This window comes from Rhinolophus sinicus, chromosome X (genome assembly GCF_036562045.2).
Source record: "Rhinolophus sinicus isolate RSC01 chromosome X, ASM3656204v1, whole genome shotgun sequence".
NCBI classification, from domain to species: Eukaryota; Metazoa; Chordata; class Mammalia; order Chiroptera; family Rhinolophidae; genus Rhinolophus; species Rhinolophus sinicus.
In genome coordinates this window covers 13,975,719-14,111,873 of record NC_133768.1, presented here as the reverse complement: position 1 = coordinate 14,111,873, position 136,155 = coordinate 13,975,719, and the positions used below count along the sequence as shown (strand labels likewise).

The 136,155-nt window shown below is 39.3% G+C and overlaps 1 protein-coding gene across 2 annotated transcripts; it reads left to right on the top strand.

The window, feature by feature from the left end:
- Window positions 1-59,171: 59,171 nt before the first annotated feature.
- On the top strand, window positions 59,172-130,721 carry SCML2 (Scm polycomb group protein like 2). Of its 2 annotated transcripts, XM_074323703.1 has the most exons (16): window positions 59,185-59,275; window positions 60,326-60,381; window positions 73,890-73,935; window positions 76,215-76,283; window positions 81,133-81,203; window positions 82,179-82,413; window positions 84,776-84,864; window positions 88,414-88,657; window positions 113,199-113,578; window positions 116,099-116,216; window positions 118,203-118,406; window positions 119,297-119,479; window positions 124,018-124,125; window positions 124,803-125,018; window positions 127,726-127,862; window positions 129,028-130,721. In XM_074323703.1, the coding sequence occupies exons 2-16, from the start codon at window positions 60,355-60,357 to the stop codon at window positions 129,154-129,156; spliced, it is 2,256 nt and encodes a 751-aa protein (XP_074179804.1). In that variant the 5' UTR covers window positions 59,185-59,275; window positions 60,326-60,354; the 3' UTR covers window positions 129,157-130,721. The 2 variants fall into 2 exon arrangements, with proteins under 2 accessions (XP_019610941.1, XP_074179804.1); XM_019755382.2 differs by lacking the exon at window positions 60,326-60,381 and having other exon boundaries at window positions 59,172-59,275.
- The last annotated feature ends 5,434 nt before the right edge of the window (window positions 130,722-136,155 follow it).

Below are 136,155 nucleotides of genomic sequence, written 5' to 3'. Positions count from 1 at the left end.
GGCGGCTGAGGGGATGGGGGGCCGTGGAGGCCCGGGAATCCGCCTGTCACTGCGGAAAAGAGGGGAAATCCTGCCTGCTGCGCAGATATCCTGGCCTCCCTCCGGAGGGACACGTGCGGGGGTGGGGGTGGGGGTCCGGGAAGAGCACATTTGGAGAGGGAACCAAGGCACTGCTTGGAAATAAAGGATGAAAAAAGGTTTATCCCTGTCGGTAAAAATTATATTGAAGTCCATTGCTGCTGCTGTCCAACTGTTGTAGCTACGTGTGCACACACACACGCACATATACACACATATACATACATTCACACGGACACTCATCCATCAGCCTCCGATCCCTTGTGTGAATTAGGCGCAAAGAACGAGAAGTCTGAAGATTCTTGACACAGCAGAAGGATGCATGCAAACGGCTGTTGCAGTAGCGGCAGCAGCAGCAACCCATAGCTCCGCTTCGGTGCAACGCTCTGCCACACAAGATTCCCCAGCTGGCATGAAAGCAATGAAGTCATCGCCCAACCAGTAGAAATGTAAAGATCTTAATACCCACCATGGATCAGGTTTCCAATGAGGATAAAGAGGTGATGAAATGGAAGGAGATACATTTCCAATGCCACTTTTTGAAAATTACGAATAATAATTTTTTAAACGACATTGTGGACAAATCTATGTAAAGCTGCATAATAATTTCTACTTAAAGAATAGGAAAAATAGTTTTTTTCCCTGGTTTTTCAGAAAAGCACGGGGTGGGGGGCGGTGTGTGGAAGCACAGAAAATAAGCAGTGTATGAGGTCATAGCAACCACCAAATTAGAAATATGCAGTACTGTACTGCAATGGGAAATAGATATCTTGGATAAAATTAACTTAATCTATTCCTGTTGTGAATCTGGTAACAATATGTAACGATATGCTGGGTTTGGCCACTCTAAGCCAAGCCAATGGGGTTTTCTTTTTCATAACATGGTGAATATTTGATGAGGAAATGAAGGTGCCTGCTTTCTCTTCAGCGTTTCAGGAAGCATATTAGAAATATTTACAGGTAAGAACAGTGAATTAGCAGTTAGAGAAAATGGAGTCAGAGGCAACAGCAGAGCTTTGCAAAGTCTCCTGCCTCCTCCAGATGCAAAGTAACTGCTGTGGCCTCAAGCTTCACCCACGTGGGGCCAGAATTCCTGGGGGAATCACTCCATTTTCATCCCTGTATGTTAAATGAAGAATGGTTTATCAGTATAGAATCAGAACAAGATAAGGAAAATCCAATAACCGAATAACGGTTGATATAGGTCCAATTTAGTTTTAAGTGGTAATATTGGATGCTTTATAATATGCCATCCCAGATACACCAATATGACCTTCCACTTAGGGACATTTGCTTTGATTTGGTTTTGAGTACTGGTAAAAGTTTTCTTGGAGCCACATCCAGGTCAGTTGATTGCAATTTTGATCAGAAGTATATCTTTCCTAGATGGTTAGTAAGAGTTAAGAAGTACCATGCTACCATTTAACTGAGCTCGTTTCTTATGTAGAAGAAACACTAATACTTAACACTGAATGAATGAATGAATGAATGCTTCTTATGTGCCAAGAACATTACATACATTTAGAGCTACCAGATAAAATACAGGAGGCCCATTAAATTTGAAATTCAGATAAACAACGAATCATTTTTTTAGTACAAGTTTGTATTTTTATCCTGGATACATGTAGGAGGAGGGTAGAAGACTAAATAAGCTTTCTAATTATTGTCAAAAAAAAAAAAAATTCCAAAATGCCCCTCTGTGTCCAGACCTCATAATGCAATCAGGATCCTGGAGAAAAGCTTAAGAACCAAATCAATGTGTAAATTTCCAGTGTTTGTAGAAAGAGGTGGAAAGAGGTGCACATACTTATACTAAAAAATTATTCGCTGTTTATCTGAAAATCAGATTTCACTGGGCGTCCTCTTTTTTTATATGCTCAATCTGGCAATCCTACCTACATTATCACTGAGCCTCAGGGTTTTCTGCAAGATTCTCTGTTAGGTCACCATTTTCCAGATGAAGAAACAGCTTCAGATCCTCCCCAGCATGTATTTGCTCCTTCCTCCTTCTAATAGAATCCTAACTGTGTTTAGCTATCCATACTTCTAGCGTGGTGGGTGCTGATTAGTCTTACTTAATCAATATGTGGTCCAATTAGACTAAAGGAAAGGACTTAACATCTGATGGTTTGAGGGAGACGTTTTCCCTGTCTGTCCTGTTAGATGAACAAGGAAGCAAGTACCCCAGTTGCCACTGGCAGCCATTTTGTGACTAGGAGGAAAACCAGCCTTATGTCAAAGCCTATACAATAAGTAAGGCAGAGTTGAAAAATAGAAAGAAAAAAAACAACGTGGGTTCTTGATGGCACCACTGAGTTGTTTAAACAAATTCTGACCTTTCCTTGCATTTAAAACAGTTTGCGTCAGTTTCTATTAGATGCCTCAGAAACCCGTTACAGATGTCAGAGCCCATGTCTGCTACTCATTATAGTCTCAATAATAAATAAACAAGTGGTCATCAAGAGGTAAGATATTTTTATCCTGGATATATGTGGGACAAGTCTAGAGGACTAAATAAGCCTTTTAATCATTGTCAAAAAGCATTTGTGAAATGCCCATCTGGGCCTAGACCTCAAAATGCAATCAAGATCTAGGAGAAAAGCTTAAGAGGCAAATTGTTGTGTAAATCTGTAGGGTTTGTAGGAAGAGGTGAACCTTAGTTATTCCTTGGCTCTGCTCAGAGCTTAAATCAGACTGTCAGATCTTACATGTTTTCATTTAAAGTTCACATCATTTGGGAAAATGTCATTTGAGAAATGTGAGTCCAGTACCTCATTTTATACTATTAAAACCTCTATCCCTATCCTCCAGGCACTAAGTTTAACCACAAACCATGTAGAACGAACAGAAATGTCAGCCTCAAAAGATCCAAAAGGGAAAAACACACCAGAATAGAATGCCATATGAAAGTGGCTGGCTGGCAAGGCATTATAGCTTAGTGGCTAAAACCATAAGCTTAGGAGCTAGGTCACCTGCATGCAAATGCCAGCTCTAGTTATGTCCTTGGGGAAATTGCTCAACTTCCCCTCTATAAAAATGGGGATGATGATGATAACCACGCTCACCTCATAGGTCTAGACAACTATTTGTGAAACGCTTAGCAGAGTACCTGGCCCATGGTGAGGACTTTACAAGGGTTGGCTGTGATTGAGCAGACTCAATTCCGTAGGCTATAAACTTGAAGCAGTTTATTTTTCTTCAATCACTACTTTGAACCATGAATTTGTCTTTCATGTCCCTTCACATCTTGGACAGTTTTAGGTCTTTTTCAACTATTAAAAATCCATTTAGTTTAAAACTCGAATGTTGTGTTTGATTTAAATCCTGTTCCCTCCCACCACCACCCTTCCCACCATCATCACCTGCCAAGCTTGTGACTCAAGGTACCTGAAGTGACCAAGGAGTGTGTCTGGCCCTTTCATTTCCACTTCAGTTCCTCGGAGGGAGTGGTCAGTTGCCCCACCAAACCTAATTCCCCTTGCCACAGGGTTTCATGGGAGGTAGAGAAGGAACAACCAGCTCTTCTCTTAACAACGCATGAACCTTGTCCCCCAACTCCCACCCACTTCTCCTTACCCCTCTCGCTGGCTGTAGTTGACTTCTGTGTAGAGGGCATGAGAATGACAGTTCCCTTCCCCAGAGTCACCAGCCACAGCCTCCAGCTGCTGGTGTCACTTCCCTGACAGAAGCCTTCTTAGGTGGGAGTGACAGGAAAAATCTCCCCCCAAATACCCATGTTACAACACACAGAAAACAAGCCAGAATCTCCCAAGATCGACTCAATTAAGTTAGAGCTTCAGGAACTCAAAGAACCACTCCAGCACCCTAAAAGAATGTTGCTATGTTTACACAAGTGGAGCAACAACAATATGTCCCCCAGCTAAGAATATTATTATGCCTATTTTACAGAATTCTAGCCATCTTAGGAAATGTTCTCCAACCACAGGCTGGCAGTAAAAATAGCAGAGAATAATATGGACTCCACATGTGAAGAGAAATTTAAATCTTGGAGGAAGAAGTCTGAAATTTGACTATTTTGAGGATCCTCTGTGATAACAGTTACATCTAGTAGCTTCCCCCAAACCTCACTTCCCTGCCCCATTTTCAATACACTAGGGTGGCTATAGACTCCCTGGTCTACCTTAGTCTAGTATGGTCAGATCATTTGAGATCGGCGGTATCCAGGCCGCCGGAGTGTGGCAATGTAACAGCTAATAGACGCTGTTACTGATATAGAAGGGCTTTATATTTCAAGAGAAGTATCTAATAATATAATGGAGATGTGCTGTCTTTGGCTTTGTAAGAAGTGAGCCAGCTAATTTTATAGATAACAGCAGGAAAATAACAGTAAGAATTGGGGCACACAATAGAGAGTGATTCTAGCATCTTTCCATCTGGCCTAAATAATTTAATAGTTCTATACACCCTTGACCTGATGATTTTAGGTATAACAGCAGTCCCCAACATCCAGTTCTCCTTCCTCCCCAACACCCTGCACAATAAATTATGGAAGAGACTTAAAGCCAGAGAGTGTGTCAGAAATACTTGTTGCTTCAGATATTTGTTTCTACCATTCATAATTCTACATAATTTTAAAATACCAATAAATTAATTTTTCATGTGTTAATTCTTAATCCAGAAGAAACCAGATTTCCCTAGGTAAATAGAAGTCTATTGATCTTTCTTTAGAAATAATATCAATCAACATTTATTGAGTGCTACTGTGCGCCAGGCATTGAGCCGAACATTTTACATGGATTATCTCATTTAATCCTCACAATATCCCTATGAAGTCATGTAGTGGTTTTAAGATATCCCCACAAATTTTTCCCCTCCTCCTCCTTTCAAAAGGTAGAGCTAAGTCCCCCTCCCCTTGATTGTGGGCTACACTTAGTAACTCACTTCTAACAAAAGAAATATGGCAGAAAGGATGGTCATAGGTGGTCATGGCCTGAGATTAGGTCATAAAAAGTATTGTAGCTTTCTCCTTGCTCTCTCAAATCATGGACAATGGGGAAAGCCAGCTACATGTTGTGAGGACACTCTCAAGACTCTTTGCGGAGAGACCAGGGGGTGAGGAACTCAAGCATCCTGACAACAGCAAGGAACTGCCCACAGCCGTGTGAGTGCGCCATCTTGGAAGCAGATTCTCTAGCCCCAGTCAAGCCTTCAGTTGACTGCAGCCTTGACTGACATCCTGACTGCAACCCCATGAGAGATTCTGAGCCAGAACCACCCAGCTAAGCCACTCCTGAATTCCTGACCCACAGAAACTATGAGATTACAAAAGTTGATTGTTTTGCTCCACTAAGTTTTGCTGTAATTTGTTATACAGCAATGGATATTTAATGCAAGTGGATCCTATCTCCATTTTACAGACAAGGTTGCAGTTACTTCCCCAAGCTTACCCAGGCAGTAGGCGATGGAAGCAGAATGCAGACCCAGGCAACTGACTCCAGAAGGCTAATCCTGAACCACTAAGCTATACTCTCTCAGCAGCAAAAACCGTTTATGTAATGGTGTGTTTTGCCAGGGACTTTCCTTACACTATCTCATTTACTCCCACAACAGCTCTGCAAGGAAGACTTTTTCCTGCTTTTCAAAGCTGTCAAAGTAAAGTTACTATCTTCTTATGGTAATCGATGCTAATGATGTGTATTAAGGTAAAGGAGTGAAGCAGCACTGTTGTCCATTTCATTTTCATCCTTTGCTTACTTGCTTAGCTCAAGTGTGAGGCAACTTGATGAGCACTTCACTAATATCCTTCCCTCAAAGCGTTCTGACTTTTAAATGACCCCAAATGATGTCCTTCCCTTGAATATATGCAGATAGACTGATATGTAATATATACTACATATTATCTTATCTCAAGATTTGAATTAGAAACAGAAAACTTAAAAACACACACAGCATTTAATTTGTAAAGGAAATAAAAGAGTTCATAGAGTCTAAGTACTAAAAAGTAATAAAATGGCTGTGCCTTTCATTTTCTAGGTTAATATTAGATGTGATTCAATACAATTCTACAGACTATTTATAAGGCACCTTGGAATTCTGGGTTAGTTATATAAAAACACACATAGTGGAAAACATATTGATCTTGCTTCTTCTCAAATCCATGAAACAATTATTTCCTGGGTATCTACCCAAAAAATCTGAGAACATTTATCCATAAAGACACGTGTGCTCCAATGTTCATTGCAGCTTTGTTTACGGTGGCCAAGACATGGAAACAACCAAAATGTCCTTCGATAGATGAATGGATGAAGAAGTTGTGGTATATATACACAATGGAATACTATTCGGCGGTAAGAAAAGATGATATAGGAACATTTGTCACAACATGGATGGATCTTGAGAGGGTAATGCTGAGCGAAATAAGTCAGACAGAAAAAGCAGAGAACCATGTGATTTCACTGATATGTGGTATATAAACCAAAAGCAACAAAAGAACAAGACAAAACAAATGAGAAACAGAAACTCATAGACACAGACAATGGTTTGGTGGTTGCCAGAGGGTAAGGGGGGTGGGGGGTGGGGGGTGGGAGATGAGGGTAAGGGGGATCAAATATATGGTGATGGAATGAGAACTGACTCTGGGTGGTGAACACACAATGGGATTTATAGATGATGTAATACAGAATTGTACACCTGAAATCTATGTAATTTTACTAACAATTGTCACCTCAATAAATGTAATTTAAAAAAAAGAAAAAAAAAGAAAAGATGAAATAGGACTATTTGTGACAACATGGATGGATCTTGAGAGTATGATGCTAAGTGAAATAAGTCAGACAGAAAAAGCAGAGAACCATATGATTTCACTGATATGTAGTATATAAATCAAAAACAACAAAAGAACAAGAAAACAAATAAGAAAAAAAACTCATAGACACAGAATATAGTTTAGTGGTTATCAGAGGGTAAGGGGGGAGTGGGGAGGTAGATGAGGGTAAAGGGGATCAAATATATGGTGATGGAAGGAGAACTGACTCTGGGTGGTGAACACACAATAGGATTTATAGATGATGTAATACAGAATTGTACACCTGAAATCTATGTAACTTGACCAACAATTGTCACCCCAATAAATTTTAATTAAAAAAACCCCACAATTCTTGCTGTTTTGAAATGTTCTAATATACAATTAATCATTAGCATAACATTGTTCTTCCGTGTACACTGGTATTTGGTGTGTACATAACATAAAACAAAGCAGAGATTGGGTAAAGAGCAATAGTTACTATCATTGGAAAAGTGGGAAAATCTAAGAGGCCTCAATTATCCAGTTTTGTCATCTATATTTCTCAATGTACCATATTAATCACTTTGCATTGAAAATAAAGATTATGTCCTATTCATTTTTGTTTTCCCAATGCCTAGCACAGGACCTGACACCTAATAAGCATTTGCTGAAAGAATGAATGAATCAATGAACTGATCAGTGAGTCCCTATATTATTTTGTGCTGTGTTGATATACAATAGAGGAAAATTAAGGATTCAAACAATTACCTGAAGAATACACATTTAAAAAGAAAGAGGAACACAAAGTGGCTAGGTAAATCGAGGCTATACCATTAGGAGGAAGTGGGTAGGAATAAAAAGATATGAAAGCTGTGGAGAGAACCTGCTCTACCTGTACAATTGCCTTGAGGCTTGATTTCATTCTCTAAAAGAAATTCTTGATTAGCTTTTCAGATAAAAATCCAGTATGGCTTCCAACGTGCTTAAGCAAATGAAAAGGTACAATACTTATTTTAGCCATTAGTCAGCCTTTTTACTATCAGGGACACAACTATTCGGTTCAAAATGTATGAGTTTTTATTACCTTCTCAAGTGAGGACAAAGATATGGATCTGAAGCACATTAAATAATATGCATCACAGAGCACAATCCCTACAGTCTGTTTCTCCAGCAACTTCTCCGCTAAATTCTCATAGATTTCATTTTTAATATAATGACAAAAGATCAAGTCCACCTGATTTCCTATATTTGTCAAATATAATATTTATAAGACAGATTGAAATAAGAAGAAAAGTGTCCACATTTCTAAACAGTACTCGAAATATGCTACTTTGTGTACTGATTACTGCAAATTAGTTTGAATGCATAAAAAAAAACACAAGACAGATTGATGGATGAATAGAGGGGTGGATGAATGGATAGATATGTGATAAAGAAAATAGAGTAAAATGTTAATTGTAGAATCTGGGTGGCAGGTGTGTATAGATGTTTACTGTGCAATTCTTTTTTTTCTGTTTCTTTTTTTATTAGTTTCAGGTGTACAAAACAGCATGGTGATTAGACATTTATATACCTCATAAAGTGATAACCCCAATAAGTCTCTTATCCATCTGACACTGTACATAGTTATTAGAATATTATTGACTATATTCCCTATGCTGTACTTTACATCTCCGTGACTATTTTTAAAAATTATAGTTGACATTCAATATTATTTTATATTAGTTACTGTGCAATGTTTTAAACTTTTAGTATTTTGAAAAATTTGATTAAAATGTCATGGAAAATGCTACTTGATGGAAATATATATATATTGCTTTATAGCTTCAAATTCAAATTCAGGATTTCACACAGTCATGACCAAATCACTGCTAGCCAGCCTCAGTATTCCAACTTAAGTAGGACCAAGTACACACACACACACACACACACACACACACACACACACGTCATTAACTTACTTTGCTATTGTAATCCCAAAATAGAGACCACTTATTATTCTGTACATGTCTGTAAGATTTTCCGCTGAATCTACCCATCACCTGTACCATAGAACCTTCTAAAAATTGACTTAAAGGTAGGTGCTCCAGGCCATTTTTTTTCTCACTTGATTTATTTCTTATATTTAGGGCTATGCCTACTTGTGTGTTATTCCCTTCTCCAAATCAGACAGAGGTAAGAATTATATAGAAGAATAAATGTAGCTGGACACACACCTATCTTAGATCCTCAGTGGATACCTTCAGTGTACTAGAAGGACAATCCTCCACACACAAATTATTTTGAAGAATGTTAGCTTCTTAGACACAACAGCTACCAATTTTAGAAGGGACAGTTGGAAAAAAATGATCATAAAGATAATTTTAAAAAATCTTTATACTTGGGAAATTGGGGGTGTGAAAAAGGATCATATTTTCCAAAGATGGCCACTACAATACCTCGCATCCCACATGTCCTTCTTATAATGTGACGTTGATACTCCTCCCATCCAGAGGGGTGTGTGTGGGGGGGTAATCTGTTCCCTCTCCTTGAATCTGGGCTGGGTTGTGACTATAATGAAAGTCACATTGTGTGATTTTCAAAGCTAGGTTGTAAAAAGGCAATATAGCTTCTTCTTGGTTCTTTTGGGGTGCTCATTGTTCTTACCCAGTTACTCTGTTGTAAGGAAGCCCAATCTATCCTATAGAGATGTCATGATGGAGAGGAACCGAGAGCCATGTATGTGAGTGCGTCACTTTGGGAAATGTATCCTACAGCCCTAAAAGAGCCACCCCTGCTGATGACTCCTGGAATAAAGACAACCAGTTCACACCAAGCCCTGCCCAAATTGAGATTCCTGATCAAAGTAAGTAATTGGAAGCCACTGCATTTGGGGGCAGTTTATTACGCAGCCATAGACAACTGATACAGTGCTTAAGACAAAAACTATGTGAATCTATACACACTGTCTTCCAAAATCAAGAGAACAACTGTCTTACTATACTAGTAGCAGACAGAGATTTTGCAACCAGTTGACATCAGTCAATAATCCAACCATTTCTCTTAAACCAATTTTCTTAGTCTCTCAAATACGAAAACTTTTTTTCATGAGAATTGCTAGCAAATGGCCAGGTTGGCTTGAGTTCATCCATCCAACAAAGATTAATGAGAGCCTACAATATAGAAAACACTGTACTTACTATCACAGTGGGGATACACAAGTGGAGCCGCCATTCACCGTAAGCTGTATTTTCCTTATTATTTCTTCTCCAAACTGCTAATAAACATGGATATAATCAAAGCATAATCATGAAAAAAGGAGGAAGGAAGAGGCTGTTACTTTACTGATTCAAAAATAAGACTAACCAAATAAAAACAAAAGCTAAGTTTGTTTTCTCACTAATCACCTTCACTGGTATAAAAGGTGATTCGTGGACAGGAGAGTTCAAACGTGTCTTGTCTATTCACCAGCTTCCAAGCAGAAGACTTTCTAACTAAACATACCAATTAAATAGTTGCAATATCTCAGTCTCCAAGGCATAGTGCTTGTTTAGGGGCCCCAGCCTTCCTTTCTGCCCCATTTCCCAGCCTCCACAGCATTCCAGATTTGGTACCCCCAGGGCTCTCCTACCCTTTCCCTTTCAAAAGTAGCTCTGAGAAAAACACCTGATAAATTCATTGAAACCAGCCTATAAGTGGCTGTTAATGTGTTATGTGTAATCTTTCCTGGCAGTTTGCATTTTAACCGTGAAGTAACCAAGCAATCAGTAACACAGAAGCAAAACCTCTCACTATAAAATTCTAAAATTCAGTGAGACTACCAGCATTGCTCACAATAGTCAAAAAGTAGAAACAATCTAAATGTCCATCAGCTGATGAACGTATAAACAAAATGCAGTATATCCATGGAATGGAATGTCATTTGTCAATAAAAAGGAATGAAGCACTGACCATACTACAACATGGATGAAACTTGAAGATGTGATGCCAAGTGAAAGAAGTCAGACACAAAAGGTGACATGTTGTGTGATTCCATTTATATGAAATGTCCAAAATAGGCAAATCCATAGAGACAGAAAGTAAACTGATGCTTGCCTAGGGCGGAGGTGAGGGCTGAGGAACTGGAGGAAAAAGAGGAGTGACTGCTAATGGGTATGGAATTTCTTTTGGAGGTGATGAAAATGGTTAAAAATTGATTGTGGTTATATTTGCACAACTCTGTCAATATACTAAAAATGATTGAATTATACACTTTAAATGGGTGAATTTTGTGGGTTGTGAATTATAGCTCAATAAATTTGTTATTTTAAAAATGGATCCACGAATATATGGTGATGGAAGGAGAACTGACTCTGGGTGATGAACACACAATGGGATTTATAGATGATGTAATACAGAATTGTACACCTGAAATCTATGTAATTTTACTAACAATTGTCACCCCAATAAATTTAATAAAATAAAATTTTTAAAAAAAATGGATCCAGAAGAATACACAGCAGGTTACACTATAAAAGTCCCCTGCCCAGGAATATTTGCTGCTCTTGTCGATCCCCTCCCTACTCAAATGTGGTCCTCGGAGCAGCATTGCTGGAATGTTGTGAGAGCTTGTTAGAAATGCAGAATCTCAGACCCAGATGCCCTGAGCCAGAATCCAATCCTTGGGCAATGTCTTCTTAGCTGACCTAAAGCATTTGAAAGTCTTCAGTTATCTTACAAAGCAAAGCAAGGAAACAATCATTGTTTCCTTCAAGAAAAGGAATTGCTGTGACAAAATGCATGGCAAAGAAATTTATTGGTGCCTGCTGCTTTCAAAAAGCAGATGGCATTATGGGGAAGGACAGTAGAGTGTGACTACTGATGAGTATGTTGTTTCTGTTGGGGGAGGTGAAAATGTTCTGGAATTAGACAGTGGTGATCAATGCACCACTTTGGGAATATACTAAAAACCACTGAATTGTGTGGTATAAAAGGGTGAATGTTATGGTATATGAATTACTATATATTTCAATAAAGCTAGTTTTAAAAGTCAGTGAGACAAACAAGAGAGGCATTTTGTTGAGCTGGTAACAGTACTTTGCAGTGCCTAGAAATTCCACTTAATTCATTTATACCAGGGGTTCTCAACCTCAGCACTATTGATGTTTTGGGCTGAATCATTCTTTGTTGTGAGCACAATCCTGTGCAAGGTAGGATGTTTAGCAGCATCCCTGGGCTCTACCCACTGGATGCCATCAGCACCCTCCCCTAGTTGTGACAACCCAAAATGTCTCCAGACAGGGCAGCCATTACCATTGTTCTCTGGGGCACAAAATAGTTCCTGCGTGAGTTCGACAGACTAGGACATTGTCTCTCTGCCCCTTTTTATAATAAGGAAGCTTTTCTTTAAAAAGAGTCTAATTCCCTGGCCTTGAGAAAATGTCCTCTGGTTCTTTTCTCAGTAGAGACAACAAATAAATGGTCAAATTCTTAGAATAACATCTCAGATGCCTAAATCCTTTATTTACTGATGACCTTCAGCCTTTTGCCTGCTCTCTTTTGCAACTTTTCCTTATCTGCCCTATTTTTCAAGTCTTGAATTCTTTTTACAACTGTCCGTTTGACCTTTATCTATACCTTAGAGTTGCTTTTAAAATGAGAAGCCAAAAATGAAACTCAATGTTTGTCTCCATCAGGTTCACATCCACGCAGGAAAACAGAACCCACTCTAGATATACCAAGCAGAAAGAGCTCACTGGATAGAACTGCTTACAAAAGAGCTGGAAGGGCTGAAGAAGTGAAAGGGGGAAGATGAGGTTATCCAGAGATTCAGGAAGCCTTACCACTCCTCGGGCTGGAAAGCAAAAAGGCAAATGATTGCCCTGTGGGTTCCCCTGAACCCACAAGGGCTGTGCTGCTGGGTTGCTGGAGTTCTAAAGGCTGTGCTCCTTGTGAGAGGCAAAACACCTGTATCAGTATCAGTATTCCCACTGATGCTGCAGGAACCCCACAGTGACCCCAACAAAGGGGTTTTTTTATGACATGGAGAAACTGTGGTATGATGTTCAGTGAAAAAAAGCAAAACTTATGTGATGATAGTAACCGCCATTTTTTTGAGTTATTACTACGTGCAGGCATTTTACATACGTTATCTCTTTTAACGAGAGAATTTTCATGGAAACCCTAAGGGGTAGGTATCATTATCTCCACTTTACAGGTGGAGACTTTAAGAAAGGTTAAGTTTCCATTATCATATGAGTTCATGAAGGAAAGGCTTTATGTCTCTTTTTCACCTTCACATTCCCAGTGCTACATAAGTTATTTTTTTGAATGAATGAATGAATCGAATGAATGAAAGTTTCACCACAAATAAGTGGCAGAGACAGAACTCAAACCAGGTTTTTCTGCCTTCAGAGTTCATGTTCTTAATCACAATACACTTCTGCCTCCCATAAGTATCAGGGGGAAACATATATCAAAGAAGATTAGGAAAAATATGCAAAAATGTTAACAATGATTCTCTGATTACTTCTAGTGCATGGGCTTATCGTGATTTTTATCCCTGCTCTTATACCTTTATTGTACTATGCATATTTTTTTCACAGTAAAAATAATTTGCTTTTATAATCAGGGTCAATAAATAATTTAATTCATCTTTTATCTTAAAAATAAGTATTGAAGAGAAGCAGGCTTTTCTTTTTCCTGATTGCCATGACACGTCTGTAGGAGGTTGCCATGGTAGAAAATGAAAGGTCTTGGTCTCAGCCCAGCATCTCTGCTCAGCCACAGGTGTGTGAACCTGCTGGCACATGAATTGCAGTCTGTTGCTCCACCTGCTGAATGAATCGGTGCAAATGGAAACAATTTGCAATTTCAGCAGGTGTGCTTTTTGCTTTTATACTATAAATTCCTAGTTATCATCCATTTCTATTTAGAGTATTGCAATAGACATCTTGGTGCACCACCCAGGTCCCTTCAGTGAAGGACTTGTAGCCCCAGCAGCTGGGAATGCTGTCGGTAGGCAGCCTCGAGCCATCAGCCACTAAGGAGGTACCTCAGCTGCAGAGAGCCACCTGGCCCAGGTGGCCTACATCCAATGACTGATGGATGGATGCAAGGTTATGAAGGCCTGATCGCCTTGGACCAACCCAGAACAAAACTCCAGAATGTCCCTGAGGCTGAGCTTAGGCTAATATGACAGATGGACTTTTTCCTCTGCCCAGTCCTGCTTCCCACCCCTCCCTTCCACAGGGGTTGACCCCAACCAAGGGCACTTCCTAATAAACATCCTATGTCCATCTGAGAGTCTGCTTCCTGAGGAACCCAACCTGTGACAAGTCTCAGTTCTTACATTTTCACGAAAAATTTATCTCATATTCAGTAGAGAAATTGGAACATTATAGGAGAAAATGAGGAATGCAAGGACATTTTATAATTTAGCAAGCTATCAGTACAGATAGCTAGCTTTTCCATTAACCTAAAAAGCTCCATTATCATTAGGCAGCTCTGGCAAAGATAATGTCTAAAGTATCATGACTCTCAGAGCAATCCGCAAATGGAAAAGACTTTCTAACCTGCACCTTCCCTAGAAAAGGTAATCTAGTGAGGATATTTTGGGGCTAGTGGCCCTTCTATGCCACTCAAATCTTTTTCCTCATGGGGACATGTACTGGTCACAGTGATGTCCCCGTTTCTCAACCGTTTGCCTACCCAGTGGTCCCAGGCTTTATCCAACTTGTCACCAGCAGGAATCCTTATAGCTCTTAAGATAACATGCAAGGACAGCCAAAGCCTGACCGTTCTTCTAAAGCAGACTAAATTTCTACAACAGGAAGTGCCTGCTTCAGGCACAGGAATATAACAAAGAAACATGGAGGCCATGTGCTTTCCCAGAATGGACCAGGGAAGAAAGAAACTTATTGGAAGCATGGGTTGGTATTAGTAGGAAGGAAAGCAGGTGGCCATCGCTGGGCCTAGCTAAAGAAACAAGGGGTTGGTGACGCATCCCAGGCCTCACAAAAGTACCTTGTCACAACTCCCCACTGTACCCCAGGGGCCCAGGCCTGCTCCCAGCCCCATCTATCAGCCCATCTCTGACCACTTACCATATTGCCTGCCTGGGCACAGAAGCTTCTATTTGCACCTGGTGTTAGGGAAGTGACCTGCAGGTGGGGAGGGGAGAAGAGGGAAGTCCATAGGGAGATACATCCCTGGCATTTTAAGTCAGAATTTTCAACACATTTTCCACAGAAATGCTCTGTCATAAAATGGCGTTCAGGCTCTATAATACTATGCTTTTGGGACTTTGGTTAAATGTGCTTTTGCAGCCTGACCTGGGCCCTTAATCAATCTCTATAACACGGTTTCTGAGAGAAAATGCCATCAATTTAAAAATAAACTTTTGGAGCAAAATTTCTTTATGATAAAGCCTCTCAACTCCCCTTCTCCCTCCTCTCCTTTTCCCTCTCTTCCTACACACACACACACACACACACACACACACACACATCAAGCGTTAATCAAAAGTGACAATTTTCTAAATATATGAGTGTCATGCAGGGTGTCATGCAAGGTCTCTGGTCTTGCTCCCCACATAAGAACGCAGGACATGGTGAGGCAAAAAAGGAACACCCATGGAGCCACAGATAGGGGAGTCATGCCACTATATTCTCACTGGCGGCTGGGTTGGAGACACAGGAAGCAGGAGCCACACGATCCGCAACCTGCCGTCCACTTCTCTCTGCCAACCAACCAACCTTTCTTGCTAGCTGCAATCCACTGTGCCAACTGTAATCCACGCTTGCTAGTTCAGCCACCATCTCCTTGCTAGCACCCATTTGCTGCTAGTGTAGCCACGGCAGTTATATTAGTGGCCATTGGCTCACTGGTTAGAGCTGACGGCCAAGTAGCCACAGCTGATGGCCATCCAATCACAGCTGATGGTCATTTACTACCTGAGCCGGCACCTTTCCATGTGAGGCCGAGAGCCTGGAACCTGCACTCCTGGCTCTGTCCCCACAATGAGTTTCAGATAATATGCATTAAGTTCTTTCATTCATGAAGTGGCGGCAAATTTCTATAGACAGAGAGAACGTATAAGGAAGGAAATGAGGATGCAGGCCCAGCCCTTCAGTATCGTACTCCATTGCGCACGCATCCCCTCAGCTTGCTGTGAGCTTTGCTGCTCACAGGCAGGGTGAGCCTGGACAAGCAACTTCCCCTCATTAAATCTTGGTTTCCTCATAATTGTACCTTCCTTAGGTTAGTTAGAGCTCAAAAAGCATCAGGTTTTATTACCATTATGTGATTCCAACTGAAATGACTGCAGCCAGGTCTATATTTACTCAGCAACCCAAAGGTTTCTTTGCCTCGATTTCAGACTTAAAACGGTTCCAAAAGGTTTCTTTCAAAATGTCAAATTAGGGAAAAGACTTAGTCATAGTTAAACAATTTGAGGGAGCAATGGTGCCAAATTGACACCATCTGGGAAATCCTCTGTCTATATTTAATGTTTCATCTACTCATTTTTTTTTTTCGCTTTGCATTTTGTCCTGTTTCAAGCATCCACTGATAGTGGTGTCTATTACTCAGGTACCTGAGTCAAAAATTTGCAAATTACAGCCAAAACCCTGATCACACCCTATTTCCTGATTTGTGCACTTGGCTTCTTTTGTAACCCACATAAAAGTCAGCACCCCACATAATCCAGTCTACATACTGATTGACATTCAAAGCAGCACAGCACAGCCTCCACAAGTAACGGAACTTCACTGGGGTCCCTGACAGAGTGCCAAGGCAGGCCCAATTGACAACTCCCGCAATACTTATAACCCAGTTTTCCCCTTCCTCTCAGTTGCAATAGCTCTCCCATTATGTAAGGGCCATGAATTTTTCAATCCCTCATTCTCCACTTACAATTTTTCAAAAATCTCTCTACCACAGCTGACTCACATGATGTCTCCCTTTTTGACTGGTCCCCCTAATTCAATCTCTTCTTCCCCCTGCTAGCAGCTCTTGCTCTCCTTTCCAAAGTAATATTAAACCAGTCATGTGCCCTGCAATCCTCTAGCTCTTTCTCTTCATTACAAAGACAACCTTAGAGTGTTTCACAGAACGGGTATCATGGAAGGAATTGCATTACCCCAAAATTCATATGTTGGAGCCCTGATCCTTCCATATAACTGTATTTGCAGATAGGGTGTTTAGAGAGGTATTTCAGGTTTTGTGAGGCCCTTAGGGTAGGTTCTATTCTGATGACTTGATAATAGGAAGAGGCACCAGGGAAGTTTACACCCAGAGGAAAGCCATGTGAGGACACAGGGAGAAGGAGAAGAAGGAGACTGTCTGCAAGTCAAGGCGAAAGACCTCCGGAGGTCTGAGACCTTGCTGACACCTTGATCTTGGAGTTTCCAGAACTATGAGAAAACAACTTTAAAAAAAAAAAATTATTGGGGAATATTGGGGAACAGTGTGTTTCTCCAGGGCCCATCAGCTCCAAGTCATTGTCCTTCAATCTAGTTGTGGAGGGCGCAGCTCAGCTCCAAGTCCAGTCGCCGTTTTCAATCTTAGTTGCAGGGGGCGCAGCCCACCATTCCATGCGGGAATTGAACTGGCAGCCTTGTTGTTGAGAGCTCGTGCTCTAATCAACTGAGACATCCAGCCGTGGCAGCTCGTTGTGTTCAATCTAGTTGTGGAGGGCTCATCTCACCGGCCCATGTGGGAATCGAACCAGCAACCTTGTTGTTCCGAGCTCGCACTCTAAGCAACTGAGCCATGCGGCAGCCCGTATACTTCAGTTTTTAAGAAATTAAGTTTAAATTAAAATATATATGTATATAAACCAGACCTTTCCACTTACATGTTTAAAACCCATCAATGACCCCCTATCATTAAAAAAAAAATTTTTTTTTTCCAGAGCAGAAATTTTTACCCTGAGATCCATGGATTATTTCTTGGTGGGGTGGGAGGAGTCTATGGCTCCCCCAAATTACATACAAAATGTGGATTGGTGTGTGTACCCCTATGCCTTTCTTGGGAGATGGTCCATATTTTTCATCAGATTTTCGAAGTGGTCAGGCTTCCCAAGAGTTATAACCTGTTTGGGAGACTAAAAGCCTCGTGTCCAGCAGAGCCAACCACGCAGCAACCACCAGCTCCTTCTCGCACCCAAGCAGCTTGCCCTGGGCTGAGTCCTCCCCAGATCACCTGTAAATTTTCTTGGGAATGGGATTCTCCTGTTTGGCTTTTTCTGCTGGTCATCACCACTTCTGCTTTCACCCCTGACTTGACTTTACTCAGCCAGTCCCACCCCCCACCCTCCTTCCTGAGGCGATTCTGTGGTGCCTGATGAGCCCCCACTTCTTTATGGCCCTATTCCCCTGCATTATAAACCTAATTATTTGCTCTCTCCCTACCTTCCTCTCCCAGCCTCAGCTGAAAACTATGTTTGCCTGATACCAAGTTCCTAGATCTCCAAATCTTCCCTTTATTAGACCTGTGGGAGGGTCATGGTGGGACAAAGATCTGATCCCTGAGCGGCTATGCACTTGGGCACCCCCGTTGGGAGGTTAGCTGGATTGAGGTGGACAGTAAAGGGTGAAGCCTTAGGAGGCGGGGCTAAAAGGAGAGCAAGCAGATTTCGAAACTGGGACCTGCCCCAGGTCCCTGTTTGGAACATGTGGGTTATGAAGAGCCAGAGGGAAAAATCTAGTCAGTCACCGGAATAGAATGTTTCTATTCCAAGGAAATACAAAAATAATAATTTAATGAAAGAAAGGCAAACTCCTTCCCTGGGTGCTCATGATTTAAATCCTTCCCATTCTCTTCCCAGTTATCAGCCCTCTAAGATTCCTTCCTTTTGCAGCTCTCAAATCTACATCAGTTCTTTCTTCCTTCCTTCAATGACACACAGGTCTTCCTAATCCTGGAAAAGCCTTTCACTGCCTCTGCTAGTTACCATCTCGTTTCTCACTGTTCTTTACTGCTCTACGTCTTGAATACGTGGTCAATATTCCCTGTTTTTCTGCTGAAGCTATCATGGTGCAAACAGAATGAAAATATGGAGACAAAACAGGAGTGACATGTGGAGCCAGGGGTTTTGCAAAATGTGATCAAACTCAATAACTACTAACTACATTAGTTATTGTGTTAGGCCCGTGGGATACAAACTGAATCCAACATGGCAGGCTCAGTAATTGGCTCAAGGAGCCCAGATTTAAACCCAGGCGTGTGACTCCAGAATCTCCTTTGGAAGGTTTTATTTGATGGCCAGTGGAGGAGCAAGAAATGTGTGGGGGGTTGCAGAGGAAGACAAACATAATTATTAGTATCATTTCAAGACAGACAAGAAGTGAGAGAACTAGTAACGTGACAGATTCCTGAGAGAATTAAAGGATGACCAAGATTCCAGGTCCTGGGCATCTGCAACTGGCCAGAGCTGAGAGAAAGCTAAAGACCATTAGAAACTCTTCTAGACTTGGTTCTGTCCAGCCTAAAGGATGCGAGGTGGACAAGCAATTGCCAAAGCCCATGCAAACCTACTCTCCTCTTGTGCTGCTCAGCATGGCCTCAGAATGCACACTTCTCCACCGTTTGCTTCTCCCTTTGATGCAGGTCTACCTCTTTGTTTTCCCCGGTTCCATGTATCTTCCTACTCCTTGTTCTTCAAGAAAAGGCCTTTGGTGCACCATTTTTTCCTCTTAATCATTCATCTCGAAAAGCATGTACAATCCCATGGCTTCTAAGACAGCACCCAAATCTGAATCGGCAACTGTGACTTGTCTCCCAAACCCCAGTTTCAAATCTTCTGCTTAACCAACTGGCCACTTAGGTGTCACTTCAGGTTCAAAATTTATACAAGTGAACTTCTAATCTTCCCATAGCCGCCTGTCCTTCCCACCATCACTATTCTCTCAACCCTGGGAGCCCTCTTCAATTTCTCCTTAGTCTTCTGGATGCAACAGTTGCCAAGTTCTGTCAATGATTTCCCAGTTTCTTTTCATTTCTTCCCTAATTTCACTTCCTAGGGTCATGGTTCTAGTTCACGTCATTGCCGCTACATGTCATTCTACAATGATTTTGACCTCTGAACAGTTTCTCCTGTCTCTGGCTCTCTCTCCCTTTCAGTCCACGATGTGTGGAGTTGCCAAACCGATCTGCCTAAATCACAGCTTGGATCCTGTCACTGCTTAGCTAAGAAAAGCTATGACTGCCCACGCTCTACAAAGAAAAGCTATGACTGCCCAGTCTCCTCAAGGGACTTTGGAGGCCTTTTGCAGGCTGCTCTTTGCCTGGCAGGTGGAGGCACGAGCAGAATGATCCAGCTGAAGAGAAGCTTTGGGCTTAAACGAGTCCTGCACCAATCAACTTGCGCTCCTGGGCCAGAACCTCTAACCCACCCAACACTCTGCTGGCAATCCCGGATGCCCCACTCTGTGACCACTGTGCTTCGCAACATTCACTTTTCACCGTCTGAAAACCCCGCTATAGAGATCCCTGCCAGCATCAAGGCCCCATTCCATTCCTCTCTTCCGTGAAGCTTTCCCAGGACTTTCCCAGTGTTCCTTCCCTCTTCAGGATGTCTCTAAAGCAGTGTATTTCTAATATCATTCATTTGAGCGTCAATCTTTTACTGCCGTTGCTAGATTTCTTGTACTGGCATGTCAAATTGTCAGTTTACTCTACATTTTTGCATGGTCAGCGCCAAGTAAGCACTACATATAAAATAAAAAGCTATATTTAACAACTATTTGCACAATAGTTAACATTGTTACATTTTTAAATATTTCAAACATACAGAAGAGTAGAGACACCAGTATACCAGACAACTAGGCTACCAACACCCAGATTTAACAGATGTTAATAATTAACCAAATTTGCTTTTTTTTTTTTTTTTTTTTTTTGCTCAAGGTGCCGTGTTCAATCTTAGTTGCAGGGTGCTGCCCATCATCCCTTGCGGGACTTGAGGAATTGAACTGTCAACCTTGTGATTGAGAGCCCACTGGCCCATGTGGGAATCGAACCGGCAGCCTTTGGAGTTAGGGGCATGGAGCTATAACTGCCTGAGCCACAGGGCCGGCCCCTGCTTCAGAAATCTTAAAAAAGAAAATTAAAACATTACAGAGAACAATTAAAGCCCACCTTCCTCCCCCAACCCATATACATGCTCCTCCCCTTTCTCTCCAGAGGCCACTCCCCCTCGCATCATCATTCTCCTTCCCACTGTTTGTGCTTTAAACAATATATGTCTATTTCCATAAATAATAATACCTTTAATTGTTTGTGTACTTTAAAATTTTATACAAACATTATATTGTATCTATCTGTTCCAGTGTGACTTTTTCCCCCCCATAAGGTTATGTTTTTGAGATTTATTCGTGTTGATACCTTTACTTGTTGCGCCATTGTAACACTTGAATCAGTTAGTCCCTATAAGAAAGATGGTGGACCCAAAAGATTTAACTGGAGAGAGTCCACTGAAGGGACTTGGGGTTAAGGAAACCAACATAGGATAGCAAAGCCCCAGGGACTAGCAGCGTCAGGAAGCTTTTGTGTGGATTACCTTTGCTCCAAATGCATCCTTCACTGCCAGCTCTGTGACAATGGATGTGAACCCTTTAAATATCTTGCCTTGGCCAGCTGGCATGATGTCAGTGGAGGCGGGGGCGGCGGTGACATTGCAGGAGGGAGGGTTTTGATCCCTGCTTGGCAGGCTTCTGCAGCGCACACAGCTTCTCCAGTGCACAGTTCCTGCTGTACTCAACTTCAGCAGTGTAGGCAGCCAGCAGGTTCCCCTGGCATCCATTTCCAGTGGGTTTGCAGCCTCCAGTGAGATGCCTCCCTGTGAGCAGCTTTGCCTGGTGCCCTAGGGAGACGATTCCCAACAAGTGCCAGAGTACAGATTTCTAGTAAGTTCCACCAGTGCAGTACCATGGTGACTTCTTTGCTGCTTAGTGAACCATGGCAGTGCCCTCTTAGGAGGTTTGGGAAAGAATGATTCTGCTTTGGATGCTCGATGGCAGCCATAGGGGCAGTGGCTGCTCTCAGAACAGCTATCCTATATTCTCCAGAGTTCTCTTTACTTCTTACTAGCCAACCTCTCATTACTCCAGTCTCCTGTTATAGTTAATCATTCTTTATATTAAACTTTCTCTGTTCAAACAACTTTGTGACTCCTCTCTCCTGATTGGCTCCAAACTGATACACAGTCATCACTCCTAAGCCTGAAGGGCCCAGGGAGGGGAGGGACAGCTATGGAAACAAGTGAGACATGGAGTTATGGGAGCGTGGCTGCCTTCTTAGGAGACTGGATACAGAAATGGAAATTTATTCATACAGTGAAATAAAATGTAACAGTTAGTCTCCATTTCCCCTTCCACACACATTCTCAACCCTTCTCCATCCTGCTCTGTGCCTGGGAAACTGACAATGGGATGCTGGTAAGTGGTTGACACAAGCCACTAGGGGGGAAAAATTACCCTGATTTATACTGTCTGCTGATTTCCATGGAGTAAATACTGCCCCCCCCCTGCCAATTTTAACTTATCGATGTGACATCACTGAACGTGGAGTTGGGAGGAAATACTCACAGTTGGCCCCAGCACACCCCTGGAGGCTGACCTCTAAAGACTGCACACTGTGCTTCCTTGCCCTCTTGCTTTCAGATGGGCTTTGCCAATGGAGACACAGCAGGAGAAGAGTGGTGAGATGACAGAGCCCTTCTCTCCCCTGCAACCTCCTAACAGCCTGTGGTTTGGGGGTGACTGTGTTTCTCTGCTCACAAGAGGCCTAGTTGGGTTGTTTCTGCTTTCTCTCTATTATATAACAAGGCTGTAATGAGCGTCACTGTCCGTACACCTTGACCTGTGTGTGAGAATTTCCCCAGTGGTTGGATTGCTAGATCAAATAAAGGAGGACCAGTTAAATTTGAATTTTAGAAAAACATCAAATACTTTTTTAGTATAAGTTTGTCCTAAATAATGCATGGGACATAGTTATACTAAAAAATTATTCCTTGTTTATCTGAAAATAAAACGTAACTGGGAGTCCTGTTTTGTTTTTGTTTTTGCTAAATCTGACAACTCTACCTGGGGAGACTCCTAGCAGTGGAATTTCTGTGTAGGTATTGTTCTTCCTAAAAGAATGTCTCCAATATGGTTTGGGTTCTATAAATTATATTTGATAAATTCGTTTCATGTTCTTCAGATGCCCCTCAATCTAGTTTTCAGTCACCTGTAACCCCATGTTGGGTCTTCCTTTAACCAGGCTTGACAATGTGTGAGGCCATGGCCACGTGATGACAAAGGAGACCTGGGATCTCAGGTGCAAGACTGACATATGAGGCCTGTTCCTAGAGGAGGCTGAGGTGTATGCTCCTCGCTCAAACTCTGGATATCTAGACTCCACCACCCCTTACCCCCCACCCCCAGTGGCAAATGCCTCTAAGAGGCCAGTGGGAATTCACATTTGGAGCCCTTGTCCCTTCCATTCCACAGCCCCCCCCCCAGGTCCCAGTGCCTGGAGGCCTGATTCTGGGGTCCCACCCAGGCACGTTTCCCTGAGCCATCATCCTTAATCTTCTCTCTGACTCCCTGGCAAGTCTTGCCTTTGTGGAGGAGTTTCTTTGCTGCCAGGGAGTGACCTTTATTACAAAGCAAGGTGAAAAATGAATGCCCAGAAAGGCATTAATGATGGTGAAATGTATTGTCTCCTAGGAGCATTTGTATTTTAAGCAGTAATTCAAAGGGTTGGCGTTCTAACAATGGATCTTAAGAGAATTTCAGAGGACCTTTCTGACACTGAATACATAGTATAAATGCAACTCCTTTCTCCCCTTGCAGAGGAAAAGTCCTTGTCTTCTCTGACACCACTGTCTCCATATGTTTATTTTATTTTTCCTTATCCAGAAGAGTTCCTAATCTTCTGACCTTGGAGACGTAGATTTTATATAGGTCCAGCTCAAGCGGAAAACTGGTGTGTTGGATCCTGTCTATTTCCCCGGTTTCCTTCCAGCTTCAGGGTAAAATTGTCGCTTTAGAGTTGTCCCACAGTGCCATCTGCTGCCTGAAAATAGCAGGCACTGCAAGTTCTTTTAGCGAGTATTTTACAAAAGCAGTTTTTTTCTTAAAGGGAACGAAGCGTATTTGGGGTTGCTTTGCTTTGCTTTGTTTTCTTTTGCAACGCTGGTGAACATCTGCGCTTCTACATAACTGAAGACTTTTCAAACGCTTTAGGTCAGCTAAGACATTGCCCAGGGAGGGGATTCTGTCTCAGGGCGTCTGGGTCTGAGATTCTGCGTTTCTAACAAGCTCTCAAGGTGGTGCCAGCGCCGATGCTCCGAGCACCACATTTGAGTAGGTAGGAGATAGACACCTGGGTAGGGAACTTTTATAGACAACCCTCCCTAGGGATGTAGATTTTAAATAGGTCCGGATACAGCACAAGATTGCTGTTTGATTTTGTATTTCGCTGGCTTCCTCCTAGCTATGCGGAAAACAGTCGCTTATAGTTGTCTCACAGTGCCATCTGCTGTATAAATGTGGCAAGCGCCTGAAAGTTACTTCACTCTATGTTATCAGAGAAGTTCCTTCTCTGGAAGAGAACTAAGATTGTTTCCTTGGTGTGTTTTCTTTTATAACACTAATAAACCTCTGAAGTTGTATATAACTAAACCTTTTTAAAAGGCTTAAAGTTCTTTAGGAGCATTTAAATAAGGATTTTAGAATTTCTTTGAGCTCTTGAAAGATCTAAAGTTTTGATTTTTGTTCTGTCTCCATTTGATGGTGCCAGAAATGATGTTTTCATTCAATTAGACTGTTGGGGGAAGGAAAATAATTTTCCTTCTACCCTTCTAAAGGTTCTTGGCTGAGATGCCCTATAAAAATAGACAGATTAAGAGGAGAAAAGCAAACAGAAATGTAATAATATGTTTCCCTCCTGTATACACGGGAGAGACCCAGAAAAACTGAGTAACACCCTGAAATGGCCCAAGCCAGCACTAAAGACAAAAGAAGATGGAGCAGGGGGAGGGGGGGAATCCAGTTAGGGGAGGTTATCAGGCAAAGCACAGTAAACAAGGGTAAGGCTATTAAGCAGATTTAAGTTGTTGCCTTCTGCATTGATAAGTTTCTAAAGATTTGGTCACTCTCTTCCTGGTACACAAATGGAGACACCCTCAAAAATGGAGCTTTCCCTTATAAATGTAAATGTGTCTTACAAGGAAAAGCTTCAGAGCTTTTCCTAAGTCTGCTGTTCCTTTAAAATAATCAGCTTAAAATAATCCTTATGCCAAGGAGGCATATTTTGGGGTGGTATATTCTGCTCCCTTTCAAGGCTTTCACCCCTCAATATTTTTGGAGCATCTATTGGGGGCAAAGCTCTGTGCCTGGGCCTTTGCATGGACTCATATGTAATGAGAGCTCCCCAGGGATGGGACAGAAACAGTACAAATTCCAGGTGGGGCATGAGGGAGCTGCTGGAGGGCAGAGCTGGGAGAGAGAAAGCTCAGAGGGGCTTCTTGGTGCCACATGGGGAAAGACGTCAGAGAGGAACCATCTCTCTCCCTCTGGGGTCTGGAAAGTAATCAGCTGTAGCAGGAACATTTGCAGGCCTCACAGCATCAGGGCACCAACCAGAAAGCTCCCCTCAGCACAGCATCAACTGTGGCCTTGAGCCAGACTTCTCCAATCTGCAAAGCCCCCACTGTTTTTTAAAAACAATTCTCTCAAATCTGAGGGTTGCTAGATGGGGGTGGGGGTGGGGATAAGGGGGAAGGTGAGGGGTTTAGAAAATAGTTGGTAACCACAAGATGGCCACAGGGTTTTGAAATTTAATTTGGGGAACGTAATCAATAATGTAAAGATTTTGTAGGCTATCTGATGGACACGTGTCCCATTTGGGAGACCACCTCAGGGATGATGTATGATGCCTGATCTCTGCACTGTACACCTGAAGCTGAACAATAATGAATGCCAACTATAATTTTATAGTAAAAATAGGAAATGTAATGGCTCTGCGATGTCAGAGGGATAGTGGATGGGGGAGGGGGGTTCACACAGTGTGAGGGATATAAATGATAAACGTCTAAGTATTGCTTTGTCTTGTGCACCTGAAACTAACAAAATTTTAAAAAAATAAAATAAAAACATAAAAACACCTCTCTCTCCACTTGGTGTGACCAGTTGTCCCAAGGGCACAAATTTGCCCCAAACTCCTAGAGTTTATGATGAACCATGTTCCCACTTTTTAAAAACCCTCCTCCTTTACCTATTCCAAGAGAGCAAGGCCATGAGAAAAATTTGACTGATAAGTTCCCTCCTGGGGTTACTCCTCATGTAGCTAAGGCTCTGTCACTGCACCAAGTTTGATTCTCTATTCCTGTAGGATGAGAATCCTAGGAAGCTCTTCAAGCTGTGCTTGAGTCCAGGCCCTATCAGGTGCAAGAGTCAGAAACCTAAGTTAACTGGCTTAAGCAAAAAAGGAGAAATGCATTGACTTGTGTTACTGGGAAATCCAGGGCTGAATTTCAGGCATGGAGGGATTTAGGGGCCTGCAAGATGTTAGCAAGGCCTTCTCTATTTCCAACTCTTAGCTCTGATTCTTTCTTTCTTTGTCTTTATTCTCTCCCACTTTATAATAAGGGCTTCCTCCACGTGGTTGGGAACATGACCAGTGAAATCTTCAGGCTTATAGCATAACAGCTTAAGATCCAAGGAAAATGAGAATGGGTCTCATTCCCAGGAGCTATATATGGGATTCTCAGAAACACGTTCTGATGGGCCTTGTTTGAGTCAAATGCCCATCCGCTAAACAAACCAGTGGCCAAAGGGATGGCGTAGTAGAGTCAAGTGCTGTGGTAGCCTGCCTCCAAGATGGCCCCCAATGATCTCCACCTCTTGGTATTAATGCCCTTGTATAATGTCTCCCTGCATTGTATCAGGTTGGTGATGTGGAGTAAAATACATGATACGTGGATCATTTTGAGCTGATGACAAATCAAGACCCAGCAAATTCAAGAAAAACTTTCCCCTCTCTCTTAACTACCTAAAAGAATTTAGATAGGGGCCTAGCCCAGAAAGAGAGCTATTACCAGAAATAACTTTTATTTGAATGACTTACCTACATGGAAGGACAAACATCTAATTACCAAACATCTGCTCTTATTGTCCTGTAAATTGCCCTCCTCCTCTTTGAAGCATTAGGTTCCTGTTTCATTCCTTAACTCAGAATGGCATATGAGCCTCAGTTTCCCAACTTGTCCTTGTCCTTGCCCATATATACAGAGGGTGCCAAAAAATTGTATACACATTAAAAAAAAACCTTTTATTTATTTAAGTGTGCTTTTCCAGGACCCATTACCTCCAAGTCAAGTAGTTGTTTCAATCTAGTTGTGGAGGGCGCAGCTCACAGTGGCTCATGTGGGGATCGAACCAGCAACCTTGTTGTTAGGAGCACCGAGCTCCAACCAACTGAGCTAACCGGCCGCCCCTGTATACACATTTTAAGAAAGGAAAAAACTGTTTTAAAATTGTAGTACTCAATATATATTGATAACAAAAGATGAATGCAAGTCACCTTTGACTTCTGCAATTACAATAGGTGCTCGAAGTGGTTACCATCAACGTAATTTTAATAGTTTTTCCTTTCTTAAAATGTGTATATATATTTTTTGGCACCCTCTGTATATATTTGGGGTCCCTGTATATACATAATTAGATTTGATTTTTCTCCTGTCAGTCTGTCTTATGTTAATTTGATTATTAAAGCAGCCAAAGAAACTAGAAGGATAGAAAGAAAATCTTTCCTCCCCTACACTGGTCTGTGTGACCAATAAAAATAGGCTGATGTGATGCCTGGTCATAAAGGCTCTGCAGCTTTTTCTTCATCTTTCTCTTAGTTCATTCCCTCAGGGGGAAGCCAGCTGCGTGTCCTGAGGAGAGGCTCATGTGATAAGGAACTAAGGCTTCTGGTCAACAACCATCAAGGGACTGAGGCCTGCTAACAGCCATGTGAGTGAACTTGGAAACTGATCCTCTAGCCTCAATCAAGCCTTCAGAAGACGGTAGTCCTTGCTGGCATCTGGACTGCCATCTTATGTGACACCTTGGAACGATGCTGCTATGAGCCAAGGAATGCTGGCAGCCACCAGAAAAAGGAAGAGAAAAGGGACCAGATTCTCCCCAGGGAGCATGGCCCTGTCAACACCTTGATATCGGCTCAGTGAAACTGATTGCAAACTTCTGACCTCCAGACCTATAACAGAATACATTTCTGTTGTTTTAACCCTCTAAGTTTGCAGTAATTGGTTACAACAGCCATAGAAAACACATACAGTATTATTATCTAAAAAGTCCCCTGCTGCTGTCTAGTCCATGGCAAGCAATATAAAAGAAGATGTGGAAATGGGAGTGGTTTAGAAATTAGAGTTCTTCACTGTTCCTGACCTTTCCTACAAAATATATAGAAATATCCTATATTATAGAAATGCGGCTATTCACTTTTACTTTGCAAGCTAAAGAGATAAGAGGAACTTGGCAGAAAATTTGACTTGAAAGTTGTAAAGAGGGGAAAAGAGATTTAAAAAAATGGTACTTATGCCTCTTTATTACCAATGGCATAAACTTCTGTGATGCCTAATCTCCTAAAAAACCTTTGAAGTGTATTAACACACTAGTTTGAGACCTCTTTTCTGACAATCCTCTTTAAACTGTTTCTTTACCAGCTTGTGATCAGCTTCCAATTTTGGTAGACTAAGAATATTGCTAGTAAAATGTGTCAATGGAACAAAGATTTATCTAAGCCTTCTATGCAAATCCTGTTTGCAGGCTTCTATTTCAGGAATGTAATTAAAACCGACTACAGCAGCTTGAATTCTCACTGGATATAATCTCTGTTGGCCAATCTCTTTTGTGGATTCCACTTCAAGTTTATATTAATTACAAGTTCCATCTAATTAAAATTACTTTGTGATCCTCTCCCTGCCCTTTATGCCTTGATATTCCTAAGATGGGCCTGGCAGTGATTGCTTCGTATGCATTGTGCTTATGTGTCCCTGAGTACTTGCAGGCAGTTCCACGGTGTGGAAAATTAGGGTTTGTGCCTTAAAATTCAGATTGTCTGGGCGACTATTTCCAGCCAGTATTGTCCCCATTGATGAGAGATCTGTAACTCTAATATATTGGTTCTCACAAAGCCGCCTTCCAAACGATTGTATCCTGAGTGCTAGGGCATAATATGTTAGAACTGCAGGGCTCAGATGCCTGCGTGATATACAGATACAAACCCAGATGGCACAGCCATGGAGACAAGAGCTCCTACTGCTCACTGATTTGACTGTTGTGTGTGGATACCAAAAATAGAAGCAGATTCTACCTCTCCTTTCATGGCTTCCACTAATGACATAATGATGGAGCAAATGTCAAAACTTCCAGAGCTTCAAAATCCTGATTTCACAGTAATTGCGTTCCTTTAAAATTGTCACAACCATGTGACACAGTGACAAAGGAGGCGGCTGTGAGAGGCACAAACTAGCAGAACAGTAGCAGGCAAAAGAGAGAGAACCGCAGCCTATATGCCCAATACGTAGACACCGTATGTGCTGGGTGGCTAGGCCAAAGCTGATGTGCGCGAGAGGATTTGAATGTGAGATTTTTTAAAACATCAAATTATACACCATGATTTCCAGTGTTTGGGGCGCCCTTATCTCATGGATGCTGAAGCTTTACCATGACTTTTCATCTGTGGCCAAATGCATTCATATTTATCTTCTGTGGCTGGCTCTGCTTTGGGTTTGTATTCGGTTTGTTTTAAACTGAAAATAAAATTACATTTAAAGATAACTGTTCAAGTCAGAGACTTGGTGGATAGTAGGGGAAATGGAGGTCCTCGAAGCCAACCAGATCCTTCTGCTATGCCACCCTGCTTGCTCAAGAGGTGGGACACAGATATATCCATGTAAACCATTACTCATTAGAAAATTCAGAGGCGATACAAGGACGCAGGTTGTCGGTTACAGTGATATAATATTTTTTCAAATGATCACTGTAGCTGCTACCACATCTAATAATTACAATTAAACTTCCTTAATGACTATACCAGTAACATTGACTGTGGTTGAGCTGAAGCATATCGTTATATTTTCTATAAAGAAAAGCCTGTTAAACAGGTTAATTGTGTAGACAAGACTATTGAGTGGAGAGGCTGCATTCAATCCTTTTACAGGCAACCATTTATATGTAACATGTAAACACTTGGTATGCTAAATATAAGCAGTAAATCAGTATGCTGATGGCAAAATTTTTATGTTTGCTAAAATTGGTTTCCTGGGCAATGCATTATTTGTCCAATTACAGATGCTATATATTCTTGAAAGCATAAAAACTTGATTTGCTTTAGATCAAAATATTCCTCCTATTTTCTAGACTAATATGCTGTTCTAACTTCAATGTATGAGTAATAATTGTTTGACTATTTCTAAAGTAATAGAAGTCTAGCCTAACCAATTCATGTTTATGAGTTAGTAAACTAGGTCGCAAAAGCTTCAATGATGGAAATATACATTATCTTGTGACAATTAGGTTTCTGTGATAGATTTGAACAGTAGTTTTTTGTTTTTATGAGTATAAAGAAGTTTCAAAGTCATTGGCACTTTCCTGCAGCTGCTGCCACTGTAAGCTTCTACTTCGGCCATTTATTTCTCCCACACCAGTTTGGTTGGTATGGTCGATTAGCACTTGGCATGCATTTCAACCTCCTCATGTATATGCTGTACCACAGGGGTTAAAAAGCTAAAAACTACATTCTTCAGGTGCAGGTGAGGTGGAATCCATCTTCCTGCTGCTTCAGTGTCACTGTTGGCAAACACAATACTGAGGACATGGGGGTTTATGTGCCCAAGATCTGGGATCTAGTCAGCCCGGTGGGTGTCAAGAAGCCATCGTAGTCATGGAAATAGATTTTAGCTGTGCATCCAAACATTATCGTAGTAGCCCCTGCTTTTTAGTTTCTCCTTCACTATGCTGTGTGGCCTTCCTCTCTGCCCACTTCAGCTACTCTGGGCTGCTCTAGAACAGCTGGAGAACCCAGGGCTCTATGCTTACCTTGGCTCCTGCACTCTCTGCAACTGAAAGCTGGTGGGGAACCCCTGGGAGATTTAATTCTTTTCTTGCAAACTGACAAAAATCTACACATCATTTCTGGAGAAAAAAATATATCTTATTCACAATATAAAGTTGGATAGATAACATAGGAAAAATATAGCGGCCCTTGAACACTGTTGTACTTGCTCTGTAAGAAATGGGGAGCAATTAAATATTCTTACCACGATAACAATGGTGTTTTAGAAAGATAAGTCTAGTAAGAATTGGGGTGGAATCAGGTAAGCTATCTAGGATTCATTTATTCAACAGATACTTATCAAGTACTTCAGATACTTATCAGATGCTGAAGCAAGGCTTATCCTGCCCTCGAGAAGCTTACAGCAATTAAGTGAGAAATGACAATCTGGTACGGTAAATGCTAAATAGAAGACACTCTAAAAACACAATAAGGACAACTACAGAAAGCAACATTTAAGCTGACAACTGAAGGATGAGGTGAGGTGGTGGGAAGAGCCATCCAGGCAGAGTGAAGAGCATGTTCAAAGGCTCACAGATGAAGGAGGGAGCTTCTTTGAGGAACTGAAAGTTCAGTATGTCTAGAGCCTCTGAATTGGAGGGTGGGGAAGAGGAGAGGGATATGGAGAGAGAAGAGGTTGGAGAGAGAGAAGGAAGCCTTGAAGAGCCATCTCAGCCTGTTAAGGAGTTCAGGATATCTCTAAGGAGCAACAGGCAGCTGCTTGAGCTGTGACATAATTACATTTGCATTGTAAAAATTCATCCTGGCTGCCATACAGAAATGGATCACAGGGGGAGGAAACTGGGGGTTGAGAGACCAGCTGAGAAACCACTGCCATAAGCCAGGGGCGAGACAATGATGGCCAGATTAGGGCAGTGGCAGATGGCAACAGAAGGGACCCAAAACACCTTTCAAAGAGAGATCTTCAAGACACCCCTTTGTAGAATTTTTCTCAAAAAATAATTTTGGTTTTTCAAATTGTGTAAGTGAAATTGTGGGCTTTGATACATTTCTCACGTGTCCATACTAGAGTGGCCTAACCACTGGGTACTTATTAACAGGCATACTTACTATTAATGGCAGTTGCTGAAATGAATGGCTTAGAGCCACAGAGAATATGACCACAGAGAAATTCCTATAGGTTGTCTTGCAATCAACTCAATTCTGTGGTGCCAAATGTCTCTCCCTTGTTTCTCCAACTGAATTCTTAGTTTCTAAAAAGCAAGGCTTGTGGTGTAAGGTGACCCTGGAAAGAAAAGAAGGGGGTCACCTCATGGAGGACCTTAGGAGTATTCAAAGTGATGATTTGCTAATCCTATCACTCCTCTTGTGCTTATTAGCTGGAATTCTTCTGTAAAGAATTTATTTCCATTAACTAGGACTATTTGGCAATCCTAAAACAGGATTGTGTTTAATAAAGGCTAATTCTTTCCTCTTTCATTACCAGTTTTCAAAGAAAGGTATTGATGTCACAGCTACTTCCAATGGCAACCAGTGAGTCTGTTTGTTTTGGCATTCTCTTTTTATATTATGAATTTGAAGCTATGAATTTTTATATACTCAATGTGTACTAATCCATTCGTTCATTATTTTTTATGCCCAGATTGTCCTATTTCAGGCCAATGGGTGCAACTCAAGGTGATTCCTATTTCCTTTTCCACAACTCATTAATCTTTGATAGCTTTCCTTGCTACTTGGCAGGAAAAGGGTTGTCTCATGCATTTCATGCTCCAAGGAGCCCTGGTTCCTTTTAATGGAGATTGGCACTTAAAGACCACAGTGTGAGTGCTAGGAGTAGATTTGCTTTTGAATAGATCACTTAGACTACAGTGAGAACAGAATATAGGAGGACAGAGTTGATACAAGTGGACCAGTTAGGAAGCTGTGGCAGTAGCCCCAGCCAGGTGGCTTGAATAAGGGAGATGGTAATGGAGGTGGGGTGAAGTGGATGGAATTAAGAGCTATCAGGGAGGTACAACTGACAGGGCTTGGTGCAGGATTGGAAATAGTGGATGACAGAGAAGGAGGTGCCAAGGTTGACTCATAACTTTCTGATAGATTGATTTCTGGGTGTAATGGAGGGTTTCAGCTCCTGCTCCCTGCACAAGAACGTAGGACATGGTGAGGCCAAAAAGGAACAACAACAGAGCCATAGGTAGGGGAGTCATACCACTATAGTCTCACTGGATGCTGGGTTGGAGACACAGGAAGCAGGAGCCGCAATCTGCTGTCCACTTCTCTGTCAACCAACTAACCCTCTGGCGTTGCCACGGCAGTTATATTAGTGGCTAATGGCTAACCGATAGCAGCTAATGGCCACCCAGCCACAGCGGATGGCCATCTAATAACCCAGCCAGCACCTTTCAACATGAGGTCAAGAGCCTGGAAACTGCTCTTTGGGACTGTCCCCACACTCCATCCCTCCAGGGTCTCACCTCACAATCTACGCGACAAGCGTCTTCTGCAAGGGGCCCTGTGTCAGGAACCCAGCTCACAAGAAAAAGTTTCAGTCCAGTTCAAGTAATGTCCCAGGGGGTGTCCCTTGATGTCCACCTACTTTCTGGGCACAGCCAGGGTTTCTCAGGGTACCGCCAGTCTTTCTGGGCACAGCCAGGCTTCCTGGGCACAGCCAGGGTTTCTCAGGGTACCGTGCTGGAAAAATAGTGGCTCACAGCCAAGGTGCTTACATATTCTCGACAGGCAGCCAGTGGAGACATAGGAAGCAAACATCCGCCTGCACCCCAAAAAGGGGTCTTCCTGCACCTCAGTCTCTCTGGTGGCTGAGCGAGACACAGGAAGCAAACATCCACCGGTTCCACTGCATGGTGGTACGTTCCCAAGCAAACAGTCAAGTGGTCCATCAAATCAGGGATGGAAGGCAATTCCCCATAGTCTACAGTCATTCGCCAGGGCTGTGCATTGGGCTCACAACGTGTGCCCTCTCTGCAGGGCGATGACTTCAAGTCCTCCCCAACCTGGGGGTGAGGGATGACCTTGATCCTCACCCGCATCCTCCACCAAGGACTCAGCAAGCATTTCCTCCTGGGACTACAAGTCCCGCATCTGGACCGCCCTAGCAAGCACTTCCCAGCGCACATGGCCACAATGACCTTCACTTTCTCTGGCCTGTGCTGGTTGGAGAACCGTCCACGTGTTCCCACCCCTCCATGGGGGTCCAGCTCTCCGGTAGCTGCTCCTCCTGGTCTTCCTGAGACTGAGTGTTCATATGCACAAACTGCTCCACCGCCCTTCGGAGAGCTTTGGCCGGCACCCTACCCTGCTCACTGCGCCATGTGTCATGTGGGGTCTCTGGTCTCGCTCCCCACACCAGAATGCAGGATATGGTGAGGCCAAAAAGGAACAACAATGGAGCCATAGGTAGGGGAGTCATACCACTATATTCTCTTTGGCGGCTGGGTTGGAGACACAGGAAGCAGGAGCCGCATGATCTGCAATCTGCAGTCCACTTCTCTGCCAACCAACCCAACCCCCTAGCGTAGCCATAGCAGTTATATTAGTGGCTAATGGCTCACTGGTTACAGCTGACGGCCACCCAGCCACAGCAGATGGCCATCTGATTACAGCTGATGGCCGTCTAATAACCGAACCAGCACCTTTCCACATGAGGCCGAGAGACTGGAAACTGCTCTCTGGGACTCTGTCCCCACACTGGGAATCAATTGGTAGAATCGATTCCCAGAGTATTGGTAGAATCAATTCATTTTGTCAATTCCAATTTAAAAAATACAAATGGTAGATTGATTTTTTTTCACAGAGAAAAAAGAATGTTGGAAAGGACCGGATATGTGTGGGAAGATCACACATTCAGTTTGGGGCGTTTGAGTCACCAACAAAACAAAAAAAGAGAGAGAGAGAGAGATGTCAATTAGAGGGTGAATACAGACATTTGGCACTCACAGGAGAGGCCTGAAATATAAATAAAGGTTTGTGTGTAAGTCATGTATGCTTAAGCTCCTGTTTCTCTTTTTTCTTAATAATAAACTCTGGTTCTTTATATTTTATGGGTATTAATTCTTTGGCTGTAATATATGTTACAAATATTTTTCTACTAGTCTACTGCCTGTTTGTAAACTTGTGTTGTTTAAAATGGGACAGAAGGTTTTAATATTTACTTAGTCAAAATTATCAATATTTCCTTTGATAGTTTGTGAACTTTTTTCTTGCTCAGGATGACCAACTCTGCATAAGGGTTGTAAACACTTTCCCATATACATTCTTTTAATATTTTTAGGGTTTTCTTTTTTACATTTGCACCCTTAATCCATCCGGAATTTTTTTTTTTAAACTTACACATTCCTTTTTTTTTTTTATGACAAGATTTTTTTGTTTTGTTTTAAATTGGGGAATATTGGGGAATATTGTGTTTCTCCAGGGCCCATCAACTCCAAGTTGTTGTCCTTCAATCTAGTTGTGGAGGACGCAGCTCAGCTCCAAGTCCAGTTGCCATTTTCAATCTTTAGTTGCAGGGGCCACAGCCCTCCATCCCATGGAGGGAATTGAACCAGCAACCTTGTTGTTGAGAGCTCACGCTCTAACCAACTGAGCCATCTGGCCGCCCATGGAATTTTGTTTTATTTATCATGTGAAGTATGTTTTTCCCCCGCCCTCCCCCCCCCCCACACACAATTGGAAGTGTTGTTTCAACACTTCTAACTGGCCAGGCTGTCCTTTGCCCACTGATTTGAAATACCACATTTATCATACAGTAATTTCTCATATACTGTATGAGTCTATTCCAAACTCACTATTCAGTTTCACAGATTTGTTTTCTTCATCAGTACCATACTGTTTTATTTATTTGGTTTTAGAGAACATTTTGATATCTGGTGAAGTCTTATCTCTAATTGGGTATTATTAAACTCTGGTTCTGAGATTCAGCCCTCCTGTTTGTGAAAGAATCCATAAGGTCCACTCTGTTTGCTTTCATTTGTTATTACAAAGTCTCTATGTACATGTTATAGTTCCCAAGTTTACTTGAAATTTTCCTTTACATTTTGGGTTGAGAAAAAATTGTAATCTTAGCATCAGTCTGTCTTAAATCATATGATGCTAGTGGATCTTGGGACATTTTCTGTCAGCCAGCCCTCTCCATGGAGTCTAAATTCTGGTGAATTTTTAGCAGTATTTATTTCTTTTTGATCTTGGGTCTGGATTTGGGGGATCTTTCCATGTTATTTTTGACTAATCTCTAACCACCCATTAAGTACCTCCATTAAACTAGGGAACTGAGGTATCTCAGACTTTTTGTGTTTAATTGAATGTCATGCAATGTTAGCTTTGCTTTTATTCTGACAAGTGGGCAAACTCTTCCCCACTGTTAGAATTTCAGCAGCAAAAGAGCACAGAGAAGAATGTCTGACTTTTAAGCAACTTTTAGGTTACTTTAGAAAAATGTTTTCCAGTGCCCCCAGACCACTAAGAAAGTATCTGTAAAAATGAAAGCTTCATGTGAAGCTAACTTCGTAGCTAGGAAAGGAGAGGTGGCCTGATTGCTATGACTTGTGAAAAGGTTCCCTGGACCCAATTCCAACACGCACATGCGCATGAGTGTGTGTGTGTGTGTGTGTGTGTGTGTGTGTGTGTGTGTGTGTGTGCGTGTGTGTGTATGGGTGTGTGCGTGTGTGTAGGCTTCCCCACACCAGCATGCAATTCTCAGACACCAGCAGGATGTCCAAGAATTCAACTCAAATCTGAAACAATCTACTCGGAGATAGAATCAGATTCTACAGGTAAAGGGCTCAACCCCACAAGACCGCCCCCTCCACTTCAGATGCCAGTTGCAAATCCAGGTTGTTACCTGTGCTTCTGGCTATAAATCAGAGGTTCCCACGACCTTCTCCTTGGGTTCGATTAATTTGCTAGAACGGCTCACAGAACTCAGGAAAACCCATTTTTTCACTAGATTACTGATTTATTACAAAAGAAGAGATACAAAGGGTAACGTCCTGAACGAAGGAGCTTTTGTCCTCGTGGAGCTTGGAGCCCAACACGGTGGCTCATGGTAGCATTCTGGTTCCCCAGCATGGAAGCTCTCCAGAAGAGGACCAACAAGCTATTCTTTTGAGTTTTTATGGAGGGTTCATTGCGTAGTCATGACTGACTAAGTTGTTGGCCATTTGTGATTGATTCAACCTCAAGCCCCTTGCCCCTCTCCAGAAATCAGGGGTTGGGGCTGAAATTTCCAATCCTCTAACCACACAGTTGGCTCTTACTGGCAACCAATAACCCCTACCCTTGGGTGGAGTCCAAAACTTACCTCATTAACCTAACAAGAGACACCATAATTGCTCTCATCACTTAGAAAATTCCAAGGGGTTTGGGAGCTCTGTGCCAGAAATGGGGACAAAGACCAAATATATATTTCTTATTACTAATCACAACCTGCCTAATGTATTTTTAAACTGGAAAAATGAAATATAATATCTTTTAACTTAAAACAATAGTATGACGTTAATCTACTCAAGATGTGACTATTAAAAGTTTTCACCATTCGTCAAAATCCTTGTCATTTAAACCATTATAAGGATTTTTTTTTGCCTTTTATTTTTTTTTAGGTTTTAAATTTGATTCTTTTTTATTTTTTATCTTTTTTAACTTTTGAAATATTTTTATTCTCTGCCTCTGTCTCTTTGTCTCTCTCTATCTCTATATATGTATGTATATACGTGTACTGAATGATTTGTGTCCTTCCAAAACTCATCTAAGCCTTAACCCCCAATGCGATGGTATTAGGAGATGGGACCTTTGGGAGGTAATTAAGTTCAGATGAGGTCACAATGTTGGGGCCCCCATGATATGCAATTAGTACCCTTTTAAGAAGAGAAAGAGACACTAGAGATTCCTTTCTCCACCATGTGAGCACACAGCAAGAAGGCAGCCATCTGTTAGTTACGAGGAGAGCCCTCTCCAGAACCCAACTATGCTGGCACCCTTATCTTGGACTTCTAGCCTCCAGAACTGTGAGAAATAAATTTCTGTAGTTTAAGCCACCCAGTCTATGGTATTTTATTATGGCAGCCCAAGGTGACTGAGATCGGTGTAGATCTCCCACAAGACATTATTGTATTGTTTCATGCAGTCAATATTCATTTAGATTTACCCATCTATTTACCACTCGTTAGCCTTCTATCCTTTTTGCATCTCTGGTCTTCCCTCTGGGATCATTTTCCTTCTGTCAGAAGAACTCACTTTAGTATTTATTTTAGTGCAGGTCTTCAAGAAACTCATTCTATGCTTTTGTTTGTCTTTGCCCTTGAAAAAGATTTTTATTGGATGTAGAATTTTAGATTGGCAGTTACTTTATTTTAGCACATTGAAAATCTCTGCCTCCCAGGTTTTTGTTTGTTTCTTTGTTGAAAAGTCAGTCTAGCCATTATTCCTTTGAAATGAGCTGTCTTCTTTTCTTTGGCTGCTTTCAGAGTTCCTCTTTGTCTTTTTTTTTTTTTTTTGAGTTTTGCTATGATGTGACTGCTTTGAATTTCTTTTTATTGATACTGCTTGTTAGTCACTGAGCTTTTAGAATCTGTGGGTTGTTATCTTTCACTAGGTTTGGAAGATTTTCAGCCAATATCTCCTTAAATAATACCTTTACCCCATTCTCTCTCTTCTCCTTCTAGAGCTATTAAATGTATGTTGGATCTCTATCCTCCACCTTTCTTAAACTTTCTTCCATATTTTCCATCTTTTTGTCTCTCTATGCTAAATTCTGGATAAATTCTTTTGATGTTTTTCACTAGCCCAGGAATTGGCAAACTTTCTGGAAAGGGTCAGATAGTAAATATTTTAGGCTTTATAGGCAATGCAATATCTGTCACAACTTTTCAACTCTACCATTTCAGCACTAAAGCAGCCATACACTGTAAGTAAAGGAATGAGCATGGCTGTGTTACAATAAAACATTATTTACAAAAAGAGGCAAGGGGCCAGATTTTGCCCATAGGCCTTAGTTTGCCAACCCTTGTTCTATCCAATAAGTCTTCTCTTACTGTGTCCAATGATTGTCCAGTTTGAGCTTTTAATTTCAGTTATTATATTTTCTATTTCTAGAGGCTGTTTTTATTATCTGATATGTCACTTTAAAATATAATTTCCTTTTTTTCTGGAGATAATTTCATATTCATCTGTTATCTAGTTAAAGAAAGTGAGCATAGTTATATATATGCATATATATGTGTATATGTCATATGTTATATATATAATATAATATATATACACACTCGTATATTACACCAGATGATCACAACATCTGAAGTCTCTGCTGTTTTTGTTCATGGTTCCTTATTTCCTTGTGTGCTTGGTTATTTTTGACTGGGCACTTCGTTGGTGGCCCTGAACTTTTATTTGTGAAGATTCCTTGGTGAAAATGAAGGTGACTTCCTCCAGTGAGGATTTACTTTTACTTTACCTGGGGCTTAAGGGGACTAGGAGTGTAGTATCTGATGACACTGCTATATTCATGACTTGAGGTCTTTGTAGACAGCCCAGTGATGTGAGTTTGGGCTGCAATTCCCTTCATGTGAATGAAAGATCTTTATTAAGTTTTCTATTCTTGCCCCCCCCACCCCCACCCCCCGTTCTTTCTGAGTCAAGGCAAGCATTTCTGCAGGCTCCTGGAGGTAAAGGCAGTGGCAAGTTTACTTCTGGTTCACTCTTGTCCCAGTTTAGTGTGACTAAGTTCTCCTATTGGACTCCTCACCTTTGGCTTTCAAAACAAAAGCTTGATTTTGCAACTTACGTTAGTGATTTGCAGACTGCTTTTAGGGTAAAAGCAGCAAAATGCACCCAGCTTACCTCTCTGACTTTTTGATTTCTCTTATATTTTCACCTTATTTATCAGCTTTTGATGCTTTTATGAAGTTTTAAAAGCAATATTTTACCTAGAATTTGTAGTTAGTTTCACAAGAATTTCATAAGAATTGTTCCAAATAATATAGCCTACAACAGCAGAATCTAAATTTATTTATTTTGCAAGTTTACTCGGTGTGTGTGTGTCAAAAGTTACCTTCTAAATTTAGAAACAAGGGTTTTTTTTAAGAAAAAAACTTTAAAATTTGAGATATAACATATCTCATACATACTCTAAGGTGCATAAATCTTAAGTGCACAGCTTGATTCATTTTTACCTATGTTTACACCTGTGTAACCATGACCCAGATCAATATATAGGCTGTTTTCAGCACCTCGGAAGTCCCTCTCATGTTTCCGGAAGAATAGATTTAGTTTTGCCTACAAAAACTAAAAATAAAAAACCCAGATGTCTCCGATAACCTCCTAGTTACCTGAATATAGTAGAGTTTTCTCAGGCTTTGATTGGAAGCCAACATCTCCTACTTGTAATTCCAAGCATATCCTGTTTCTTGTCTAGCTTCCCCTTTTCCCATTGTCATGTGGGGTGGCATGTGGGGTCTCTAGTCCTGCTCCTCACATAAGAATGCAGGATATGTTGAGGCCATAAAGGAACACTCAGGAAGTCATAGATAGGAGAGTCATACCACTATAGTCTCACTGGCGTCTGGGTTGGAGACACAGGAAACGGGATCCACATGACCTACAACCTGCTGTCCACTTCTCTGTCAACCAACCAACCCCACTTGCTAGCGGCAATCCGTCCTGCCAACTGCAACCTGCACTTGCTAGCTCAGCCACCATCTTCTTGCTAGCCCCCCATTTGCTGCTAGCATAGCCACGGCAGTTATATTAGTGGCCAATGGCTCACTGGTTACAGCTGACGGCCAACTAGCACCAGCTGATAACCATCTGCTACCCGAGCCAGCACCTTTTCATGTGAGACCGAGAGCCTGGAAACTGCACTCCTGACTTTATCCCTACACTCCACCCCTACAGGGTCTCGCCTCACAATTTGCGCGACAAGCGTCTTCCATGAGGGGCCCTGTGCGAGGAGCCGGGAGGTGAATGCAATATCCTGGACACAGCCAGGCTCTCTGGGCACAGCTAGGGTTTCTCAGGACACCACTAGTCCTTCTGGGCTCAGCCAGGGTTCTCAGAGCACTGCCACTCTCTCTGGGCACAGCCAGGCTTCCTGGACACAACCATGGTTCTCAGGGTACCATGCCAGAACAACAGCGACTCACAGTCAAGGTGCTTACATATTCTCGATGTCGGCCGGTCAAGACACAGTAAGCAAACATCCACTGGTTCCACTACATGGTGGTATGTTCCCAAGCAAACAGTCAAGCGGTCCATTAAATTAGGGATGAAGCCCATTCCCCATAGTCCACAGTCATTCACCAGGGCTGTGCATTAGCCTCACAATGTGTGCCTTCTCTGCAGGACAAGGACTCCAAGTCCTCCCCAACCTGGGGGTGAGGGCCTCAGCAAGCACTTCCCAGCCCACACATCCCCAATGACCTTCGCTTTCTCCGGCCTATGCTGGTTGGGGAACCATCCACATCTTCCCACCCCTCCACAGGGGTCCAGCTCTCCGGCAGCTGCTCCTCCTGGTCTTCCTGAGACTTAGGCACAAACTGCTCCACCGCACTTTGGAGAGCTTTGGCTGGCACTGTGCCCTGCTTGCTGTGCCATTTGTTATGCAGGGTATCATGCAGGGTCTCTAGTCCCGCTCCCCACATAAGAATGCGGGACATGGTGAGGCCAAAAAGGAACACCAATGGAGCCATAGATAGGAGCGTCATACCACTATAGTCTCGCTGGCGGCTGGGTTGGAGACACAGGAAACAGGATCCACACGACCTGCAACCTGCCGTCTGCTTCTCTGTCAACCAACCAACCCCACTTGCTAGCTGTAATCCACCCTGCTAACTGCAAGCCGGCGTGCTAACTACAAGCTGCACTTGCTAGCTCAGCCACCATCTTCTTGCTAGCCCCCCATTTGCTGCTAGCATAGCCACGGCAGTTATATTAGTGGCCAATGGCTCACTGGTTACAGCTGACGGCCAACTAGTCACAGCTGATGACCATCTGCTACCTGATCCAGCACCTTTTAGTGTGAGGCCGAGAGCCTGAAAACTGCACTCCTGGCTCTGTCCCCCCAGCCATTTTCTAAGATTAGGTGAATACCAATGCCTCAGTTATTATTTTATTGACTCTTGGCTTTAAACCCACTCTTCTTTTCACTACTTTGTAATGCTGGAGAAGGGTTTCTGCAAACCACATTTTCTCCTTTGGTGGCTGGGTGGATGTTAGGCTTTGCCCATAGGGGGCGACAGAGGACTTTTCTGTTTTCTGTTTGCTTGTTTGTTTCTTCCCATTGCTGAGATTGGCTTGATTGGCCCGGTGGGCAACTGGGTGCCTGTGGCTTTTTCCGTGCGATGGGCTGCTCCTGCAGTTCTGTCCTGCCGCCTCCAGTTCCCTCTTCACGCTGGCGATGGCTGATATGTTTCTGCAGCAGTCACACCATCTCTTCAGAGGTTTGAATCTCAGCTCTCCCGGGGTGGGGGTGGGGGACCTCCTCGAATTTTCTAAGTTCTTGCTTTGTTCACTTTTCCCACACTCCTGAAGTGGCAGCCCCTTTCCCCAGTAGTTATTTCTGCTACACCTTTGAGTTCTCTACATTTCAGTAGTTAACCACCTTTGCTTAGTTAACAATTCTTTATATTCAGTTTTCCATGTTCACATCACTGGTGGGGGTTCCTGTTTCCTGACTAGACCCTGATTCTGACTTTGATCCTCCTCCCTCTTTCTTTATATCTCCCCCAAATCCATGACTTTCAAATTTATATTTCCATCTGTATCTTTCTCTAAGATTACAGTTTAACATGATCAAGTGCAAGCTGGCTCTGTTTTCTTCCACCACCTTCTTCTCCTGCTGTGATACTGTGATTCGTATATTTGGCTTCCACCCATTCCTGGCACAGAGCTCCTAAAACCCTTGAAATATCCTATGATAACAGTCATAAAGGTGTCTTTTGTTATGTTAATGGTGACTTTTGGAAAGCACTAAAGGATGGGGGTTGGTTGCCAGGGGAACCAACCCTGTGCTTAGAGAGTTGGAACTTTCAGTAGCACCCCCAAACCTCCAGGGAGGTGAGAGAGGCTGGAGGTTGAATCAATCACCAATGGCCAATGATTTAATCAATCATGCCTATGTAATGAAGCCTCCATAAAAACCTGAAAGGACAGGGTTCAGAGAGCTTCAGGGTGGTGAACACTTGGAGATTTGGGGAGAGCCGGTGCCTGGAGAGGGCATGGAAGCTCTGTGCCCTTTCCCCAGACCTTGCCCTATGCATCTCTTACTTGCCCTATGCATCTGACTGTTCCTGAGTTATATCCTTTTATAATAAACTGGTAATTTAGTAAATAAAATGTTTCTCTAAGTTCTGTGAGCTGCTCTAGCAAATTAATTGAACCTGAGGTGGGGAATCCTGGGAACCTCCAATCTGTAGCTGCTGTCAGAAGTACGTACAGGTAACAACCTGGAGTTGGAATTGGCGTTGTGAAGGAACTCTTAACCTGCGGAATTGATGCTGTCTTTGGGTAGATAGTGTCTGAATTGAGTTAAATTGTAGGACACCCAGTTGGTGTCTGTCAGAGCATTGCTTGTTGGGTGGGGGGAACCTCCCCACACACGTTGAAATTGGTGACCAGAACCCCAATTACCTGCATGCCTTATTTCTATCAAAAACACAGTACCATCTTGTCACAAACATGTCATCTCTGAATACTGAAGGCAAAGGAGAAGTATCAGTTATGGCATCCTAGCTTTGAATTCTATCTCCTCTACAACAATCTTGTAATTGTCCCTCCCTTTCCCTTACCATGGTGACGGCCTTAAATCAGGTACTTGTTATAGGTCTCCAGTATATAAACTCTACATATACTCCAGATACATGACTTTATACCTGGAGAAGTGTGGCTCTAATCATATCATTTTCCTCAGAAACCTATAGTGGCTCCCCATTTTCTAGTGAATAATGTCCGAACTCCTTGGTCTGACTTTCAAGGCCCTCCGTGAAATGGAATCAGCCTGCTTTTACCAAATCACTTTGCTCTATGCTCTTTGCTCCAGTCAAATTGAATGACTTGCTGTTTCCTATGTTGCATCTCTTAAATTTCTTCACCTCTGTATTTTTGCCTAAAAAAGCCTTTTGGAGCTTCCCATGAGGTCTTCCCCAATGCATCCTTTTCTCTAGAAAGAAATTCCTCCCTTGCTTTGCTAACTTTGTAAACATTTGACCTATCCCTGTTCCAGCATCTACAGTCGTATCCCAGTATTTGGCGGGGCAGGGTCAGTTATACCTGGCTGGCTGGGAGGCGGGACCCTTCTTAGCTGTGGAACAACAGCTTAGGGGAGCTACAAAGACAATAAGCATGGACATATGAAGGGTTTGGGGTCTAGGAGCAAATTACCATTGAGTCACAGACAGAAATGGGATAGGGGACCCAGGATGAAGTAGCTGGCATCCTTAATAAGTCACAGTAATTCCAGGAAGGTGAAGTTTGAAAGTGCAGATATGTGGCATCAGAGAGTGTCATTGAGAAGAATGAATAAGGCACCACTCAGTAGGTGCAGTTCGGGACAGTTCCCCAGTTCATACAATGACCCCAGGCCAAAATCATCATCATCATCATCATCTATGAAAGTTACTAGGACAAAAACAAGGGGCAGAGGCCAAGGTATAATCCAATGATAAAATCTGGAGTCCCTCAGTAGGGGACTAAGGTGTTGAGCAAGTTTCCAGAACAGTAACTCGGGTGCAGTGAGAAAGTCAGAATCTTGAATGTAAGATTTAAAGCCCAGAACCAAATGATAAGGGCAGCTGGGTGCTTATGTCCCTCCTTCCAGGGGCTGGAGTCTGTTAAATGCTTCCTGCCTTGGATCAGATTCATCCTGGGATCTGGATCAGTGTTACTTTTATAGATGTGGGCAAGGCCCCACACATTCCTTTCTCTCTTATAATTGTTTCTGCTGTATATATGTCACCTCCTCCATTGGTCTGCATGTTGCTGAGGCTCGGTCTCTCTCTGGTTCACCTTACTGCATCTCCTATTGTACCTAATCCAGTGCATCATATATAATGAAAGTGGCTGGTAAATGTTTGAGTAAGGAAAGGAATAGGCCTGGGTCTCTGGAGTAAAGAAATAGAGGATGGGAGTGTGATTGTTGGGGACGAAGGAGCTGTGGATTCAAAGAGCATAGTTCTGGCCTCAAAGACCTGCACAGACGGTGAAATGAGATGAGAAGCCAGGACCAGGAAAGTGTGAGAGAGATGCCAGGCTGGAGCAGGGTAAGCTGAGTTGAAGGGATGGAAACCCTACCCTAGCAAAGTTGGGAGACAAGGGGAGTTGTGGGGGGGTCCCCTGGGTAGTTGTAACTATTTGTATAAAGGAGATTATATGTAGAAGTTTTATATACATAGCATAAATTATATGTATATAATTTATATATGTTAATGATATAACATTTATATAAAATTATATTTATGTATATATGTATAATGTGGTCTTCAGCCATTTTCATTATTCTGCTTCTCCTGAGCTGAGATGACCATCTGAATCCTGTTAGTCATTCTCTTGCTTTCTTTGATCTCATCTATATTAAGATTTAAAAGTCCATTTTTAATTTTAGTTGTTTTTAACTTTAAAAAAGGATATCAAATTGTATGGAATATTTGCAGACTGACTCTCGTCACTTAATATTATATTGCTAAGACCATTCTTATTGGTATGCATTGCTGTAGTTTATTCATTTTGACTGGGTATAATATTCTATTGTATGAATATACTACAGTTGATCAATTCACTCTCTGCAGATGGGTATTTGTTTTTTTCCTTCAGATTTTTGCTGTTGTGAATAGTGCTACTATGACCATATATGTACATGTCTCCCAGGATACATGTGTAAGAGTTTCCTTATGATAAATTTAGGACTAGAATTACTGGATCATAGAGCTGGTGATTGTTCAATTTCATGATAAAGAGTCAAACTATTTTCTAAAATGATAATATCAATATATACTCCTAACAGCAATATGTAAAAGGTTCTCTTGATCTATATCCTTTTCAACACTTGGTAGTGTCAGACTTCGAATTTTTTTTGGCAATCAATAGGTGTAAAATAGCATCTCATTTGGTCTTGATTTGAATTTCCCTGGTCATTAATGGTGTTTAGCATACTTTCATGCGTTCATTTGTTATATGCGTTTTCTGTGAAATGTCTGTTCATGCCTGCCTCAGTTCATTCAGGCTGCTGTAACAGAATGCCACAGATGGGGTGGCTTATAAACAACAGAAATTTATTTCTCATAGTTCTGGAGGCTGAGAAGTCCAAGATCAAGACACTGGCAGATTTGGTATCTGGTGAGAACCTGCTTCGTGGTTCTTATATGACCATCTTCTCACTGTGTCCTCACAGGGTGGAAAGCTCTTTGGGGGGTCTCTCTGCTAAAGGCACTGATCTCATTCATGAAGGCTCTACCCTCATGACCTAATCACCTCTCAAAGGTTCTGTCTCCTAATAGCATCACACAGGGGATTAGGATTTGAACATATGAATTTTGGGGAGACATGAACATCCAGTCCATAATTTCTTTTGTTCATTTTTCTACTTGGTTGCTTATGCTTTTCTTATTTATTTGTAGGAGTTCTTTATATATTCTAGTTATGTGGACTGCAAATATGTTCTCCCAGTTTGTAATTTGGGAAGAAGACTATATCTGGGCTCGCTGGTCTATTCTAGTACCATATAATTGTCCTAATTGCTATAGCTTCATAATTAGTCCTGAGATGTGGGAGACCATATCTATTCTACTTCAGAAATATTCTGGCTATTTTTGGTCCCTTCCATTTAAAGCTATAAAGCTCTCCTTCTCATCTGGGAGCAACTTTATCACTACCCCACCGCCCCCAGACATTGGCAATGTCTGTAGTTATTTTTGATTGTCACAACTTGAGAGGGAGGGGGAGATTACTACTGGCATATAGTAGGTAGAGGCCAGGGATGCTGCAAAGCATCTTACAATGCACAGGACAACTTCTCAGGACGAAAATTTATTCAGCCCCAAATGTCAGCACTGTCAAGGGTGAGAAACCCTGGTATAAAGTTTAGAATCAACTTATCAGGATTCTTGAATTAAAAACCCACTGGAATTTTGATTGAAATTTCATTGAATCTACAGTTTTATCTGGGGGAAAATGATTGACTATGTGAATCATTTCTAAGTGTTTTTTTTCAAGAACCAACTTTCAGCTTTGCTAGTCTCTATTCTATCTTCGTTTTTCATTTCATTGATATTCTCACTGTTTTTTATTTTTTCTTTCCTTCTACTTTCCTTGAGTTTATTCTATTTTTTTAACTTCTTAAGTTGGACAATTAACTAATTAATTTTAAGCCTTTCCTATTTTCTACTCTGGGCATCCAGGGCTATAAAAATTAAGTTATAAAGCATAATAATAAAATTGATATCTGGAACCAATCACTTAGCTTTTGTTTTCTGATTCAGAACACTTCCTTTTCACCTTTTCCTTAATAGCATATTTTGCCACTTCTCTTTTTGTTACCCATTCCTTATCTCTATAGGACTGTTTTTTTTTAAAAGATTTTATTGGGGAGGGGGAACAGGACTTTATTGGGGAACAGTGTGTACTTCCAGGACTTTTCTCCAAGTCAAGTTGTTGTCCTTTCAATCTTAGTTATGGAGGGTTCTGTTCAGCTTCAAGTTGTTGTCCTTTCCATCTTAGTTGTGGAGGGCGCAGCTCAGCTCCAGGTCCAGTTGCCGTCGCTAGTTGCAGGGGGCACAGCCCACCATCCCTTGTGGGAGTCGAACAGGCAACCTTGTGGTTGAAAGCCCACTGGCCCATGGGGGAATCGAACCAGCAGCCTTCGGAGTTAGGAGCACGGAGCTCCAACCGCCTGAGCCACTGGGCCGGCCCCTAAAGTTTATTTCTCATTTATGAAGTTTCCCAAAGTCATCAACAGTTAAGAAAGGGAATTAGGATAAATTACTTATTGAAATATTTGTTGTTGAAAACTCCCCCTAAAATAAGCTTGAGTGTCTAATTCAGAAATAGTAAACATATTTGGGACTCTTGGCAGCTCTATTTACCAAGGATTTAAAATACTTGAGGTTGTTCGCACCAAAACACTTTGCAGTCATTTCCTTAGAGAGACAGCCAGAAAGCTGGCCAATCCCTTCACTGCCAAAATGTTTTATAAAAATTTAGAGCTTGTCTGTTGTTTGTGGAAACTGTGCTAGCAAAAGTGTGGATGACAAGGATCTGATTGTTCATGACACTAAACCTTTAACATGTTGTGTTGTTCTTTGGAAGTTTGCAGACTTAGGCTTGGTGTGTGTGTGTGTGTGTATATATATATATATATATATAATATTTAATATATATATATATTAAATACATATATATTTAATTTTTATTAATTTTTATTAGGGAATATTGGGGAACAGTGTGTTTCTCCAGGGCCCATCAGCTCCAAGTCGTTGTCCTTCAATCTAGTTGTGGAGGGCGCAGCTCAGTTCCAAATCCAGTTGCCGTTTTCAATCTTAGTTGCAGGGGGCACAGCCCACCATCCCATGCAGGAATTGAACCACCAACCTTGTTAAGAGCTCGTGCTCTAACCAACTGAGCCATCAGGCCGCCCCTCAGGAAGCTCAGTGGTAGCTTGTTGTCTTCAATCTAGTTGTGGAGGGCACAGCTCACTGGCCCATGGGGGAATCAAACCCGCAACCCTGTTGTTCAGAGCTCGCGCTCTAGTGAACTGAGCCATCCAGCCACCCCTGGCTTGGTATATTTTTTCCCTTTTCCTAGCCGATCTTGTATAATAAAAAAGGTTTGCACACTATGGGTTTACACAAAGCATCCCACAAAACCAGAACTTTGCATCTTCTTTTCTCAGGCACGTGGGTTGAGATCCCCAGCACTAGAGGGGAAAGGAGAGGCTATGGAGCGTACTGTGCTACTGAAGGCCTGCTGGATCCCAGGCTTTAGACCGTGTGGCTGACTGACTGCCTCCTTCTAGATGCCTAGAGACCAGGTTTGGAATGACAACTTGCTGGGAATGTGTGAAGGAGAGTTTGGTGGAAATTTCCAAAAGCCAGGAGCTAAAGAACTTCTTTAAGAAAAGGAGGAAAATGTTATTTGAGTGAATTTCATGTTAGCTTGTCTAATTTTATCGTGTCCTATATTCAAAGTTTACAGGATTTTGCGTGAAGGGTTATTTTTATTCCCGTACATAAACACGTAAGAGTTCATTTGCTCAGCAAGTGAATACCAATTGGTGCCTATAAACAATGTGTTAATTTCGTTGATAGCCCTTACATTAAGATCGCTTGTGTATTTGTCTGCAGACTGTATGCATCTAGCACAGGACCTGGCATGTGGTAGGCTCAGTAAATACTTCCTGCCTGTGCACAGGGCATCATGCAGGCACATTACAGTGCCAGCTGCTGCCGTTAGACAGGTTTTCTGGACCAGCTCTAGAGGAGCTTGTGGCTGGCTGGTGGGGTTGTTTTCCACTCACTTTAGAGTCAGTGCACTTAGTCCTAGTCCCAGAAAGGAGCACAGCCAAATTTCACCTGACTCCCCATGCTTCCTCTATTACTTTAATAATAGACACTATTCAGAAACCATATACATTGAAAACAGAGGTACTGCAATTGTGGTTGTATATAGAATGTTAGAATTGTGGTTATATCTTTCTCAATTCAAGCCTTTGACTGCTGAGTGCCCAAAGCATTGCCTTTTACTTTTTGCATCCATTTGCTCCTTAACTCCACATTGCTGTTGTTATTGTGGTTCGTTTTTTTTTAATCCTTCCTAAATTTTGATGTGAGATTGTGTGGATTCTAAAGCATTCTTAACTTACCCTGTTATTTCAAAGAATTTAAAATGTTTTAAAAGGGTAAGCCTTTGTTTTCAAGTTTCTGTAATGTGTGTGTTTTTTAGTGGGTTTAGACCAGTGTTTCTCAATCTGTTTTTTATTGAGGTATAATTGGCATATAACAATATATTAGTTTCAGGTGTACAATGTAATGATTCAATATTTGTATATATTGCAAAATGATCACCACAAGTCTAATTAACATCCATTACCACACATAGCTATAAATAATTTTCTTGTGAGGGGAACCTTTAAGATCTCTCTTAGTAACTTTCAAATACACAATGCAGTATTATTAACTATAGTCACCATGCTGTACATTGGATGTACAGGACTTATTTACTTTATAACTGGAAGTTTTACCTTTCACCAACTTCTCCCATTTCTCTCACCCCCCACCTGCCACCTCTGGCAACCATCAATCTATTTTCTGTATCTATGAATTTGTTTTTTCTAGTGTGTGTTTTTCAATGAAGCAGTGTTGATTCCATATTTACACCTTTTCAACTCTTCACTTAAAAATATGTTTGCTCCTCTAGCTGTCTCTTTTGAGCATGGTCTGCTTTATTTTGGAGGTTTTCCTTACCTTATTTTGACTGAATCCTTTTAAGTTAATGACCGTCTTAAAATATCAGCCTTGGGTAACCCTTGATGAACCAACAGCAGGGCTTCTCAAACTTTAACCTGCATCACAATCCCTTAGAGTACTTGTTAAAACTCAGACTGTTGGGCCCACATCAGCGTTTCTGATTCAGTGCATCTGGGGTGAGGCCCGAGACTTTGCATTTCTGACAAGTTCCCAGGTAAGGCAGATGCTGCTGGTCTCGGGACCACAATTTGAGAACTGCTGACCTAACGGATCTAGGCATTGCCCATCAACAGCTGCTGACATCATAAAATGCGAGACAACCAGGCATGATGTGCTTCCTGATGGAAGAACACACTACCTACTACCCAGGAAGCGGTCTTGCAGAAAAACAAATTGGAACTTAAATCTTACCAAGCTTCAAATTACCAATTTATGGGAAATATAAGGGACAGAGTAACATATTAAACCATAGGGATGCAATTAGTAAAATCCAGGCCATGGGAAACAAGAATTTCTCAACTAACAAATTGCAAGGAGACAGGGAGAGGGAGAAGGAGAGGGATGAGGGGGGTGGAGAGAAAGAGAGAGAGAGAGAGAGAGAGAGAGAGAGAGAGAGAGAGAGAGAGAGAGAATTTTGAAGATGCTATACTTCTGACTTTGAAAATGGAGGAAGTGGTCATGAACCAAAGAATGCAGGTGGTGTCTAGAAGCTGGAAAAAGCAAGGAAACGGATTCTCCTCTCGAGCCTCTAAAAAGAATGCAGCCCTGTCTACTCATTTTGGACTTCTCACCTCTGGAACTATAAAATAATAAACTTCTGTTGTTTTAAGCTGCTAATTTTGTGATAATTTGTCATAGCAGCAATAGAACGCTAGTACAGTTATGTTATAAAAGTCATCTTTTAGAGATACATAATTAAATATTTATAAAATAAATGATATGATGTCTAGAATTTGTTTTGCAATAATAGAGGACAGGGAAATTGGAGAGAGGTATGGATGAGGCAGGATTGGCCGTAGTTGTTGGGGCTGAGTGATGGGTGCATAGTGTCCATTATACTATTCTATTTTTGTGTACTTAAAGTTTTTTTAATTAAAATTTATTGTGGTGACAATGGTTAGTAGAATTGCATAGGTTTCAAGTGTATAATTCTGTATTACATCATCTATATATCACATTGTGTGTTCACCACCCAGAGGCAGTTCTTCCATCACCATATATTTGATCCTTTTACCCTCATCTACCACTCCCCTCCCCCATCACCCTCTGGTAACCACTATACTATTGTCTGTGTCTCTGAGTTTTTGTTTCTTCATTTGTTTGTCTTGTTCCTTTGTTGCTTTCAGTTCTATATCCCACATATCAGTGAAATCATGTGGTTCTCAACTTTTTCTGTGTGACTTATTTTGCTTAGCGTAATAATCTCAAGCTCCATCCATTTTATCGCTAATGTCACTATTTCATCTTTTTTTTTTTAAATTGGGGAATATTGGGGAACAGTGTTTTTTTCCAGGACCCATCAACTCCAAATCAAGTCATTGTTTTCAATCTAGTTGTGGAGGACGCAGCTCACTGGCCCATGTGGGAATGGAACCGGCAACCTTGGTATAATGAGCACTGCGCTCTAACCAACTGAGCCAACCGGCCGCCCCCAGTTTCATCTTTTCCATTGTAGCATTCCACTGTGATATATACCACATCTTCTTTATCCAATCATCTATCGAAGGATACTTTGGTTGTTTCCATTTTCTTGGCCATCGTAAATAAAGCTGCAATGAACATCGGAGCACATAGATCTTTACAGATAAATGTTTTCAGATTTTTTTGGTTTAAACACACACACACACACACACACACACACACACACACACGAAAAAATTGTTAAGTCTAAGTGTTATGACCTAAGAGACTTCCAAAGACCTAGGTTAGTGAAATTCAAGCTGGACTCACCTAGAGGTGGTAACACAGCCGGAGTGAAAGTATGCTCAGGACTGGAAGTGAGAGGGGCCATTCATCAAATTGGTGCTGGAACATGAGAAGGCTGGAGGAGGCCAGCCCTGGAAAGACAGAGGCTGGAAGAGAAAGAATGATATGAGGTCCCAAGGAAATGGAAGAGGTAAACCAGCAAAGACATGGGGATATACACAAAGGAACTGAAAGACAGTGAACTGAACTAGTCAAGGAGCAAAAACATTCCATGCTTCACAGGGCAAAAATGCTTTGTGCTATCTCTTAGGCTCCCAGTCACCTTGGCCTTCAAGTGTAGGCATGTGACCACTTTTATCCACCATTTCCCAGTTCTCTTGACCCCATACTCCCCTAATTATACTCTTCCTTTTGTCAGATACTGTTGTCTGCTGTTTCCATTATTGCCCATGTTAGTTTGCCTTTCTATCTTTCTAATCAATTTCTCTGGGTTGTTTGCTTTATTATTGTTTTTGCTTGTTTGTTTTTGGCAAGGCAGAGGCAAGTAATAAACAAAACCCAACTGCTCAAATCTATGGAATACATGGAATGCAAAGGGCTTCTAAGTGTTCATCTTCTCAATCACCACGTTGGTTTACACATCTGTATCTAGACAGAGGACCCAAAAGGGAAGAAGGATCAATAGTTTACCTACACAGCACCCTGCAGAGGTATGAAGTAAAACCTGCCCTTGACTTTGAATAAACCAAAGCTTTCATTATTAAGATAACTAAGGTTTAATATAATTGGAGGCCAAGCTACTGCCTTAATTAAAGAGAATTCATCATAAGAAGGAGAAAATAATGGGAAGGCAAATCACAATAGTTTTAATCAAAAAGAACAGTTTGTGTGAAAGAGGGGGCAACAAAGTTGTTTGCAGCATTTGCTAAGAATGAAGGTGATGCTTCAACAACAGGGATGAATGTTGGGGACAAAATGTTAAGTGAAAGAAGCCAGACACAAAAGAGGACATACTGTAGAAGTCCATTGATAAGACACCCAAGAACAGGCAAAACTAATCCACAGTGAGAGAAGTCAGAATAATGGTTACTTGGGGGAGGAAGAATGGTGTTCTTGACTGGGAGGAGTCATAAGATTTTCTGGGGTGCCCGAAATGTCTATACCTTGATGTCGGCGTGAGTAACAGGTACATACCTTTGTGACAATTAATTGAGCTGTACATTTATCATCTTTTCACTTTATTGCATGTAGGTTAAAGCTCAATTGGAAAGAAAGAGACAAAGATGAGACCACATTTGATGAAGTGGCCTTGTGAGGTTGCCAATCTAGCTGGCCCACTGGTCTGCTCTGGTCCTCACTCCCTTCCTGTGACCACCAAACCTTAACTGCTCTGATTGTTCCCAGCCTCTGCTCAATCCAGCCCACACTCTCCAGAGCTACTGCTGGACCACTAGTGGCCTGCAAATATTCGCCCCATCTTAGGTTGCTCTCACACAGGTCAGGCTTCCATTAGGAGAGATGAGCAGAGCCCTCTGAGCTGTAGCAGCAGCTGAAGGGGTTATTGGGATCTGCAACTCTTTCTACAACTTCTTTGTTTAATAACTTCAGTAATTCCTCGTCATCCACTGAATAAGGTACAAACACCTTAGCATAGCACTCAAAGTCCTCTCTGAATCGACCCCTTCTTATATTGTTCAGCACAATGAACCTTTCACTGTTCAAAGACCATGCCACGACTTTTCATTACTTTGGGCATATGCTGTTCCCTGTGAGATTCCACGTCTGGCAAACTCTGCATTCTTCCCCTCTCAGTTCAAATGTCACATCTTTTACCCTCTTAAGAAATAGACACATTGGGAACTAATGATTGTGGAGTGTTTATTATCAATGAACAGCATTTAGGTGCTTTTCACACATTATCTTCTTTAACCTTCACTCTAAGACAATGTCTCCAAGTTGATTTTATTCTCTCTTAGCTCACAGTTTATAGTGACTTGTTTGCACATAGGCTGTGAAACCCTTAGGTGCTATAAACACAGTGCCTCAGGTCTATAAGTTCCCAAGGGGCTAACAGAAATATTTGCACTCCAATCCCATCCTCTCAATTGGTTGGCTCGAAATATGAAAAGGAAACCATTTCAATAATGGTCCCAGCAGGAACAGAAGGTACAGTCATATGTGATTTTGAAGAGAATTGAGTGAATTATTGAGAGAGGTGTGGTAGGTTTATGGGAACTAACAAGAGATGCTGACGTTGCCCACGGATTAGGAAAAACTGGAAGCTGGAAACTGGAAGCTGTACCTGCTCCTCCCCCTTCCTGAAGACCCAGTGAGAACCAACCCCTGAGAGGAGAGCCTCTGCCAGGAGCTGTCATTGTAGAGTCACTGCCACTGCCAGGCTGAGATCCTAGGCAGGAAGGAAGGGAGTGGGGAAGAAATCTATCTCTCTATATCTATCTGTCTCTGTCTCTGTCTCTCTCCCTCTCCCCATCCTCAACCTCCTCCCCAACTTGGCTTCAGTCACTCCTGATGGTACCTACCATTGGCCAAACCAGCTGACAAAAGAGCCAGAGTGATGTACTACTGAAGGTAAGTCCCTCAGGGCAGAGGAAGGGGAAGAAGTGGGAAAATGCATGGGGTTGGGGGATGGTGCAAATGGAGAATAACCAGCACAAAAAGTGTGAAATCAAAAGTAATAAATATTTTTATATAAATGTCCGAAGGAGATTATGTCGACTGGTCTGCTGCAATTCCATTCATCTAGTTATACAGTATTAAATGTTTGATATGATGGTGTGATAAGTGATCTTAGTTCTTTTGAAAATCTTCCCTCCTCACCTCACTTTGGAATGGGTGTAAATTCCTGGAGTGTTCAATTTATCTCATTCATCTTGATATCCCCACCTCTAGCAAAGCTGTATACAACAAGAATTCAATAAATATTTGGTGTTTGAAGAACTGAGTGAATGTAATAATGGCCAAGTGTAGTATATAATGTTCATTGAGGTTATGCCAGTTTTCACAGCATGTAAAATACTTGACTTGGCCAAAGTCAGCTTAGATCTCACACATTTTGTTGGTAGAAGACTCATTTATATTTTTTAAAGAAGTGTGGCGATCCATTAAGCAAAGGCCATGTGGTTTTCGGATAGATTTGAGTAGCATTTTTGCATCTGTGAAGTAAGTGTGGCAGATTTTATCCCTATTTTTAAAATGAAAGAAAAAGCTGAGGCATGGAAAGATAATAAAGAAACCTAGTTAGTGGGTGATAGACTCAGGATTCAAGACAAGAGCTCAGACCTCCTCATGCAGCCGTGATCTTTTTGACAAGGCATAGTTTTCTGTTAGACTAATGTGTCTTTTTTCATATCACAGACTTCACCTCTTGATATTTTTCCAAGGAAGTTACTATTTTGCAGTTAGGAAAAGAGGTTTATTGTAGCCAACAGTAACAATACTAAAAAAAAAAAAAAATTACGACTATCTTACTGATATGTGCTCTTGATTTAATGGGGGCAATCTGTTGGAACCAAGATCTGAAGATGTTTGTAAATTCAGGTACTACTTTAATTAATTTATCAGTTATGTAATACTTACTATATGGATATTTTCATTAAGATGAAAAGTTTACCAGGAACACCTTGGATCTCTAATCTCTTGTCAGGCTTGGTTAGGCATCTGTGTTTTCGGGAGAAAGGAGAGCATGAAGTGGGACAACTAAAGTGATAATCATTCTAAGATGTTAACTTTACCTGTGCAAATAATATCATTTCAATATAAACATGTGTGCTGATGGGAATCTAGATTAAATTTGCTTATCTAAGAAAGAAAATCATCTTTTCATTCTGATGGACTAATATGAAACTCTAAAGAAAGGCACAAAAAGAAGTAATCAAACACATTTGAGATACAGGAGTATTTTGCATTGGATTTGGGCTGGGTGTGGATGATGGATCTTCTTTAAGGTTATCACAGGTTTTGGGCTGAGTCAGGAGGAGTGTAGGAGCAGATCAACAGAATCAAATCTGAGGCTGGAAAAATAATCATGAAAACTTAGATTTTACCTTCATTGGTTCTTATTCTTTCAGTTCAAATAATCTTCTTATTTTCAGGTTTTCTAGACAAAATTAATTAAATGTCATAATAGGAGATATTCAGTCACCCATTCACTCATTCAACAAATATTTACCGAATTCCTACTGTGTGCAAGGTGCTTCCTCCATATAATGTAAAAGAAACAGTGATGTCCCGACCTATGTTAATATCATTAAGAAGTGGTGTCGGGGCAGACAGGTGGCTCAGTTGGTTAGAGTGCAGGCTGTCAACCACAAGGTTGCCTGTTCAATTCCTCGAGTCCCGCAAGGGATGGTGGGCTGTGCTCCCTGCAACTAAGATTGAACTCGGCACCTTGAGCTGAGCTGCCGCTGAGCTGCCGCTGAGCTGCCGCTGAGCTGCCACTGAGCTGCCGCATGGCTCAGTTGGTTGGAGCGCGTCCTCTCCACCACAAGGTTGCTGGTTGGACTCCTCGACTTCCTCCAAGGGATGGTGGACTGCACCCCCTGCAACTAACAACAGCAACTGGACCTGGAGCTGAGCTGCGCCCTCCACAACTAAGATTGAAAGGACAACTACTTGACTTGGATGGAACTGATGAGTCCTGGGAAAACACACTACTGTTCCCCGATAAAAAAGTCCTGGAAATACACACTGTTCCCCAATAAAGTCCTGTTTAAAAAAAAGAGAGAGAGAAGTGGTCTTAAGTTTATTTTGGCAAAGGGGAAAAGGAAAAGAAGGGTATAAGTAAATAAAATAATTATTATTGAATGTTAATATACATAGTCTGATGAAAGCATACGATTGAAGACAAAGGGGGAGGGATAATTCGGAAAGGTTCGAGTATATGTTCAGAAGCTGATTCTACCACTTATTTGCTATGCAATATTCAATTTACTCATCTGTAAAATGGGAATAAGGGTACCTACCTCATACGAACTTTGGGAAAGAACATTATGAATATTGAAAATTATGTATCTAAAGAGGTTAGCATGATTCTCAGCACACCGTAGGTGCTCAATAAAGGGTAGCTGTTATTATCAATAACAATTAATACATAACAGTCACACTTCTATAAATGCTTTGGTGAACATAGTCATTAAGATGTAATATAGATAATGCGAATTACACTTTTAGAGTAAGGGCTTCAGTAATTTCATATTAAAAACAGAAATATAGGAAGTAGATGAGCCATACGTGAGATGCAATTTGACAATCAGAGCAGTATCTTTACAACTTAATAAAAGGTCCATACATGTAAAAGAAGCATAAATGAAAAAAACCTAAATCTTTCATATATCGAGTGTAGAGATGAATTTCAAATATTTCCATTGCCTCAGGATTAAAAAGACAGTGGCCAGTAATTAATAATTTAAGTTGCCCCTCCCCCCAGCCCTGCTGTAACCCATACTAAGGGTTTGCTTAGCTTGAACCTGTTTAATTCCTTTCTGTTAAAGATAGTTTTCTGGGTTTTAAAAACATTTTTGAACCTTCATCTTAGAACATTTCAACATTCTCTCCTATGTGATATATATTATATACTTGAACGATCAAATCTCTCTTTAATATTTGTATATTAATGGCCTAGTTTTTCTATTTTCAACTTAGTTTTCTTGAATTTTGCATTAACATAACATTTTTTTCATTCATTTAAAAAGAATTCAAGAACAATCTGAGCAATTTGATATTGTACCATTCGCCAATGTTTAGATACAATAAAAACCACTTTAATTTGGATCTTGCATAATATTGCAAAAGTTGCATATGAAAATAATTTCATTATGCATTTATTAAATGGATATATTCCGTGTTTTTTTTAAAGTTTCAGGCTCCGATTTCCGAATTATGATTTAAAAAACACTTCATGACCTGTATATTAAACTAAGGCAATAACGAACGCCTATATCCAGCTTTTGAAAGAGTTGGAGAGAGAACGCCGTCCAATGGTTTACTTTTGTATTTCAAACAATAAATTTCAAATCTGCTAATACTCAACCTCACAGTGAGGGATGGGCTTGTCTCTGGTTTTCCATTGGCTAAGTTTTGTGCGGAGAGATACGTGGGTTGTTTTACGGCTATTTTTACGCCGCCCCCTCCTTTTAGATGAGACCTCCATGTTTTCAACAGCTCTCACCCGGATGAACGTGATCGAGGAGAGGAGTCGTGTGATCGACGAGAGGAGTCGCGTGATCGAGGAGAGGAGTCTCTGAAACCCACTCTTGAGGATGCTCTCCAGCACCTTGCAGCCAGTAAGCCCATTATTTTCTCCTTGGGTTAATCTAGTTTCCGTTATCTTAAGAGGAACAACTAAATTGAGAATGTGGAGTTGGAGAATGAGTGGCAAAAACCCTTTGGGTGGGTGGGGGGAAGCTGTTTTAAGGTATATGCTACAACCCTCGAAGGAGTGGCTTTGCTCAAGCTGCTCTAAGGAGCTGTTTTTGTCTTCTCATCAAACTTGCTTGAGTTTCTAGAGAAGCGCCTGCCTTTTCGGCGCGTGGCCAGGATGGGTGGTGGCCGAGACTCGAAGGCAATGGCTAAGGGGGTTGAATTCCTGGGATGGAACTTAACGCACACTCTGAGGGCGCAGTGAGGGCCCACCTCTGTCTTGGATGTAGGGGCTGCGACTGGCTTTTTTTTTTTTTTTTTTTTTTTGGCGGGAGGGCAGATAGTGAGAAGAGGATAAGGGAAAACTGCCAGTGGCTTTTCGGGGCTCGCCAGGTCTGATCGTCCGTTACTGCGCGCGCGGGTTTTCGGCTGGGCGGCCAGCTCGGGCGCTGCACGCGGCCGCGGTCAAAGGGCGTGCTCGCGGCAACCGCTGGGCACGCGGGCTGGTGAAGGTGGGGGCGGGGCGCCAGTGGCGGTTGCGGGGCATGCGCGGCTCAGTGCGCGGCTTCTCGAACATGGCGGCGGCGGTGTGAAGACCGGTGCTGGCTCGCGGGACAGAGTGACCAGTGTGACTGTATTTTCGCCAACGATCCCCAAGGTGTGTGGAGACTCCGGGCCCCGTGAGGACCAGAGAGGCCGAGCGGTGGCGTCTGGGCTCTGGCCGTTGTCCGCGGGCGGGCGGGCGGGTGGCCGGGAACCCTTCACGGCGCGTCCCGCGCGAGGAACGCCCCCTTACTGTCCCGCGGTGTCCGGCTTTAACTTGGCACTGCACCCCTGTCGCCCACCCTCAGTGGCCCCACCTCGGAGGCCAGAGCTCCCCTGCCCCACGTAGTGCCCTCAGCTTCTGTCGCCGCGGGGCCGCCCTCTCCTAGTCGCCCCTTGACCTGAAGCGCGGACAGCACCCTCCGGAGCATCCTCCCGCGGTGTGTGGGGCCGGGCCGGGGCCCCGGGGCGGCGCGGGTGGGTGGCGGGGCTTACAGTGCGTGGTCTGGGCTGAAACCCGCCCGGTTGCCTCTCACAGGGACTTGTGAAGTAACTTTTGGAGTTTGGGAGGGAAACTTCAGCTCTGAAGGATGCCCCCGTAGCTCGGGTACTGGTGCTAGGTGCCTGTCGGACTCGGAGCCGGGGGCTCTAGGCGGTTGGCAGGGGTGGGGGGAAGGGGTCGGGGGTGAGGGGCGGGAGTGGGGAGGGGCGGGAGTGGGGGGGCAAGGGGGAGCGCCATTAGCTTGTGCTAGGGGAGTAGCGGGGCGGTAGGGCGCGGCCCGCTCTGGTGCTGGTGGGGGGGGCCGGAGAGCGGGGTTCCTACTCTCCTGAGGAGCAGCCGCGTACTTTCGCGGCATGACGGGCTAGGGACCTTTGCTGCCTTCGTTTAGAGACAGCGTTCTCGCTTCTTTCACCTGGATAGTGGTTGTGCTGCATCCTAGTGTGAATCTACATAGCTTTAGGGCTGAACTGTAATTGGTCTCTCCGAAAATGTTTGGGCAGCACAACTATTTAGTTACAAGTTCCCATTTAAAACTATTGAGTTTTTTTAAAAGGTAAAAAAGGTTGTAAAACATTTGTCATTCATTAACGAAGTGTGATTACAGTTTGAAATCGGCGTCTATTTTGAAGAATTAAAAGATTAGCATTTATGATTTACTTGTAGGGTGACTTTGGGACATCTGTAGAAAGTGAATGGATCGGTTAGTGGGGGAAACGGAGGTAAGGAAAGTGAGTATTTCATTATGATCATAAGATTTACAGAATTATTGGAGATAGTATTTATCAATAACTGCTTGGGAATGTTCTTCAGTAATGACAATTTTGCCTTTCTTTTCCTTAATTACTCATTAAATACTGTATTTCCAGGGATGAATGTTCTTTCCTTCTGTGGTTTTGTATATTTAATGGGAGGAATGTGAAAATAAGCTTTTGGAAATGAGTCCAATTGGGATTTTGAGAAAGTGAGTTTATGAGCACTCACCTAATAATGGTTGTAGCTTTATCCATAGTCTTCAAAACAGTCTGTTAGAATGTTTTCAAAAACTTAAACACCATTTAAAATGGCTTCGAACTTTTTAAATAAATTTCATATATATCACACAACCATACAAGCTTCTTATAGGTGTATATCTGTTTTCCTCCAGAGAATAAGATTTGATTTGAAATTGATAATTTGGAAAAAAAAGATTAATGTGACTGAACTACATTATCTGTGAAGATGCTTTAAAGCTAATGATATAATGTGTATATCATTATATCATTGGAGTCAGTTTTTTTTTTATCATTTTAATCATTTATTTTTATCTTTTAAAAGTTTATTGGGGTGGCAATTGTTAGTAAAGTTACATAGGTTTTAGGTGTACAATTCTGTATTACATCATCTATAAATCCCATTGTGTGTTCACCACCCAGTCAGTTCTCCTTCACTCCGAGGGATCAAATACATGGTGATGGAAGGAGTTAGTTTTAAAGAGATGGTATCAGTTTTTCTCATGAAGCAGTTGGTCCGTCCTTTTGATTTATGCTTCAACCAACACATCTTTATTAAGTGCCTGTGCTGTCTGCAGTATGGAGTTCAGTTCAATGTACATTTATTCAGAGGCTTCTATGTATGCTGGTTTCTGGGTGTTTAAGGCTTCCTGTCAGTAGTTTATTCCTGAAAAGTTCAAGGTTATAGCTAAGAAAATCAGTATGAACGTAGAACAAGTCGTTTTATTTCAAGGGCAAATTCAGGGATTTTGCTCATAATTCTCTAAACAAAATTCTGGGTATAACTGAATATTCTGACTTGATATTAACTTTGTGCCTCTTTTGTTAGGATTATACTATATTTCCCTGAAAATAAGACCTAGCCGGACCATCAGCTCCAATGCGTCTTTTAGAGCAAAAATTAATATAAGACTGGGTCTTACATAATACAATGTAAGACCCGGTCTTATTTTACTATAATTAAGTAAAATAAGTTCTCAATTTTACTATAATTAAGTAAAAAATTAAATTTACTATTAATTTTTGCTCCAAGAGACGCATTGGAGCTGATGGTCTGGCTAGGTCTTATTTTCGGGGAAACGGTATAAAGCTATACATTTTTATGAAAGATTATTTTCTGCGTTGACCAGATAACACTGGGGGAAAATGAATGGTTGGTATAAGTTGAAATCAAAATGTGCTCTGGAGACTGGTTATTTTTAATGCTAAAAATCTTTGCTTCTATGACCAAGTAGTAAGGCTGTAACTAGATATTAACTCACTGATAAATTAGAGCACTTTCTTTGTTCAAAATGTTTGAGAAATTTCTCTGAGCTCAAAAATAACAAGTAAGGGTTATGATGGTCAGCTATAAGCCAGATGTGACTCTCATTTTCTTTTGGGTTTGTTCCTTTTTAGTTGCCTGCCTGTTCCTCCCAGATGCTTCCTATCACCCCTCTTCCTGCCCCTGTTCACTTTGCTGTTGGTGTTTGTTTCCACATCATTGAAATGGTCAGGGTAGTCCTGCGCTGCCTCAAGGAGAAATAATTGATGATAGTAAAGTGCCTTGAAAAGACCCAGTAAATACCAAGTTGCTTCAATGAAAATGATGTAGCTCCTTGTTCCATTTAAGTAAGATCCAAACCTCAGTTTTAGTTTGAGCTCTTGGGGAGTTGGTGGGGGGAGAGGGAGGAGGAGGGAAATTTCACTTGAGTATTTTACTGCCCCTCTCTTTGGGTTAATAGAAATGATTTTTAGCTTTAGGTACTGGAACACTGGCAGATGCAAGGGATACTCTGCTATTTGAGTTATTAGTCACCTCTATCCTTTTTTTTTTTCTTTCTTGCCAGGTTACCCTGTCTGTAACTTTCCCCCGCTTTATGCCAGCTCTGTTCTCATTCCAGTTGTGAATGGAAATCTGAGGTCATCTTCTCTATTAGCTCCTTTCCCTGGGAGTCTCATTGTCTCCTCATAGTCACATTTCTGGTTTTAGGATATACAAAATACGAACACAGTGAGCTCTGCCAGCCGTCATCAACGTTAGAGCCAGGAGGCTATGGTGTGAATATTGGTCTGGTATTGCCAGATGTTTTGTAGTTTGGAGTAAGCAAATCAAGCACTCCTAAGAATTTTAGGAACATTATTTTTTATTTATTTATTTATTTATTTTAAAATTTTATTTTATTAAATTTATTGGGGTGACAATTGTTAGTAAAATTACATAGATTTCAGGTGTACAATTCTGTATTACATCATCTATAAATCCCATTGTGTGTTCATCACCCAGAGTCAGTTCTGGGTGGAATCTGGGAAGCATCACCATATATTCGATCCCCCTTACCCTCATCTCCCACCCCCCACCCCCTGCCCCCCTTACCCTCTGGCAACCACTAAACTATTGTCTGTGTCTATGAGTTTCTGTTTCTCATTTGTTTGTCTTGTTCTTTTGTTGTTTTTGGTTTATATACCACATATCAGTGAAATCACATGGTTCTCTGCTTTTTCTGTCTGACTTGTTTCGCTCAGCATTACTCTCTCAAGATCCATCCATGTTGTCACAAATGTTCCTATATCATCTTTTCTCACTGCCGAATAGTATTCCATTGTGTATATATACCACAACTTCTTTATCCATTCATCTATCGAAGGACATTTTGGTTGTTTCCATGTCTGGGCCACCGTAAACAAAGCTGCAGTGAACATTGGAGCACACGTGTCTTTATCTCTAAATGTTTTCAGATTTTTTGGGTAGATACCCAGGAGAGGGATTGCTGGGTCATATGGCAATTCTATTCGTAATTCTTTGAGGAACCTCCACACTGCCTTCCATAACAGCTGCACCAGTCTGCATTCCCACCAACAGTGTATGAGGGTTCCTTTTTCTCCACAGCCTCTCCAACACTTGTTATTATTTGTCTTGTTGATGATAGCCATTCTGACTGGGGTGAGGTAATATCTCATTGTGGTTTTGATTTGCATTTCTCTGATGATTAGTGATGTTGAGCATTTTTTCATATGTCTATTTGCCATTTGTATGTCCTCTTTGGAGAAATGTCTCTTCAAGTCCTCTGCCCATTTTTCAATTGGGTTGTTTGTTTTTTTGTTGTTGAGTTGCATGAGTTCCTTGTATATTCTGGATACTAGCCCTTATCGGAGGCACTGTTTGCAAAAATCTTCTCCCATTCAGTTGGTGGCCTCTTTATTTTGTCAATGGTTTCTTTTGCTGTGCAGAAGCTTTTAAGTTTCATATAGTCCCATTCGTTTATTTTAGCTTTTACTTCCATTGCCTTTGGAGTCAAGTTCATAAAATGCTCTTTGAACCCAAGGTCCATAAGTTTAGTACCTATGTTTTCTTCTATGCAGTTTATTGTGTCAGGTCTTATGCTTAAGTCTTTGATCCATTTTGAATTAACTTTGGTACATGGTGACAAATAGCAGTCCAGTTTCATTCTTTTGCACGTGGCTATCCAATTCTCCCAGCACCATTTATTGAAGAGGCTGTCTTTGCTCCATTGTATGTTTTTAGCTTCTTTGTCAAAAATTATCTGTCCATATTTATGTGGTTTTATTTCTGGGTTCTCAATTCTATTCCATTGGTCTATGTGTCTGTTTTTCTGCCAATACCATGCTGTTTTGATTATTGTAGCCCTGTAGTACAAGCCAAAGTCAGGAAGTGTGATACCTCCATTATTGTTCTTTTTCCTTAAGATTGCTTTGGCTATTTGGGGTCTTTTGTGGTTCCAAACAAATCTGATGATTTTTTGTTCTATTTCTTTAAAATATGCCATTGGGATTTTGATGGGGATTGTATTGTATCTGTATATTGCTTTGGGTAATATGACCATTTTAACTATATTGATTCTTCCAATCCATGAGCACTGAATGTCTTTCCATTTCTTTGTGTCTTCTTCAATTTCTTTCAAAAATGTCTTATAGTTTTCAGCATGTAGGTCTTTCACATCCTTGGTTAAGTTTATTCCTAGGTATTTTATTCTTCTTGCTGCAATTGCAAAAGGAATTGTTTTTTGTATTTCTTTTTCTGAGATTTCATTGTTAGTATATAGGAAGGCAATGGACTTTTGTGCGTTGATTTTGTAGCCGGCAACTTTACTGTATTTGTTGATTGTTTCTAATAGCTTTTTGGTGGAGTCTTTAGGGTTTTCTATATATAGCATCATGTCATCTGCAAAGAGTGATAATTTAACTTCTTCATTCCCAATTTGGATGCCTTTTATTTCTTTCTCTTGCCTGATTGCTCTGGCAAGGACTTCCAACACTATGTTGAAAAGCGGAGGTGATAGGGGACATCCCTGTCGTGTAGGAACATTATTAATGTATGAAAATTACTACATAATCTCTTAGAATTTGAAGTAATTGTTGATTTCAGGAACCAAAAATGTGGAAATTTAAAAAATGGCAAATGTTGGTGATTTTGACAGAAAAAGTTCATCCTTCCTCAGCTTGAGGTCTTATTTATGATCCTTTTGTCTTGGGAACATAGATGAAAGAAACCACTGCTGTTTATCTTAGATTAAAATGGGTTGGTACAGTTTAGTGATAAGTTTCCCAGGCTCTAACTAGTTTGGGCTTTGGCTACTAAGCATAGAAATGCCTTTATTTCAGTGAAAACATCTTATTTTTAAAAAGAAAGCAGAGGTGGTGGTTTTTAAAGCTGGGTAAGTTGAGAAAATTTCAGAAACCATCCAGGATTTGATATGTGCATATGTTCTTTGGTTTTCATGAATAAGGCATTTTTGCTTATTTTGTTTTTATGTTTAATATAAGTGAACCTTTCTCATCTTAGAGGTAATAATACTAGTGATTTTTGTGCTAAGTGATTTTTACTAAACATCTCGAAACCTTTATTTTTCATTTTTTAAATTAAAGTTTATTGCGGTGACTATTGTTAGTAAAGTTACACAGATTTCAGGTGTACAATTCTGTATTACATCATTTATAAATCACATTGTGTGTTCACCACCCAGAGTCAGATCTTTCATTTTTGGGGCATGTAATGGAAAGGTTTTAATGTAAGAAGTAGGGATATCTTATTGTGTTAAAAGGGAAAGATTTGAGATTCCTATAAAGCAGTTTATATGATGGTGCTGTTCAATTTAATTTCATAGTCATATGACCTGGGCTAGATGAATTCCTTATTTAACCAAGGAGTTAAAAAAGAAGCTTTGTATGAGTAAAGAGCTGGAAAACATTTGGAAATAGAGAGCATTTGACTGCTTACTACTACTCGTGACCTGTGTTTATGGCTGTGGCTCTGCCCCTTCCTAAAGTTTATAGGAGCAAATTGTTGTAAGAGCGGAAAGAGAGTGCCCACCTTTTGTGGTAACATCCCATTGTAAACTTCAGAAGGGACAGATATATTGCAATTCTAGGGCATACCTTAGATGCTTTCTTTTCTTGGAAAAATTGGTGGGACTCTCTTTGCTTCTTCTCTTTAGACTACATATTTGATTTTTCTCGACCTCTGTTTCTCATAAGGATTAACCTGTGTTGAATTCCAGACATAAACAGCTTCATTTGCTTGGTATGTGCCCTGTAGCCTTGACATAGCCTTTTAAGTACATGTATTGACAAAGTTCTTTTTTTTTTTTTTAACATTTGGTTACTTTTCCCACCTTTCATCATTTTTAGCTGCTTTAAGATTTTGATTATATATTTAGTTTTAAGCAGTGAGTGAATCAAGTGTATTTTCCAGTTCTCTTGCCTTTGAATACAGTTGTGATCGTGCCCTTTGCTGTGAAACTGTTGTGTCATTTTTTTCTTTTGATAGATTTAAAGTATTATTTGGAGTATTTTTCAATATACTTTAAAGTTATTTGAAAAGTAATGGTCATCTTTATTTTTATTAACTTGGTAGATTTTCATAAATGTGTTCAAATTAAACACTTTGTCTTTGATGGTTACGGTATTAAAAGAAAATATAGTACTCAATAATGATAAATGCATATATACATTACTTGGTTTTAGACTAGAAATTCTGATTAGAAATTTTTTGTGTTGAGATTTTGAGAGGTTGCAGAAATATTTAAATGGGTAATTTACTGATACCTGCCTCATATATGAAGCATTGTCAGAGATGTTTAGTTTTCTGGTTACTTCAAATTGTGGTTTATTGCATGCTTTTCTATAGTCTGTTGTCTAGCAGGGATTGTTGTTGTCATCATTTCCATTATTTCTTGTAGAGCCGGTGTTAGAAACCATAAATCTAGACTGCTGTGATAATAGGAACAGGCTGTAACCTGACCCAGTTCTTTTGTCAAAATGTTGCATGGAGAGCTGCCTGTAGTAAATTGACATGCCCTGCTATTAACTCCAGTCCTCCGCAAATGTTGGTGGGCAACAGGTCTTTGGACAATTAGCCTGTGGCTGTGCTTTAAAACCTTAGGAATTTACAACTATGAACTGGGATTTTGGCAACCCTTGACTCGTCTTTCATTTATCTGTTTTCTGATATAACATACTTAACTGAACGCATAGGTTTCACATAAATTATTTTAAAGTTGCAAGTGATTATTTTAACTTGCAGGCTATAATTTTTTTAGATAACTTAAAAATTCTTAAAATAGTGTTTTTCTTGAGCTTGTTTTGACATAAAAAAAGACTAATTTCTAATTTGTTGGGGCAGACTTTATTAAGCATAATTAAAATTGTTCCTCTAGAAACTTTAAAATAGGAAGCAGAAGAAGAGGAGCACATTTTGGAGGGCAAAAAGAGTTTGATTTTAAAATACGTGGTGTTTGAGATGGTTGTGAAGCATTCAAACTGACATTCAATTGGCTGGACTAGAAATTTGGGAGAGAGACTGGGACTAGAGATGCTGATACAGGAGTCATCCATATAGCGATGTCGTGTCAGCCATGGACTAGAATGAAATTCTAGACTCTCAAACTTCTAGAATCTAGAGGAACAGACTGAGGGGCTGGTCCGGTGGCTCAGGAGGTTGGAGCTCCATGCTCCTAACTCCGAAGGCTGCCGGTTGGATTCCCACATGGGCCAGTGGGCTCTCAACCACAAGGTTGCCAGTTTGACTCCCGCAAAGGATGGTAGGCTGCGCCCCCTGCAACTAGCAACGGCAGCTGGACCTGGAGCTGAGCTGCGTCCTCCACGGCTGACACTGAAGGGACAACAACTTGACTTGGAGAAAGAGTCCTGGAAGTACATACTGTACCCCAATAAAGTCCTGTTCCCCTTCCCCAATAAAAAAAAATCTTTAGAGGAACAGACTGAGTGACTAGAGAAGATCAATGGCTAGGACAGAAGAAGGAAGTAGACACAGAGGGATAATAGAGGTGGGAAAATGAGGGAGTAACACATGCCTGAGGCTCAAAGAGGAGAGGTGCCCTGAATGAGGGGTGACCTATCACACGGGGCTCCTAAAATGTCAGAATGACTGAAATGCTGAAATGGGGTTTGATGGCCAGGAGGTAATTGGAGCCTTGGAAAGCAGTTATAGGAGAGGTGGGAAGGTAGAGACCAGGTTGTAGAAAGTGAGGTATCTCAGCATCTCTTTGCATTGTGGGTGTAACTGTTATTAGGTTGGTGAAAAAGTAATTGCTCTTTTTGCAGTTACTTTTAACGTTTTAAACCGCAGTTACTTTTGCACCGACCCAATATATTTATTACCGAAACTCTGGTCATCAGGAAAAAATTAGTCTGGTAAATATATAATATAGTTGAGAATCTTTTCTATACCAATAAAAATTTGATGTCTCAATTTAAGGTCATTTTATGCTTTCAAAAAATGTGGATTTTAATGGCTGCCAAATGGGAGATTCAGTGAACAAGTCTAATAATGAATGCTCAAGTTTGGACATTATCCCCACCTATGGGACTTCTGGCTGAGAAATGCGGCAACAAACCTTGCTGTTGGTGTGGGAACAAATTTATTTTTTTCAGCTTAACATCTGTATTTAGTTTCTTTATACTCTCAGGTTGAGATGCTATAATTCATCCATTTTATAACATCTGAAATGCAAGGTTCTGGGAGATTTCTTGCTTGTCAGACTTGTTTAGTTCTTGTCCATGTCACCCTTATTGACTCCTCAACTAGTAGTCTCTAATTAGAGACTCAAGGTATATTACCTCATCTTCAAAACAAAACAAAACCCCCGAACAAACAAATGAGTAAGGGAAGGGTTCTGTACTCTTAGAAGTACAGACTCATTAAATTGCTAAGTTGTCCTTTAAAACTGTCTTTCTCAAAAACACTGTAGAATTTTCTTCAGAACCAGATAAAGGCAATGGGAGTTTTAGGTTTAATAAGTCCACTCTTAATCACTGCCTACATTGTTTAGTCATGTTGAGAAAATGTTTTAAAACAGTGCAAGACTTTTCAAAGCATTTTTTGATCTATTATCAGCTCTGAATTCTATGGCAAGATGCAATCGACAAAATAAATGGTTTTGTAAGAAGATCTCAGACTATCTATGCTTGGTCAAAGCCTATTAGATACAACTACTTGATTTAGTGTAATTGTGGTCTTTTGGCAAAAAAATTTAAATGTCAGACACTATAAAATAGTGCTAACTTAATACCTTTTGGGGGGAAGCTTTTTTATATTTGAAATTTTTAAAAATGCAGTAGAGTTGCTCCTTATATCCATTTAGTTGAAGCACCTTCTCTTTATGCTGGCAAAAACAAAGCAAAGCTTTTAATTTTTTTCTCAACGAGATTTTCTCTCCCATGTAATATGGAGCCCAACTTTGGGGTTCTTATTTGAGTGTTAAAGCACTGAAGCAGTTCAAAGTAGTATGTTGAGAGTAATGTTAATCTTCTTCTGCAGTTTCCTCTGGGGCTTAACTTTGCACAGGCACTTATTGTCCAGTTTTCATTTTAGCTAAAAATGTTGGTTTTATGAATTTATAATATATGCAGAATTTCCCTTGAACATATATATGGAATTCAGAAAATGTGCATTTGAGTGGTTCAAATGTGTAATATATATGGATTTACATATGTGATTTTTAAAAATTGAAAGGATATACACCAGATGGTTAACAGCAGGTGTTCTTGTTTGATGGTGGGATGATAGGTGATTTTTCTTTTTACTTATCTGTATTCTAATTTTTTTTGAAGGGGGGAGTGATGAATGTGTAAAAAAGAAGGAAAAAATCGTTCTAGTTTCTAGGAGTTCACAAAGGTTATTTTGGTTCACAAATGGCCACAAGCTATTTTCAGTACTCACCTAAAGGAAATAATATATTCATGAGTATTTATATCTCAGAGTCAGCCAACACAGGGTGACATCAAGTTTCTTTTGGCTTTAGCTAGAATATGTAAGTTTTCTGATAATGCTGGTTAGTAGATGGCAGCTGCTTTCTTTGGTAATTATGTGTCAGGGCATTACAAATACACACACACACATTTTAAGAAAGGAAAACTATTAAAATTGTAATACTCAACATATACCAATAACAAAAGATGAATATAGGTCATGCTTGACTTCTGCAATTACAAGAGGTGCTCAAAGTGGTTACCATCAGCGTCCATACACTTCTGATGATGGCAAACTACTGCTTGAGCAACATGGACCCAAGTGTCCACTTGTATACATTTTTTTGGCATCCCTGGTATATCTGTGTGTGTGTGTGTGTGTGTGTGTGTGTGTGTGTGTGTAATTAATTTAAGAGGGAGTTAAAATTAGCATTTCTGTCTTTTTTTTAATTTTAATTTTGATTAAATGGGGTAACTGGTTTATAACATTATATAAATTTCAGGTGTACAACATTACATTACAATAGCTGTGTACTCAATTGTGTGCTCACCACCCAGAGTCTGGTTTCCTTCTGTTAACCATATATTTGAAGCATTTCTGTTTTCTTTTTTTTTTTAACTTTTATTTATTTAAGTGTGTTTTACCAGGACCCATCAGCTCCAAGTTAAGTAGTTGTTTCAGTCTAGTTGTGGAGGGCGCTGCTCACAGTGGCCCATGGGGGGATCGAACCAGTAACCTTGTTGTTAAGAGCACCGTGCTCTAACCTGAGCTAACAGGCTGCCCCGCATTTCTGTTTTCTTTAAACACCATTTTGGTCCATACTTTGAAAGAATAATTAAGTAATGCTCAGGAATCAAAGTAGGAACACAGTGTGATTTTACAACATGATGTTAAGTATTAATGCTAACACCCACTCATCTCAGGGAGTTTTTAATTAGGGCAGATGGGGTGGAATAGAAAACAGTCTTTGAGCTTCCACTTCTCCAAGATACTATGCTAGGTGCTCTACCTGTGCTATCTTATTTTAATTTTCATGACTACACTATGAAATGTAGTAGATGGTATTACATACACATGGGGCAAACCAAGCCTCAGATGAAGTAACTTGTGATGGCTTTAAGCCCTTGAAATAATATTTATATGTGATTGATATAGCTACCAGTAATCATCACAATATAAATTTTTTCTTGAAGAATGCATATGATTTGTTTAACTTACATGATAGACCAGCAAGGTATATATAGAGCTTCTTAATAATGTAACAGTATTTAGGGGTTATTTTTTAAAAAATAGGGCACTTACCCCCTCATGAAAATAACTTTCTCTGATTAATACATACCATTGTAAAGAATTCCAATAATACATAAAAGTAGAAGGAAGAAAATAAAGGTCACCTAAAATCTCATCACGCTGTAATGCAAAAAAGGAGGATCACCATCTGTGTGATTTTTAAAAATCAAGTTTAAAAATCCCTCAAGTTTTTTGGACTAAATCCCTTTGCATAGTAATGGGACTTATTTTAATGTAACTCACAAATTCGTTGATTGATTGTAACTCACAACTTTTTGTTCTCTGATTAGAGTTGGTAAGTGCCTTCACTCCCTCCCTGGAATTTCCCTTTGCTATCTGCCTCAATTCAGCACCCTCTCTATATTTCACTTTGTCTTTTTCTGTAGCCACTAGGCTATAGTCTTTAATTGACAGCATCCTAGCAGTGGTGTTGAATATTCAGTCCATTTGAATATTCCAGTCTGACTTTCAGAAGAGAGGTCTGGGAAGGGGAGGTAGAGAAACTGTAGAGGGAGATGAGAACCCAGAAGGAACCTTAGCACCTCCAGCATTTCATAATCAAGTAGAGGAGGCAGGAACGTCTGTTAGTCTCTGCTCATTTTGTGTCTTCAGCCTGAAACCTCTGTCTTCCCTGCTCATTGAAATGCTCATCTTTAAAGGACCAGCGCAAGTGCCACTTCCTTTGAGAAGCCTTCTTTTACATTCCCAGTTAATTGCACCTTCTATCTTTCCACAGAATACCACTTTTACCTCTTTTAATAAAGCCTGTATTTTATTCTGTTTTGTTTGAGAATTGTTTGTTAAAATCCTCTCCAACTAGATTTCCATCTCTTTTGTAGTAGATAGTGAATCTTCTGTCCACATAGCACCAAGCACATAACAAGAATTTCATAAATATTTGTTTAATAAATGACTAGATCATAGCCGGAAACAGATGATAGTAATGAAGAAAGGCTTCAAGAAGGAGGTTGCATTTCTGTTAGGCCTTAAAGGTTGTATAGGATTTCAAGAAGCAGAAGAGGAGGAAAGGGTATCTCATGTAGATAAAACGCAGGTTAGCGATTGGCAGTAGTTGTCAGGTGACTTTGAAATTGTGAGGGACTTTAAATATGCCCCGCAGAAGATTTGTTTGTTCAATTTAATAGTCAATGAAATTATTGAGGCAGGAAGGTAATTTGGGCAGAAAACAACTCAGACCATATCTGACACTGTGTTGGGTAGGTCGGGGTGAGGAAAGACCCTTGTGAGGTGAGTTGTGGTGAGATGAGTTAGGTGGCTATGGTATTAGACCAGGTGGGAGCTAATGTGGGTGTAAACTAGTGGCGAGGGAAAGGGAAATGAGACAGTGCATGTTGGCCACTGATTGAATGTGTGAGTGAAAGAAGAGAACCTCACACATTCAGTCATACCTGTGGTTTTAAGGCCAAGTACCTGGAAAAGTAGTAGTGGTGTTAGTAGGAGAAACAAAAATGTCAGAAGGAGCAAAAATGAAGAAGGTGATGCTTGAGTTTAAGTTTGTTGAATCAGAAGTGTGGAAGGTGTTTGGGGTGGCTTAACAAATGTATTCTCCATAGGCTTCTTTTAAATAAATAACAAATTATCTTGTTATATACATCATGTTCTGACCATCGGCACACAGAGTAATAGTAGGTAGATATGCTTATGTCATATTAAGTATTTCCGTGTACGTACCTCTTTTATAGCACTCACATTATGTTTTGTTCATATTCCTATTTCTGACTAGACAGAGCTACTGGAGGGCAAGGACAGTGTATTATTTATCTTTGTTGTAGAGTACATGCCATATTGAAGGCATGCAGGAAAAGTTTGAATGAATTAGTGGCTCAAACTACACAGGCCTTCCAACAAGTAATTGTCTCTTTAGACTTGCCCTTTTGCAGTTCTTACACGTTTCACCAACACAGTCATGATTCTTCCACCTCTTGGTAAAATGGGCTTGAGTGGGCTTTTGGAGTAGGCCTCAGTTTGAATCCCAACTCTACCAACTTATCATCTGCTCTTTTTTATTTAGCCATAAAATTCACCCTTTTAAAGTGCACAATTTAGTGGTTTTTAGTGTATTTTCAAGGTTGTGCATCCATTACCATTATCTAATTCCAGAACATTTTTATCACCTCAAAAAAGACACCTCTGGGGCGGCCGGATGGCTCAGTTGTTTAGAGTGCGAGTTCTGAACAGCAGGATTGCCAGTTAGATTCCCACATGGGCCGGTGAGCTGCACCCTCCACAACTAGATTGAAGACAATGAGTTGCTGCTGAGCTGCCGGAGGGGCAGCCAGATGGCTCAGTTGGTTAGAGCGTGAGCTCTCAACAACAAGGTTGTTGGTTCAATTCCTGCATGGGATGGTGGGCTGCGCCCCCTGCAACTAAGATTGAAAATGGCGACTGGACTTGGAGCTGAGCTGCGTCCCCCACCACTAGATTGAAGGACAACGACTTGACTTGGAGCTGATGGGCCCTGGAGAAACACACTGTTCCCAATAAAAAGTTAAAAGAAAAAGAAAAAGAAATCTCTTACCCATACCCATTAGCAGTCACTCCCCAATCCTTCTTCCCTTAGCCCTTAGCAATTACTAAAACATATCATTTTTATTTAAGGGAAAGAGATTAAGCGATAAGGGAAAACGATCTATCTCTATAACTAATTTCTAATAATGTCACCCTTTAGAAATATATTGTGCTGAAAGGAGGCATTAATTGATCTTTCTCTTTGCAGGAAGGAACACCAGAAGGGGATAACATGGGGCGAACAGTGAGCGAAGGTAAGGGTTACTTGTCTAAAGATGATAATATTTTTATTCATTTGGAGTGAGTATCTTTTGGTGGACTGAACTTTTGAAGAAGACTTTTTAAAAATAAAAGTTATAGGAGGTGTTAGGTGATTAGATCTGGAATTTTAGAACTGAATAGCTGTTATTAAAGGTGATCTTGTCTTCCCTTCCTAGTTTTATAAATGAGAAAACTGACACTGAGGGAGGTTAAGTGAACGCGTTGTACAACAATCTGTGACAACACCAAAATCCGAATCCAAACCTTCTAGTTGTAATATGAGTGATTAAAAAATGCTTCATCCTGTCTTGCTCTAGTGAGAAAGCTGCTTACTGTCCTGTGAATATGCCACACTCATTTGCACTGTTTTGAATTGTGTTTTCTTTCCCATAGTACATACTTCGCAACTTTGCTGCCTTAAATCCTGTTCTTCAAGACCCAGTTCAAGTCCTGTGTCTTCTCATGACTTTTTCTCTGGCTGAATACTGAATGTTGTTCTCTGCTCTTCCCAGTTTTGTCAAGTATATTAGTTTAATGTAGTCTGTGTAACTATATTCTTAGCTTCTCTAGAGCAGGAACCGTGCCTTCACAGTTTTACTTTCTTTCCTATTAGGAAATCTTACTGTAGAACTATTTAGTAAATATAAAGATGTACTTTCTTTGTATTAGCCAAATATTTAAACAGAAAGCAGCCCACATACCTGCTCAGGTGTTCACGTATCTTGAAGAGTCACTCAATCATCCAGAAAGTAGATCTGTTACCTTAAATGCTACACCCGGCATCACTCATAGATCCTTCTTTAAGAAGCTTGTCACTTGACAATTAATTCAAGCATTGATAAGGGTAAAAAAGCAATAGATGGAAACATCTCAAGTATGGTTGAATCCATGAGTTCATAATGATACTGAAAAACAAAACTTATTGGTGATCTGTGGAGAATACTAGGGGTCCAACTCATTATTTTGAAAACTAGAAAATAAAGAAAAAGAATAAAGTGTTGATTGCGACTTCTCTGTGTGATCTGTAGTACCTCAGGGTAACTGGTTGAAGAGTGGAGGTTTCTCTCTAGAAGTTTTCTGGCTAATAAAGATAGGATGATAAAATTAGAATTGTAACCATTTCTCTATTTTGTAACCACTAACGGACAAATGGATCTAGGCAATAGCCATCTGTGGCTGCTCATATCACACCCAAAGAAGAGAACTAGATATTAGGAGCCTCCTATGAGAAGTAAACAAAACCACCTATGAAGTCATCTTCTGTTCTCCCCCGCCAAAAGCCAAATCTGAATCTTATTAAGTTCTTGAACAAAATACCAGTGTCAATATAGAGAAAATATAAAGACCAGAAGAACCCATGAGGAGGCAGTCAGCAAAATCCAGATTGGAAAACTCTAAATTGGTATCACCAGCAAAAGTATTGCTAGTGGAAGGGAGGAAAAGAAATGACAAGGAAGAGCCTATAGATCAGAAGACTTATGAGATAGATCAACCATTGCTATGTATAGACTTAACTGGGTCCTGATTCAAACAGACACACTTAAAATAATTAAGACAATTGGGGAACTATGAACACTGACTGCTTATTTGGTGATATTAAGGAATTATGGTTAATTTTTTTCCAGCATAATAGTATTACAATTAATTTTTTAGAAAATGAGCTAAGAGATATGTAGTGTAATATATGTGGATGAAATAATATAATATCTTAGATTTGGTGAAGCCACAGGTCCAGCATTGTTTGAGCTCCTCAGCTTGGCACAGAAAAAAACCCTGCCTAGTCCATTGCATTACATTATATTCTAGATTCCTTGTTGTATTTTAAGCTCTCAAAAGCATGCACTTTATTTCTAGGGCACATTAATTTGAATATTGTAGGATCAAGTCAGCTTGTTTTGGTTTATTTATTCACTCATCTAACAAATGCTTGAGGGTGTTATTTCATGCCAGGTCCTGTTCTAGGCACTGAGGATACAGTGAACAAAACAGACAAAGTGAAATAAATAAATTCCTGCCTTTTTGGAGCTTACATTTGAGTGGAGTGAGACATACAATAAACAAAATAAATGAATAAATTATAAGGTGCATATTATTTAAAAAAGAAGTCCTATTCAGAAAATGAGAATATTAATTATAAAATTAAAACTGGCTCCTATCCGAAAATAATTCTAGTTTATAGTTTTTTAAGTACTCTTTCGGACTACTGCTATGGCCTTCCAGTATTGCTCACGATTCATTGTCATTCTCTCTCTCTCTCTCTCTCTCTCTCTAGGCTCAATGGATGCCGAGAAGGAGAATGAAGAGAAAACTCCTCAATCAGGCACATCTTCTGTGCAAAATGGTAGGTTTTACAGTAGTTCAATTCAATGTATTTTTCTTCTTCACTCAGTGTTAATATGAACTCATTGCTTTTTGTATAGTCTGTGTACAGTAAACTCCTGTAAGTATAAAATCTAAGCAATAAGAAAGGTCAAAAAGTATTTTATTTTGAAAATTTTAGTTTCGTTTTAGAGATAAATTGGTATGGGATTAAATAAGATAACCATGTGTTTCAATGCAAATTTTGCCAAGTTAAAGATATCTAGTTATTAATAACCATGTATTACCAATTTAAAATGATTATTAAAAACCCTTCTTCTAACATTAGAGTCAATGTGAAAGTCCTGTTTTGATGATTTGAAAGACAGTTCAATGGATAAAAGCTTAGGCATTGGGAGGTCTGGCAGACCTGTTCTAGAATCCTGGCCTCATTCATTACTAGCCTTCTGACTGTGGGCAAATTACTCAACATTCTTAGTCTCTTCTTCTGTGGAGCACAGGGATAATGCTATTTACCTCATGGGATTATTGGAAATTTAAATAAAGAAAATGTAAAGCACCTAATATAATTCCTAGGCACATCATAAATGGTCAGTAAATGTTAATTTAACAATGAGTTATTAATTCATGTTTTAAGTTCCTTATTGTGAACAATATATGTATAATACTGAATCAGAAACTCAGGCGATAGAATCTGACCTGTTGTACCTGCTCTTAAGGAAAATAAGTCATACGTACACAAAAAAACTGAATAAAAAAGTACTGTAGCAAACCTACTGTACTTACCAGAGGTTTCAGGCAAACCTGTTGTCGCTTGTCTTTTTGTTGTACTTGTCCTGCCAGCCCCACTCTTGGAGTAGTTTACACAAAGCTTTCTGTTCCTACAGGAAGGTAATTGCCATGGAATCATTCTATCTCACTGCTGGGCCCTCAGTGCTTCCATATTTTTCCCATTGGCCTTATTTGTTCTTCAGCTCTTTCCTCCAGCCTCTAAAACCCTCCAAGGAAATGGATGCCATTAGGTTAAAATGTTCTTCTTCATCCCTACAAATTTCTCTCTGTTGTTTTTTTAATATAACAGTTTTGTTGAGATATAATTCACACCATACAATCCACTCATGTAAAGTACACAATTCAGTATTTCTCAGTATATTCACAGAGTTGTGCAACCATCACCACAATCAATTTTAGAACATTTTATTAATCACCCTAAAAAATCCTGTACCCAGTTAACAGTCACTACTTATTTTCTTCCAGTGTCTCTGCCTTTCACCAGCTCTAGGCAACCAACCACTGAATATCTACTTTTTGTCTCTAGATTTGCCTATTCTGAAAATTTCATAAAAGTAAAAAAATCTAAAACATATAAAATATATATATTCTTAAAGGTTGAAAATAGTAACTTTTCAAAATTCTCCAACTTTTGATTTAAAAAATGAGACTACTTAATCAAATTGACAGACATTTGCAGATATTTCTTAAGGTCCTGATCTTAACATCTCATCTTAGAAATCAGTGAATGACTGCTAGAAGGTAAGCTCCAAGAGAACCAGGATTTTTGTCTTATTTTAGTCACTGCTGCTTCTCCAGGACCTAGGACAGTGCCTGGCACATACCGGTGACTTTCTATGGAATACAGCGATGAGTAAGACAAATATGGTTCCTGCCCTCTTTGAGTTTAGGAGGCAAGACAGACATTAAACAAATGCCCAACTGCAGTTGTGATGCATGCTATGAAGTAGTGAGTGCTATGACCATTCCGCTGAGAAGCTTCCAGCTCTAGATATTTTGCCTATCTTTTTTACATCAACTCTGAATGCATGCGTCACACTGGTGGAAGACATTATGATTCTATTTACTCTGGAGAAGACCAGGGAGCTCATATAAATTATGTTCAGTTTGCCAAAAGGTGTTTGGACAAATAATGGACTAGAATAGAATACAAGGCAAACAAGAAGGGACCATGGACATGTGCAAATAACAATCAGATCGCAAGGTTATGTATGTACACCTACCTCATGAACAAACCTATCAGTTCCCAGGCTTCTTTTCTGAGCGAGCATAACTGCCTGCTCCCCCCACCCCCGTCTGTCAGTGAGGATAAGATGCAGAGGCAGACTGGGATCTCAGGCTTGGCTAAGACCTTCTGACTATTTTGGCTCCCGGTCAGGAATTCTAGCTGTGGTATTGTAGATGTGTCACATCTAAATTAGTAAAGCCTGTTGCTATGCATATTTCTCCTATGGTATTGGTAGGGTCTCGGCACAGGGACAGCCAAGCTAAACAGTTTTATGGGCTAAAATTTTGCCTTATGAATAACATAATTAAGGCCTCAATGGTTAAATCCTACATATGGGTTATTAGCTAGCAATGTAATAGAAAATGATCATATTATAGCACACTGATACAAAGGATTTGTTAGCTTAAATTATAGTCCATTCAGACATGAATGGTGATAGATTATTTTAAAAACTGTGTTAGAGAGATGCATTAAGTATTTTCCAATGTCATTGAAAAATTTTACAAATGTAACTGGTTTATGGAAGAAGCTTAGTTCTTTGAGGTATAATTGTGAAATGGTTTTAGTTTCCAATTCATTATTTCCAACTTACACTCTCTTCTTCCTGGGATGTCAGCACCTTAATGACATCCTAGCTTTGCCCCCTATTCATGTTTTGTTTTGTTGGTTTTAAAAATGCTCTCCAACACCATATGGTAGTCGAGCTTCAGTTAGAATCTTAGGTCTCCTAATTGTTAGGTTAGTGCTTAGGAGGTCACTGAAATATACTGGTCAGTTTAATTTTGGAGCCATGGGTCTCAGTTTTCACGTCTGAGAAAGCTATCAAGTATTCATAAATTTAGGCACAACTATGATATTAGTTTTATAATAACACATACTATTTATTGAGTGACTTACGTGTATGCTACTTCACTTAATTCTCAAAATACCTTATACCATATTCATTATGTTCCCCATTTTATAGAAGAAAGAACTGAGGCTGAGAAAGTGAAATGACTTGCCTCGGGGTCACATAGCTAGTAAAAGGCAGAGCCAGACTGGAAGAAGGCAGGTTCAATTCCAGAGCCCATATTCTTGACATTCTGCTGTGTGCCTTTCAGCAGTGTGGTAGTACTTGCTTCACATCATCTGGAAGCAGATTTAAACACAGTGTGTTTTTTTAATGGGACAGTCTCTTAGATTTATTGTTAAGTTAAAAAAAGCAGGGTGTAAAATGTTGTATATGACATGCTTAATACCATTCATAACATGTGGACATGCATATAAATGCACGCACACATGTATTGGTGGTATGCTGAAGCTGGTTTATACCAGCTTGGAGAGCTGATTGTGTGCATCTCTTCCCAACTTTGTGGTTGGTGACTTCACCTTGGGACCTTGCAGTCAGATATAGTGCTGTTATTTACATCACAGAAATCTGTAAGCACTACGACGAGTCAGGCTTTTTGGTTGTTTGTGTTTTCTGAAAAGCTGGTTAAACATATATCAGCACTTTGTGTGTGTGTATATGTGTTTAAGTATGTTATATCCTTTAAAGGATATATAAGAGGCCAGTAACGTAGATTCCCCCAGAAAGGGGAACTGTTAAAACCAATATTTTTATCGTGAGGAATTTAGAGGATAGAAAAACTTCATGGTTGATGAGAATTAAACTTTGTATGAATTAACAGTACCTTTAATACAGCTATCACGTTTTCTGTCAGTGTCTTTGGCATCTGACTGGCACAGTGAATTGAAGTGTTCAAGCCAGGCAGAGGACACTGCTTTCTGACCTCCTCTAGCATTATCATGTATCGTGAAGACTGAGTAAGAGAAGGGACAGCAAGAATTTGTAGAAAATGTAGATCATTCAAATAATCTATATCAATGACTGTACCAATAACTGGTTTAGTGCTTTGTTCTGCCACCATATTCTTGACACCTGGATGGAGATTTACTAGTCAATTGAGAAACAATGCTGGTTCTCAGATTTTTTTCTTTCCATAAAGCATTGCAGGGGTAAAATTCTGTTAGACCACACCTAAACACCTTTAGCTCCCTATGAAAAACAATGCACCTTCACATTAATGGGATAAAATGGTAAAAACACACGTTTTGAGTAAATTTATATTAGAGACAGATGAGTAGAATTTGCTGTTACTCTATAAAAAAAATCCTTTAGGTGTTTCTAGAATCTACATTTTTAGAATTACTGTGCTATAGTTCTTATTACATGTAAGAGCTGACTTATAATTTATATAAGCCATTATTATCAGGAAATGGTCTTCATTTTTTATTTTTATACTGGTAATCAAATGTAGATCAGGAAGTTTGAATCTGCTCTTTAGGAAGTATTTTTTTTTAATTTTTTTTTTTTAAATCGGGGAATATTGGGGGAACAGTGTGTTTCTCCAGGGCCCATCAGCTCCGAGTCAAGTCGTTGTCTTTCATTCTAGTTGTGGAAGGCACAGCTCAGCTCTAAGTCCAGTCGCCGTTTTCAATCTTAGTTGCAGGGGGCGCAGCCCACCATCCTCTGTGGTAATTGAACCGGCAACCTTGTTGTTGAGAGCTTACACTCTAACCAGCTGAGCCATCTGTCCACTGCTCCGCAAGCTCAGTGGCAGCTCGTTGTTTTCAATCTAGTTGTGGAGGGCGCAGCTCACTGGCCCATGTGGGAATCGAACTGGCAACCCTGTTGTTCAGAGCTCGCGCTCTAACCAACTGAGCCATCCGGCCGCCCCTAGGAAGTGTTTTTTAAGAGAGATTTGGAGCTAAAACCCATTTCATTCCTGAAAGTTAGTATACATGTTATAAATACTAAAAAACAAAACAAAACAAAGCAAAACCCTATTTTGTATATATTTTTTTCCAGATGATTTCCAATGGACCAGTTACTTGCAAGAGACTGATTCTGTATGTGCTCCTTCAGAGTGTTTCAGACAGGTATGTCAAAATTCTGTAGATGTTGTATATATTAATGTAAGCTATTAACTTGTTGAAGAGTGTGTGATTTTTAGGTTTAGCTAATGTGAGGAGGTAGTGGTATGGTGGTAGTGCCATTTAAGAGCCGGGTGGTCTCTATGCATTTATTCATTAAGAATTTACTCAATGTCAAGTATACTAAGTCCTTATGACTGCCCATCTGGAGGGAAAGAGAGACATGTAAATAATTATGAGAAGTGTGGTAACTTTATACTGCAAGGCTCACAGACGAGGTGCTGTTGAGCTGGTTGGAATGAGAGGAAGGATGTTCTAGGTAGAGAGAACATCCAAAACAAAGGCACATGGGTGTAAAAGAACCGGGTATTGAGGGACGGCACAGAATGGCTGGAGCACAAAGTGGGTGGAGGCAGTAGTGTGGGAGTGCGGTGAAAGGTTTGGGGGCTTTTATGCTGTGCTGAGCACTGGGGCTTGATTTTAGGCAGCGGTGAGCGGCCAGCTGGTTTATTTTAAGGGGAGTGCCCTAATCAGGTTCTTATTTCACAAAGCCACTCTGTGCATTTTAGAGGCTGTATTTGGGTTGCCTGGAAGTGGGCAAATGAGTAAGACCAGCAGTGGGCAGTGTTTTTGTGCTGTAGGCCAAGCCAAGGAGAGGTTTTAGAGATCTTTTTCTTGACCCTTGTAGTTCTTAACTTTTGCTCACCATTTGCTGTGACTGTTACTTAAAATGCTCCTCAAGTATTCTGGTAACATAACTGACCATTTGTTTTTCTTATAGTTGATGCATTTTAACAAAATTGTATTTTGTGTGTGTGTGTGTGTGTGCGCGCGCGTGCGTGCGCGCACAGAGCCAAAACAATATATACACATTTTAAGAAAGGAAAAAACTGTATTAAAATTGTAATACTCAATATATACTGATAACGAAAGATGAATACAAGTCATGTGTATACATTTTTTGGCACCCCCAATATATAGTCCGAGATTCCACCATCTAATGACTTCAAAGTTGGTATGAAATTGGAAGCCCGTGACCCTCGCAATATATCTTCAGTATGTGTCGCGACGATAATTGGAATTACTGGTGCCAGGCTGCGTTTACGCCTGGATGGCAGTGATAACAAAAATGATTTCTGGAGACTTGTCGATTCTAAAGACATACAGCCTATTGGGACATGTGAAAAGGAAGGGGACTTACTTCAGCCTCCACTGGGTAAGGATAAACAGTTTTTAAAATAACATTCTTACCAATGTAATATTCAGTAGAAATAGTTTTAAGTAGCCTTTTAAGAATCTCTTCTCCTAGGCATTCTTGCAAATAGATGTTCAGGTGGTTACTGTGAAGAATGTATGAGAGAGGAACTCACCAGTACCATATGTTCAAGTTTCACTTATGTACACATTTGGCGTATGTGTGCTCATGGTTCTCTGCTCCAGAGCAAGACTCATGCTATCTTCAAACGTGGTTACAAAAGCAGCTCTACCGGATTACACATGCAGATTCAGAAACCCTTCTGGGGGAGAAGTTTGTACCATTTGATATAAGTCACTGCCTCCCTCAGTACGTTCACAGAGCCATTCAGCATTTTTGGTATGGGGGTGAGCACTGGATATAATTCCACATCCAGACTCGTTTCAAACTTGGGAATTGCATTTCATCTATAGTGGGAAGGAATCATAGTGAGAGGGTTAGGAGTCATAAGTGTATAGCTTACAAATGAATACACCTGAATAACCACCACCCAAATCGAGAATGAGAACATTATCAGCACCTAGGGTTTCCGGGTGGGAATTCTCGCCTGTTCTCAGGAATTTGTTTCGCTTTCCTGTTCCCGAATCCCGAGGTGTAAACTGTTTTCTGTTCTCCACGATGAATCGTTTCCACAAAGTGATGGCCAATACTACCAACCACCTGGGTTCAAGGAGCCGATTTTCCCTATTTCCCGACCATCTATTCTCAGGATTATGGAACGGGAAAGTGAAAAAAATTCACGAGAATGTGTGGGAATTCCCGCCCAGAAACCCTGTCAGCACCCCAGAAGCCCTACTCCTGCTGATCCCCCAGTCATAACCTCCTCCTCCCCAAAGGTAACCACTGCCCAGATTTCCTAACATCATATATTTTATTTGTGTTTGAATTTTTATATGCACTTTCATTAATTTTTTAGCCTTTTAATCTTTGTTTGACTTGAGGGATTTATAGAATTAAGAAAAATCATGGTACGTGATGTAATAGGGTAAGATGGGAGTTAAGAGAAAGGCATAAGGACCAGTGAATGATTCTTACGCAATATTCTAACCACAGTGTGGAAAATCCATGCTGTGGGTAACTATTAAATATCACTAATAATACTGATTTATTATAAGGGAGTATGTAACAAATCCTTCCCCCCATTTTTTCCTAGCAACAGTTATTTCTCTATTTAGATTAGGAGGTTTTGGTACAGGATTATTTTAGGATGACTTTCTGTCTGAACTTCTCTGCATGTTTTATCCTGTTGATGGACTTGTTGCCAGTGACCCATGCGCCTCCCGGTCTCAATGCAGGTATCCATCAGGGAGGAATGCCAACTTCTCTCCAATTTTGGCATCAAGGCAAGCGAGTGTTTCATGACACAAATTGCCCCAGAAAGCAGTAAAACTAGCAGACCCCTAATCCCTGCTACCCGTGCCAGGTGCTGTGGTATTCACCATTAATTGATAAGATTTCTACAAAAGATACCTGTTGAGTCTGTTTTGATAACCTCTGATACAAATTCTAAGAGAGGATCATGTCTAGTGTGTGTAAAGATTGCTAACGTGAGAGCTCTTTTTTTCTAACGTATTGTGTGAAAAATTTCAATCATGTAGGAAAGGTGAAATAATTTTACAGTGAACACCTGTATGTGTACCCACTACCTAGTTTCTACACTATCAGTTTATTACACTTGCTTTATCACTTATCTGTCCATCTGCCTATCAGTTCATCAGTCCATCTTATTTTTAAATGTATTTCAGAGTAAGTAATTGACATCAGTACATTTCCCCTAAATACTTTAGTATGCATATCATTAACCCGAGTTTAGTGTTGATTTACAATTTTTTTCTTTTGAGGTGAAATTTACATACAATGAAATGTACCATCATAAGTGTACACTTGCTGAGTTTGACAGAAAACTGTCTTTTTCTGAAAGGAAATACGGCAGGGGCTCTGAAGAAAAAGAGGGGCTGGAAGTCTTTCGCAGCCTTTGCCCTGCTTGAGTGGCTGTTGGTGGAAAATAGAAGCTCTCCTGGGTTCTGGCTTGGATCACCCCGAGCATTATGGCCCATTCCCAACATACATGTGGGTGAACTCCACCTAGTGGCTTCTCTAAAATAAGTTTCTACCTCCACTGTAGTATTGTTGCCAAGCTATACAGTGGGTACAATAGCACCGATTGGAGGGTGCAGCTGCTCTTCTTGCCCATTTCCTGAATTCGTCAATAACAAAGTCATTCTCTGGAGAAGAATGGTAATCAAAGCTATCTTAAAATACCAACTAGCTGTCGTATCACACGGAGGCTTTTTCATGATATTTGATTTATTTTATACAATAGGATACCAGATGAATACATCATCTTGGCCAATGTTTCTCATACGTACACTGAGCGGATGTGAAATGGCACCTGCAACATTCTTTAAGAAGGTAAGCAAGATGTTACCAAAAAGCTTCCCTCAACTGGGCTGTGGTTTCATTGTTTTAATGGGAATGTTTAAATACTTTGTCTTCTTTGACATGGAAAAGTAAAAATGCTTTTTAAATTACTGGATTGGCAAGTGTATTAGTCTGCTAGGGCTGCCATAACAATACCACAGACTGGATAGCTTAAGCAAAATAAATTTTATTTTTTTATTAAAAAAATTTTTTTTAAATTAAAGTTTATTGGGGCGACAATTGTTAGTAGTTACATAGATTTCAGGTGTACACTTCTGTAATACATCATCTATATCTCGCATTGTGTGTTCACCCCCAGAGTCAGTTCTCTTTCCATCACCATATATTAGACCCTGTTTACCCTCTTCTAGAGCCCCGCTCTCCCCTCCCCCTTTACCCTCTGGTAATCACTAAACTATTGTCTGTGTCTATGAGTTTTTATTCTTTCAGTTGTTTGTCTTGGTCTTTTGTTGCTTTTGGTTTATATACCACATATCAGTGAAATCATATGATTCTCTACTTTTTCTAACTTCGCTTAGCATTATGATCTCAAGATCCATCCATGTTGTCACAAATGGTCCTATTTCGTCTTTTCTTACCGCCGAATAGTATTCCATTGTGTGTATATACCACAACTTCTTTATCCATTCATCTATCGAAGGACATTTTGGTTGTTTCCATGTCTTGGCCACCGTAAATGCAAAGAACAAGACAAACTAGACAAGTGTCCATTGGATACCCTACAAAATCTTTACAACATTACTGATTACATTCCCCAAATTGATTTTCGTATCCCCGTGGCAATCTTGTGGTTATCTATTGTGCTTTCTAATCCCCTCACCTTTCCCCTTATCCCCACTCCCCCTTTCCATCTAGCAACCCTCAGTTTTTCCTCTATGTTAAAAAAGCATTCTTTACCAGCCACTTTCATAACAAAATCATTTTTTTCCCACAATAAAAGAGAATGATCCCTTGTTTATTTTAGCTATTGGCTTTTGTAAATTTTATCTGTGTGTTTAGGAACTGATGTTGACAAATCATATTCTTTAAAGACATATTTAAAAGCAACTAAAATTACTTGGATATAAATGCTGTATCATTTGATATATGGTTTGCTATAATGACATAATTATCAATGCCTTTTGTGGACAGCAGAGGGAACCATTTTGCCAATTATCTAAATCTGGAGGTAGCTTGTTCTGAGATGATAAAATCCTTTTATTTTCTATGTTATGCAAAAAGAGCAGTTCCTTTGATTTTTTTAATAAAGACTTGTTTTCTTCCAGAGCTCTGTTAATATTTATTTGTATGGCTATACTGATGTAAGTAAATTTGATAGACTGTTTAGGAAATTTAGAAGAATTAATAAACACTATGAAAATCTTCAGAGAATAAATTGCATTTTGTCTGTAATCACTTTTTGGTTTTTGTTACTTGCTAGCTAATAGTGGCTATTATTAGTTGATAGCATACTGTCACATTGGGATATATTTTAAAGTTATACATTTGAGTCTTAAAATTAGTTCAGTTTCTCTGCTATTCCTAATTCTGTTTTGTATCAGAAAAATGTATATTGCCATTTGAACTTCATTTGCTACAGAAAGTCTTGCTCTGTTATATGACAGTGTAAGGTCCTTGTCTTGAATGCTTTCTGCATTCTGTGAGCGTCCAGTGCAAATATATCAAATACCAAGGTTATCCTTTGTTAAATCTGCCCTACACCCTTTCCCCCCATATGTAATAACAGACAGTTAGTTGATCCTTAGCCACTTCATAAAGTGGCAGTATGTAACTCTGCTTCTTAACAGCTATTTAGTTATTAAATACTTTTGCTCTGCTGACTTTGAGGGTGGTTTTAAAGAAACAAATTAATATGTAATTAAAAGGCTTTTGAAGGCTAATTAAGGAACTTTCAGATTGCAAGGGTGTGAAGGATAACAGTGGAAAAGTATGAAATGATGAGATGGGTTTAAAGGGGGCATTTAAAAAAGGAACCAACCTACCAGATACGTTTTTAAAATTATATCGTGGTGAAAGAATTAGTTGTGAGCTTATTTACTGTTCTTCAAATGATTCCTTGGTTCATTCAGTTTTTTTTAAACAATATGCTTGCTGTTGGGTAGGTACTGTGCTGGAAATAACAATATGAATAAGATATACCTGCTTTTAAGAATCCTTGAATTCGTAGAAGAGTGAAGACATTACAACAGTAGTTTCACAATCGAAGGCAAGAGTGTCTCTGTTTGAAGTGGGCCTAGGAGTGAGCAGGAGTTGGTCAGAGACGCCTTACAGAGGCCAGGAGAGCTGGGCTTTGAAGTGGATGAGTTGGAGTTGGCCAGGCAGATGATGGGTTAGGGTGTTCCAAGGAGTTGGCTGCCTAGGTTTAAAATCTATAGTGTACTCTTAGGCACTTGTGCATCAGTTTTATCATCTGTAAAATGGGGATAATGATTGCACTGAGTTCACAGGGTATTGTGAGAATTAAATGAATATATAGAAAACATTTAAAACAGTGCCTGGTATATACTAACCAACTGAAGATTAGCTTTTAATGTTATTGTAGAGATCTAGGGGGTAGAATTGGCAGGTTGTGGTCTTTGAATGTGAGTATTAAGGGCAAAGGATGTCTCTAGGACAGTGGTTCTCAGCCTTGGATGCACGTTAGAATCACCTGGGGAATTAAAAGGTGCTGACCAGTTTAATAATTTCTCTGATGGTCTGGCCCTAAGGGTTCTAATGTTCAGTTGGGCTGAGAACCACTGGTCTAGGACTGTTTCCAGGCTTCTGACTTGGGTGACTGGGTTGCTGATGGTGCCATTTACTGGCATAAAAAGCAGCCTGCAAGAAAAGATATGGCTTTTAGTGTAGCACTTGGGCTTTCTAAGAATCCTGTTACCATTTGCTTGCTTGAACTTTTTGAAAGTGAGGAATACGTTTTTAATATTTGTTTCTGGATTGGATATCACAAGTGACCTCAGACTATATGACTTTCATGTTCTTGTGTCGCGTTTTATATTTTGAGTTTCTTTTTGGATAGTATATGCTACTGTTCCTTCTCTTTGGACTTAATCACCTTTTAACATACCCTATAATTTACATATTTACTGGTTTGTTTGACTCTCTCTTTCAAAATTTCTTGTTGATTGCTTCTCCTTCTTTTCTCTCCCCAGCCCCTAACTAGTATCACCACCGCCACTAGGATGTAAGCTCATACAGAGCAGGGATCTTTGATATTTTTGTTTACCAATGAATCCTAAATTCCTAGTACATAGTATATAATACATATTTCTTGAGTAAATGAATGAATGAATTACTGTCAGGCTGTTTTGTTTCCTTCCAGGTTATTGGCGCTGCTTCAGAGTAAGTAAGATATTGTAGAGCAGAATTTCAGAGAGCTCTGTGAGAACTGTTTTCTTCTTGTGTTGAATTGATAAACATGGAGTGCAATTTTTGGTTGCTAAAGGTTGTAAGAATACAATTGAGCAAATGCTTCTTAATACAGCTAAACAATGAAAACTTTTTTTTCAAATGTTTTGGTAGGAACCACCAAGGCCACCTCTAAATTATTTTAAAGTAGGAATGAAACTCGAAGCTATAGACAAAAAGAACCCATATCTGATCTGCCCTGCAACTATTGGAGATGTTAAAGGAGATGAAATTTATATCACATTCGATGGCTGGGGTGGAGTTTTTGATTATTGGTGCAAGTACTATTGTCGAGATATTTTCCCAGTTGGGTGGTGTCGTCTGACAGGAGATATATTACAACCACCAGGAACTCATGGTAAGATAATAAATACCTACATTTTCTTTTCTTTTATTGAAATTGGGGTGCTCAGCTTCCTTTATAGTTGATGCTCAATTTAAAATCACGTGGCATTCCATTGTTTATATCTAGAAGATCATTTTTAAAAGGTTGGACATAACTTACATGCATGTTTTTTTTTCCAATTAAAATTTATTGGGGTGACAATTGTTAGTAAAGTTACATAGATTTCAGGTGTTGCATGTTTTACATGGTTTGGGTCATTTTTTCAAGTTAAGTGGATATTTTGATAGTCTTAAGTAAAATCTGTAAAAATTTTGACTCTGGAAGCTATCATAGATTAGTGTGTTATTTTAGTAATGTGCTTATCAGTTGTAATGCTGTGCTTCGTAAGTTGAGTACTATGATTGTCTAGATATTTTCTTTCAGAGAAAAGTCCTCAAAATATTGGAGCTCCTTTGGGACTCTTCCAAGGCCTTAAACATACTGAACCTGGTCTTCTGCAGTGGATAACTGCTGAGATTTAAGGGGGGTCTAAGCTCAGAACCCAGCCACTGGCCTAACTTAAATATAAACTTATTTGTATAGTCAAAAGTAAACACATTTAAAATTTACCTCACTATATTTATCTATACCATAAAAAAGAAAGATGGGTATAGAAAATGAGTAGGTCAGGTGTGGAGGAGGGCAGTGGCTGGGTAAGAGCAGATGGCTGTATTACAGTTGTCCCCCCTTATCCGTAGGGGATACAGTCCAAGACCCCCAGTGAATGCCTGAAAGCGTGGATACTACTGAACCCTATATATACTATGTTTTTTCCTATACATACATATACTCGATGGCTTCTCTGAATTACCAGCATCACTACTCTTGCACTTTGGAGCCATTATTAAGTAAAATAAGGCTTATTTGAGCACAAGCAGCGCGATACCACGATACTTTGATACTTCGACAGGTGATCTGCTAACTGCGATGGCTACGAAGTGATTAACGGGCGGGTCGTATACAGTGTGGAGATGCTGGAAAGAGGGATGAGTCACGCCCCGCCCGGGTGGGATGGAGCCGGACAGCATGAGATTTCATCATGCTACTCAGAACGGCGTAGAATTGGAAACTTAGGAGTTTATTTCTGGCATTTTCCATGTCATATTTTTGAACTGTAGTTTATCACGGGTAAATGAAGCCATGGAAAGCAAAACCACAGATCAGGGGGGACTACTGTCTCTTGTAACTTCTGTGATTTGGGACTTGAGCACATCCCGTTGTACTACAGTGTTACATACCGTGACGTCCTTTTCATTAGGTACCTCTTTTAGGAAGCAGGTATTATTGATTGATTTTTGTAAAACTTAGTATGATATAGCTGTATGTGCATGTAAGGTAAATGAAGCATAGTTTCTGCCCTCAAGAAATTCACCTTTTTTAAAAAAAATTTTATTGGGGAATATTGGGGAACAGTGTGTTTTTCCAGGACCCATCAGCTCCATGTCAAGTCATTGTTTTCAATCTAGTTGTGGAGGGCGCAGCTCAGCTCCTGGTCATCACTTTTCAGTCTAGTTGGGGAGGGCACAGCTCACTGGCCCATGTGGGAATCGAACCAGCGACCTTGGTGTTATGAGCACTGCACTCAACCACTGAGTGAACCTGCCACTTGAAATTTGCCTTCTGATGGGAGAGGTATGAATGGAAGGATGGGCTTAGATATGATATGGAATTAGCAGTGCAAAAATAGAGATGTGTGCTAGGTATGAAGGTGGCCCAAGGACATCCAGTCTGTTTAGGCTGGAGGGAAAGGTGGTTGGGCTTCACCAAAAGACAAGTGATGTATTAAGCGAGCAGAAGGAATTTGCCAGGCAGAATGGTGGTAGGGTGGACACATCACAAAGGTTAAAATTGCAGTTTATCCTGAAAACTGATGAGTTCAGTGTGGGACACAGTGATTTTGGGATGTGTGGCCAAGAATGCTGTTCTCCAGTGTTTACTCTCCCTTTTTTCCCTGAGTAATACTATTTGGTCGCCTAACATAAAGACTGTATTTCTAGTCTCTAGCAGTTAGATATGGCCCTGAGACTAAGTCCCGGTCAATGGAGTGAAAGTACATGTAGTGTGTTCTACTTCCGGGAAGTACATTACGGAGAGATGAATGTGCTCTTCTCTTTTCCTTCTTCCTACTTCTATCCTGATTCTAGGAATGTGGTGTTTTTGGGTGGCGCTCCATTTGGACCATGAAATGGGGCCATATTGTAGGCATAGCGGAGTGGAGAGCAGAAAGGAGCCCGAGTCCCTGAGAACTTGTGGAGTGGAATTTTCATACTAGCCTGTCACAGACGGTTGAGAGAAATAAACTTTTATATAAGCCACGATTCTTTTAGGTTTTTCTGTTACTGTTGGCTGAACTTAATCCTCCTACCTGATTCAGGGTAACTTTAGGCCATCCAGGTGGACATGTCCATTGGATAGCTGCACGTGCAGGTATGGAGCCTAAAAGAGAGAGGTCTTCGTTGACAAAGCAAGTTTGAGAGGCGTCATGTTCATTTAAACAAATACTCTTTGTGTCGGGGATTATAGGTGCCGGTAGCGGGTGGGTAGGCAGCTTGTATATCCTATTGATAGCAGTAAGTGGTGGAAGTTTGGGGTGTGGTTTTCATTGTTCATGTGTAACAGGTGGAGGTAGAAGAGGACCAATGACAGCCTTGTAGGTCAACATTTAAAATAATAATTTTCACGCTTCACCTGGGGGAGCTTGTTACAAGGCTGACCCCCTGGTGCTCACATCCATGGGTTCTGAATCGATAGGTCCAGAGTGGGGCTCAGGTGTTTCCATGACATGGTTTGAGGCCCAAACTTTGAGAAACACAAAAATCGGGGTGGGGGGGTAGAAGATAGAAGTCAATTTAGGACACTGAGAAAAAGTATACATAAATGTAGGAGAGTCACGAGTTTGGTTCCCCCAACAACAGGAGAGGAACGATTTTAAGGAATAAACACCACCAAATGCAGCATAAAAGTCAACATGAGAGCTCACTAGTGGTCTTAAATAAATGCGTGGTTACTAGACTTCTTTGAAAAGCCAGATTTCAGAGAGTTGAGTAAATGGGAGATGCAATGTGTTTAAAAAAAATGTGGCTTCACCAATACTTTCTGAGATCCGCTTCCTTTGTCCTTTACTTCAAGAGACATTTCACCAGTTAAAGTGAAATTTAGAAACTTGGCGTTGATTTACGTCCCTTTACCCTGCACCATTTATGATATAATTATCTTCAATATTTCCTCTACGTTCATTGAGAACAATAGCATTTAGACAGTGTTATATTTGATTCGGCCATTAAACATAACTTAGAAAACTCAAGAAAAGGAAAGACTATTGTATATACCTCCATTTTTGCCCTTTCGGTTCTTTCCTAATTTTCAAGGAGTCCTTCTTTTATCATTTTCTTTCTATTCAGAGAACATTTTGTAGTCATTCTTTTAGGGTAGGACGGCTGGCAACAAATTCTTAGTGTCCCTTCATCCAAGAAAAACGTGTTTATTTTTCCATAATTCCCCATAATTCTTGAGAGATTGTTGCTAGATATAGAATTCTAGGTTGACAGTTATTAGGTTGATGCAAAAGTAATTGCAGTTTTTGCAATTTTTAACCTTTTAAACCAGTTATTTTTGCACCAAGCTAATATTTTCTTTCAGCCCTTGAAAAATAATGTATAACTTCTTTCTTGCTCCCATGGTTTCTGATGAGAAGTTTGCTGTTATTTGAATTGTTTTTTCCCCTGTAGTTTGCATTACGATTCTGGGTTTGTGTTTCTTTGTACTTCCGGTGTTTACTTTATACTTTAATTGCTGCAGTGTGTACAAGTTTTGAATTATTATAACTTCCTGTTGAGTTGAACCTTTTGTAGTAACTCTCTTTATGGTAACTTTAAAAATATATCTTAAAGTCTACTGTATTTTACATGAATGTAGCTATACCAGTTTTTGTTTGGTTGGTGTTCTTGTTCTCTCTCTCTCTGTCTAATGTTCAGCCTTTGTCTATCCTTATATAAATAGATGCATGTCTTGCACACAGTTGGATTTTGATTTTTTGTCCGATCAGTCTGTCTGTCTTAACTGGAGCTTTAATCTTTTTGTATTATGGTTACAGTTATATTTAGTTTTCAGTATGCCACCTTATTTTGTGTTTTTTATTTGTCCTGCCTTTTCTGTTTTATTTTCCTTTTCTGGCCCTTTTTGAATTTTTAAAATTTTTTTTTATATTGGGAAACAGTGTGTTTCTCTAGGGCTCATCAACTTCAAGTCGTTGTCCTCTAATCTAGTTGTGGAGGACGCAGCTCAGTTCCAAGTCCAGTCACCGTTTTCAATCTTAGTTGCAGGGGTCGCAACCCACCATCCCATGTGGGAATTGAACTGGCAACCTTGTTGTTGAGAGCTCGTGCTCTAACCAACTGAGCTATCCGGCTGCCCCACCGGCAGCTTAGCGGCAGCTTGTTGTTTTCAGTCTAGTTGTGGAGGGCGCAGCCCACTGGCTCATGTGGGAATCGAACTGGCAACCCTGTTGTTCAGAGCTCACACTCTAACCAACTGAGCCATCTGGCCACCTCGATTTTTTTTTTCTCATTCCATTTTCCCCCTCTTCTTGTTTAGAAGTTATATACTATATTTTCTGTCATTTTAATATGCTAGGAATTTTAACATGCTTTCTTAACTTAATGGAAGTCTGAAATTAATCAATACCTTTATTTTGCAATTAGACAATAAAAGGAACTTAGAATACTCTGCCCATCTACTGCCTTACAATTCATGTTGTTACTGTTATATATTTTAATTAATTACATGATATCTTTTGGTAGTCTGAAAAGCTATTGTTGTTTATATAGTCAGTATTTGTTGAGATTCATCAACATAGTCAGCATATTTTTTACTCTTTATTCCTTCTAGGCATCTCAAACCTTTCATCTGGGATTAATTTTCTTCTGTCTGAGGTAGATCCTTCAGACTTTCCTTTAGTGTGGGTCTGCTAGTGGCACACTCTTTCAGTTTATGTGCATCTGAGTATGTCATTATTTTAAGTCCTTCCTGGAAAGCCATTTTCTCTGGGTATTGAATTCTAGGTTGACAGCTATTTTCTTGCAGTGCATTGAATATGTTCTTTTGCCTTTTGGTTTCCATTGCTGTTGAGAATTCAACTGTCAGTCTAACTATTTTTTCTCCAAGTATAATCTGTCAAGTTTTTCCCTCCCACTACTCTAATTTTTTATGTCATCTTTGATATTTTGCAGTTTCATTCTGATACTTCTGGGTGTGGGTTTCTTTGAATCTTGATATCTTAGCAAAACCACACATACACAAATATGTTTGTGTACTTTCAATGTGAAAATTTTTTAATGTTTGGTAATATGTTTTACTGTTTTATTATTATTAAGGATTTCAAATGGCACGAGTAATTTGATGTTGTAAAATGCTTTCATGACTACTTTTTTAATATAAATAATCCAAACCATGTTAAAGTAGAATTTGTAAGCGGAGGAGTAGAAACAAAGATGTTCCCACTGGTACCATATTCTGTTTTGTAAAGATTCACAGAAGGTCTCAGAAGAACTTGAGGATTTAGCGGGAAGTATAGTTAAAAATTGTTAGTTGATACCCACCCAAAGATATTACATATATGATTCATTTTGATTTTTTGCTTTTAAATTACAGATAGATTAATAGTGTTAGTACTGTACTTACACAAGGCGAAATAGTCTTTTTGAGTAGAGAAAACATTTACTTTAGTCAATACATCATTTATTAAATGGCAGCTATTATAGAAAAGTATCATTTCTTAGATATGTGATACATTCTTGAAAGTAAAATATTGTAAAATTGTTTTTCATTATTAATGTAAAAACTTTTCTCTAATAGAAAATGTAGTAAGTGCTCAGAGCAAAAAAATGAGAAAAGCATGCAGAGATAACCATGGCAACCAGTTTGATCATTAGTTGCTTTCGTACTGCTTTTTTCTTTTTGTCTTACATCTTTAGAATACACACATGGCCAAATCAATATAGAAATGTTGAAATAAGTTATGGTATAGTTATTGTTTAGAATAATACAGAACAATTTAGAAAAATGGAAGTGTTCCTATTTACTAGGAAAGAAAGCTCTCCAAGATAATATTAAGTGAAAAAAACCACAATCCCTCCAAATACAGAGTATACCATTAAGTCAAAACAAATATGTATTTCTATATGTAACTATAGATATAGTATGTATATAAATACATAGGAAACATCTGAAAGGCCATATATTGAATCTATACTAGTGATTATTTCTGGAAAGGGGTGTAGGGTGATGAAGGAAATGGTAAGGGGAACTTTTGTTTTTATCTGTGGTTTTTTCCTAAAAACAAGAATAATTGCATTTTACATTTGTACTTTAAAATTAATTAACAGTTTTTTAAAAAGTTTGTTGGGGTGACAATTGTTAGTAAAATTACATAGATTTCAGGTGTACAAGTCTGTATTACATCATCTATAAATCCCATTGTGAGTTTACCACCCAGAGTCAGTTCTCCTTCCATCACCATATATTTGGTCCCCTTTACCCTCATCTCCCACCCATCTCCCCCCTTACCCTCTGGTAACCACTAAACTATAGTCTGTGTCTATGTGTTTTTGTTTCTCATTTGTTTGTCTTGTTCTTTTGTTGTTTTTGGTTTATATACCACATATCAGTGAAATCATATGGTTCTTTGCTTTTTCTGTCTGACTTATTTCGCTTAGCATTATAATCTCAAGATCCATCCATGTATACAGATTTAATGCAATCCCCATCAAAATCCCAATGGCATTTTTTAAAGAAATAGAACCAAAAGTGATCAGATTTGCTTGGAACCATAATTAACAATTTTAGTTTGAAAAGGGATTATCCTGCATATTCTACTTTCTTGCTTTCATTTTCATAATATTTTGTGACTGTATTCCCACGTAAAATATCCCTATGAATTCAGTTTTATTTGTATGTGTATTCCACGACATGGCTATGCCATAATTTATTTAACCAAACTTCTATTGTGTTTGACATTTAGAACATTTCTAGATTCATGTTATTAAACTCGTTGATAGGATGAATATATATTTGCGCACCTCTCTAGTTCCATAGGATAAGTTTGCTGAGTCAGGGGGTATGTTTCTAAGGCTGACAAATTGTCTTTCAGAAAGGTATATCCATTTCCACTCCCCTCAGAGGTGGGTAGAAGTGTTTTTTTTCCTTCTCTGGTCAACTTTGGGTATTATCTTGTTTTTGCTAATTTAAAACATTTTTAAAATTTCATTTTCTAGATTACTAGTGAGGTTAAATCTTTTTCTTTCCATGTATTTTGGCCATTAATATTCCTTTATAGTTTTCTTGCTAATTACCTTTTCCTACTTTTTTCTTAGAATGTTCCTTTCCTTGTTGACTTGAATGCTTTATTTATTGCACATATCAACCTTTTGTCATAAAAATAAAAAAATATTCTCAGTCATTTGCTTTTTAATGTCATTAAAATCGTACAGAAATATTTATTGACTTGAATATTAAACAATTTAAGGGCCTTAGAGTTAGATAATTTCAAAAGGTACACATAATATTAAATTAATTGAACTTCATAAAATTTTTAAAATCTATTTTTATTAATTTTGAATATTTCTTAAAACACTGAAAATGTTTTTTAACCTTTATATAATTGCTTTTTCAATTTTTAAAAAAGGATAGATCACTTAAAACTTTTTCAAATAATTAATGACCAAAGAGAATTCACTTGCATGGTTTCTTAAAGAAATGTAGTGAGGCATCATGAATGCTACTTGATTTGACTTTAGATTAAAAAACTACTTATTAAGCTTTACTGGTTTTCTGTTCATGAATAGTAATAAAGTTTAATTTACTTTAAAATTTTTTCTAACAAAAAATTCCCCTTATGTTAACACTACTATAATCAGAAACAGCCAAGTTTTTATCATGCTTATTTTATCATTGGTAGAAAAATACACTGAGAAACGTACCTTGGATAGAAAATTCAACAAGCTGTGCAGCTTTTTTTTCTCTTGTTTATTTAGGTTTTCCTTTCTTGGTTCTTGTTAGGACCCTACAATCTTTCAAAGCCCTTTGCTTTTGGTTGGTGCTGTCATAGCTCATCAGATTTATTCTGGAGACCTATACAGGGTGTCTGGTGAGAAAGAGAGCAGTATTGCTCTGTCCTTGGCAACTTACTGAAGGCTGAGTCAAGTAAACTAAAACCAGGTCCATTGTAAGTTTTCTTCTTGAATTTATTTGATCTTACTGTTTTCTGTTTCGACTTGTCCCCTGAGCCCCCTTGTATCTTTTATCTTAGTTGTCTCTAAAACAATGATAGATATTTAGGAATGCCCTGTAAGCTATTGGTTTCTTCGCATTATTGCCCTTCTTTTGTCTCCAGCATATACAGTTGTAGGAATTTATAGCCAGTCATCTCATTAAAGTCCAAATATTTAATACATGAAGGAGCAAGAATTAGAATCCAGCAACTTAGAACCAGAACTGGGATTACCATTATTTTAAAGGCTATATGTGATATTTAAAAAATACGTTTTCTTTTTCCTGTCCTTATTTGGGAAAGTTTACAAACAAATGAGTTACTATTTTGTTTTCTATAATTTTATTTATGAATACAGTAAATGTAGGATGCTTTTTTGTCTTTTGAGAAATTGGAGCGGTTCAGAAGCAGAGGGTTCTTTTAAAAATTTGCCCCAGTATTAATTTTTTCGAATATTGTGGGATATTAAAAATGTTTTTAGTAAATTGCTACATCGTAAACCATTATGCTTGGTTTTAAAGGTACTTAAATGCTTTTGTTTTATTTTTTAGGGGAGGGAGAACTGGAATTTTTCTTTTTTTTAAAGTATATAAATGGAGTTGGTATACAATTTTATATTGGTTATATTAGCTTCAGGAGTACAATATAGTGATTTGACTTTTTATACCTTGCAATGTGATCACCCCACTAATTCTAGTAATCATCTATTACCGTGCAAACTTATCACAATATTATTGACTATATTCCCCTTCCCCTTTTCACTCATGCTCCCCATTCCCTCCTTTTAACCATCCATTGATCTCTGTTTTTATGAGTCTGTTTTTGTTGTTAGATTCAACATGTAAGTGAAACCATATGGTATTTGCCTTTGTCTGCCTGACTTAGTTCACTTAGCATAATACCCTCTAGGTCCATCCATGTTATCACGAATAGTAAGATTTCATTCTTTTTTATGGCTGAGTAATATTCCATTGTATATACTATATATACCATATCTTTATCCATTCATCTGTTGATGGACACCACCTAGGTTACTTCCATATCTTGACTATTGTAAATAATTCTGCAATTAACATAGGGGTGCAGATATATTTTCAAATTACTGTTTTCATTTTCTTTGGATAAATACCCAGAAGTGGAATTGCTACGTCCTATAGTATATCCATTTTTTGCTTTTTGTGGAATCTCCATACTGTTTTCCATAGAGGCTGCACCAGTTTGCAGTCCCACAAACAGTGCACAAGGGGTCCCTTTTCTCCACAGCCTTGTCCCAACACATGTTGTTTGTTGACTTTTTGATAATAGCCATTCTGACTGTTTCGAGGTGGTAGGTATCTCATTGTGGTTTTGATTTCTATTTCCCTGATGATTAGTGATGTTGAGCATCTTTTCATGTGTCTGTTGGCCATCTGTATGTCTTCGTTGGAAAAATGTCTTTTCTTGTCTGCTGCCCATTTTTTGATTGGATTGTTTATTTTTGTTACTGAGTTGTATGCGCTTCCTATATATTTTGGATATCAACCCTTTGTTGGATGTGACATTTGCAAATACATTCTCCTAATCAGTGGGTTGCCTTTTTGTTTTGTTGAAGGTTTCCTTTGCTATGCAGAAGATTTTTAAAGACATGATACAGTCCCATGTCTTTATTTTTGCTTTTGTGTTCCTTGTTCAAAGGGACATGTCCAAAAGATATTACTTAGACTGATGTCAGATACTTTACTTTCTATGTTTTCTTCTAGGAGTTTTATGGTTTCCGGCCTTACATTTAAGTCCTTAACTTAATTTGAGTTTATTTTTGTATATGGTGTAAGAAGGTGGTCCAGTTTCTTATTTTTGCATGTATCGGTTCAGTTTTTCCAACACCATTTGTGGACGAGACTGTCGTTACTGCAGTGTATATTTTTACCTCAAAAGGTACTTAAATACTTTTAAAGTTAACTATATAAATTAAACTTTGAACTTACTGATTTTATTTAACTTAGCTTCAGATTTATGTATCATTGATTGTAAATTAATGACTCACACTGGCGTGAAGTGTCTGTCATCTTGTAGCCTAATTCTTTAAGCAATTGTGACTGTACAGACCAGGAAGGAGGGCAGCAAACTTCCAGATGCTTTGAATATAAAGTTGCAGAATCCCAAGGGTATAAGAGGAATTCTTTGGGTCCAAAGAGAACTGTGGAGGAGGGGAAAACCTAGAATCAGGAAGGTATAGCCAAGCATTCCTGTCTAGTGGCACCACAGGCTATCAGTGACCATCTGAACTCTTTTCTTGATAAAATCCTTCATTTTATTGGGTTCCTCACTCCCCCCTCCACTTTTCCTCTCACAGAAACAGCTTTAATTTACAAGTGAAACTCAGTGGTAACATGGCATTTTCTTCACAACTTTGTAAAACATTTCTGATAATATTTGATAGAACTGGCATATTAGATTTTCTTTGTTGCTAATTCAGACATAAATTGTGTGAATAAGAATTTTCTTCTTAGGATTAGGGTAAAAAAATTTAAATAGATTTTAAATGCAATTATATTGTGTGCTGTTAACTTCTTTGCGGGTTTATGTTATGTTATGCATGCGTGTGCACGTGCATATAGTTTATTTTTTCTTAATTAAAATTCTAAGGTAGCGGGTTTTAAAATCTGAACTTTTGATCTTTTTAAAAAAATGCAACTAGTCAATTTATATAGTAGTATTATTTTGTAAAACCCTTCCTATATAACATATTCCTTTTGAACTGTTTTAAAATTAGTCTTGAGAAGTATTTCAAAGCTTCCATTAAGTAAGAAGTAGCTCTACTCCCCACCCCACTGCATTCTCATTTAAAAAAAACAAAACAACAAACCAGAAATTATGTCTGCTTTTGCTCTTTGTTCAGAGGTGTGCAGAGGAATATGTGGTTTCTGTAACTTGTGCTTCCCCTCTCTAAATTTTGAAATTAAGATTTTAGTTTTTAGGACATGTCTTTACCAACTTTTTCCCTTTTTTTGTACAACTGTGTATGTTCAGTAAAAACCACATAAAGCAGCACTTTTTCTTTCTCTCTTTTATAGTGGGTCAGAAGTAACAGAGGTACATGTAATGAAGGCTGTAAAAAGTTAAAGGTGTGTCAGTCCCATCAGAAAGCTTCTGAATAAACACTCAAGTATTTGTTTAGATTTTTGCCCTTGATGTAGCTTATAATAATATACAGACTGCTAAGCATATTTACTACTTTTCTTGTTTGGTATAAGTGAAATAGTTAGAAATGCTATCAACCCAAATTACTCACTCAAAGCCATGAAATTTAAAAGAGCTGATATTTTCTTTTTCATATGATCAGCTTGGAACACATGTTTTGCTTGTGAAATGAGACAGCTATTATAATGCAATGAAGTATCTTAAAAACAAAACAAATGTCCTTTCTCTGTTTTAAGTATTTCAGCTAAATACTGTGATTATTGCGAGCAGAGCCTGGAACTTCTTTCTTATTTCTGTTGTGTGATATATTTTAACACGTCCTCTTGAGACTATTAAAATGTCTTGGTTTTTAGGACATGTGGTCCAGCGGGGATAACTTTGTCTACATACGCAATGGGTTGGCAGTTAGATTTTGCATGTCTTGTCATTTCTTTCCAGAGTCTCTGACCCAGGTTAACCTTTGGTTCTTCTCTGAAGGCAGGAGTGAAGGAAGTTTGAACAGGTGACTGATGATCACTGTCTATACAGCCCACAGACAATATGTGAATTACTTTCGCAGTCCTTAGTCCCCTCCTCCAACCCCCACCCCCTTAAACCAACAAATGCAAATAGCTTCATCCCCATTTGCTAGAAATTCTGGCTTGCTTGGGCAACATGGGCTTTGTTGTTAGCGCTTTCTTCAGAAAGGCAGTTTTATTCCTGGTAAAGGAGAAAGGCTATCGAGTGGAATCACCTTAATGGTAAATGCAGCAACAACTTGTTTCTCGGGAATATTTTGAAAGGTAAGAATTACCCCCAAAGTTCCTTTATGTTGTAGTTGAAGTGTGGTTAAAGAAATTCATTGTCTGCTTTGTTAGCTTTTGTATACTAAACATCCCAGTTCATTTCTGTTATCTCAAAAATCCTGTTTTGTTCTAAATATTACATACTGAAATTGTTGGCACTGTTATTTGATTAGTCACCTCTAAAAATTGTTTTATGATAGAAGGGAGAAGTCAGTCTTTGGTTATTTCCACCATAAAAAATGGTTTAAAATAATTAAAAAAACCCAGCCCTATTAGAAGTCAAACTTGATCATTTAAATGTCCAGTTTGAAATGAAAAGTGTTGCAAAATTATTTTCTGTAGTTTTGAGAAATATAATTTTCACCGATATTACATGAGGGTTATTAAATGTATTTTTATGATATAGAAATGTGGATAACATTTTACTAATTAAATATTGTATCAATACATTTAATGTATTTTGTGGAAATTATAGCAGTGACTGCTATGATTTTTAAAAACAGCATAATGGAAGTCACTCCACAGAAGTCAGTCAATAAGAAAAAATGCTATGGTTTAAAAATTGAATGGCCTTTAAAAGCTCAGTATTGTAAGATGAATTATGAATTGACTTGAAACAACTGAAGTTGTTTCTTTTTTTGTGAACTTTCTTCCGAAAATATTACAAATTTTGGAAATGGTCATCTTCTTTAACAATATCATTGTGACCAAAATCTTGGTTCTTTTGAAGTGAGCACCTATGAGTAGGGATTGTGAAACAAATGGTCTTCATGGAAGCACCCCCATGAAGCTGAAAGGAGTTGTGTACCAAGCATCTATGATTCGCAAGTAGAAAACAAATACATTTTAAAAGCAACACTCTTAAATTTAAGCCCTTCTAAATTCTAATTGTGATTTCTATAATAGCTTGTTTTTTGCATTTTTATGATTTCTTTTCTAGGTTATTTATGAGATATTATGTAACAGGGTAGGAAAACCATGTAAGTTCTACTAAATTAGATTTTTAAATTTTAATTTAGCATGCGTGCCAAAGAAAAAGGCACTGTCATTTAGGTATGGAGATAAACAACTTCAACTGGACTTTTGTATTTTAAGTTACAGAGCTATCCTTTTTCCTTTCAATTGTGTTTGGGACAGTAGGAAAGTGAGAAATAGAGTGAAAAAGCAGTATTGTAGAGAAGTCTTTGAGTGATGATAAAAGGAAGAATGATGAGCAGAGAACTGTGAGAGGCAGGATTGAGGTTTGGGGAGTGTGTGAACAGGACAGAGCGCCTCTGCTGCTGTGAATGGAAGTAAATACTGTGTCTCGGATGCTCAACTGCTTGGGCAATAGACATGATTTAAGGTTATGTTCTGCTGAGTCTGCTTGTGGTACTGAGGGGATCTACTCTTGAATAACTTTTCTTTAGAGACATCTAAATATTTAGAATGGCTGGTTCTACTGTTATTCAAAAAAGTGGCTAGGTGGTTTATCTTTGTTGGGATATTTTATATTTTTAATGACAAATTTGGTATTTATTGTAGAACATGTACAAAACAAGTAAAATGTAAAACTTGCTTATATTCTTGACATCTGGATATAATCACTGCTAATATTTTGGTATGTAAGCCTTAAGATATTTTAATTAAAAAATCAGGAATATTAATTGCCAATAGTCATTGAGACTGAGGATATCTTCAAAAGCATATATTGTATTCTGTATACACAGAATTGTATTGGTTCGGTCTCATCTTCTTAAGTATTCTTATTCTGTTATTCCAATAATTAATAGACATAAAAATTGTTATGATTGTAAATATTTGAATTATAGAAAATCCACAAGAAATTTAAAGAGTAAAGAAAAACTATCAGAAAATACTCCTCCAATATTTGATGAATTTTTTTCTTCTTAAGGGTATATTCAGTCAAGAGAATTGAAAATGCTAAAGCACCTAAACACTGAATTGTTAAGGACATGTTGATAATTTGTTTTCAGTTCTACTTTAAATGTTTTTCTTTGTGGGTACACGTAAGCTCCCTCAAATTTGAACCTGAAAAAATGTTTAACCAAACTATTTAATTCTGCATTTTGTTAAGTTTATAGAAGAAAATATTTTAATTAAAAGACCATGTCTTTTCATTCCCCCCGCCCCCATTAATTAAAAGTAGTACCCAGTTTAAGCAAATGGGCTTTTGGGTGAGATAGTCCTGAATTTGAATCCTAGTTCTCTCACTTTTAGACTAGATGTGTGATACTGGATTGGATGTTACTTATCTCACTGAGTCTTTCTTTATATGCAAAATGGAGATAATAATACTTGCTTTACAAAATCATAAAGACAAATTTTAATATATGCAAAGTCTCTGGCCCTTTTGAGGTATACGTAGTTCTTTTTTCCCCCCTCTTAGTGTGTTCTTTTTAATGAGGTGAAGTTCACATAACGTAAAATTAACCATTTTAAAATGCACAATTCAGGGGTACTTAGTATATTCACAGTATTGTGCAACTACCACCTCTGTCTAGTTCCAAAACATTTTTGTCACCCTAAAAGGAAGTCCAGTACCCATTAAGCAGTTGATCTTCATTCCCTTCTACCCCTCACCTCTGGTAACTACCAATCTGTATTCTGTTTCTGTGGATTTACCTTAGACATTTCATGTAAATAGAATCATAAAATATGTGATTTTTGTGTCTGGCTTCTTTCACTTAGAATGTCTTCAGTGTTTATCCATGCCACAGCATGTATCGGAACTTCACTTCCTTATTATGGCTGAATAACATTCCATTGTGTGGATGTACCACACATTTGTTTATCCATTTATCCATTGATGGACATTTGGGTTGCTCCACCTTTTGGCTAGTGTGAATACTGCTGCTGTGAACATGACCATACATGTACTTGTTTGAGTCCTCTTTTTCATTTCTTTTGAGTATATACTTAGGAGTGGAGTTGCTAATTCATATAAGGTGTGATAAAAAAATACGGTGAATATTTAAATAAAATTTATTACAGTAAAAGACACATTGCCACTAATCCCCCTCAAGATACTTCCCCTCCCTTCAAACACACTTATCCCATCATTCTTGCCACTTTCTGAAGCAGTTCTGCAAGTCTTCTTTCGTGAGTGTCTTTAGTTGTGCTCTCGTGGCTGCCTTGATGTCCTGAATCATTTTGACTTTGGGGGCAGAGCCAGAAGTTGCACGATGCCAGATCTGGTGAATAACATACATGAGGACACCGTCATGTTTTTATTTGACAAAGGTTGCTGTATACCAGAAGTGATGTGTGACACGGAGCATTGTCATGATGGAGGATGATTTACAGCACACTTTGAAACACTCCTTCTCTCAACCGTAGCTCACACCCGACTGCACCAAGCAAGTTGGAGCGTGTCACACACTGTTACTAAGGTTCTAGGTGCTGCTTCCCATATTGAAGATCCCTGCCTTTCCATTGGATGGCACTCGGCAGCAGCATTCACCATATTTTGTGATCACAACAGGGAAAGGCTCCGTATCACACATCGCTTCTGATACAGCAATTTCTGTCAAATAAAAACATTACGGTGTGTCCTCATCCACCTTATTCACCGGATCTGGCACCCTGTGACTTCTGGCTCTTACTCAAAGTCAGAATGACCATGAAAGGTAAACGTTTTGAATCAATTCAGGACATCGAGGCAGCCACGACTGTGCAACTAAAGACACTCAGGAAAGAGGACTTCAGAACTGCTTCAGAAAGTGGCAAGAACGATGGGATAAGTGTGTTCGAAGTGAGGGGGAGTATTTTGAGGGGGATTAATGGCAATGTGTCTTATACTGTAATAATTTTTTTTTTATTTAAACATTCACCATATTGTTTGATCATACCTCGTATGTTAATTCTATGTTTAACTTTTTCAGGAACCACCAAACTGTTTTCTATAGCACCTGCATCACTTCACATTCCCACCATCAATGTGTGAGGGTTACAATTTCTCTACATCCTTGCCAACAGTTGTTATTTTCCTTCTGTTTTTATTATAGCCATCTTAGTGGGTGTGAAGTGGTATCTCATTGTGGTTTTGATTTGCAGTCCTTCATTTTTGAGTAGAATATATTCTAGAAATTGATTTCTAAGTTGGTTGATTGGTATTTGAAGCAAAATAACTGTAAAATGTTGTGATCAAGCCATGGTAGTTTATTTACTGCATCACCTACCCAAATTGTTTCTTTGGGAAGTAAGATCAGGGTGGCTGGATGGCTCAGTTGGTTAGAGCGCAAGTTCTGAACAACAAGGTTGCCTGTTCAATTCCCACATGGGCCAGTGAGCTGAGCCCTCCACAACTAGATTGAAGACAACGAGCTGCCGCTGAGCTGCTGGTGGGGCGGTCGGATGGCCCAATTGGTTAGAGCATGAGCTCTTAACAAGGTTGGTAGTTCAGTTTCCGCGTGGGATGGTGGGCTGTGCGCCCTGCAACTAAGATTGAAAATGGCGACTGGACTTGGAGCTGAGCTGTGCCCTCCACAATTAGGTTGAAGGACAACAACTTGGAGCTGCTGGGCCCTGGAGAAACACACTGTTCCCGAATAAAAAATTGAAAAGATCAGGGAGAAAACTTGAATATTAAGCATTTATTCGTTTAACAAACATTCATTGTATGATCATTATACGGCAGGCCCTAGACCAGATGTTAGAGATATAACAATAGGACTTACATGGTTCCTTCCCATAAAGGAATTCACAGTGTGGTAAGACAGATAGATATATAAGTGAAGATGCTACAAGAGCTGTGCCAGTAGCGATAAATGCAGTATGTGTGGTATATGAGCATTGAGGTCCTATGGTTTGGGATCTTAGTGCTCCCAGAGCTGAATTTTACAGAGCTGGTACTTGAGCAGAGTTTCAAATAATGTATAGTAATTTATAGCATAGACAAGGGAGGGAAGGCCTTTCTTGGATCAGCCTCTGCAAAGGTAGTGAGGGTCAGAATGTTTGGGGTCCGGAGGCAGATGGTTATGGCTGAATCTATAATGATATTTGGGGAAGAGAGGAGTTGAGGCTGTGAAAATACATAGAGGGCCTTGGACACCAAGCCACGGAGTTCACATGGGTAATGTGGCATCACGAAACATTTTTCAGTGGAAAAGTGACATACAGTTTGTATTTTAGAAAGATCATGCTTTTGGGCTATAGAGTATGGATTGGAAAGGGCAGCCAGGAATGCCAATTAAGAGGCTAGCGTAGCTTATGTGAGAAGTCATAAGGTCCTGAACCAAGTCATTGACAGGCATAAAGAAGAGCACAATTGAAAAATACGTAGGAGGTAGGCTTGGGCAGACATCTGCAGGGAGGAAGAGCACAAAGGTTACTTCAAGATTTCTGATCTCTGATATTGGGTGAAAAAAGATAATGTCATTCATCAAGATAGAGCATATAGGATAAGTATCGGTAACTCTGCTTTTGGATGTGCTGAGTTTGAGATGCCTGTTTAGATGGCCTCGTTGGCTACTGAAAACACAGCTCTGGAATTTGAGACAGTCCTATGTTGGAGGGGCACTGGTGGCATGTGGACACTTAAGTGAGCAAGAGGACCTGAGAGCAAGCAATTTGGGAGTCATTATTATATGTAGGCAGTAGCTGAAATGAAGGAGTGAACTGAGGTACTCAAAACTCAGGGGGTGGGGTGGGGAGAAAGTGGCTAATCGTGGGGCACGCCACAGGAAATGTGACAGGAGGACTAGGAGGGAGGAGCTGTGTGAGACCCAAGAAAGAATTTTTAAAAGACATTATCAGAAGTGTTTAATGCTGGAAGTCAAATGAGATCAGGAAGAAGTGTCCGTTGTAAATGGCTGTTAGGAGGTCGTGGGTGACCTTCACACCCCGAAGTTCCCTAAAAAGAGCTGCCTGAAGTATAATTGCAGCGAGTTGAAAAATGAGAAAATGGAAGTAATAGTGAACTTGGGCTAGTCTTTCAAGAAGTTCGGTCATAAAGGAAAGGAGCAGAAGGAGCGAAGGTATTAGCTAGAGAGAATGTAGCTAAATGGGAGTTCCTTCTTTGGAGGAAACTTTGTCTTCACTGTTAGGCATTTACAACCAGGTTTCTCCAATATCCAAGCCCTTGGTGGAAGAGGACGAGGCACCTGCAGGGCTCGAGAAGTGCGTGTGACTATGGAGACAGGGTGGCGATGGCGGTGATGCTGCTGTAGTGACACTAACGTTCATCGAGTGGGCGTACGATGTGCCACATGCACAATTTCAATCATTTGCCCAAGATCTCATAGCTATTATGTGGCAAAGAGGGATTTGAACCTAATTCATCTGGAAGCAGTGTCCCTGCACTAGATAGTAAGAAGCAATGGAGAGAGAATAGGTGTGAAAGGCAGTTGATACCCGAGTCCCATGTCCATCTGATCTCTACCCCACCCCTTCTGAGAAAATTCATAGTCCTCAGTGAGCTTCTGGCTTCCAAATACCTGCTACGAGTGTCAGAAACATGCTTCCTTGTTTCTTTTTCTGCTGGGAACTACCCCCTGTGGTTTCCTTCAAGAGTTTTTCTTAGCTTATTTGAGGTTTTCTAAAAAGGATTTTTTATTACTGAAAACAGGAAATAAACATGCATTTAAAAGACTCTCAGTATGCTTATGGAAGGCTAAAGTCACTCTTATGTGACAGTAACAGCCCCTGGGTATTCAAAAGGCTAATGTCAGAGGAAAAGCAGACTGGCTGTTATGAAGGTTAAATTCCTGATACAAGGTTAGGCTGCTAGGATTGGATGGGTGGCTCCTCTGGTACAGGTTGGGGGAAGAGAGAGAGAAAATGGGGCATTTTTTGAAGACTCCTGTCAAGGGAGCCAGTGCTATGGCCTGGGCTGGCAGCAGGAGTGAGTGGAGGAAGCTCAGGGCTTTACACCTGCCTCTGCCTCCCCTTTGCTCTTATTGCTGCCCAGGACAGATTTTTTTGTGGCAATGTGGGCTCAGTAGAACAAGGAGCAAAACTCCAGGTAGAGAAGCGTTGGGTACTCTGACTTGAGTTTCTGTGAATACCAGGTTTCAAGGTTGGATAGTTTACGTGTAACTATCTCTGTCTCCATGTTTTTCAAAATTGAGGTTTATATTGTTTCTTTGGTTTTATAGTTATCAGTGTGAAAGCTCCTTAGTATAAATGATAGTTTCATTGTACATGCAGTTTTAAGAATAAGGAAGATAAGCATTTCTAAACTTGAAAAAGGTTCCAAAATCAAATGTTTATTATGACAGATGTTTTTTCTTTTTTACTCAGTTTTGGTTTCTCCAAACCATGTCCTGCTTTTTTGTTTTTGACTATTCAAGTTTTGATTTCATTTATTTCTAGCCTCAAATTCAGGGCATCTGTTAAGATAGTAATTTCTGCCCTTGTTGCTTGTTGTCATATGGTTACAAATAAAGCATTCAATCTATTTGAGGAAATTATATATCTATTTGAGATAGGAATTTTATGCATATACAAATACACACCTGAAATATGAACTGTATGACTGGGATCCTATTTATTTCTTCTTGATGTCCTAAATTGCTTAGTCTGATAAAAAGAACACTCTAGGTATTTAGTAAATGGTGAATGGAAAATCTGGAGAATAGTAAGCAACTATACCTCTATTAAGTCTTTTTAGATAAAAAACAAGATGCATATTAACATCTATCTCTATCTGTCTCTCTCTCTCTCTGTCTCTCTCTGTCTCTCTCTCTCTCTCTCTGTCTTTCTCTCTCACCCATTTTAGTTCCTGTTCAAGTCAGCCATGTGTTAGCTAAACTAGCACATGTGTAACAATAACTGGAAATAGGAGGTTGTTATTTAAGTATATTTTCTGTGGTAATTTTATGTGCTACTGTCTTCACAGTTCAGAGAAGGCACGCTCTACCTTTCAATAATAAAGCATCTTCACATGTCAGCAAAAATGTATATTTAATGAAAGTACTATTTGGAAATAAATATTAAATAAGGTTAAGTCCCCAGGCATGAAAAGTGTGTTTTTGTCTATGCTTAATGTTTTCTCCATATAAGTGTACCTCCACATCTGGTTTAAAACACATACACTCACACACAAAACCAAGACTTCCTCTGTTAGAGAGCACCTATTGACTATCTAGTGAAATATCACATAGGAGTTCATAAGGTTGTCTTTTGGGCATTTTTTTTAAAAACATGAACTTTGACTTAGGGAGTAAATTTAATAAGAGGACAGAAAGCAATGTGGCATATTAGAAAAGCATGCACTTAGGAGACAAAACTCTCTTAGCCAAATGGATGATCTTGGCTAAGTTACCCAACCTCACAAAGCCTAAGATTCCTTATGTATAAAGTGGGGAAACAGTATCTACCTTACAGTATGTTTGGGAGGATTACATGTGATAATGAATATTGAAGTGCCTAGCATGTAATGGGTGGTTAATAAATATTGGCATCTACGTTTTTTTCTTCAGTTCCCCTATTTCAGGCTTTCATGCCACCTCTTGCCTTTATATCCTGCTTTCTGATTGTTTCCCAAGATTTATTAATTTCTTTTGGATTTCTACAATTCAGTATCTTCTCATCTTCTGGACATTTTTCTGTTCTACCTGAAGATAAGCTGAGGAACCAGATAAGTTTAGTGTTAGGTATTCACACAAAAGTTTTATTAAAGTTGATTAGCATTATCCTTCTATATATTTCCCATACTTTTTTCAAAAAGATTTTTATTCACTTTGTAAACCACTGTGAATATATGCTTATAGTGCTATATATAGTTTTAACCTTGCCATTTAAACAAATCTATTTGAAATGGTTTAATTAATACTGAGTAGAATTTCAGCATGGTAATTATATTGTTTTTTTGATGGAGAGCTAATAGAAACAGGTAAAATATAATATATATAGTTTAATTTTGATGTCTAATATATTGATGAATGGTTACTCTTTCCTCTTTAGTTAAATTAGTTTAAAAAGTGTTTTTATTCTAGGTGCCAAGGATCTGGCAATAAACAAAACTGAGTCATTGCCTTTGAAAGCTCTTTCTAAAGTGAAAAAATGTTTTCATACATAAAATTTTTTATAATGCATTTTCTTACTTTGCTCATACATAGTGTATACTATACATCAAGGAGTTTTTATTGTAATAGAATGTTATGTTTTAGGGGAATAGTTGAAGCTATAGCTCAAATATTTGTTTTTCAAGATTAATTTCAAATGCAGTTTCAAATCCCAAAATTTTTAGATTAAATATTGATTGCGTTAAATTTGCCACATTCCACAAAGTTACTATTTTATTTATTATGACTTACTTATTGTATATAAAATATACTCATTTTTGGGGTATAACATCGACTTGCAGGTTTAAAGTATTTTTCATTAATTTAGTAAATATTGTTTGAGGACCACGTGTACTCCTCTATAAGTTCTGCCTTATACCAACCTGGCTCAAGAATTTAAACTCAGATCCAGAGCCCAATCTATTTCCTTTTCTTCATGCCGTGTATGCAGAGGTAGGGGCCAGAACTGGGGAGATGAATAGATTGGTCAAGCGAATGAGGATTTATTTGGATTTAGTAACTAGGAAGAGGTCATTAGCGACCTTGGAAAGAATTTCTTTAAAATATATTTGGGAGAAGAGACAATTATTTCAGAGGACTAAGGAAACAGAATAATAAGGAAATTGAAGTATCAGATATAGGGAATTGTTCGTATTTTGTTAGTAAGTAGAAGGAGGATTCATGCAAGGACTTGAAAGTATAGCAGCAACTAGGGGGTATAACTTCAAAATAAGGGGTGTGTGAGGGTTATAAGAGAGAGAGCAAGGAGTTGGGGATCAAGTGATTAAATACATGAAGAGAGAGGAGATAATTGAAACCATAATGTCCCGGAGGAACCAAAGAAGATAGTTATTAGGACATAAGTAAAAGGGAATTGGGCTTACCAGAGCACAGAGAAAACTTTTCATTCTATACAAGAGGAAGAGATGAGAATGAATGAAAATAAAAGTATTTTAAGGTGGAGAAATGGGATGGTTATGGTCACTCCTGAAAGGTAGTCTTTCATTTTCTCATACAGTAGAAGGTAAGGTCATTTGCTGAATGGAATAGGTGAGAGGGAGATGGGGACTGGGGAAAACGTTCTGCCAGGGAAACATACTTGGAAATCAGCGATTTTGCAGCAGTAACACCCCAGTTGAAGTTAATGTGGACTTTATAGTGATCGATAATATCCTATTGTTCTATACCAGGAGTTGGCGAACTACAATCCAAGGGCCACGTCTAGCCCATGTAGCCTGTGAGCTACCGTAAGAATGGTTTCTAGATTCATAAAAGGTTTAAAAAGATAAGCAAACAAAGAAGAATATGTGACAGAGACTATATGTGGCCTTCAAAACCTAAAATGTTTGCTATCTGGCCCCTTACAGAAAAAGATTGCTGACCCTTGTTCTGTAGCTCAGGACGAAAGAAAACAAATGCTAGTGTGATTTAGAGGTGGGAGCTGACATGCAGGACATGATCAAAGATGAAAGGGCGATAAAGTAAGGCATACTTATTGGTGTTGGTGGAGATGGACAGTTGGGTGCAGATTGATAGGGAATAAAGTAAAGCCAGAAGAAAGCCAATGGATTGGATTGAAATGAAAGGGAGAGGACTTATGGCTACATCTCATAATGAGAATAAAAAGCATGGTCAGTTGGTATGAGGCAAAGCTGACAGGTAAAGAAGTTGGAGGTAGAGAAAAGGGGCACATTTGGTTATCTTGCAGATAAAAGAGTTCCAGAAATTGCTAAGTATAACTATTTCACTGAGGACATGAAATCTCCAAATATGAGTTCAGGATGATGAAGTATCAGAGGTACTATAGTTGAATTCCTGAAGATGGTAATGGGGAGACTGTGTAAGAAGAAATAATGTGAATTAGGTTACTGGAGTTATTGAAGAAAGTGGAAGTGAGCATGGAGAATGAGGTAGATGATGGTAAAGAAGTAAGAAGAGACTGGTGTAAGTAGGTGGAATTACTGTAAGTAAGGGGGGAAAGTGAGGGTGGCAGTTAAGTGGTCCTCCACTTGTCCTGGCAGCTGAGAGAAGTCTGTTCCCTCCTCTTAGCTTGGTAAGTGATAGAAGGTAGATAAAAAGGCTGCAGGGAAGGTGTATTCTCTATGGGAAGTCAGATTTACACATAGTCTTTGAGTATGGGAGGAGCAAAGTTGTAGATTTGTCTCAAGTTGTAAAATGAAGCCCTGAAAATAAAAGTAGTTGGGTTTTTTTTGTGTGATTCCACTCTTGTAAATTTTTATTGTACTTTACTTTCACAAGAAAAAAATATAAGAAGAATCCATTAAATGTTAACAGAAATTCTCTGTTTTTTTAAAAATTAGTTTCAGGTGTACAAAACAATGTAATAGTTAGACATTGGTCATTTATATCCCTCAGACAGTGATAACCCCCCTCCCCCCATCTACTACCCCTCTGACATGGCATACAGCCATTACATTTCTATAAAGAAAAGTAGTTGATTTTTGCATAGATGTATAAATGTTTTACATACAGCTCTTCCTGTAAAGAATTTTTATTTGACATTAGTACTTCTTACTATGTATAAAATTCATTTTTTCAATGAAATTATTAAGGGATTAATACTAAAGATATCTCTCTTGACTGTGAACATGAAGTAACCTGGCAGGTAACCTTCGTTTGAAATATTTAAACTGTCTGAATTGGGCTACCAAGTAACTAGTAGATACCAATCACTTGGGCATGGTAGTGGTCCTTGCATGACAACATTAATGTAGAGTCAATATTGTAGTATATGAAGCTCTGTTATTAGACATACATATAAGGACATAATGTGCCTTAGCCATTAAAAATCCAGTGCGGGAGATTTCCCTCTCCTCTGAAAAATGAAGCAGGAGCAGTCGGTAGCTGCTTTATGTTTTTATATATTAATGGGCAAAGTGATTCCTGCATATGATATAATTGGTCAGCATTTTTCTAGAGGAAAAACTCTTTTCTATGCTAAGGACTAAAAATAGAAGCAGACAAAAGGTAAATTGCTAGAAATTTTCATGGTACTAATTTTGAAGTTACTGGCTCCTCTTGTAAAAAGCCTCTTTATTTTTTCTGGAGAATTAGATTATTTTCTGATAATCAGAAATCTTAAATACCTAAAACTTCATTTTAAATGGTACCTTTATTTTAAGTGGTTTTCAGTGAATAGCTTTTGGAATGTTTTTAAAGATTGAGTTAAATTTCTTTTCAGTCATAAGAAGACAATACCTTAATTGTGTCACTTACTTTATTTTTATTTTTGTATTGTGTGTTTTTTTCCTCAGTTCCCATTACAAAGAATATAGCCAAAACACAGTCGTCTACTTCCAAAGAGACCGAGCCCATTACAAAGAATATAGCCAAAACACAGTCGTCTTCTTCCAAAGAGACCCAGCCCAATACAAAGAATATAGCCAAAACACAGTCGTCTTCTTCCAAAGAGACCCAGCCCATTACAAAGAATATAGCCAAAACACAGTCTTCTTCTTCTAAAGTGACCCAGCAGTCAATGCAATCTTCACAGAAAACTGCTGTAGCATTACCTACACAGCAGATCAAGAAATCAGGTCGGACTAAACCACCTGCACGTACTGCAGTCCCCAGGAAGGGAATTTCTGTTAAAAGTCCCACAGCAAAGAAAAAAGGCACAAACACAAGAAGAAAGGTTAGTTGTATCTCCTACTAATTTGTATTATAGGTCTCTGTAGTGCCTTATTATTTATAACATACAGTTTAGGATTTACTAAGAGTATGATGAGGTCCTTCAGGAATGTAGCAAGAGTATGTATATAAGGCTCTTTAAGGCCTACATAGCTATCAAGATTGGTATTTCTTTTCTTGGGTAAACTTAAAACTTTGAATAGTGTTCGGCCTCTTCAAAACCACATTAAAAGTACAGCATGGGTATATTTATGTTCAGGCCAGTTTATTTAAAACTCAGTAAACTTTAAAAAAAAGCAGTATGGAGTAGATTTTACTGTACATAAATTATACCTTAGTAAACTGAGGGGATGGGAATCAGTGTGATAAATTAAATGATTCTAGAGTCACATCCTATTTAACTGACTACCCCAAAGAAAAAAATTCTTAAAACCTGAAAATGATAGAAAAAGCAGCTACCTGAAGACACTGGAGAGTAAATGGAAGCAGACAGACTCTGGTGGGGGCAAGCATACACAGGAGGAGGGTTGTTATACAGAATTCACTATAAATATAAAGACATAGAATCTTCCTAGATCTATTAGAACTTAATAAAATTTCAGTAGTATTATCTTAAACAATTCTGAGTTCAGCCATTTGATGCTAATAGGTATAACATTTCTGTTTCAACTTACCGTGTTTCCCCAAAAATAAGACCGGGTCTTACATTAATTTTTGCTCCAAAAGACGCATTAGGGCTTATGGTCAGGGGATGTCATCCTGAAGAATCATGCTAGGGCTTATTTTCTGGTTAGGTCTTATTTTGGGGGAAACATGGTAGCAGTATGGATCAAAATGGCAATACCGTTTTGACTTAATACTTACATTAATACGGATATTTTTATTTTAAAAATCATTCAAAATCTATAAATTAAAACTGAAAGTCAATAAAATAATATATTTCTTATATAAAATCATAAATGTTGAAAAACTCAAATAAGCAGGTTATTCTAATGTAAATCATTCGCAGATGAAAATTTTCAAATAAAAAATAAATTATAAAATTAAGAAAAGTTAATGAAATTTAAAGGGAAACAATATTTTAAATGCATTTTTTAAATTAAAATGTATCAAAAATGTCATGATTCATGTGTTTAATACATGTTTTCCAGCTGCTGAAAAAGTCTTTGTGGTTCGTTGGTATAATGATGAAAATAGAAGATAACTCCAAAATATATTTTTAATTCCTTTGTTTTCAAATTATTCCAATATTAATTTGACAATTTTGAAGATATCTTTTTGAAAATATTGTTCATATGGTGCTCAGGATGGGCAAGGGACAAATACTGTAATTTTTTGGATAATAAGCTATTTTGTTTCAAAGAAAGCATTTCAATTCACCGTCATCTTCTCCGGCTTCATTATTTCATCGTGAAAGGATGAAGACTCTCAGGCAGTCACCTATATCCCTGTTTCAGTACTGCCATGTGGTAGTTTAGTTTAAAAGTCTTTGAACTAGAGTAAGAATTATTCTTGCAATAGACTCTTTCCTTTGTTTTCTCCCCCCACCAAAGGATTCTAGAGGTATGGAAGAATATTTTCCAAATATAGGTGTACCTTTATCATGTTAATGCGAATATACTATTTTGGTATGTCATAAATCAAAGGATTCAGATTTCAGATTTTTAAAATACTGAAAGAACAAGAAATATCAACACTAATTGCGATTAAATACTTAAAAATTAACATGATTTAAAAATGCTGTGAACCCAAATGACAGTTATTAATTTAAACAAATAAAGAAAAATTCAACAACATTGAATGTTATCCTATTTTTTCCTCCTTTGTCCCTGCCTATTAAATATCCTGTGTTATTACCTTTTCTAGGCACAAGAGCCTCTTCTCTGATATTGGAGAGCTGTGTTTGAAGGAAGCTCCAAGAAAATCCCAAGAGTTGATACAAAACTCTAGTGATATTTAACAATGGCCAGAAGACATTTGGTTCTTATATACAATAGGCATAATTTTGTATGCAAGCCACTTGTAATTTTGTCAAAATCATATGTAATATGGAGAAATGCAGACTAGATACAGTAAAAACTAAATGACTGCTTTCTAAAGACAAATTCTGTCCTCTGCTTTGTTGAGAGGTCCCTCACCTTCATTTGGTGTATTGCTGTATTAGACTTATAGATGTTTCTTTAGCAGTGTGAAAAAAACTTGTCTTATAGGGAACCTCAAAAAATAAAACAAGTTACAGAGTGAACTATTTTGGCTAAAATGTGACCAGTTAGAGCACTGGGAATCATAGCCTCTTGGTCTCTTCCTCTCCCACCTGACCAGGTCATGGAGCACTCTGAGGAGAACAGTTTGGAAAGTACTAAGTTTGTGACAAACTCCCACGGCTTTTCAACCCTGAGGACTTCTGACAACTGATCATTTGTGAACCATTGATGCTGATAATTTTCTTACCTCCTTATGTAGCATTTTTTTAAAGGATAATGTATACTTTGTTTGTTTATGTGGTTGGTTGTTTTTTTTACAGGAAAAATGTATTCCTGTTGTGTGTTCTACTTCTTCAGTTTCTGTAAAGATGCTGATGAGAGGCCGTGGTGTTCCATATAAGGATCCCGTTCCTGGCTCACCTAAAATAATGTCTACAGGTAAATTAGTATATTTAAAAGAGTATAAAATTACTAACCTTTTATTCGGTATTATTTTCCGTGTCTGAACTGGGAATAAGAGGAAAAAAATGATGATAAACATTTCCTTTAGCATTTTTCATATTAAAAGTATTTTGAAATTCTCGCTGTTTATTTTGATGTTAAGGAAAAATGTCTAAATACAGGAGTCACTTGAAAATACAATAATACCCTTAAAGTTTTTTATCCATCTTTGTAAGATTTATAAAATTTACATCATTAAATCTATTCTTGTTTTCCCCTCTCTCATTTCACAATTTGTATTTTTTGTCTTACATGTATTTTTAAAGCTACCTCAAACTTTTTTTTAATGCCTTTAAAAACCTTGACAGATCATTGCCTGTCAAGGGACATGATGACTTGAAATTGTTCTCTATGTGAAGACTATGAAATGACAGAGACCCAGACTAATCAATTCCTTTTATTTGTCATCTGCACATTTTCTTATTTCTGTCCTATTTTTAAAAGCATGTTTTATTGCTTTGTCTCCTAGATCCTTAATTACCTCCCTTATACTCTTCTGTTCCCTGGGTTTTTTACCCCAATTTGTCTTTCCTGACTAAAAAGAAATTTAATTTTAATTTTTTGATATATATATATCATTTGAAAAAATGATTATTGTAACATAACTCATTTTGTCAGTTATTTCTGATTTTTAGTCCATTAGTAGGAGAGACTAGCTAAATAAGTATAATGCAGATGAGATAAAACATTGAAATCCTTTAGCTTCATTTGTGTTCATCAGAACTTTGTCCATGTCGTCAGCACCACAGGTGAAGTTTTTTATAGCTGTTTCATTTCTGTAACAGTCCATCCTTCCTCTGGCTATTGCCGCAAAATTGAATTACATATTTCAACATCATGAAAGTGAGGTTAATGGTTTTTTATTGGGCTGAATATATGAAAATTTATATATGAAAATTTTCCAATGTAGTTTAAGTAATGGGGAATAGATAAAAATAATGTACTTCTTGATTTAGGGAGACAGTATATTTTTACATGTGGTAATGTACCTTCATATTACATTATATGTTGATTTGTATTGGTTGATCCTCAGTGAAGAAAAACTATGGAAACTTGACACTTGTGTGATTATAGATGATTTGCTTCTAAATCGTATGCTTTTATTATACTAAAGAAAGCATTTATATTTAAATTTTCTTCAATGAAACTTGGCATGTATACAAAGAACATTTTTATTATTAAAGTTAATGAAAATTTCTCTAGGTCATTAGAATTTACTGTGACATATGTCTTAAGTTATTTGGTTGCATTAGACAATATAATGAAGGTACAATATTGGTGATCTAAAATACAGTTCAAAAAGGAGTGTGTTAACATGATCAGTTTTAAAAGAAAATTCCTACACCGTTTGCACAGTTAAAAGGTAAAAATATTTACCTTTATGTCATTTTATATAATGTGGGAATGTGTGAATTGTTTTGTGATACTACTAAAACTTCTATAGTTTTTTTATTAGTTTCAGGTGTACAAAACAGTATAATAGTTAGACATTTACACCCCTCACAAAGTGATACCCCTCCCAGTCTACTACCCCTCTGACATCGTATATAGCTATTAAAGTTCCATTGACTCTATTCCCTACGCTGTACTCCACATCCCCTCACTATCTGTCTTTCTGTCTGTCTGTCTAATTGTAGTTGACATTCAATATTATATAGTTTTTATTATAATCACTTTGGGCAAAATTCTAGAAAATTGAACCAAGTATTTGGATTATTTCTAGGTTTAATATCTTTACACAGATGTAAAGTATAATTACATACATATTTTTAGGTAGAAGAAATGATCATTCATGTTACTATATTTAGGTTCTCTTTGAGTGAAGTGTGGCTAGTGGGATATAGTAATTAATTATGTAGTGTTTATGTTCCTTTTAACCAATTTCATTGCTTGTTATTTCTATATACACATTTTTTTCTCAAGTCTGTGTTTATATAAATAAACATGGAAATGTTGGCCCTTACCTGGATCAGAAGAAAATCCAGCAGCTGCCTGACCATTACGGCCCTGGCCCAGTGAATGTGGTGCTCCGGCGCACTGTGCAGGCCTGTATGGATTGTGCCATTGAAAGTAAGACAGTTTTTGGATTTCTTAAGCCAGATGATCGTGGAGGAGAAGTGATAACTGGTATGCTCAACTAATCAATCCTTCATTCAGCTTTTTTTCCAAATTTGATTTCAGGTTTTGAGAAGGCAAACATTTTGTAACATATAGATTATTTTATAATATTTCTATTAACCATTTATAATATTGGCATACTTATTATATTGATAGAATATTTATTAGTTATATATAAGTTTATAGACTTTTAACCGTTTGGAAAGTTGAACTTTACTTTCAAAGTAGGCAATATCGGAGTAATACTGTAAATTGAGGTAAAAGGTACAGATTTTTTCCTTTTACATGCTATATTAAGCTCACTGCAGACAAAATACCTTGGTTGATAATGTATTTTTAATTTTTTTAGAAAACAGACTGATCGATAAGCTCTGAATAAAAAATGTGACTCAAGAAGTGATTAAGAGATAATTATACAGTTTCATGATTATGTGATAAGATATTACAACTTTGGTACCCATGCAATCTTTGGAATAGTAGATAGTGTTGTTATAGATCAGAAGGTTTCTGTTGTTTCCTTTATGAATATTTTTAAACGAGAATACTTTTACAAACACAGGCTGTTGTGTTTTAATGAAAGGAACTTTTTAAAAAATTTTTATTGGGGAAAAGTGTGTTTTTCCAGGACTCATCAGCTCCAAATCAAGTCATTGTTTTCAATCTAGTTGGGGAGGGAGCAGCTCACTGGCCCATGTGGGATATTATGAACTCTGTGCTCTAACCACCTGAGCCACCGGGCCAACCCCGAAAGGAACTTTTATAATTTTAAGATTATTCCTTTATAAATAACAAAAAACACAAATTAGAGTTATATTACGTTGCCTAAATTGATGGCGTTTTTGTTGATATTGTAGATCTCATTTTTCTATGGTATAACTTACATCTTTTTTCTCCCAAAGCCTTCTTTGATGGAGAAACTCATTCTGTCAACCTCCCTCCAGTGAATAGTGCGTCATTTGCTCTTCGTTTTCTTGAGAAGTTATGCCACACCATGGAGTGTGATAACCTTTTGAGTAGCCAGCCTTTTAGTGCTTACAGAGGTAATACTCATAGTACTGTGGAGAGTGATCAAAATAAGTCAGGTAAGAGAAAATACAAAATTTTATATTGTGCTTTTATTACATTCTATTAACATTTCATATTAACTTGAGAACCTTGTGTAATTCAGAGTTTTTCCTTGTGTGCTCCTCAAAGTAAACAACACACACACACACATATATAACATATAGTTGTTTTTGTTCATTCAAAGCAGGAAAGTAATTTCTTATATTTGTAATTCACTTCAGAATCAAAACAGAAAGCCATCTCGTGGTTTGATTTGCATGTTGTTGATTTGCATGTGGTTTCCTTTGCATCTTTTCATGTGCTTATTGGCTATTTGTGTATTTTCTTTGGAGAGCTGTATTAAAATCTTCTGCCCATTTTTAATTGTTTTTTTTGTCTTTTTATTATATAGAAATATAATACATTTATATGTATCATATTATATATTATATTGTATAGTTATACTTGTTATATATAAATACAATACATAAAGAATTTTTTATATATTCTGGATAAAAGTTCCATATAAGATACATGGTTTGCATGTTTTCTCTTATTCTGTAGGTTATCTTTACACTTTTTTTTTTTAAATTTATTGGGGTGACAATTGTTAGTAAAATTACATAGCTTTCAGGTGTACAATTCTCTATTACATCATCTATAAATCCCATTGTGTGTTCATCACCCAGAGTCAGTTCTCCTTCCATCACCATATATTTGATCCCCCTTACCTTCATCTCCCACCCCCCACCCCCCACCCCCCTTACCTCTGGTAACCACTAAACTATTGTCTGTGTCTATGAGTTTCTGTTTCTCATTTGTTTGTCTTGTTCTTTTGTTGTTTTTGGTTTATATACCACATGTCAGTGAAATCAAACTATCAGTACAATCCCCTTATCCATGGTTTTAGTTACTCATGGTCAACTGTGGTCTGAAAATATTAAATGGAAAATTCCATAAATAAATAATTCATTAGTTTTAAATTGTGCACCATTCTGAGTAGTGTGATGAAATCTCACTTTGTCCTGCCCAGGACATGAGTCATCCCTTTGTCAGTGTGACCACACTACATATTACCTGCCCATTAGTCACTTAGTAGCTGTCTCAGTTACCAGATTCACTGTGTGTTATCACAGTGCTTGTGTTCAAGGAACCCGTATAGTAGCCTAGCGCTATGTCGTAATGTCTACGTCATTCTCCTCACTTCATCTCATCATGTAGGCATTGTATCATCTCAGGTCATCACAAGAAGGGGTGAGTATAGTACAGCAAGATATTTTGAGAGACCACATTCACTTAACTTTTACTATAGTATATTATAATTGTTCTCTTTTATTTTCAGTTATTGTTGTTAATCTCTTACTATGCCTAATTTGTAAATTAAACTTTATCATAAGTAGGTATGTATAGAAAAATCATAGTATATAGAGGCTTTGGTACTTGCCGTGGTTTCAGGCATCTACTAGGGGTCTTGGAACATACCTCCCATGGATAAGGGAGGACTGCTCTACTGCTTAGTGTGCTTTCTTTTTAACTTGAAGGAGTCCCTTTAGTATTTCTTATAGGATAGCTGCGCAAGTGAGGAATTCTTAGTTTTTATTCATGGAGAATTTTTAAAGGTTAGTTTTAAAGGTTTTTAAAGGTTAGTTTTACTGGACATAGAATTCTTTGGTTTTTTTTTTGGGGGGGGGCGCGAAGGGGAACAGGACTTTATTGGGGAACAGTGTGTACTTCCAGGACTTTTTTCCAAGTCAATTTGTTGTCCTTTCAGTCTTAGTTGTGGAGGGCGCAGCTCAGCTCCAGGTCCAGTTGCCCGTTGCTAGTTGCAGGGGGCGCAGCCCACCATCCCTTGCGGGACTCGAGGAATTGAACCTAACCTTGTGGTTGAGAGCCCACTGGCCCATGTGGGAATCGAACCAGCAGCCTTCAGAGTTAGGAGCACGGAGCTCTAACCGCCTGAGCCATCAGGCCGGCCCTGGATATAGCATTCTTGATCAATCTTTTTGTTTCAGTGATTTAAATGTGTCATACCACTTACTTCTAGCCTCTGTAGTTTGTAGTCAGTTGCTAATCTTACTGAGGATCCATCCTATGTGCTTTTCAAAGTCCCCTAATGGATTTGCTTTCTCTTGTTGATTTCAAGATTCTCTTTGTCTTTTACTTTTGATAATTTGTGTTTTATCTAGGTGTGGATATCTTTGAGTTGGAGATTGTTGAGCTTTTTGGATATACAGATTAATGTTTTTCATCAAATTTGGAAAGCTTTCAGCCATTATTTCTTCAAATACTCTGCCTGCCCCTTTCTCTCCTCTCCTGGGTCTCTCCCATTGTGTGTGTTTTGGTATGCTTCATGGTGTTCCACAGTTCTCTGAAATCTGTTCATTTTTCCTCATTTTTTCTTCTTGTTCTTCAAACTATACAAACTATCCTCTCCCTCCCTCTCCCTTTCCCTCCCTCTCCCTCCCTTTCCCTCTCCCTCCCTTTCCCTCTCCCTCCCTCTCTTCTTCTCTCTCTCTCTCCCTCCTTCCCTCCCTCCTTCCCTCTCTCTCCCCCTCTCCCCCTCTCCCTTTCCCCCTCTCTCCCTCTCTCCCCCTCTCCCTCCCTCTCTCCCTCTCCCTCGCTCCCTCTCTCCCTCTCGCCCTCTCGCCCCCCCTCTCATCTATGTTGGGATTTACCTTAAACACTCTAGGAGGCAGTTTACAAGTCTGCTTTGTGTAGAGCCTCAAGGTCAGCAAGAAATGAAAACTTAGGACCTTCTCTGGACTTTCCTGAGCATGTGTGAGGCTTTCTAGATTCCCAGGAATATCTCAGTGCTTTTCAAAATCCCCAAATGTACATCTCATTCTCCAGTTTTCCCTTTCAAGCTTTTTGGTCCATTTCTTGTCAGCCCCTACTGGTAGCACTGCTTTAGACAGCTACAGTGTTAAACAATTGCCACTGAATTTTTTTATTTGTTGTTGTTTTTTGACCAATGCCTTGGAGATAGGGCTGTTCAGACAAAGTAGGCTCTGATTCCGGTCAAGTAAAATAATCCCTGAGATCGGAGCGTTTCAGTTATTTGCAAGATTGGTCACATAGTGACAGTTCTCTGGGGATGGGGCTTTTGGAGAGCTCCAAACCTATTGTGTCCCCTCCAGTGACTGCTACGCTACTGTTTTTCATAGATACTATAGTTGTGAAGGTATTGGTTTGCAAAGTTGCTATAAAACTGGGGTGAAGGGTGGTTTTAGGAAGCTAAAATGCCATAAAATTTGCTGTTCTTTCTGAAATCCAGCCAGTTTTTTGAATAAACGCTTTTTGGATTGTTGTAATCCTTTAGTTAATGTCCACAGTTTTGAAAAAAGTTAATTTTGCCAGTATTTCCATTATTTTTATGAAGGAGTGGATTTTCAGAAGTTCTTAGTCATCCTGGAAGTGCCTCTCCATCGTGACTTTAAATGATCTGGCTTTATCTAGTTATCTCGGCAGGAACAGTTCCATGCCTAAGCTTACTATTATCCCCAGAAGCAGAAATCAAGACATTTTGTTTGTATCAGCCCCAGATAGTAGACCATACACCAGCTTCTTTAACTTTACACACAGAAAGCATTAGACTATTATCAGTAAAAGATAAGTACTTTTTCTGATCTTGCTAAGATTCTTAGGTAAACAAATATCTATAGAATACTATACTTTAGTATTCAAATTTTCTATATCATTAAATGAGTATGAAAAAAGTCAATATCTTGGAATTTAAATGTATTAACTGTAGAAATATTTGTCATTTATTGAAATATGTTTTGCCTGTTGGTTTTATAATCCATGATTTAAAATAAAAGCAACTGGTAAGAGCTCTCTTAGACTCGTTGGTGATCAGTCAGTAATGGGATGGCTGCAGGTTGCTCATCAAATGGTTTTGAGAGGCATGCCTGTCCCTAGCCATTTTGGACCAGATGAAGTTCAACTTTGGTACTTTCTCATTGTAATCTTTCTTCTCTCATGAGGTCTATTAGGCTTTTTAGATTTCTATTATACTTTATTTTTCCCTTTAGTTGGTAGTTAAATCAAGATATTAATATTTAGAGTATAATTGATAATTTGAGTTGTCTTTACTTTCAGCATCATGCCTTAAAGAGTGGTCCTTTAGGTAGAAATGCATTTGGTTGAATGATAAATAAGAAGTAGAGTTGTTGTAAGGGTAGCCCTAGGCCAGGATTGTTGCCTATACAATGGGGTGTTCATTGTACCCTGTCTTCTTCTTAACCACCCTTAATTCTTAACTTTACTTGCTCATGGGAGCAATTTTCCCAGGCCTTTTTAGACATTATAATTGGTTGTCTCACTGCCGCCTGAAATATTTAGAGATATGTGATGGCCCTAGAATAAATAAAGCCTAGACATAATGCTTAAAACTCCTGAATATGGTGTCACTGAAATATTTAATAGGATGAAATGAACACATTATTCATAAAAAATCAAATAATTGATAAATTGTTGATGAAATCATAGTAGGAATATGATTTAGAAACAAGTGTTTTATGCTGATATGAAAATGCTAGAGTATATTAGTTATAACAGACACTTTTTTTGAAAACAGTAAAAGAAGATATAACAGAAAAACAAAGCACCAAACGACCTCCTCAGCAACCTCTACCTTATGTTGCTACTCTCTCTCCTAAGCTCCCCAAAACAAATGCCTCTCCAGGTAAATAGTATTTACACGTCCCAGGATTGGACAGAAAAGTCACTCTGTACCACTTATGTATGCTCTTGGGTGGTGGTGTTGGAAATAGGGGGGTGTATTTGCTCAAATCATTTTGGCAGTTAGGCTAATACTTTGGCAGCTTTGTTGAGCACTTCATTCCCTTCAAAAGGGCACAGTTTTAGTTTCTCTTTAGATTAAAAACAAACAATTAGAGTAAATTTTTCCATTCAGCTTTGTACTGCTAAAAGCTGCTAGAAAGAGAAATGGGGGGAAAAAAGAAAGAGGAATAGAAAAACCTAGTACCTTTCTCCATGGAAAGTTTTAAGTGCCCAAGTAGTCAGCAGATGTTAGAAACCAACTGTGTAATCACATAACAAATAATTGTGAAGAATGTCATTTCTAAAAATGAGTGCTTTAGTGAGGTGGTCACAGCCTTGGTGGCAAGACTTTTGCAAGAGATAGTTTCCCTGAGAAATATAGGTGATGTCATAGAATCAATTTGGATTTCAGGATAGAGTCCATTTCTAGAAATGCCAAGAAGGGATGTTAGAGGTTTGTAGTTCAGTATAGCATGGTTTAAGTGAACTGTTGTTGCAGATGAGGAGATTTTTGACCTTTTAATAGCATTTGAACTGTAAGTCTATTGAAGATAATTGCCTTTGTCTTTTTTCTTGTAGAACTATCATTTTCTCAGGGAGATGGCATACTCAGAGAGGAGGAGCTTCCTGAAGATCCCATGAACTCACCACTAAATCCAGCACATTTTTTGAATCCTGACAGTGCAAATACTGTAACTCTGGTGGGAACCCCACTGTTAGAACTAGCGGAAACTGAATCATCTACCCAGAGCAGTTTTCACGAAGTTGGATGGCAAATGGAGAGCGAAAATGAAGGTATATTTAAAAACAGTGATTCTCAACCAATGTATTTGTTTTTCCCCTTAAGGTTTCCATGTCTAATAACATCCCCTGAGATGGTATCGCATTGGAGAAAATGCCAAATTGAGGCGGTCGAGTCTTCCCCTTCACTTCACTGTCTGGGCCAAGCCACTACAGATGCTAAACTTTGCCTCTGTGTAGATTGCCTCTGCTTTTAGAGTGGAGGTATTTGCAGGGAATCTGAGGATAGATATTTATTCCATAAAGGGGAAGTATACCCTGAATTCTTAGTTATTTTCACAAAATACGAGATTTTGAAGACAGGCCTTCTCAGTAGAAGATTCTAAAAGGTTGCCTCTAATGCTGAATATCTCACTTCCAAATGTATGTCTAACACTGCCATGCCAAAGTAGCCTGTGTTTGGGCTTGAGAAAGCTAGCTTCTGGTCTTCCTAGGATCCTAGTAGAATGACTAATAATGATAACATTACTTACTAGTATTTACTTAATAGTAATAAAAATGGTCATTTTCATCACTATCTGACATTATGTGCCCGGCACATAATATTTTACATAGTCTTATACATTATATCTTCACAACAATTCCTTGAGGTGTAGGTGCTGGTAAACATTTTTAGGTGAAAAATCTGAAAAGTCACTTGACTAAGGTGTCCCCCAGCTAGAAAAGTAGCTGGGCCAGTACATGAACCTAGGCACTCTGGCTCCAGGGCTGTACTCTTAACTGCTGTCCTGCTTGCATCTCTAGAGAATAGGTAAGCATTTCACTTGGAAACCGTCTAGAGGTGTCATTACTATTATTTTCTTGAAGGTATTAGAACTGTTATTTGAAGCTGAGTCTACACCTATTGCCGGTAATGTTCACACAACCTTCTGCCCTGCCCCATTACTTGAATGAAGCAAATTGTTGATATTCGTTATAGGAAAGAAATCCAATAACATTGTTGGGGATAAAATCAAATCACTTTATTTCAGAAATATTTACTGATATCCTAGTATACATAAGACAAAGACATGCAGGAGAAAAGCATGAGTGGACTTTGATTATTGTTTACAGAGTTTGTTTCATGTAATTATTTGAATAAGATGATGTTAATGTTTGCCACCATCTCTGATTGTTTTGAAGATAGGGGCCCAATTAAATTATTTTTCCATAATAGATTAAAAATAGATGATCTTACAGTTCCATTTTTAATATAAAATTACAGTTTTATACCAGAAATCATATCTTTACTTAGAGTTTATCTGTAATAATCTGTAAATCTAGTTATACATTATTTAAGACATAACTATATCAAATACTTATGACAGAAACCAGAAATACCACAGAAACATAATTTAGAGGTATGATTTACCTTGCCAGTAGCTTTATGTTAAATTGAGTCTTTCTTGAGTTAAAGGAGAAGACTTTTCTGTCTAAATTGTTAGAATGCCTTAGGTAAGGCATGGTCTACACCATCATCGTTTTTATTTCAGTTGATTCAGCCCAGTAGCTTTTCTTGGTAGATATAAGCAACATTTTTATCTCTGACAAGTGGAAGGAAGGATATATTTTAGTAAAGAGGTTTTGTTTCACATCAAAGTTGTGATACTGAAAAAGGAAAGAAAATTCTGAGCCACACACACAAAAAATGGACCATCCTGTATTCTTTTATCTTCTATTAAAATGTCCCTAAAGTGCCAGAGCCCAGATGATAGGAAAGAAAAGGTATACCTGTGTCTGATTCACACAGAAATTGTGTGGACGGTCCTTGGTTAGAGACACAAATCTTCCTAGCGAATTATAAAACTCACTTCTGTTATCACACACTAACTTAAGGGAGTCGAGTGCTCTGGTTGAGTAAATGAGTACTTGTCCAGACACAGCAGTTTTAGCACAACTTAGTGAACAGCACAGCTAAAACTTCGAGGTCTGAGCACTTAAATTGTTTCATGTCTCAGCTATTTCTTTTTTCAACGTATAAACCTTCAACCAAAATATCTATTATATGCAATTAAACTTGAAAGAGGTATTGAATATAATGTTAAAGTTACTTCTGACCTAGCTAAGCAGAAGATCTTGTTTTCGTCAAAATTCAGATGAGCATGTAAGCCTTGAGAGACAGGAATTTAAAGAGTAAGGTAATCCTAAAAATGTCCATATTGAGTACGTGGGAACGATTCGGTAAAAGAATAATTTGGTTCTCAAAATAATGGAGTTACTGAAATTCATTGATTTAAGTGAAGAAATGTAAGCAGTTGTTAAACTCAATTTGGGACACCTCCATTGTATTTGGCTACTAAAATAAACCTGATCTAGACACATCAAGGGGAGAGAGAGAAATTCATTGAAATATTTAAAAAGAGAGCAATAGGTTAGCTGAGATTAACCTAATTTAACCCAAGTAACAGATCTTTTACTGTATTTGCCTGTAGCCAAAGAGACCTCGGATTGCTCAGTGTGTTTTATGATCTTTGAAGCTTTAAGATAACTTCTGAGGATTCTTTTATTGTTCAGGGGAGATCAGATGGGATGCTCGTGGGTAGCCATCCTCACGTCGTCTTTATCTAGGCTTTCACTGGATTTTACACGTGGAGTCCTGGGTCCTTGCCGGGATATTTAACAGATGGTTCCAGGAATGAAACCATTTCTCCGAACTTAACATCTCTTCTTTCAGGATAATGATCAGGTCAAGTATGATTTGTCTTTTTTCCCCCCATTAAAGCTTCAAATTATGTAGCTGTACCTGAACAACGCTTCTATAAGGACCCTTCAACCTGGTCTGTGGATGAAGTGATAGAATTTATGAAACAAAAAGATCCTCAGATATCCGGCCCCCACACCGACCTCTTCAGGCAACATGTAATGTATCTTTTCATCCGGTTTTCCTGCCGTAATGCCTTTGAATGACCTCTGTGCAGCCCCTTTACTTGGATGCTGATGAGTGTGGATGGTGGGGGGGACCCTGTAGACTGATTTTTTTTCCATATATGAGAAAGGTTACTTTGCCCACGTTAGATCCTTAAGTGGTAGAGGCTGGATCTATGCTTTAAATGAGTCCCCGAGTACCTGAAATACTACAAGTCTTCAAGTTTTCAAGAGAAGATAATTCAGCATGGTCATTCTTAGGTGTCTTCTCCTTTGTAAGAACAGCTACAAGGATCCTCTTCCCCACCTGCTCCCTGCTCTGCCCTAGGACCGTCAGTAGGGGGCGGACCACAGGCTGTGACAGGGTGTCCTTGTTAGGATGCCCGATGAATCCAGCAACTATAAGATTAAGTGCAGCTTCATTTTAAATGGAACTCATGAATACCAAATAATATACTTCCGTGACATAAATTGGTTAATTAAGGAAATAAAGAATTTTAGGAGGATGCCTTGTGTCTATTAATATGTTTATAGTCTATTCTAATACATCATATTTGTGACCAAATATCTGATGTATCCTTTTCAGTATTGTAAGAAAATTAGTGATTATTTTTAGCACTTAATTAGCTTCAGACACCTGATGACTTTCAGCATAACACTATAGCACATACAGTTTGCATTGATGCTGGCATACTCATATTTCTAGCCTTTCTAAGAAAGTTAATGACCATCTGAAATTCATTTCTACTGGTCATAGTTTTCTACCCTTTGTCATAGATAACGTAGTATTTTTTTTGATACATAGTATTTAAAATCAGATAGTTTGATGCTTGGGCCATTTTTGCGTTAAATTTCCTTTTTCCTAAAATTTGAAGTGAATTTAGAAATTACCAAATGATGCTTGACTATAAATTGTATTTTTTTTATTTTATTAAATTTATTGGGGTGACAATTGTCAGCCGAATAGAATTGCCATATGACCCAGCAATCCCTCTCCTGGGTATAAATTGCATTTTAAATAGCTTCAGGAAATAAATGTGTATTCAGAGAATATGTATCAAGAATACACAGCTGCTCTCTATTTTACATGTTCCTATATATAAATAAGTTATGACAAAATACGAAAGCATTATTAATTATAATTTCTTTCTCTCTGTAGGAAATTGATGGGAAGGCTCTGCTACTACTCAAAAGTGATGTTATGATGAAGTATCTGGGGCTGAAGTTGGGGCCAGCCTTAAAGTTATGTTACTATATTGACAAACTTAAAAAAGGAAAACACAATTGAAAAATGTGTAATTTTAGATTAGATATAAATCTCAGTTGTCATGGTAACTTAATAATTTAAAAGTATTTTTATTCTCTTAGCAGTTTTAGTTTTCTAGACAGTTCCGAAAAAAATTTATTATATCCAGAATTGCAGAACTACGGTCTAGTCCAGTCTGCTTCTTTATAAGCCATTTAACATGTTAATATTAGCATATTTACATTGGTAGTTTGTTCTCTATATCTTTTTATTATTTTATCATACAGTTGACAAATATACTTCATGTAGGAAACAGAAAAACACCTTTGATTTCAGTTAATGTTTATATATAAAACCAAAACAGCTAAATCCAAAGGGGAAAGTATCAGGGATTGACAAGTTGTCTAATGAATAATCCGTGAGAAGCTTTCCTTAGAAGAGAATTTCAAGATGCAACTGCAGATGCTGTCTCTTTTTCAGATAGTGTATGTCTGTTAACTGCAGTGTTCCGTTCGTGTTCTACCAGTTTCCAGAAAGGGAATGGCCATATAAATTGTTTTCCTTTTGTTAGTATTTCTCTGTATGTTGTATTTGTTCCTATTTAAAGGAAAAAAACAAGCTTATAAACTTTCATAAAGTGTTCTTACCAGTTTTTGATGATTCTTAAACAGTTATAGGATAGTTTTATGCAGGAGATATTATACTACAAGGGTGGCTTGGATGGAGTCTGATTTTTTTTCAGTAAAACACCTATTATTTTAAAACTACATATTTTTGCTAAATTTAGACATTTAACTAGGCATTCATTTCTCACATCTCTATATAAAGAAACCTGTGCCCAAATTTTTAAAAGATATATATTTTGTTGTCTGCATTTATTCTTCATATTGATACTATACCATATTTATATATTCTATAGCTATAAGTATACAAACAAGCAAACTATCCTTTTTGAATTTAATATGGCACTTTACACTGCCACAGAGGTAATGATAAACTATTTATATAGTTAGACATTTTTATTCTGTAAAAAAATATGTGCATAATTTGCTCTTACCAATACCTCTCAGCTTAGTCTTCAGGGGTTAAGAAACTGTGTCCATAGATTGGTTTCCACACAGTGAAATTCTCTGTCCTATGCAGTGTTCCTAGTTAATTTGCTTAGTTCTGAGCCATTCTGCTACATTTTGGAGGATGATCATTTTAGGGCTTTATTTTTAAAGTTAGAAATTTCAAGGGAAATGGTGCTATATGTTTATTGTTATTACTCTGTATAACTTTGGAGTCATGTTTATAAGCTATGAAACTCTGTGCTAAAAGTATTAGCCATTTGTTGTAAATGCCAATAAAATACACACCAGGGGCAAGAATGTACATTTTCTTTTAAGAAAACCAAATGTACTTTATACAAGAATGAAACTATTTAAAGGATGGTTTCATCTACCTTAATTGCTTTTTTGTTACAAGATAAAATTCTAATTTAAGTTTATTTAGTCTTCTCTCAAATTGTTTGTGTGAAGATGCTGTGCTCAGTTGAACAGTCCTCAGGTGTTTGTATAAATACTATGTTTTATGGTTGTCAGATTTTAAAATATAATAAAGTTAAATAACTGCAACTATTGGTGTCAAAGCTTCAGGTTTCATTTTGTTTGCTTTCACCGCATTATTGATAAAGAAACACTCTAAAAAGTTTGTGGTTTTGTATGTCCAAATACTTGAATTTTAACACTTGACCTCATTCTATTGGTAAACAGATTCCTAGGAGCAAAGGGCTGATCTCTTGAAGGGGCCTTAAACGAGACCCCAGGGGAAGTCAGAAGTTAAATCAGTGAGCTTTATCTGTGCTCAAAACCTTACTTGCAGTGTTACTGAGGAAGCGAGTATGCTAGAAAATGCAGTGCCCCCAGATATCGTCCGCCTGAGTTCATGCGTCTGACTGGCAATTGTGGCTACTTTTATTCCCATGGGCCAGCAGTCAAAGCGTCTTGTCTTCAGCTCTCCCAGCTCACTTGGTGGAAAGGGTTAGAAGCTCAGGGTTGTGCTTGAGTCGCCTTCAGGACCCGACCCCTCATCCCATCCTCCCAGCAGCTGCTGCTCGGTGCCTGGGAACCCAGAAACTTCCTGCTGTTGCTTCTCAGCAGTGTGTCCTGTAGTTCCTGGAGGTGACGGGGCCCTAACAGGCTCCAGGGGTGATTCTCAGGTGACTGGCATGAGGTCCATTTGCTGGCCACACTTGGGTCGTTCAGAGCCACGTGTTTGTTCACTGTCAGGTTGGTCAATTTGAAGTCCAGAGAATAGCATGTTAGCCTCCTGTGAACTTGCCTCTAGTTTTGCCTCTCAGTCCATCCTTGGACACTAGCCAACAGAATTGCAACTCAGGCACATTGAGTATTTGCTTTCTTTCGTCTGCGTGATTTCTGACCAGGGGAATATCTTGTAGTACATGTTCCAGAGAAGGATTTCCCAGACTTCAATCCGGGCCCCCTCTGTAAGCATGAAAAAGCCATGCATGCCCTTCTGTAATATTAGAAATGGAAAATTGAACATTATGACTAGGAACAATGTAATTGGGGGGAAAGCGCTGCTTTTTCAAGCTACAGGAGGGACTGTACTCGTAGTGGGCTGAGGAAGTGAAGCCCAGTTCTGTTTCTGGGGCAGTTTCCACGGTGTGACGCTGGGCCTTGCTTGTATGTCTAAGTCCTGTGAGGCTGATCCAGGGAATGAGGGGGCTCGAGGGGAGGGAGGACGTGCTAACCAGGGCCCACCTTCAAAATGCATGGCAGACACTTTTCCCTTCCTTCCCTCCCCACGTTCCCTCTTGTCCAGCAGTTTTGATGACACTGAGCCTTGAAAGCACCTCTCCCCAGTGAGTGCAGACTCAGCTTGAGCTTGTCCACCCTGCCTGCTCTACTAGAGGCAATTTTGGTGTTACAGAACCATCTTCCCTGACTTGAGCGCACTCAGCACTGAGGGGAGATCCTTCAGAAATAAGGGACTTAGCTCCTCCCTCAAGCTGCTTAGAACATAGTTGAGGTGACCCTCCATCCACGGAAAGGAGAGCCTCAGGCTGCTTATGACACAGCATGTGAGCACCAAGCAATTGTGAGTGATAAGTGTCATAATACTTGTCATTCTGTGTCCTGCTCTTTAGTCAAAGAACCAGAGCGCTTAGTGAAGCTCATTTGTTTGTAGAAATAATTTGTCAGGGGCAACGGAGTGGCCAGGGCAGGTTATGGCCTCTGCAGGCCCCGCTCCACCTGCCTGGGCTGCTCACGTTCCTTGATGACGGGTTGGAGGGGACATACTCCATGAGGCAGAGAAAATCTATCGGGAGCAGGTTGGATATATTGCATGTTCCTTTTTTAGATTTATATAAGATGAGAGAAGTAAAGCTCTTTTACATTTAATGTATGGATTGACTAATGGGAAGTGTCCCAAAGTGCTGGGTGGTGGTAGTAGTCATGACCACCCCAGCCAGCCCTTCCAAGTTCTCCCCGGTGCTCAGAGGCACAAAGCCTGGAAGCAGCATTTACCATGTTTCCTTAAAGGTAGAGTGGGTTCGATTCTACTAAGAGTGGGAAGGAGAATCAACTTCCTACTGGTAGCTCTTCAGGACCGGCCTTTGGGCATCAGAAGAATCCAATAGCTTCTGGATGTCGTCTTGAGATTCACCCACTTCAGTCATTCTCCCATTGAGGGAGCATCCCTGCCACCTTGCTCTCCTGGATCTTTGGAAACCCTTCCTTGCCTTGGTCCCCTGCCTTCCAGCAGCTGGGTAAGCTTCTGGTTCTGTATTAAACCACTTCAATTCTGAAAACAAAATGGCTTGTTTGTCCCTACTCAAACCCTGACTGGTCAGTCTCGCTCCGAATGTCATTCTGCCCACTGTTCAGAGGGAAGAGTAGAAGTTCGGAAGAAGGGGTCTTTATGTTCCCTTGTTTAAATAAATTAGTATGTTTAGTCAGATGTAAAACTTTGATTATAAGATGGCACCCTTGTATGAACTAAATAGAAAAGAATAATACCACCTATTAAACTATTGCCGTCAATTACAATGAGCAATCAATTTCATAGATGTTAAAATGTGAAAAGTGGGTGGCGTGAGACAAAAAACTTAATTCTCAAAAGCAGAACAGGTTATTTTAAAAGGTTTATGCAAAGAAACAGAGAACTAAAGACTAATAATGCAAGTCCATGTGAACAGCAAGAAAACGGCCGAGCTAGTCTGAGCTTTGTAATAACCACAGTACAAATTAAAACAGAAGCAATCTAATCAGGTCTGCCAAAAATTCACAATGACCGAGACTTTGAAATGTGCAGTCTATCTCCTATCATAAGCAGAAAGCCACAAATGTACATTTTACCTTTAGGTAGAAGCTAATGCTAGGATGAAGGCATCACGTTTAGCAAGACATTTAAGTTCTTTGCATACAGCAAGGAAAAAAGCAAGTTGGAGTGATTATAGATTAACACAGTCTTAAAGACGACATCTAAATGCCACACTTGGCCCTTGTTTAGATCCTGATTAAAAGAAGCCAACAGTAAAAAGGCATTGATGAGAGAATCCAGGAGGTGAACACCCAGTGGATATTAGATGATATTAAAGAGTTACTCATTTATGACAGTGCTCATGGTAGTGTTTTGAATGGGGGATGACCTCAGAAATGCATACTGAAGTTTTACAGATGAAATGAGATGCTATCTGGGACTGTTTTGAAATAATCCAACAGGGAATGGGGTGTAGATGGAATGGGATTAGCCCTGCGTTGTTATGTTGAGTCCAGGTGATGAATACATGGAAGTTCTTTATATGATTCCCTGTATTCTTGTGTATGTTTGAAAATTCCCAGAATAAAATGTTTAAGAAAGGTAAGTATCCAAAATACGAAGACAAAGCTTATTTTTTAGAGATGTCTAAATTCAAGCAAGTTCAATATATACAGAATTTCACTAAATTAATTACAAATATTTAGACAAGTTCCTAAAGAGGTGCCATAAGAGAACAGCCATACCTGAATGGGTGCGGTAGGAGAACAGCCACACCTGAATGGGTGCAGTAGGAGAACAGCCACACCTGAATGGGTGCAGTAGGAGAACAGCCACACCTGAATGGGTGCGGTAAGCCTTCAGCCAGGGGTTTTATTTTCCTTGGAGAGGTTGGCCCAACTCTTGAGTTCCAGTCAGGGGAAAGGGCCTGGGGTTTCCGGTGTGTAGACGGAGGGCTGGAGCTCAGGCACAAGGAACTCTTCCCTTTACACCCACAGGAAGGAAGGGGAGGGGCTGGAGTGGATGTGTTTGGAAGAGAACTTGCCCGGAGGGAGATGAGAAGTAGGAGGACCCGCTGGGGTGGACTTCAGTGGAGCCGGCCTCAGGCTCAGCAGAAGGACGAGGCTTGATCTGCTCCCGGTGCAGGCCTTGGGCTGGACAGGGCGAGGGTCCAGTCCTTGGTGGGATGAGTCCTGGAGCTTGATGGCACGGTTCCAGGGCTTCTGCAGCCATCCTGGGCACGTGCAGGTACCTGGGCAGCAGCCAGTGGGGCTCAGCCCCGTGAAGTCACGGAAGAGGATTCCAGGATGGAAAGTCGGTACACGGACTTGAAACCGCTACAAAATCCGAATTTAATGGGAGAGGATGACATTAAACAGAAGGTGGCCTTCTCCAGGGTTCCCTGAGCTCCATGGTGGGGAGCCCTGGTGTGCGGATCTGTGCAAGGCCGCTGGCTGTGCTGAGGCCCCATGTTCTCAGGGCAGGTGCCTCCCACACCACCCTGGCCACAAAGGGCCCCTGGCTGCTTTCCTTGTGCCTCCTTTTGGAGCATCTTCTGGGCCCGAGAGCATCAGAGTTTCCAGGTATGTGACAAAGAGGTCTGAGAGAGAAAGACGTACCCAAGGGATTCAGGCTTAGGACTTCCCCTCCCCCACCCACCATTTTCTGTCTGTGTGACTTTGGTCACATTACTTCAGCTCTGAGTTGGGGGGCACCCCTTCCCCTAGGGGTCTGAGAATTCAGGGAGATGCGGCCAGGAAGCAGCTTCACGTGGCGGGGGCTGAAAGTATCTGCTCCTTTATTCCTGCCTTGCCCTCCCCTCGGCCCTGCTGCTCCCTTTTCTACATCCTGTTCACAGCTCACCCCCATTATACTGGAGCCCAGGAAAGCAGCTGTGTGGCCTTGATACTAAAGAAGACTTTCATTTTGAAATAAATTCCAGCATGGGTTCTAGAGAGCTGAACAAGGCCGGGAACGGGAAGGTTGTTGGGTCAGCTTTGGATGGGACCCCAAGGGCTGTGGGAAGCAATGAAAGGGTTATAAATGAGGGGGTCGCACAGCCAGACCTGCATTCTGGACTGATCGTTCTGGCAGCCACGGAGGGTGGGGAGGAGAGCTCTCAGCGAACAGCACCCACCATCCACTCTGCACAGTACCCTCCACGTAACCCCATCCCGGTATTTTCCTTGGGGGCGACTCCAGCCATTTCAATCTACCTTTTTTAAAATTGTTTTTTTCAATTACAGTTGACATTCAAGATTATTTTATATTAGTTTCAGGTGTATAGCATATGATTAGACATTTATATGATTTACAAAGTGATTCCCCCCAATTAGTACCCACCTGGCATTATATGTAGTTGTTGCAACATTATTGACTATATTCCCTGTGCTATACTTGACATCTGCCTTTTTCTGGGCTGTTCTCAGTAGAGTAGGTGTCCCTCTGAGGGTGGCCAAGTTGTTGGGTTAATTACAGCCAGCAAACGGTCAAGCACAAGCACACTTTTCTTTCAAATGGTAGAAGCAGCTACTTTAAAGATTGCCTGAGGTCTGGGAAGCCCAGCTTTTTGCAGGGGGCTTAGGTGAGCTTTCAGGCAGAGCTTTTAAATGTCAGTCTCTCCCATTTGCTTTCTCAGCATTCAAATGTCAGGTTAAGAACAGGGGGAGGGAACCAGAATTCTTGATGGCCTGTGATCTGGATTCCAGGCTGCAGATTCCCTGTGGCCTTGCGCTCAGGATCGGAAAGTTCTGGGTCTGGTGGGGAGAGCTGTGT

Bases quoted from the DNA above. Each gene is read 5' to 3' on its own strand.
- SCML2 (XM_074323703.1), top strand. From the start codon at position 60,355: ATGGATCGGTTAGTGGGGGAAACGGAG. The intron at 119,480-124,017 runs GTAAGAGAAAAT...TTTTGAAAACAG, and splicing joins GAGTGATCAAAATAAGTCAG to TAAAAGAAGATATAACAGAA. The intron at 127,863-129,027 runs GTAATGTATCTT...TTCTCTCTGTAG, and splicing joins CCGACCTCTTCAGGCAACAT to GAAATTGATGGGAAGGCTCT.